Source organism: Oncorhynchus nerka, linkage group LG20, assembly GCF_034236695.1.
Source record: "Oncorhynchus nerka isolate Pitt River linkage group LG20, Oner_Uvic_2.0, whole genome shotgun sequence".
Lineage (NCBI taxonomy): Eukaryota > Metazoa > Chordata > Actinopteri > Salmoniformes > Salmonidae > Oncorhynchus > Oncorhynchus nerka.
In genome coordinates, this window is record NC_088415.1 from 55,288,619 (window position 1) to 55,418,315 (window position 129,697).

General features: G+C 42.2%; 1 protein-coding gene across 1 annotated transcript; it reads left to right on the plus strand.

Moving 5' to 3' along the window:
• Positions 1-38,093: 38,093 nt before the first annotated feature.
• LOC115101738 (excitatory amino acid transporter 5-like) lies at positions 38,094-116,424 on the plus strand. The gene is made up of 11 exons (XM_029621203.2): positions 38,094-38,580; positions 47,847-47,926; positions 72,898-73,113; positions 78,785-78,827; positions 79,813-80,047; positions 80,424-80,523; positions 81,640-81,873; positions 87,614-87,808; positions 95,262-95,396; positions 95,769-95,868; positions 113,193-116,424. The coding sequence occupies exons 1-11, from the start codon at positions 38,440-38,442 to the stop codon at positions 113,436-113,438; spliced, it is 1,725 nt and encodes a 574-aa protein (XP_029477063.1). The 5' UTR covers positions 38,094-38,439; the 3' UTR covers positions 113,439-116,424.
• The last annotated feature ends 13,273 nt before the right edge of the window (positions 116,425-129,697 follow it).

The window sequence follows — 129,697 nt, forward strand, 5'->3', positions numbered from 1 at the left end:
CAATTCGCAAGAGGCTGAATCTTTCTCCCAGGAGAAACCATCCGAGCAAGTGAAACAGTGCCCCTGTAGGCTATCTATCTGATGCTGTCTGGTCCAAACTAGTATGACATTGTTGCAGCCCGTAGCGTTGAAGGCATGGGAAGCCAGCGAGCATCTGGCCTCCCTTGACAAAAAAAGTATAAAACATTTGCCAATCAGCTTGAGCTAAACTGAGGGCGCAGTTTTACGAAGGGTGACATTTTCCGAGGTAAACTGACCAAGACACACCTCCAACTAGGACCGGTCCTGGACGTTCTGCCGACCCCCCACCTCGATAGGTCTGGCCTTGGGCCAATTTGTTTCTCGGCTAAAAGTCTGAGGAACAGAACATAATAACAGCCCAATTAATAGGCCTGTGCTACAATTAAACACAATTTTAACACATCTGGTAAGTAGGCTGTATAATCAGTTCAATGTCAATAACAGCCTAATATTTTCAATCTGATTACATTGATAAAATCAACAATGCCCTGCATGTTCTGCCGTCCTAGGCAATAGAAAAATAATTACATCTTAGACATCCTTATGAATCTAAGCATGGCACTTTCAAAAGTTACCCCACTCAGACAGTGGCTCTACTGACGCAGAAAACTGTAAGCTTCAACTGCTAGCTACTCTTCTGTTTATATCCCAACAACATAAGTGCTTCCCTAAAAGCTGCCTGGGTTTAAACAAACATTTCTCTTATCAGAAAGAGAAAAGCTCAAGGGACAAAATAGCAAAGTCATTTTTTAAATCTCCTCGAATACTATAGGCTGCAGTTTAGCTTCAGATTGTCATAGAGAGGAATCAATATATCCCCATATGCATTGGAGAGAGTCCTTTCTCGGCCATTTTAGAGCTTGTTTCTACCATAAGGCATCACCGAGTTAAGCGTTGTTATATAACGCTTGATATAATCTGGATACATTTCATGCATTTATTTCAAAATATAAAGCAAACAATAGATATCCTTTTTGCTCTTTTCTTTAACAAAGGGTATATGATACCCTCACCCTTATTGGCAGACTCGACAGCCTTGGTTTCTCAAATGATTGCCTCGCCTGGTTTACCAACTACTTCTCTGATGGAGTTCAGTGTGGCAAATCGGAGGGCCTGTTGTCTGGACCTCTGACAGTCTCTATGGGGGTGCCACAGGGTTCAATTCTCGGGCCGACTCTCTTTTCTGTATACATCAATGATGTTGCTCTTGCTGCTGGTGATTCTCTGATCCACCTCTACGCAGACGACACCATTCTGTATACTTCTGGCCCCTCCTTGGACACTGTGTTAACTAACCTCCAGACGAGCTTCAATGCCATACAACTCTCCTTCCGTGGCCTCCAACTGCTCTTAAACGCAAGTAAAACTAAATGCATGCTTGTCAATCGATCGCTGCCCGCACCTGCTCGCCCGTCCAACATCACTACTCTGGACGGCTCTGAATACGTGGACAACTACAAATACCTGGGTGTCTGGTTAAACTGTAAACTCTCCTTCCAGACTCACATTAAGCATCTCCAATCCAAAATTAAATCTAGAATCGGCTTCCTATATCACAACAAAGCATCCTTCACTCATGCTGCCAAACATACCCTCGTAAAACTGACCATCCTATCGATCCTCGACTTCGGTGATGTCATCTATAAAATAGCCTCCAACACGCTACTCAACAAACTGGATGCAGTCTATCACAGTGCCATCCATTTGTCACCAAAGCCCCATATACTACCCACCATTGTGACCTGTACGCTCTCGTTGGCTGGCCCTCGCTTCATACTCGTCGCCAAACCCACTGGCTACAGGTTATCTACAAGTCTCTGCTAGGTAAAGCCCCGCCTTATCTCAGCTCACTGGTCACCATAGCAGCACCCACTCGTAGCACGTGCTCCAGCAGGTATATCTCACTGGTCACCCCGAAAGCCAATTCCTCCTTTGGTCGTCTTTCCTTCCAGTTCTCTGCTGCCCATGACTGGAACGAATTGCAAAAATCCCTGAAGCTGGAGACTCACATCTCCCTCACTAGCTTTAAGCACCAGCTGCCAGAACAGTTTACAGATCACTGCACCTGTACTTAGCCTATCTCTATGTAAACAGCCCATCTACCTACCTCATCCCCATACTGGTATTTATTTATTTATTTTGCTCCTTTGCACCCCAGTATCTCTACCTGCACATTCATCTTCTGCCGATCTACCATTCCAGTGTTTAATTGCTATATTGTAATTACTTCGCCACCATGGCCTATTTATTTCCTTAACTTACCTCATTTGCACCCACTGTATATAGACTTTTTGTTTTCTTTTGTTCTACTGTATTGACTGTATGTTTTGTTTATTCCATGTGTAACTCTGTGTTGTTGTATGTCTCGAATTGCTACGCTTTATCTTGGCCAGGTCGCAGTTGCAAATGAGAACTTGTTCTCAACTAGAACTTGTTCTCAACTATAAATAAATAAATAAACTCAATTCGAGCCCTGATTTTAGCCAAACACACCAAGCACTTTCCAGACAACGGTGGTATTTTATTAGTGCAGGCGACAGTAATGGAGTATATGCCTATACTGACATCTATGAATAGGATGATTGAGTCTGTCAAACACGTAGGCTAACCACTTACTTTTTGGACGATTTAAGAAATAGGCTATTATATTTAACCCCTGTATCGGAGAGTTGCAATGTTGCTATCACTATGCGACCTACTACTTATTGTAGGAAAATATATATCACACATGGCACGACCCCATAATTGTTACAATTACAATAAAAATAACACTTTTATATAACATATTTAACATACTTTAATGAAACAGCAGGGAGCAGGTATCGAACCTCTCGACCTTCTACCCGGCGCGCTATCGACTATGCCGCAAAAGCATGCTCGTGCAGCAGGGCCGATTTCCGCGCTTATAAACTCACGGGTGTCGCAGGCGGTGTAGTAGCCGATCAAGGGCGCTGGAGGGCGGCAGCCAATTGTCAAAATACCGCCCCAAATTAAAGTAATCTTGCCTAATGGGAGGACCGGCCCTGCATCCAAACTTCTCTCACCCAGTGGCACGAGGGCTATTTAGGTGAGCGCTGATGCCGCCCCATGATAAGCAGTGCCCACTTTGCCAAAGGCAGGGACGCAAAATATTTAGCTTGTCCATGCCCAAGCGCGCCTCTCCAGGGTGCTGTAGGAGAGATGCAGCTCTGCGGTGCTCCACCAACAATCCATCAAATTAATTTAACATAAATAATGTAGCCTACGGTAGAAAGAGTAGTAGCCTCTGTGGTTTTCTGTAGCCAATAGACTGGAGACCAAATGTATTATTTTGTCATGAGACAGACACTTTTTCAGTAATTCAGCAAGCAGGCAGACATCAGCTTTGGAGCGACATAATCAGACAAGCGGACAGCAAATGGTGCTGAAAGTAATTCCTTTCAACAATTATTTTCATTTTCGTTTGACTTCACTAACAACAAGAGGGCTTTGTTGGAGCCTACTTCGTACATGTTTGACAGACACAATTATACTATCCATAGATTTTGTCGGTATAGCCAAATCCTCCAATACTGCCACCATGCACTCCTTAAATGCCTCTGTGTCTGGGAAGGGTTTGGTGTGTTTGGGTAAAACCAAGGTTCAAATCGAGTGAGAGGGTATGCCGTACCCTTTGTTAAAGAAAAGGGAAAAAAGGATATCTATTGTTAGCTTTATATTTTTTAATAAGTATCCAGATCATTTAAAGCATTGTATAACAATGCTTAACTCTGTGATTGCCTTATTCTAGAAACAAGTTTTAAAATGCCCACAAAAGACCTGACTGATGCATATGGGGATATGTTGATTCCTCACTATGACATTCTGAAGCAGAGCTGCGGCCTTCAATATTGGTGGAGACAAAACATTTACTTTGCTATCCCTATTAATTGAGCTTTTCACTTTCTGTAAAGAGAATATGTTTAAACCCAGGCAGCTTTTAGGGAAGCGCTTCTGTTGTTGGGTTAAGTAACCAATGAGTAGCCAGCTGTTGAAGCTTCAATTGTTCTGCGTTGGCAGAGCTTCATTATCCACCTTTCTTGTGAGACTTTTTCAGAGGACATTCTCTTGAATGCAAGCAGTTATTCCCCAAAACAATGCACAAAGAAATATTCTACAAATTGAATAGAGACATTGGTGATTTTGTCTGTGTAATCAGATCGAAAATATTAGGATATGTTATTGACATTGTGTTGTTGACATTGAATGCTATTGACATTGAACTGATTAAATAGCCTACGCTGTGTGATTTTGTTTGTTAAATTTCCCTATGAAGTGGGCCCTATTATGTTCTGTCCTGGTGACTATTAGCTACTCACAGTTCAGTTGCAGTTGCCTAATCGTGCCTAATGGGCGGGCCAACCGTGGGGCCTATAAATCATAACACTACAAGACCATGGTGATTGTCAGAATCCTGTAGGCTACTAATTCGAGGAAACTGGATGATGTGGCGTTGGGATGGGATCCCTGTCTCAGATCTATGCAGGCTACTTTACGTCGCTGTGTCGATGGTGGCATCGCTTGTTCTCCACCAACAGCTTACCATCAAGTGTCCACATGCTGTTCATACTCTTTTGACAATGAATGGAGCTGCACAGGTCACAGCTGCTCCGTGGAACAAATGGTCGACAGTGTTGGGGGCTCCTCACACCATCATACAGCGCGGCACACCAAGTAATCCACCTACTCCGATGCTTCCTCCAGAAGCAACATGACTGTTGTGAGTTGGTTTTGGATCAGCTCACTGATGGGTTTATTAAGAGTTATCCGTTGGAAATGCTGACTTTATCTTATACACAGATGGTTCAAGCATTGTGGAAGGTGTGTGAGGAAGGCAGGCTGGGCAGTTACTACAATGGACAATGTGACAGTGACAGGCACGTTTACCTGCAGGAACATGAGCACAGGTGGCAGAATTGGTGGCTTTGATAGAAGCATGCAAAGAGGCTGAAGGAAAAACAGCTAATATCTACATAGACTCAAGGTATGCTTTTGGTGTTACACATGATTTTGGAAGAATATGGAAAAACAGAGGATTCATGACATCACTGGGAGCTCCTGTGAAGAATGGACCAGAGGCGGTGGCTCTACTGATTGCGCTCCAGTTACCTGGACAAGTTGCAATTTTGAAAATGAAAACACATGGAGAAATCATAGACAGAGAAGTAAAGGAGGCGTGGGGAATAACTCCCGAGGGGGGACATGACGTAGTGCCAGGACAGTGGGTGATGGTAAAGAAAACATGTAACAGACACATTAGGACCAAAGTCCAGGGAAAATCACGATGGATACATGTCACTCATTGCAAAGCGGAGCCTGGAGAATAGAGAACTGATTGATTAGCAATCGGGGACCAATCTGAGGTGAAGAAGCATAGTAAGATGATCAGAATCTGATAAGCTTCTATGTTGTTCACCGCAGTCATCATATTAGGGATGTCTAGGTGAAATGTCCAACTTTTTCATGAAAATCAGGACATGCTTACTTAGGGAAATCTATGTGAAATATCAATTTCTCTTGAAACCAGGACATGTTCCTTTCACTTTTTTGTTTCCTTCGTTACAGGTTATGAGAATCTATCGTTTGAGGCTGCATCATTATCCCTTGACGCGAGGACTGTACCTGAAATGATACAAGATCCCCGGTGAAGTGTTCATTAGAGAAGTCCTTATCAACCAGTGGAACGGAATAATTCCTCACTACCGGCAGACTGTCAGAATATAATTTCTAATAGTTATCTATGTGGGACTGATACCAGTCTGGAAGAGCTGGTCATGTTTAAAGGACTTGGTGAATGATTACCTTGCCAATAGGATGATTGAATATTATTGTCTTGCAGCCAATTTGTCTTTTGGGCGTTTCCTCCTAATACAGGATGTGGTAGGAATCGTAAGGGACATCATCATTACACCTGTTAATACTTATTTTCTATGACTATGTTTGAAATCTGTTTCTTATTGCAACAGCAAGTATATTATGCCATTTGTGTTTTATAGAAATGCAAGGTGTTTAATGTGAATGATTTTATGCTTACTGCTGTTTTTATGTCACTATATTTTTTCATGTTTTCTATTGTTTCTTTTTAAAATGGTCTAGGGGGGAGTGTAGGAATATTTTAAGAAATTACACAACGCAGAGGACTAAAAGTACTAACGGTCAAGAGGGAATTAACAATCAATGGAAATAAACCCAATGGGTTAGAGTCATGGAAGGAATTTGTCTAGGCATTAAATCTGAAACAGGATACTTGTAATTTGTCCATGAGCCCAGTTTTATTGCAAGGAATTATAATTGGTCAACCATAGGCTAGGGTTGGGTTATAAAACTACATCCTGTCTCTTTGTTCTGTGGAGAGAATCATTGAGGACAGGGGAGAATGAACATCTACCTCTCAACATAACATCTATGATTTGTCCTCTTTGAATAAACCTATTTTTTCTCCCCCTGATTTGAGGTCTGTATTATTGAAAAGTAACATCAACTGCTAACACTGGCTATCCAACAATAATAAAAAAGAATAACAATTGTGCTGTCTGGTTTGCTTAATATAAGGATTTTAAAAAATAGCAATACCATTTACATTTGATACTTAAGTATATTTAAAACAAATACTTTTAGACTTTTACTCAAGAAGTATTCTACTGGGTGACTTTCACTTTTACTTTTTCGATTAAAGTATTTTTACTTTTACTCAAGACTGAAAATTTAGTAATTTTTCCAACACTGCAGAGCCGCACCAGAATTAAAAACACATCTTAACTTTTTGTAGTTAATAAATCCAATTTGAAACGTGTTAACTATAGTATCCCTAGCTATCATTGAAAAAGTGAATCCATTCTTCTCTAATTTAACATTTCTCTCCCTATCTTCTGAATGTCAGAAATCCTACTGTAGCCTTTGCCTTGGAGAGGGAGGGGCAGGTAGTCTACACATGCACAGTTCACACACACTGGCAAAGATTTTCAGCTGATAGGCAGACACTGGAAGAGGTTTTTGAGTGACAAAGGGCATTGAATAGGTGTTGTTGTTGTTGTTGTTGTGGGACTGGCATGTAAAATAACCAGAACAGTATAGATCACGTTCGATCCCGGTTATTTTTCTGTTCCTCAAAACATTATTTTCCCGTTTAGGTTTTAGTCCCTGAACTGGTTCCAACCCCGGATGAACACACCCTCACATAAACGGGGACATTCTGTACTGTCGCCTCATATGAAACATTTGATTTCTGATCCAAAATGCCAGAGTACAGAGCCAAATTGAACATTTAGCTTCACTGTCCAAATAAATATGCAGGGGAGTGTATTTGTACATTTACCCTTGACCAAACACCCACCCTTAGAGGAAAACTAGTGTGTGAAATGAGCTAAAGACAAGCTGCAGAATGATCAGGAGAGAGAGAGAGAGCGGCACAGTGGAATCTGAATGCCTTAGACAACCTCCCACACAACATCTCATTTCAAGTTTCAGGTTTTATTAGTCATATGTATGGGATACGCATGGTAACACATCATCTAACTAAACTCTGACTTGCAGGTTCCTTCTCAACAATACAACAACAATCAAAACAATACAAGAAAAGAATATGAACATAAAGTGAATGGCAGTGGAATAGAATGAACATTTTTGCATAAGTATAATACAGTCCAATATTTACATGTGTATTGGGGAAGGGGGGTATGGAATACGTCTGAATCAGATTTTCCATGCCCTTCTACATCTGAATCGAAACCTCCAAGCCTTTCTAAGCTCCCTAAAAAGTGCACTATGAAGGGCCCTCCATATTGACGGTGGCCATGAAGCCCCTCTGGAACAGCCTCTCGGGGTTGGGCGGCTGGTTGTCACAGTCCAACTTCCTGCTGAGGAAGTGCATCCTGAAGCCCCGGGCGCCGGTGGGATGGGCTGGAGGGACTGGGGTACTCACTGGGGTCCAACCCTGGAATAGAGACTTACAGGCGCATGCACACACACACACACACACACACACACACACACACACACACACACACACACACACACACACACACACACACACACACACACACACACACACACGCACACACGCACACACACACACGAAGGGCACAACGGTAGTAGATGCCACCAGTTTCTCCTCATCAGACCAGAAGATTCAAACCCGCCAGCCCTTCAGTTACTGGCCCATTTTGCTAAGCTCAAGGTTCATTATTATAATGACATGTCGCTAGCTAGCCCATCCTCATGGTATGTCACTGGCTAGTCTATGATAATGACATGTCGCTAGCTAGTCAATGATAACAAAATGTCGCCACCTCTGGCCAGATATGTTACCTGGTGCTCGTAGCGGCAGGCCACTGTCAAGGCGACTGGGCTTTGTGGCGATGAAGAGGTAGCAGAGAACAAATACGGTGATGAGGAAGGCCAGTAGGACCACCGCTGCTATGGACAGACCTATCAGAGCCCCAACACTGGGGAGGAAGGGAAGGGAGAGAGAGGGAGGGAGGGGAGGGGAGTGGGGATAGAGAGAGAGAGTGATTGTGAGACGGGAAATCAAAGAGAGAGGGAAAATAGGAAAATAAGAGTGAAAAGGAGTGAGAGCCAGGGAGAGAAAAAATAACTTTCTCGATACCTGACAATGGTACTGTTGGATTTCTATGAGATATTTGCCACACAGCCACCTTACTCCACATTCATGACCCATATAATGAACAGACACCCTATGGGCCCTATGGGCTCTGGTTGCAATAGGGTGCCATTTCGGATGCAGGCTTATTCATATGTGAGCAGCAGCCTTCCTGTAAGGACCTGTCCCATTATAAGAAGATATCCCATTATCCCAATGGAATGACTCATCTCAGGAATAACAAACAGCCAGGGGCCACAATCATAGCAACACAGGCTGTGTCCTAAATGGCACCCTCTCTTTTATAGTGCAGTACTTTTGACCAGGGATACTTCAATAGAAGACACTTGAAAAACTTGAGTTTCTATGGAGGTATGAATCAGACCAAAATGAAATGAAATATAATGTTTAGATTGCTTATCAGAAATTGATAAGGTCATTCTCTCATTAAATTATTCATATTATGATGAAATCTCAAAGCTCAAATCAGTTTCTGATGATTTCAACTTTTTCTATTGATATTTTCACATTTCGTTTTAATTGTGGTATTTATCGCAAAGGGTTTCATTCCAATGCCGTCCACGGATCAGAGCGGGATACAATAAGTAGCCTATGTATAGAGACCACCAAAAACTTCTGCAAACCCAAAAGTCCATTGAAATTTGAATATACTATACATCGGTTATCAGTCGCCTAAAAATGACCTTTGTTCTAGTGTAGTAGCCTTTTCCTGCAGTCAATGACCATGGGTGGATCATTATTCATATTTTCACCATTTCACAATAAATCTTATTTAAAAATAATTAAACAAAATCTATGTCAACAGTTTTGCTATATTTCATGTAAATAACGTGTAATATTGGGATGCAAACTCAAACTGGTTAAGACTAAGAATTAATCTGTGTCCCTGGTTTAGCCCACCGCAGTAAAATTATATTATTATGTGTGCGCATTGGAGTGGAGTATAAACATGCTTTCTCATCTTGTAGTTTCTTGATATTGCCCCAAAAATATGTGCAAAAGACAACGGAATTCTTAATATCATAGTTTACACTCATGTTGTAGTTTCTTGAGAATCCCAAAAGATAGGGGCGAAGCCCACCATCAGAGGCTTGGAAAGATCCCTTACATACCTGAGCCACCACATGTATCCATACTCGTAAGGGAAAAAGCTGTTGGGATCATCACAGCAATACTTGATATCGTTAAATCCGCAGCAGAACAACGCGCGCGCATCGCCCTCCGCTTTAGGACAAGAAGAACCATTCACAAACACATTATCTGAGCTGTAGTAGCTCGTGCACTCTGCACTCATGCTGGTAGAAAATACACTCTCCGGGAGAAAAGACCGTGAGATAATTTCCTTAGATGTTAACGCAAGGGTTTCCTTCCAATGCCGTCCACATACGTGTCCCTTGCTCTGCTGAAAAGTGTAATGCATTTAGTTCGAGCATGCCAGTGAAATGGGATAAAACTTCGCATTTCGTCCTGCCATATAGAATTCTAGAGTCCCCCCACCCCACACCACACCTCCTCCATCTTTCTCTCTCCATCACTTAAGAAAAAACGTAACAGAATACACAAACAATATTTCTGAGTGACCTCTATCTAATCCAGATCTTCCTTTGTTGTTACACACGTGTAGGCAACACTTTTGATTATTTAAGTTTCTTAATTGACTGATTTCATTCATTCGAAACGGAATAGAACGTAAGTGACTTATGAAACGTGATTGATGTTCGATCAACCGGAATAAAGTAATTGAAAAAAATCTACCTTGGAAAAAACGCCGCTCTCCATTTCATTTGTAGATAAATTATTGCGTTGAACATTTCTAAGAAGCACTAAATACTCACTACCACAAATACGCAATTTGTATTGTCTTGTGCAACGTGCCTGTAGCAAAGTAACATAGCCTATATGACCTTTCACAAAGAAAAAGTCAAAACCAACTTTCATAATTTGAACATTTTGTTAGTTTGCTATTCAAACAACTAAACTATTACAATAGCCTGTTGTTGAAGTCGAAAAATAATTTTATCTCCCAGTATAGTCAAATAATTCTATTGAGCAGGGTTCAGTCATTGTATGCTTGTGGAAGACAACATTTTCAAATAAACCAACACTTTCTTTCGAAGATGAGATTGGATAGCTTGCTATGTGTGCGAGTTTCGATTTCCTGACCACATTTGATTTCACGGACTGCATATTTTTTTCTAACACACTGAACAACGATTTTGCATTGGTTTGCTAGTTCCTCATTTAAAAATAAACACTTGAACACAACACTGAATTAATAGTTCTAATGTGTTCAAAACTCTAAAAGTCTCCAGTCTCCTTTGTGGAGCTGTCTGTCAGGCTGGACGACCACTACTGATGTGAAGATACTAGAAGGCCTACAGGTTTGATGTAAAGATCCAATGAGTTAAACCGGCATATTTGTTCCTGGCTGCTGCTCTGTGGCTGATTGTCATTTAGTCATTCATCACACCTCACTGACCAGCTGAGATTAGCACTCTGCTTGATAGATTGATTTGATTTGTCAGTCAAAAAAACTAAAACACAGTAAATAACACAAAGTCAGAGACTTATTTCCATTGGTGTCCCTTTCTTCATGGACTCTGGTGATGATAAGGCCAACTGAATGGTACTGTAGACCTCAGAGCTACTGTATGGTAAATATACACTGAGTAGACCAAACTTTAGGAACACCATCCTAATATGGAGTTCACCTGGTCAGTTTATGTAATGGAAAGAGCAGGTGTCCTTAATGTTTTGTTTACTGAGTGTATGCCTCTGGTAGCTAGACCTCAGAACGCAATCAGATGAAAATCTCACAGGTCAAAATATTGGCCTCAATCTCTTGAGTAAAGTCTGACGACTAATCTAAAAGTAATATGTTCTGTCAGGGGAGGACTGGGACCATAAACCGGATCATTGTTGTCCTCAAGGGCCCCATTATTAGCCAGATGATTTTCATTTTGCACAAAACCCAGAAGTTAGACAGGCCCACTAGGTTAAAATGGGCCTTTTCCAGATGGCCAGTCCGCCCCTGCAGACTGCTGTGGGATACAGCCTCTTTCTCATCAGAATTTCCTTTCTATTCATGTATAGATTTATGGTTTTGTATAGCATTTGTTGACCTGCAGACTGAAGAGTCAAGGCCATTTTCAAGCAATCATTATCCATGGCCCTTTATTTGTGTATTAGTGATAGTTATTTACTCTGAGTAGTCTGTAACACATCATGTATTGGTGATAGTTATTTACTCTGAGTAGTCTGTAACACATCATGTATTGGTGATAGTTATTTAGTCTATAACACATCATGTATTGGTGATAGTCTAGTCTGTAACACATCATGTATTGGTGATAGTTATTTACTCTGAGTAGTCTGTAACACATCATGTATTTCATGTACGCTGTAGTTGTTTGAGACTTTCTTTCATGACTAATCCACTCTTCGTTTAATTGAGTAAATTAACTCCTTGTTTTACAATGTAATTCTTTGATTGAATATACACTTATAATTGAGTAGGTCTATTGGTAGTTGTTACATACACTACACACACAGCATATGCTTTGGTCCCACCTTGACATCCCTGATCTGCTTGCCTCGATAAATGAATGCTAGAACAGTAGTCGCCAGGATTACCTATTTGTATCTAGTCTCTTAATAATTGCAAAACAGTGCAAATTAGACACAAGCTCATTGTAGTCATACCTAGTGCTGACGCAAGGCTCGCTACCTTGACTAGATCCTCTAGAGACACACAGGGACTGTTGCATTTATTCACATACTATTGGAGATATTGATCAATGTTGTTTATTATATTCAACATCATTTCTACATAATGGTTGGACCATTTCCATCCAACTACAAGAACAGCCCTTAGCCGTGGAATACAAACAGTGTAGCTATTCCCTCCGCAAGGCAATCAAACAAGCAAAGCGTCAGTATAGAGACAAAGTAGAGTCGCAATTCAACGACTCAGACACGAGACGTATGTGGCAGGGTCTACAGACAATCATGGACAACAAAAGGAAAACCATCCAGGTAGCGGACACCGATGTCTTGCTTCCGGACAAGCTAAACACCTTCTTTACACGTTTTGAGGATAACACATTGCCACCGGCGCGGCCCGCAACCAACGACTGTGGGCTCTCCTTCTCAGTGGTCGATGTGAGCAAAACATTTAAGCATGATAACCCTCGCAGGGCTTCTGGTCCAGATCGCATCCCTAGCCGCGTCCTCAGAGCATTGCGCAGACCAGCTGGCTGGTGTGTTTACGGACATATTTAATCTCTCCCTTTCCCAGTCTGCATGCTTCAAGATGGCCACCATCGTTCCTGTACCTAAGAAAGCCAAGGTAACTTAACTAAATCATCATGAAGTGCTTTGAGAGACTTTTCAAGTATAATATCACTTCTACCTTACCTGTCATCCTAGACTCACCATCACACTGCACACTGCCCTATCCCATCTGGACAAGAAGAATACCTATGTAAGAATGCTGTTCATTGACTATAGCTCAGCATTCAACACCATAGTACACTCCAAGCTCATCATTAAGCTCAAGGCCCTGGGTCTGAACTCTGCCCTGTGCAACTGGGTCCTGGACTTCCTGACAGGCCGCCCCCAGGTGGTGAATGTAGGAAACAACACCTCCACTTTGCTGACCCTCAACACTGGGGCACCACAAGGGTGGGTGCTCAGCCTTCTCCTGTACTCCCTATTCACCCATGACTGCGTGGCCAAGCACGCCTGCAAATCAATCATCAAGTTTGCAGACGACACAACTGTAGTAGGCTTGATTACCAACAATGACGAGACAGCTTACAGGGAGCAGGTGAGGGTTCTGTGAGTGTGGTGCCAGGAAAATAACCTTTCACTCAACGTCAACAAAACAAAGGAGAATCTCGTGGACTTCAGGAAACAACGGAGGGAGCACCCCACTAGCCACAACGACGGGACCGCAGTGGAGAAGGTGGAAAGCTTCAAGTTCCTCAGCGTACACATCACTGACAAACTGAAATTGTCTACCCACACAGAAAGTGTGGTGAAGAAGGTGCAACAGCGCCTCTTCAACCTCAGGAGGCTGAAGAAATTTGGCTTGGCACCTAAAACCATCACAAACTATTACAGATGCACAATTGAGAGCATTGTTAGACATTACTTGTTAGATATTACTGCACTGCCATGAGCTAGAAACACAAGCATTTCACCACTGCAATTACATCTGCTAGACACGTGTATGTGACCAATAGAATTTGATTTAATTTGATAAGGTGCTGTGAATCAGAGCAGGTGGTCAGTCCAGTTCAAGTGTTCAGCAATCTGATGGCTTGTAGATAGACAGTCTCTGAGCCTGTTGATATCAGACCTCATGCTCCGATACCGTCTGCCCAATGATAAGTGAGAGGACAGCTCGTGGCTGGGGTGTGTGGGGTCCTTGATGATGCTGTGTGCCTTCACCACCCACTGGAGGGCCTTGCGGTCATGGACGGATAAATTCCCTTACCAAGCCGTGATGCCTCCGGTCAGGACGCTCTCGATGGTGCAGTGGTAGTATTTGGAGAGGACCCGGAGTAAAGTAGAGATGATGTTGCTCAATTTTTTTTAACCCTTTTTCGCCACATTTTCATGGTATCCAATTGGTAGTTACAGTCTTGTCTCATCGCTGCAACTCACGTACGGACGTGGGAGAGGCGAAGGTCGAGAGCCGTGCATCCTCCGAAACACAACCCAACCAAGCCGCACTGCTTCTTGACAGAATGCCAACTTAACCCGGAAGTCAACGTGTCAGAGGAAACACTGTACACTTGGCGACTGTGTCAGTGTGCACTGTGCCCAGTCCGCCACAGAAGTTTCTAGTGCAACATCCCTGCCGGCCACACCCTCCCCTAACCAGGATGACGCTGGGCCAATTGTGCGCTGCCCCATGGGTCTCCTGGTCGCTGCCGGTTCAACAGAGCCTGGACTCGACCCAGAATCCCTAGTGGCACAGCAAGTATCGCAATGCAGTGCCTTAGACCACTGCGCCACTCGACAGGCAGCATTGTTGCACCCTTTGACAAGAGTGGTGGTGTTGTTGGTCCATGACAAGTCCTCAGTGATGTGGATGCAGAAGAACTTAAAACTTGTGACTATCTCTACTACAGTCTCATTGATGTGGATCGGGGCATGTCCCTCCTCTGCTTCCTGAAGTCACAATCAACTCCTTTGTTTTGCTGATGTTGAGGGAGAGGTTGCTGTCATGACACAACAATACCATTTCACTTACCTTCTCCCTATAGGCTGACTCATCAATGTTGTTTATCAGGCCTTCAACCGTGGTGTTGTCAGCAAACTTGATGATAGAGTTGGTGTCGTGCAAAGCCACGCAGTCGTGGATAAACAGGAAGTAAAGCAGATGACACACCCCTGGGGGGCCCTTGTGTTGCTACTTGTAGGTGGGGAGTAGGAACAGAGAGATGTGATCTGATTAGCCAAAGTGGGGGTGGGGGATGACTTTGTATGCATCACAGATATTTGTGTATGCACGGTCAAGCATGGGGGATCCTCTTGTAAGGAAGAATACATGTTGGTGATATTTTGGGAAAATGTTTTAGAAAGTCTTAGTTAAAGTCACCTGTGACAATAAAGACTGATTCTGGCGAAAATATTTTTGCTGGCTAATGATCTTTTACAGTTCGCTGAGTGTTCTGTGTTTGCTTGTAGTGGTATGCACACAGTTGTGATAATAACACATGTGAATTCCCTTGGTACATAGTGGGATCGGCATTTTAGCACCCAAAACTCCAGGTCGGGTGAACCGGAGCTTGCAATGTTTTCAACTTCAGTACCCCAGGAATTGTTTATAAGGAAACATTACCCCTCCCCCCGACTCTTACCAGAAGCCACCTTTCGATCCATTCGGAATATGGTTGAATAGCTGAGTTGAGTGTGGTGGTAAACACATGCTAAGGAGATCTTTTACATTTGGTTCTATGAGATAATCTTCATCAGCTAACGTCCCCATTTGTGAATTTTGAAACATTTACAGTCCCTTCTGAAAATATTCACACCCTTTGTCTTTTTCCACATTGTGTTGTGTTACAGCCTGAATTTCAAATTGATTACATTGAGATTGTGTGTCACTGGCCTACACACAATACCCCATAATGTCAAAGTGGAATTATGTTTTTATAAATGTTTACAAATGAATGAAAAATGAAAAGCTGAAATATCTTGAGTTATTAAGTATGCAGGATAGGGCCGTTCTTGAGTTATTAAGTATGCAGGATAGGGCCGTTCTTGAGTTATTAAGTATGCAGGATAGGGCCGATTGAACACCCTTTCTTCAGCCAGTTAGAGAGGGTCTTGAGGTCCACACCGTTTGGTCAAATTGTCCCATCCATGCATCTGGATACCATCTGTAGTCACCTTAGCCACAATCTCGAAAGAGGACAGATCAGAACAACAATTTAGTTCAGTGCATTTCTGATTCAAGAAATCCGGACAAGCATTGACTGTATGACAAATTATTACTTTTACCAATATTCTTAATACCAATTTCTAAGACAAATGTCAAAAAGAATAACAACACATTCTGTTGAAACAGTTTTTCAAATTGGCTTATACTCCCCTTATCACACTGTCGACCTCATCGCAGAGTCACAGGATCAGGAAATTAGACCGCTAAACCTTTGGGAGTAATCTCAATCATCCAGCAGAACCAATCTGGTGAGATTTGTATTAAAACAAAACAAACAAACAATAATACAATCCTTCATACATCACTCGATACACTTCTATATATCACTCAATGTGTGTAAACTTCAATCCCAAAAAACTCAAAGGACTGGTAATTCCCCCATTTTGACATGACTGACAACATGATTAATGTGTAAAAAAACAACAACACTGCAAATCAAATTAGAATTACTACCGTTAATAACTCCATAAAGAAAAAAGTGTACCCATAACTTGATTCAAGGAATATAAAAATAGACTAGAGACAGGTATATCCTTCTCGTGGTCCCGAATCAGACACAACTATTAATTATAAACTTCTCCGTAATTACAAATGACCTTTAAATCATCATCCAATGACTCTCAGGTTTCCAGTGAGGGTGATCAAACCACACTAGAAAGTCAGGTCAGATTTTAAAGGTGATTCAAACCCTTAAAATAAGTGTTTATTTTTCTATTAGATTAATAATGTATAAACTGTCAAACATTTCATACATTTCATATCCCAGGTTACAGTAAGTTTCTTCAGTACATTTCTTATCAAAATAATTAACGTGTTCAATTAAAACTCAGAAAATAAAAACTTCAGAATATTCCATGTGTGTGCCCCTTTAAGATAAATCTCCTCTAACCCGTGAAAAATTCAATAAAACCACATGAGTAACCCAATAAAATTCACAATAAATCAGACATGGTATAAACTCCACTAGGGTAGGGGAAAATATTTTCACCTCCGGATGAAAAGCGGGCCCAAAGTAAACTACCTGCTACTCAGGCCCAGAAGCTAGGATATGCACATAATTAGTAGATTTGGATAGAAAACACTCCAAAGTTTCTAAAACTGTTACAATGATGTGTATGAGTATACAGAACTGAAATCGCAGGCAAAAACCTGAAGAAAATCCATCCAGGAAGTGCCATTACCTTGAAAAGGCTGTTTTTCCAATGAAAGCCTATCCACCATTTAAAGGGATAGGATCCATATTCCGTTCCCTATGGCTTCCACTAGTTGTGAGTAGTCTTTAGACATTGGTTACTGCGCACGACCGAGAGCATGCCTTTCTTGTTTTCTTTTTATATTGACAAAGCTTTTGTCCGGTTGAAATATTATCGATTATTTAGGCTAAAAACAACCTGAGGATTGATTAGAAGCATCGTTTGACATGTTTCTACGAACTTTACGGATACTATTTTGAATTTTCATCTGCCTCTTGTGATCACATTTGAGCCATTGGATTACTGAACAAAACACGCCAACAAAATGGAGGTTTTTGGATATAAAGAGGGACTTTATCGAACAAAACAAACATTTATTGTGTAACATGGATTCTTGTGAGTGCAGCCATATGAAGATCATCAAAGTTAAGTGATTACTTTTATTGCTATTTCTGACTTTCGTGACTAATCTACTTGGCTGGTAACTGTACGTAATATTTTGTGTGCTGAGCGCTGTCCTCAGATAATCGCATGGTTTGTTTTCGCCGTAAAGCCTTTTTGAAGTCTGACATGGCGGCTGGATTAACAAGAAGTTAAGCTTTATTTTGATATATAACACATATATTCAAGAATGTTAAATACTTGAATTGAGTATTTTTGAATTTCGCGCTCTGCAATTTCACTGGATGTTGGCCAGGTGGGACGGTATCGTCCCACACCCCCTAGAGAGGTTAAACACTAACAAATATTCATAATGTAGGGTAAAAACAAACTCAATTTGTCAAAATCAGGTACCTTTATACTTTATAAAACTGCAGAATTTCACTAATTGCTCTTCCAAGACAACAGTCTCGGAAACATCTCAAATGGAGAGAAATAAACATTTAGTTTAGTTTATAGTTTGCTAAATCTTAATCAGTCCATACAATTTAAATTCAAAATTCTTAATTTCCAACTAATTTACTTTCCTTTGTTACCTTCACTAGTCTACATCTCTATTTCTTTCAACTTGGAAAGCCCTCTACAATCTCTACCATACTCTACCTCTGCCTTTTTACTCACGTTACTTTATCAGGTGAACAATGTTTTTTTGTTATTATAGTCAAAACAAACACAATAACTTCTGTTCACACTTATGCTATCGGATTATTCAACCCCAAAATCGTCCAATAAGCAGGGTTGATCCAAGCTCTCTGACCTCACAAAGGCACTAAAGCACCCAAGCTAACTGGCTAAAGTTAGCCAGCTTGCTAGCTACTTTCAGACATAAATAAGAGAACACATCCTCACTCTGACCATTCTACTCACCCTAGCAGAGCTGGTTAGACTTTTGTCATGTTATTCAAAGTGTTTCTGACTAACTGTGCTGCTGGCAATAATTGAATTACGTTCTTTTCCCTGACATTTACTGGCACCGGCCATATTCAATGGGTGTTGAGTGTTCGTAAATTCATCAGTTATTCTGCGCTCTGGTACATTCAGACGAGTGCCCGGAAATCCAAACAAATAACCAGAGCAAATTTACAAAGCATCCATTTAACAATGTCCATTGAGAATGTACAATGACTAAATAATTTAGCTAAGCTAAGAGTGATGTTAATAATCAAGTCAACAAATGTTGGGTAGTTGGATAGCATATAGTTAATATACTAGCAAGTTTGATGCAATGATGTGCTATTCATAAGGATAGCATAACCAACAAATGTGTCAGCCAACATAACATACAACACAACTTTATTTGAAAAGTCATTACTTTATAACATTGCTCAAAATGTTCTTAACATTTGTCATAATTAGTTAAAGCAATGAATTTGATTCTTAAACAATTACAGGTGCACCTTACTATCTTATACTGTATCATTGTAATGCATTCTCTAATATTTACAGTGCCTTGCGAAAGTATTCGGCCCCCTTGAACTTTGCGACCTTTTGCCACATTTCAGGCTTCAAACATAAAGATATAAAACTGTATTTTTTTGTGAAGAATCAACAACAAGTGGGACACAATCATGAAGTGGAACGACATTTATTGGATATTTCAAACTTTTTTAACAAATCAAAAACTGAAAAATTGGGCGTGCAAAATTATTCAGCCCCTTTACTTTCAGTGCAGCAAACTCTCTCCAGAAGTTCAGTGAGGATCTCTGAATGATCCAATGTTGACCTAAATGACTAATGATGATAAATACAATCCACCCAGAGAGCATCATGAAGAACAAGGAACACACCAGGCAGGTCCGAGATACTGTTGTGAAGAAGTTTAAAGCCGGATTTGGATACAAAAGATTTGCTTTAAACATCCCAAGGAGCACTGTGCAAGCGATAATATTGAAATGGAAGGAGTATCAGACCACTGCAAATCTACCAAGACCTGGCCGTCCCTTAAACTTTCAGCTCATACAAGGAGAAGACTGATCAGAGATGCAGCTGATGAACTGCAGAGATCTACAGCTGAGGTGGGAGACTCTGTCCATAGGACAACAATCAGTCGTATATTGCACAAATCTGGCCTTTATGGAAGAGTGGCAAGAAGAAAGCCATTTCTTAAAGATATCCATAAAAAGTGTCGTTTAAAGTTTGCCACAAGCCACCTGGGAGACACACCAAACATGTGGAAGAAGGTGCTCTGGTCAGATGAAACCAAAATTGAACTTTTGGCAACAATGCAAAACGTTATCAGCTTTGAACACACCATCCCCACTGTCATGGTTTGGGCCTGCTTTTCTTCAGCAGGGACAGGGAAGGTGGATGGAGTCTGCAAAAGACCTGAGACTGGGACGGAGATTTGAAATAAATCTACAATGGAATTTCCCGAGAATTGGAAAGAACTCCTTGCAAAACAGCTCGAGCTGTTTTGAGGTTGGAATGGGAAAAATTTCATTCGATGTGCAAAACAGAGTTTTCAGTTCTTTCCACAGAAGCGCTACAAAGTATTAACTTAAGGGGGCTGAATAATTTTGCACGCCCAATTTTTCAGTTTTTGATTTGTTAAAAAAGTTTGAAATATCCAATAAATGTCGTTCCACTTCATGACTGTGTCCCACTTGTTGTTGATTCTTCACAAAAAAATACAGTTTTATATCTTTATGTTTGAAGCCTGAAATGTGGCAAAAGGTCGCAAAGTTCAAGGGGGCCGAATACTTTCGCAAGGCACTGTATATAGTGCTTTTCTCAGTCCACACAGGGCTGTAGCCCACACAGGACTTTTTGCTTTAAAGTCTTATCTACACAGATTCTAGTTTCCAAAGCTTCGAAGTCTTAACTAGTTCACACAGATTCTAGTTTCATCCAGTTCACACAGATTCTAGTTTTCATCCAGTTCACACAGATTCTAGTTTCATCCAGTTCACACAGATTCTAGTTTTCATCCAGTTCACACAGATTCTAGTTTCATCCAGTTCACACAGATTCTGGATGTTAACGTCAGATGGCAGCTCCCTCGGAACTCAATTTTCTCAACAAAAATGTATAATGGATTTCAAGAAATGCCAGTGTCACTCTATTTATCTGTCTCTGTTCGGAACACCGTAACCACCCATCTGACACCCTCCTTCAGATCTTAGACAGGGCCCTGGCTTCTCCTTCAGTGGTTTCCTTGAGACAATTGGTGTGGCTCTGTGCACGGTTAAACCCAGGTCCTCAGGAGCAGTCAGCAGATGTATTAATAGTTAAATATCAAACAAATCAGGTAAATACGTAATTTTTCTCTCAAAGTCCCAACTCGGGATCCACGAGAGCAGAGGGACAGTCATGTGATCTTCCGCCACCTGGGACAGGTGTGAGTATCTCATCTTCATCAGTTTCTGCTAGACCCTTTTTAGTGTCGATCACACTAGCTGGCTGTCCCTCGTGCTGTTTCTACAGCGCTAGTGGATTTCAGTGCCGCAAGGAACTTCATTGACCAGATCCTTACATCCTCTCTGAACAATCCCTCATACCCGCTCTCCTCTCCGTTTGCGGTGCAAGCCCTTGACAATCGGCCAATAGGATCCGGAACATCATGGTTTTACCACCATTTTGGTGGTTGTGGATAGATTTTCTAAATCAGGTTGTTTTAGTCCTCTCTCTGGTCTCCCGACTGCTCTCCAGGTCGCATTATGGACGGAAGACCTGCTGGAATAGCGTCTCCGACCGTGGGCCCCAATTCACATCACAGGTATGGAGAGCCTTATGGAGAAGCACGGGGTCACGGTCAGCCTCACATCTGGGTATAGGCCTCTGTCCAACAGGCAGGTGGAGAGGATGAACAAGGAGCTGGGGAGGTTCCCGAGGAGTCACTGCCAGGACCGGCAGGGAGTGTGGGCCCAATTCCTACCATAGGCGGAGTACGCACCGAATTCGTTACATCACTCCTCCACTGGACTGACTCCCTTCCAGTACGTTCTGGGTTGTCCAGTGTGTTCCCAGGGTCCTGCGGTTGATGAGTGGTTCAGCCATCCACCATCAGAAGGAGCAGGCATGCCACCACCACAGTGAGACTCCAGTGTTCCATCCTGGGGATCGTGTCTGTCTCTCTACCAGGAAACTCCCACTCTGCCTGCCCTCCAAAACATGCATCTTGTTTGCAATAAAGCACAAAAGTAAAACTTCATATTTTCAAGCATGGTGCTGGTTGCATTATGTTATGGGTATGCTTGTAATTGGCAATGACTAGGGAGTTTTTTTGGATAAAAATAAATGGAATAGAGCTAAGCACAGGCAAAATCCTAGAGGAAAACCTGGCTGTCTGCATTCCAACAGACACTGAGAGACAAATTCACCTTTCAGCTGGACAATACCCTAAAACAAAAGGCCAAATATACACTGAGTTGCTTACCAAGACAACATTGAATGCTCCTGAGTGGCCTAGTTACAGTGTTTACTTGAATCGGCTTGAAAAACTATGGCAAGACTTACAAATAGATGTTTAGCAATGACCAACAACCAACTTGACAGACCTTGAAGAATTTTCAAAATAATGTGCAAATATTGTACAATCCATGTGTGCAAAGCTCCTAGATTTACCCAGAGACTCACAGCTGTAATCGCTGCCAAAGGTGATTCTAACATGTATTGACTCAGGTGTGTGAATACTTATGTAAATGAGATATTTTAGTATTTCAATTAAAATTTGCAAAGATTTCTGAAAACATATTTTCACTTTGTCATTATGAGGTATTGTGCGTAGATCGGTGAGAAATTATTTTAATACATTTTGAATGCAGGCTGTAACACAAGAAACGTGGAATAAGTCAAGGGCATAAATGTCACGACTTCTGCGGAAGTCCTCTCCTTGTTCGTTCGGCGGTCGACGTTACCGGCTTTCTAGCCATCGCCGCTCCATTTTCCATTTATCCATTTGTATTGTCTTGTTTTGAACACCTGGTTTTCATTCCCCAATTACGCTGCATGTATTTATTCCTCTGATCCCCCTCATGTCTTTGTGTGATATTGTGTGTGTGTTACGTGTTTTTTGAAACGCTGGAGTTCGTTATTTCCGTGTTATTTCACGAAGCTTGTTTGAATTGTTTAACATCATGTTTTGTGACTGTTTTTGCTTTACACGTTGCCTTGTTTGGCTGGAGGTTTTTGACACAGCTGCATCTGTCTAATCTTTCTCCTGACAAAATAAAGTGTGCGCCTGTTCACAATTCTCTGCTCTCCTGCACCTGAATTCACCACAAGTAAGCACACACCTGACAATAAATACTTTTTAAGGGCACTATGTAAAAAACGGCTTCATAATTCATAAAGGTCATGTTAACTGACATATTCTCACAGAACAAAACGGATACAATCTCCTAAGACTGTGTTAACCTCTGACCTTATTGTTGTTGTTTATCCCAAAACTATTTTCTTTCCACATTCATTTTCCCATTGGAAAGGCTGAACGAACCGGTTTTTAGAACTACAAGCTGGCAGCTCTATGGCTAGAACTTTCTTATTGGGGATAAAAACAGATTACCTTAATTTTTTCAATTCAATATTCCATGTAACAAATCAAATATTAAACCACATATTCATCTCATATTTCAGTTCATGAAATACGGGACCAACTTTACATGTTGCGTTTATATTTTTGTTCAGTATATTTAGGAATAGCTTATTATTAGCCACCCATTCTAAAACTGACTGCAGCTTTTTGTTAAGGGTTGCAGTGATTTAACTTGCTGTGGTAGTATAATGTTGAGTCATCAGCGTACATAGACAAACACACTTTATTCAAGGCTAGTGGTAGGACATTAGTAAAAATAGAGAAGAGTAGAGTGCCAAGACTGCTGCCTTGAAGTATACCACACTTTACCTGGTTTATGTTAGCATCTTCTACTAAGGATTACCGTTTTGGTCCTATACCTACTGAGATTTCAGATATCCACAAAGGACGGCGTCAATATGTACACTACTTGTCAAAAGTTTTAGAACACCAACTCATTCAAGGGTTTTTTGATATTTGTACTATTTTCTACATTGTATAATAATAGTGAAGACATCAAAACTATGAAATAACACATATGGAATCATGTAGTAACCAAAAAAAGTGTTCAACAAATCTAAATATATTTTATATTTGAGATTTTTCAAATAGCCACCCTTTGCCTTGATGACAGCTTTGCACACTTGGCATTCTCTCAACGAGCTTCACCTGGAATGCTTTTCCAACAGTCTTGAAGGAGTTCCCACATATGCTGAGCACTTGTTGGTTGCTTTTCCTTCACTCTGCAGTCCAACTCATCCCAAGTCATCTCAATTTGGTTGAGGTCAGGGGATTGTGGAGGCCAGGTCATCTGATGCAGCACTCCATCACTCTCCTTCTTGGTCAAATAGCCCTTACACAGCCTGGAGGTGTGTTATGTCATTGTCCTGTTGAAAAACAAATGATAATTTCACTAATCCCAAACCAGATGGGATGTCAATGCAGAGGTAGCCATTCTAGTTAAGTGTTTACTTTTATTTGACCTTTATTTAACTCGGCAAGTCAGTTAAGAACAAATTATTATTTCAATGACGGCCTAGGAACAGTGGGTTAACTGCCTGTTCAGGGGGAGAACGACAGATTTGTACCTTGTCAGCTTGGGGATTTGATCTTGCAACCTTTCAGTTACTAGTCCAACGCTCTAACCACTAGGCTACGCACACACCATAAACACCTCCTCCTTCATGCTTTACGGTGGGAAATACACTACCGGTCAAAAGTTTTAGAACACCTACTCATTCAAGGGTTTTCTTTATTTTGACTATATTCTACATTGTAGCATAATAATGAAGATATCAACACTTTTAAATAACACATATGGAATCATGTAGTAAACAAAAAAGCATTGAACAAATCAATATTTTATATTTGAGATTCTTCAAATAGCCACCCTTTGCCTTGATGACAGTACACTCTAGGCATTCTCCTAACCAGCTTCATGAGGTACTCACCTGGAATGCATTTCAATTAACAGCTGTGCCTTCTTAAAAGTTAATTTGTGGAATTTCTTTCCTTCTTAATGCGTTTGAGCCAATCAGTTGTGTTGTGACAAGGTAGGGGGGTATACAGAAGATAGCCCTATTTGGTAAAAGACCATCAAGCGCTATGATGAAACTGGCTCACATGAGGACCGCCACAGGAATGGAAGACCCAGAGTTACCTCTGTAGCAGAGGATAAGTTCATTAGAGTTACCAGCCTCAGAAATTGCAGCCCAAATAAATGCTTCATGGAGTTCAAGTAACAAACACATCTCAACATCAACTTTTCAGAAGAGACTTTTATAGGCCATCTTACATGCAGTTCTCATACAATCATGACCTGAAAAGCATGACACACACACACACACACACATGGAGGAGCCTTCCTCCTCCTCCATGTGCGTGTGTGTGTCAGGAGAGAGGAGGAGGAGGATGGGGAGCTGTTCATAAGTGGTGAGTGAGATCCCCAAGGCCAGTATTCATTCATCATCTCATCACAAATTTTCTCCCCTCTAGTCGTACCCCTCCCATTCTCCCTCCCCCCTCTCTTCCTTGCTCTGACATAACATTTACATAAGTAGTCAGACACAATACTTTGTTGAAGCACCTTTGGCAGCGATTACAGCCTCTGATCTTCTTGGGTATGACGTTACAAGCTTGGCACACCTGTATTTGGGGAGTTACTCCAATTCTTTTTTACAGATAATCTCAAGCCCTGTCAGGTTGGATGGGGAGTGTCGCTGCACAGCTATTTTCAGGTCTCTCCAGAGATGTTCGATTGGGTTCAGGTCCGGGATCTGTCTGGGTCACTCAAGGACATTCAGAGACGGATGCCAAAGCAACTCCTGCGTTGTCTTAGCTGTCTGCTTAGGGTCGTTGTCCTGTTGGAAGGTTTTGCCCCAGTTTGCCCCAGTCTGAGGTCCCTCCATTCATCTCTCCCTCTATCCTGACCAGTCTCCCAGTCCCTGCTGCTGAAAAACATCCCCACAGCATGACGCTGCCACCACCAGGTTTCACCGTAGTGATGGTGCCAGGTTTCCTCCACATGTGACGCTTGGCATTCAGGTCAAAGAGTTGAATCTTAGTTTCATCAGACCAGAGAATCTTGTTTCTCATGGTCTGAGAGTCCTTTAGGTACCTTTTGGCAAACACCAAGTGGGCTGTCATGTGCCTTTTACTGAGGAGTGGCTTCTGTCTGGCCACTCTACCATAAAGACCTGATTGGTGGAGTGCTGCAGAGATGGTTGTCCTTCTGGAAGGTTCTCCCATCTCCACAGAGGAACTCTACAGCTCTGTCAGAGTGACCATTGGGTCCTTGACCAAGGCCCTTCTCCCTGATTGGTCAGTTTGGCCGGGTGGCCAGCTCTAGGGAGAGTCTTGGTGGTCCAAACTTCTTCAATTTAAGAATGATGGAGGCCAATGTGTTCTTGGGGACCTTCAATGCTGCAGAAATGTTTTGGTACCATTCCCCAGATCTGTGGATCGACACAATCCTGTCTCGGAGCTCCAAGGAATAATTCTGTTGACCTCATGGCTTGGTTTTTACTCTTACATGCACTGTCAACTGTGGGACCTTACAGGTGTGTGCCTTTCCAAATCATGTCCAATCAATTGAATTTACCACAGGTGAATTTACCACAAGTTGTAGAAACATCTCAAGGATGATCAATGGAAACAGGATGCACCTGAGCTCAATTTTGAGTCTCATAGCAATGGGTCTGAATACTTACAGTATGTAAATAAGGTATTTCTGTTTTTTATATTTAATACATTTGTAAACATTTCTCGAAACCTTTTTTTGCTTTGTCATTATGGGTTATTGTGTGTTGATTGGTGAGGGAAAAAAATACTTCATACATTTTAGAATAAGTCTGTAATGTAATAACAAAATGTGGAAAAAGAGAAGGGGTCTGAACACTTTCAAAATGCCCTGTATATATACCCTGCATACTAATGCCCTGGCCAGGTTATGGTTTAACCCAGCTTGGTCTACCAATCTAATCTAATTAAAAATAGATCATATCATGGTAATCATTTCTATGACTCATTTACACAGTGTACAAAACATTAGGAATACCTTCCTAATATCGAGCTGCACCCCCTTCATTCGTCGAGGCATGGACTCTACAAGGTGTCGAAGGGATGCTGGCCCATGTTGACTCCAGTGCTTCTCACAGTTGTGTCAAGTTGGCTGGATGTCCTTTGGGTGGTGGACCATTCTTGATACACACAGAAAACTATCAGCATTGTAGTTCTTGACACAAACCGGTACACCTGGCAGCTACTGCCATACCCCATTCAAAAGCACTTTAATATTTTGTCTTGCCCATTCATCCTCTGAATGGCACACACACACAATCCATGTCTCAATTGTCTCAAGGCTTAAACATACTTATTTAACCTGTCTCCTCCCCTTCATCTACACTGATTGAAGTGGATTTAACAGGTGACATCAATAAGGGATTATAGCTTTCACCTGGTAAATCTGTCATGGAAAGAGCTGTTCCTAATGTTTTGTACACTCAGTGTATGACAGACTGGGAATAGACTATCATCTAATTCCTCAACTCTGAGAAACAGCAGTCATTCATAACGCATTGTTTAGAATGCTAGCTCTGGTAAATAGTGAATTAGTTTGATAAATTCCAAGTATGTGAGGATTTGTACTGGTATGTGTTTGGACTCAAAGGACATGACCAGTGGATGTTGAACATGTTGGTCAGATATTCTAAATGAATGAGGGTCAGATAGACCAGCCCTCAATGGTCGTTTTAATCCCAGATTATCTCCTGAGTCCAATCCTGAAACAGGACAAAATTGGCAAAAGAAAGGGATTATTTGTCCATTGGTGTAGGGAATGTTGGTTGGGGGAGAAGGCATGTTCATCATGCTCTCACGCACACTCAAGTGTGGGCACAGCTTTGTTTTCAGAACTTTTTGGAGCATAAAAATATTTGCCCATGTGCCTCACGAGTGGCGCAGTAGTCTAAGGCAGTGCTTGAGGTGTCACTACAGACCTGGGTTAGATTCCAGGCTGTGTCACAACCAGCCGCGACTGGAAGATGCATAGGGTGGTGCACAATTGGCCGAGCACTGTCTGGGTTAGGGGAGGCTTTGGCTTGGGGGGCTTCACTTGTCTCATTGTGCTCTAGCAACTCCTTGTGGCTGGCCGGGCGCCTGCAGGCTGACTGCGCTTGTCAGCTGAATGGTGTTTCCGCCAATAAATTTGACCATTAAAAATCCTATTTTCCCTAATCATAACCCCAATACTCCTATCCCTCTAGTGAGATAACATAGAACTGTTTTAATATTGGCATACCACGGATCATTTGGCTATTTGATTTTGAATTTTAGGATCCCTTTAAGCATAAAAAATTATATTTAAAAATTATTTGATAACATATTGAATTTGGCCTTAGCTAATATAGCCCATACTATAGCATTGAATAACACATTAATAGATGGCAAAAAAGACAGTCAAAAATAGATCATAAGAAATCCTCCAACCAGGATTTCTGTAAAACCAGGGAAATATGAGTCCAAAAAAACAAAAACATTTTGTGAGCTTTCTTATATCTCCTAGATATACAGTGCATTCGGATAGTACTCAGACCCCTTGACTTTTTCCACATTTTGTTAGTTTACTGCCTTATTATAAAATTGGTTAAATTCGTTTTTTTCCCTCATCAATCTACATACAACACCCCATAATCACAAAGTGTATACTATATTTGTTTACATCTCCGTTAGTGAGAATTCCTCCTTTGCCAAGGTAATCCATCCTTCTGACAGGTGTGGCATATCAAGATGAATAAACAGAATGATCATTACACAGGTCCACCTTGTGCTGGGGAAAATAAAAGGCCACTCTAAAATATGCAGTTTTGTCACACAACACAATGCCACAGAGATCTCTAGTTTTGAGGGAGTGCGCAATTGACATGCTGTCTGCAGGAATGTCCACCAGTGCTGATGTCAGAGAATTTAATGATAATTTATCTACCGTTAGCTGTCTCCAACGTTGTTTTAGAGAATTTGGTAGTACGTCCAACCGGACTAAAAACCGCAGACCAAGTGTAACCACACAAAGCCCTTTTGTGGGGAAAAACTCATTCTCTTTGGCTGGGCCTGGCTCCCCAGTGGGTGGGTCTATACCCTCCTAGGCCCACCCATGGCTCCGCCCCTGCCCAGTCATGTGAAATTCAGAGATTAGGGCATAATGAATTTATTTCAATTGACTGATTTCCTTATATGAACTGTAACTCAGTACATTCTTGAAATTGTTGCGTGTTGCATTTACATCTTCATTATAGATGGTCTTTCTGCCTCTCTGTCTGACTACCTCTCTCACATATTCCAGGGGCCAATATTCTGCAGTCCTAAACTCACTGGCCAGTACTGCACAACTTCTCCGTATTTAACTTCTCGGTTTTTACCGGAAATGTTCTGTTTCCTGGCAGTACAAGTGTGGCACCATGTTATGGTATTCTGCTGATGGTATTCCACTAAAAAGCCACCTACATCACCATAAATATATGGTTGCAGAACAATGTACCTTCACAATCACGGCTTCAACAAAACAAACACCACAAAAACAACATTTACTTCTCTCTTTTACCATTTTTATAAACAAACAAACATTATGGGGCCACACTGTTGACCAATTGAAGATAAGGACTGAGTGCCTGTAATTTACCCCCCTCCTCTCTTCCTCCCCTCACTGCGTAGCATTTCAACTAGATGGCCTCTGTGTGTCACATACAGAGATCCCCAACAGAGTAGATACAATAGCAGAGAGTACCACAGATGAGAGATGATTAAACAGAGCTTTGGGAGCTGTGGGACTCAATCAGGATTATGATTTTGGTATGTTATAATATTATCTCTGTTTAGTTTAGTTAGCGTGAGTAGGCCTTGCTGTGAGCAGAGTGCATTACACTCTTAGAAAAAAAGTTTCCATGTAGAACAAAAAGTGTTCTGTCACTTGCTTCATATTTGGAACCCTTAAAAGTTTGATATGGAACCCTTTTATAGGGTTCTTTGATCAGAACACTAAGGGTTCTTCATCACAGAACCAAAATTGGTTCCATATAAAACCCTGTATGGTGCCGTTTATGAAATATGGCTACTACTAATGAATAATTATTTTTTAGCAAAGAATATAATATAATAAACAAGTAATGGACAAAAGAATAGCAGCATAGTTTTGAAATAGTATTGTCATTATATGCAAACATAGTTTAGAAATATGCACTGGGGGCCAGGGAGGCATCTCTGTTTAAATAATGGACCACGCCAATCTTGGTACCAACTCTAACTTCTTTATGGAACAGTCAGCTACAGTACGGGTTGTTGCCTGGCTGGTTCCTGAGGAGATTAAAAAATGAGCACTAACATGAGTTAATCTTCAGAAATAAGCATTTGTAAATCTGCCAAAATGAATACGAAATGCTATGCAAACATATAATTATTATGATGTAGAAGAACAACTTACATGTAGCTGTTGTCAGAAGCAGCCAAAAGAGAGATCCTTTGCCTCTGATAGTTGGTTAGTTCCAGACTGAGCAAAACATAGATAGTGTTAAAAGTCATAGAATGATTAACTAGGCTACTGAATCTCCCAGACGTATTATACATAATTTATTATAACTAATTTAGATACATACCTGCTCAGCCAGCTAACTGCCCATTACATACATTCAACAGGGGTCAGCAACAGTCTAATGGCTTCATGAAACCTAATAGTTCCCTCATCTGACTCCACACTGAAACACTGAAATTAAAGTAACAATTAGCTAATTGCCAATGTCAAGCTTGGTCTGTAGCTCTATATGGCATATGCCATAATACAAATAAAGTTTATTTGTAAGAGTTAGCTGGCTAGCTTGTAAAAAGGCAAATTAAAGTTGCCTAGCTTTTTCCTGAGCTAGCTATCTTACAAACGGTACTCAAATTCTAATACAACTTTATTTAGCCTATAGTTTATCATTTGACTTTGGCTTAATTTATTTGAATAAAAAAATCAACTATGCTTACCTTAATACATTGAAAAATAACGACCTTATTGTTAGGCTATTTGCAAGTTCAACCACTGTCCTTGTACAACCATCATCCTCTTGCCTCATCATGCTGGAATGGCAGTTGGTTTTTGAATCGGAATGGCAGTAAAAATTTGAATTGACCAAAAGGTTCTATAGAACCCCTTTTATTTCTTTATTTTTTTATTAAACACATTCTTTTCTCTTGCTTCTAGCTAGCTTTTAGTTCGCAACAGCACGGGTTGTATGAACCTTTCTGTTTGCCACTCTGACCTCGGTAACAATGTTGCAAAATAAGAATGAGATCTCCCACTGCCATAAAGAGTTAACGGTGTCAGACGTCAGCTAAACGTCAGGCGAAATCATGCAGCAGCATCATTAATATGGACATATATGTTTATTTATTTATTTTATTTCACCTTTATTTAACCAGGTAGGCAAGTTGAGAACAGTGAGGGAGATAAGTGTTTCCAGTTTCAGAGATCTTTGTAGTTCGTTCCAGTCATTGGCAGCAGAGAACTGGAACTGGAATGTCAATGCAAAACAGCTAATACTGATGAATTGCTGCATCAGATGACCTGGCCTCCACAATCACCCAACCTCAACCCAATTGAGATGGCTTGGGATGAGTTGTAGGAAAAGCTAAGGAAAAGCAGCCAACAAGTGCTCACCATATGTGGGAACTCCTGTTGAAAAAGCATTCCAGGTGAAGCTGGTTGAGAGAAGGCCAAGAGTGTACAAGGCTGTCATCAAGGCAAAGGGTGGCTGCTATGAGTTATTTCATAGTTTTGATATCTTCACTGTTAATCTATCATGTAGAAAATAGTAACATTAAAGAAAAACCCTTGAAAGAGGAGGTGTGTCCAAACTTTTGACTGGTACTGTATATAGAACCTTTATTAGTTAAGTGTTCTTAAATCTCATCCAAATAACCAAAAGGTTCTATTTAGAATTCCAAATAACTGTTTTTTCTAAGTGGACAGTATGGCCTGTGTGTGTGTGTGCCTGTGCTAGTGTGTGTGTGTCTGCTTGCTTGTTCCGTGCTTTTGTATGCGTTCTGTAGGTGCACACAGGCATTTATGTGCGTGTGTGTCATCACACGCCCCAATCTGGGAATCCTGAGCACACAGCTGTATGTAGGATTACCATTACTGTAATATAATCCCAAAGCTTGTTAAAATGTTAAGATAATACGAAATGCCATTTTCCCCTCATGGGGCTAAATGCTCCTAGGTTATTTTATTTCCTGGGCTGTATTAAAGGGGCAATCTGCTGTTAAAATAACAACAAAGGCACCACCCTGACTCTGTTTTGGTAAACAACGGAGTGATGGTGCTGGAAAAATGCAACCACTCTCAAATTCATAGACAGCTATGGATGCAAGTACTGACCATCAATAGTTTGAGGATATACAGTGTTACAGTGATACAGTTGTAAAGCAAGCTTATATTTTGGGTTCTGATGGGATACGACAGTGGAACTAAGCTCATCATTATAAGTTATATTCCTCAATAATTAATACAGTGCATTCGGAAAGTATTCAGACCACTTGACTTTTCCACGTTTTGTTACGTTACAGCCTTATTCTAAAATGTATTAAATGTTTTTTTTCTTCTTTCTCATCAATCTACACACAGTACCCCATAATGACAAAGGAAAAACTGTTTACATTTTTACTAATGACAATTTAAAAAAAACTGAAATCACAGTACAGTCATTGCCAAAAGTTTGGAGAATGACACAAATATACATTTTCACAAAGTCTGCTGCCTCAGTGTCTTTAGATGTTTTTGTCAGATGTTACTATGGAATACTGAAGTATAATTACAAGCATTTCACAACTGTCAAAGGCTTTTATTGACAATTACATGAAGTTGATGCAAAGCGTCAATATTTGCAGTGTTGACCCTTCATTTTCAAGACCTCTGCAATCCGCCCTGGCATGCTGTCAATTAACTTCTGGGCCACATCCTGACTGATGGCAGACCATTCTTGCATAATCAATGCTTGGAGTTTGTCAGAATTTGTGGGTTTTGGTTGTCCACCCGCCTCTTGAGGATTGACCACAAGTTCTCAATGGGATTAAGTTTCCTGGCCATGGACCCAAAATATCTATGTTTTGTTCCCCAAGCCACTTAGTTATCACTTTTGCCTTATGGCAAGGTGCTCCATCATGCTGGAAAAGGCATTGTTCATCACCAAACTGTTCCTGAATGGTTGGGAGAAGTTGCTCTCGGAGGATTTGTTGGTACCATTCTTTATTCATGGCTGTGTTCTTAGGCAAAATTGTGAGTGAGCCCACTCCCTTGGCTGAGAAGCAACCCCACACATGAATGGTCTCAGAATGCTTTACTGTTGGCATGACACAGGACTGATGGTAGCGCTCACCTTGTCTTCTCCGGACAAGCTTTTTTCCAGATGCCCTAAACAATCGGAAAGGCGATTCACCATAGAAAATGACTTTACCCCAGTCCTCTGCAGTCCAATCCCTGTACCTTTTGCAGAATATCAGTTTGTCCCTGAGGTTTTTCCTGAAGAGTGGCTTCTTTGCTGCCCTTCTTGACACCAGGCCATCCTCCAAAAGTCTTCGCCTCACTGTGCGTGCAGATGCACTCACACCTGCCTGCTGCCATTCCTGAGCAAGCTCTGTACTGGTAGTGCCCCGATCCTGCAGCTGAATCAACTTTAAGAGATGGTCCTGGCGCTTGCTGGACTTTCTGGGGTGCCATGAAGCCTTCTTCACAACATTTGAACCGCTCTCCTTGAAGTTCTTGATGATCCGATAAATGAATGATTTAGGTGCAATCTTACTGGCAGTAAAATCCTTGCCTGTGAAGCCCTTTTTGTGCAAAGCAATGATGATGGCCCGAGGAAGAACAATGATTCCAAGCATCATCCTCCTTTTGAAGCGTCTAGTCTGTTATTCGAACTCAATCAGCATGACAGAGTGATCTCCAGCCTTGTCCTCGTCAACTCTCACACCTGTGTTAACGAGAGAATCACTGACATGATGTCAGCTGGTCCTTTTTTGGCCGGGCTGAAATGCAGTGGAAATGTTTTTTGGGGATTCAGTTCATTTTCATGGCAAAGAGGGACTTTGCAAATAATTGCAATTCATCTGATCACTCTTCATAACATTCTGGAGTATATGCAAATTGCCATCATTATAACCTGAGGCAGCAGACTTTGTGAAAATGAATATTTGTGTCATTCTCAAAACTTTTGGCCACGACTGTACATAAATACTCAGACCCTTACTCAGTACTTTGTTGAAGCACCTTTGGCAGTGATTACAGTCTTCTTGGGTATTACGCTGCAAGCTTGCAACACCTGTATTTGGGGAGTTTCTTCAGATAATTTTATTTCTCATGGTCTGAGTGCTTTTTGGCAAACTCCAAACGGGCTGTTATGTGCCTTTTTACTGAGGAGTGGCTCCCATCTGGCCACTCCACCGTAAAGGCCTGATTGGTGGAGTGCTGCAGAGACGCTTGTCCATCTGGAAGGTTCTCCCATCTCTACAGAAGAACTCTGGAGCTCTGGAACACCTCCTTGACCAAGATCCTTCTCCACGATTGCTCCGTTTGCCGGGTGGCCAGCTCTAGGAAGAATCTTGGTGGTTCCAGACTTCTTCCATTTAAAAATGGAGGCCACTGTGTTCTTGGGGACCTTCAATGCTGCAGATCCCCAGATCTGTGCCTCGACACAACCCTGTCTCGGAGCTCCACGGTCAAATCCTTCGACCTCATGGCTTGGTTTTTGCTCTTACATGCACTGTCAACTTTGGGACATTATAGAGACAGGTGTGTGCCTTTCCAAATCAGATCCAATCACTTGAATTTACCACAGGTGGACTTCACTCATCATCTCAAGGATGCACATTAGATCCATTTTGAGTCTAATAGCAAAGGGTCAGAATACATATAAAAATAATATATTTATGTTTTTTTATTTTTAATACATTTGAAAAAATTTCAAAAACATGGTTTTCGCTTTGTCATTATGGGGTATTGTGTGTAGATTGATGATTGACATATTTTAGAATAAGGCTGTAACGTAACAAAATGTGAAACAATTAAAGGGGTCTGAATACTTTCTGAATGCACTGTATATACAGTACCAGTCAAAAGTTTGGATACACCTACTCATTCAAGGGTTTTTCTTTATTTTTACTATTTTTTTCATTGTAGAATAATAGTGAAGACATAAAAACTATGAAACAACACATATGGAATCAAAAAAAAGTGTAAAACAAATCACACTTAGCATCCTCTCAACCAGCTTCACCTGGAATGATCATCCTTGAGATGATGAGTGAAGTCCACCCCATCACACCTCCTCCTCCATACTTCACGGTGGGAACCACACACGCAAAGATAATCCGCTCACCTACTCTGCGTATTACAAAGACACCGCAGTTGGAACCAGAAATCTCAAATTTGGTGTCATCGGACCAAAGGACAGATTTCCACCGGTCTAATGTTAATTTCTTGGCCCAATCATGCATTTATTTGGTCTGTAATCTGAGGTGCAGTTAACTCTAATGAATTTATCCTCTGCAGCAGAGGTATCTCTGGGTCTTACATTCCTGTGGCGGTCCTCTTGAGAGACAGTTTCATCATAGTGCTTGATGGTTTTTGTGACTGCACTTGAAATTTTCCAGACTGATCTTCATGTCTGAAAGTAATGATGGACTGTCGTTGTCTTTGTTTATTTGAACTGTTCTTGCCATAATATAGACTTAGTCTTTTACCAAATAGAGCTATATTCTGTTAACCACCTCTACCTTGCCACAACACAACTGATTGGCTCAAATGCATTAAGTAGTAAAGAAATTCCACAAATTAACTTTTAAGAAGGCACTCCTGTTAATTGAAATGCATTCCGGATGTCTACCTTATGAAGCTGGTTGAGAGAATGCCAAGCATGTGCAAAGCTGTCATCAAGGAAAAGGGTGACTACTTTAAAGAATGTCTATATAAAATATATTTTGATTTGTTTAACACTTTTTTTGGTTACAACGTGATTCCATATGTGTTATTTCATAGTTTTGTTGTCTTCACTATTATTCCACAATGTAGAAAATTGTAAAAATAAAGAAAACCCCTTTGTTTAAATTATTTAAATGTCCAGAAATGGATGTACCAATTTCAGATTGGCTACTACAGTAGCTTATTTATCAGGTTTATACCGATATCTATTGTCTATTGTTTAATCTCCCCACAGGTACTCTAATTATCAAGTGCTATCTTGCAATAGGTGTAAATGAATCTAAATATGAGCAGGCAGGTAGACCTGTAATGAAAAAGCCCTCAAGTTTGGTGCAAGCTTTCATAATTAAGAGCAAGAGAGAACCTTTTTCAGTCCCCTCATCCGCCACCTCATGATCATACATTTGACATCTCAACTATGGGCCCTGGTCAAAAGTAGTGCACTACATAGGGGATAGGGTGTCATTTAGGAAGCAGGCCCAGTCTGCTCTGCTGTAGGCTTGGTAACAGCAGCAGGTGTGTGCACCTGTTAAGTTTACCTAGGATTAGGATTAGAAAGGATCTCAGTATGTCACAGGAATCTGACTTTCTCTGTATTCACACACATTCTGCCTGCAGAGAACTGGAACTGGAGGGACATGTGTGTGTGTGCTTGTGTGTGTGTATGTCTGGGGCTGTCAGCGTTGAGTGGAAAACACGTAATTAGAGTTTCCATCTAATAGATCTAAAGTTGCCAAATTTTAAGACATATCTATCCCTCTCCGTCACAGTCCTTCACAGGTGTGTGTCAGGCAGGCCAACAGCCCAGACAGTCTGGCAGGGTCGCAGGTTGGCAGCTGTGGGTCGTTGGGCATATAATTGAATACCTGTATTAGAACTTTAGAATAGACATTGAGATCCTCGCAACATGACAAAAAATCATGCATCTTGGTAAAGGAAAACTTTAATAAAATAACTCAGAAAATATAATACAAACGTCGTATGAGTGAGACCACTTAACCAAACCGTGAAGCTATACAACTTAGTGCAGACAGGCAACTAAACATAGTCAAGATCCCACAACTAACAATGGAGAAAATGGCTACCTAAATATGATCCGCAATCAGAGACAATGATAAACAGCCGTCTCTGATTGGGAATCATATCAGGCCAACATAGACATACAAAAACCCTAGATGACAAAAACCCTATCCATACAAAAACTAGAGTACCCACCCTAGTCACACCCTGCCCTAACCAAAATATACAGAAAAACAGAGATATCTAAGGTCAGGGCGTGACAACAATATTGCATAAAACAATGCATTTGTAGATATATCTGCATAATATGTTAGTTAGCTAGCTAGCCAGACAGTTTTTGATTCCATTATTTTATTTTTTATTAACTGTCAATATAACAACATTCCATATTAATAATGGCTGTCGGTGGCTGTTGGGTTTGGGTGAATGGCTATGAGTGGCTCTGTGGTCACATGCAGGGAGGATCCAGGAGGCCTCATTTTACCTGATTACACACATTGTCATGGTAACGAAGCTCAGCACACGAGTGTGTCCGGTTCCCTTGACCCTGGTGTGAAGCAGTAAGTCTCACCCTCTCCATCACACACATGCAAGTGTTTATTTCTTTATTATTTGCCTTCTGTCCCCTTACAGCCATCCTGTTGTGAGTGTGTGTCAGTGTGTGTGTGTGTGGTGTATGTGTGTGTGATTGCATACATACCTGTGTGCGTAAGCATGTGTTTGCTTGTGTGTCTGTGTGTCTGTGTACAGTATGTGTAACACCACAGATCAATAACCAAAATATCCTTAATCAATCAAATCAATCAATCAAATGTATTCATAAAGCCCTTTTTACATTAGCCGATGTCACAAAGTGCTATACAGAAACCCAGCCTAAAACCCCAAGCAGCAGGCAATGCAGATGTAGAAGCACGGTGGCTAGGAAAAGCTCCCTAGACTCCCTTAATGTGTCTCCACATCCCCCTCCTTTCCCTCCCCACTTCCAAGGCCAGTGGTTTTTCCCTCCTCTTGTTGTCTCCTCCATCTTTTTTGCGGTTGCCTGTCTAATTGTTGGTAGGTCTTTAATCCTGCCAGATCCCAGTAATGCAGCACAGTGCAGTGTAGCGTGGCCCGGTCCGCTCCTAATAGGATCTAGTGTATTAACCCTCAGGACAATACTGCCAGCTGTCGCAGACTAGAGCCCCCTACTGGCCGTAGAGAGAGGGAGGTAAAGAGGGAGAAAGGGAGGGGGTGGAGAGAGAGAGAGAGAGAGACAGAGAGAACGTGTGTATGCCTGGAGAGTGTGATGTTCTTAGTCCTGTGTGGAATGACAGAGAGAGCAGCTCATGGAGTGCTAAAGTGCTTTATCCAAAGAGAGGACAACTGCCTTTCTCCCTACTACTTTTTCTGCAAACCTATATCTATTCCACTCACTCCTCCTTCTATCTATATCTTCCTCTTCTTAGTTATTTTTCTCTCTTTAATCACTTTTCAGTCCCTCCTTTCTCTCCCCGGCTCTTTGTTTCTGTCTTTCACCCAACCCTCTCCTGCCGTCCAGTCTGTTACCTCTCTACTGGCTCTATATGGTTGACTGAGTGACCGACCAGGGACTCAGGGACCAGTGGAGTGAGTGTCTGTGTCCGGGACTGTGGAGGACTTTCCGGGAGAGTCAGGATGGCGGTGAACTTTGCGGAGGTGCGGGGTCGGGTGAAGAATGTGTGTGCGCAGAACGGGCTCCTCATCCTGTCTGTGTTGGCTGTGGTCATTGGCTGTATGATGGGGTTCCACCTGCGGGGCAAGCAGCTCTCTGACCAGGTCAGTGTCAAAACTAACACCTGCAGGGTGTCCTGTTCCTTCAACCAACCAACACCCTCCCTTGTTGACCTGAAACACCCTGGGTCTCCTGTTCCCTTAGCCCCCAACCCCCCACCCACGGCAGGTAGCTTAGTGGTTAGAGCATTGGGCCAGTAACCGCAAGGTTGCTAGATCAATTCCCCGAGCTGACTAGGTAGAAATCTGTCATTCTCCTCCTGAACAAGGCAGTTAACCCACTGTTCCTAGACTGTTGTTGTAAATAAGAATGAGTTCTTGACTTGCCCAGTTAAATAAAAAAATAAAAATCCCTGCTCCTTACAAATGTGGTGCCTCTAAAGTCCTTGACCCACTACTCTGCTGCACCCTGTTCTCCCTGTACATTGGTCCCCCTGTCCTCCTAACCTTGAAAAACACCTTACATAAGAACGGTGTCCTCCCAAACATTCCCCTCTTTCTTAACACCAACCTCTCGTCAAACACAGCTGTTGTCCTACCATGTGGAAAAAACAACAACCCCATCTTGTCCTACCAAGTGACAATACCAACCTTAATAACACTGTGATTGAATTGTGAATTACCACACACACTTATGTTGCAGTTGTGTGGGTGCAGAGAGCTGAGGGGATTGAGAAAGAGGGAGATCGCTCTATAAGCTGTTGCTGAATACAGACGATCCAACAAAGCCTCTCTGCTCTTTAATGTCGTAGTGGCTAGACCTGAGGCTAGATCACCTGTTCTGACTCTAGGATGACACTGATCAGACTGACTTATGGAAGGAGGCACATTTTCTGTTTACAAAATAGCTGGTATACTCAGTTAAAAAATGATTTTGAAGTTCAAACACTTCCAAACACAACTCATCCAGTGATTCATGCTGTTGGGTAATGCTATCCGATCCTGTCCTTATTGAATTGTTTGGCTTCACTTGTCCTGTCTGTGTTTGTTTTCAAAACAAACATCTTCTCATCAGTCGCGCTCCATATTAATGAGATGAAGGATTGTTAGTGGCTGTTGCTGTGGCTGTGGAGGCTTAGCTGTGAATCACATCGATGGGCGATAGAGCAGCACACTGCTGTCATTCCCTGTTTGTTTTTCTTTCAATATTTGTTGAAAAGGCATATTCACTTTATTTGGACAGAGATATACACTGCTCAAAAAAATTAAGGGAACACTTAAACAACTCCAAGTCAATCACACTTCTGTGAAATCAAACTGTCCACTTAGGAAGCAACACTGATTGACAATACATTTCACATGCTGTTGTGCGAATGGAATAGACAACAGGTGGAAATTATAGGCAATTAGCAAGACACCCCCAATAAAGGAGTGGTTTCTGCAGGTGGTGACCACAGACCACTTCTCAGTTCCTATGCTTCCTGGCTGATGTTTTGGTCACTTTTGAATGCTGCTTTCACTCTAGTGGTAGCATGAGACGGACTCTACAACCCACACAAGTGGCTCAGGTAGTGCAGCTCATCCAGGATGGAACATCAATGCGAGCTGTGGCAAGAAGGTTTGCTGTGTCTGTCAGCGTAGTGTCCAGAGCATGGATGCGCTACCAGGAGACAGGCCAGTACATCAGGAGACGTGGAGGAGGCCGTAGGAGGGCAACAACCCAGCAGCAGGACCGCTACCTCCGCCTTTGTGCAAGGAGGAGCAAGAGGAGCACTGCCAGAGCCCTGCAAAATGACCTCCAGCAGGCCACAAATGTGCATGTGTCTGCTCAAACAGTCAGAAAAAGACTCCATGAGGGTGGTAGGAGGGCCCGACGTCCACAGGTGGGGGTTGTGCTTACAGACCAACACCGTGCAGGACGTTTGGCATTTGCCAGAAAACACCAAGATTGGTAAATTCGCCACTGGCGCCCTGTGCTCTTCACAGATGAAAGCAGGTTCACACTGAGCACATGTGACAGACGTGACAGAGTCTGGAGACGCCGTGGAGAACATTCTGCTGCCTGCAACATCCTCCAGCATGACCGGTTTGATGGTGGGTCAGTCATGGTGTGGGGTGGCATTTCTTTGGGGGGGCCGCACAGCCCTCCATGTGCTCGCCAGAGGTAGCCTGACTGCCATTAGGTACCGAGATGAGTTTCTTAGACCCCTTGTGAGACCCTATGCTGGTGCGGTTGGCCCTGGGTTCCTCCTAATGCAAGACAATGCATGTCCTCATGTGGCTGGAGTGTGTCAGCAGTTCCTGCAAGAGGAAGGCATTGATGCTATGGACTGACCCGCCCGTTCCCCAGACCTGAATCCAACTGAGCACAACTGGGACATCATGTCTCGCTCCATCCACTGTGTGTTGCACCACAGACTGTCCAGGAGTTGGCGGATGCTTTAGCCCAGGTCTGGGAGGAGATCCCTCAGGAGACCATCCGCCACCTCATCAGGAGCATGCTCAGGCGTTGTAGGGAGGTCATACAGGCACGTGGAGGCCACACACACTACTGAGCCTCATTTTGACTTGTTTTAAGGACATTACATCAAAGTTGGATCAGCCTGTAGTGTGGTTTTCCACTTTAATTTTGAGTGTGACTCCAAATCTAGACCTCATTTTTGTGTGATTTTGTTGTCTGCATATTCAACTATGTAAAGAAAAAACTATTTAATAAGAATATTTCATTCATTCAGATCTAGGATGTGTTATTTTAGTGTCCCCTTTATTTTTTTGAGCAGTGTATTTAAACAAGACAGGGGATACAGAGAGGGGAGAGATGTAGAGTTACCCGCTAGACCAGCTTCAAGAATGGCCTTTGCTGTTTATTAGATAAATAACAGAATACATTGAAATTGGACTCAGTTCATTTCAGAGCATTCTGTTCAAATTAAATATACAAAGGTAATTACGCCACACAATGTACACAATCGGCTGTGCTAATTTTACACATGGGGGGAGTGACAATCCACCAGCCCTCTGGGTTATGAAAATGAACATTGACTGTTTGTTCTTAGTGACTGTCTTATTACATTGTGTACCGGTGTACTGGTATCATGTAATTTCAATGATTGACGTAATAAAACAGGACTGTATGAATAATTGGTTATGTGACATTATACATGATTTAGAATGTACACTGAGTGCACAAAATATGACAGACTGACAAGGTGAATCCAGGTGAAAGCTATGATCCCTTATTGATGTCACTTGTTAAATCTACTTCAGTCAGTGTAGATGAAGGAGAGGAGACAGGTTAAAGAAGGATTTTTAAGCCTTGAGGCAATTGAGACATGGATTGGGTATGTGACAAAAGATTTAAGTGCCTTTGAACAGGAGCCAGGTGCACCGGTTTGTTTCAAGAACTGCAATGCTGCTGGGTTTTTAACACTCAACAGCTTCCTGTGTGCATCAAGAATGGTCCACTACCCAAAGGACATCCAGCCAACTTGACACAACTGTGAGAAGCATTGGAGTCAACATGGGACCAGCATCCCTGTGGAACGCTTTCGACACCTTGTAGACTCCATGCACCGGCGAATTTAGGCTGTTCTGAGGGCAAAAGTTGGGGTGCAACTCAATATTAGGAAGGTGTTCCTAATGTTTGATATACTCAGTGTATAATTCAGGAAGAAAAAACAAATGTATACATCTATAGAGATGACAAACTTTGCAGAAAATAATATCTCAAATTGGAAAAGAAGGGGTTCCTGGGGACAAAATAACATGAAGTTACAAAACATTATGGATATCTCTTCCAGCAGTTACCGTCTGTAGGTAGCCCACGAGACCGAGTGGATTTTTGTCTGAGAGAGTCTGAAGCTCTGATAATACCACAATATTGCAACCGTTTAAAGGTCCATTAGACTGGTGGATAAGAGAACAAGGAGAAGGAAATGGCTCCGGTTTACAGTAGTGGTGATGGTGATAAGAGCTACTCATTATTGACATAAAACATCCTAGTTGGTTTTCTTTGAACATTCCATATGTTCTAAACATTTTTCCCAAAAAGATCCCCCCCCCCCCAAAAAAAAGTCATCTCTGGTGCTGTCATATAAGTGGGAGAGGAGACTTAGGAGAATATAATGGAAAAATCAACAAAGGGGAATTCAAGAGGCATCTAATGGTGCCTTGAGAGGGTTTTGGTTTTCTGTTGAAGTAGTTCCTCAATAGCTACTCTTCTGTCTCAATATTTACCAAAAACGTGCCTGTTCAAAGGTGCTGTATTTCTACTCGTGGTGGAGCTCTATCTGCATTACCACGTTTCTTCGAGATGGCCTTCCAAAATATCCAGCACTTCCTTAATTTACATGACTGACCAAGTGGGATGTTGTTGGTTGTTTTTACTGCGCTTTGTGCTCCCTTCCTACCTTCTGGCTAGTTGCTACTCACAGAGTTTACACACGCAGCAAAATTCTGATTGTTTGCCAAATTATTGGTAAAAGATCTGATCTGATCTAAAAGATCTGATCTGGTCAAAAAGATCATTTAGTGCCAAAGATCCGAATTAGGCTGCCCGTAGAAACGCAGCCTAGGAGAACACAGTGGGAAGCAACTTCCCACTTGGTCAGTCATATAAACTAAAGAAATGCTGGATACTTTGAAGACACTTGTAGTAATGCAGATAGAGCTCCACCAGGTCGAGCAGAAATACAGCACCCTTGAACAGGCACGTCTTGGCCAAAATTCTTAGACAGAAGAGTAGCTATTCAGGAACTACTTCAACAGAAAAACCAAAACCCTCCCAAGGCCTCTTCAAACACAGACACAAGGCTGTGTTTAGACAGGCAGCCCAATTCTGATCTTTCTTTCACCAATTGGTGTTTTGACTAATCACATCCTATATTTTTCAGAGCTTATCTGATTGGTCCAAAAAACAATTTGTGTTTTTTTTATTTTTAGAATTGGGCTACTTGTCTAAACGCAGCTATAGAGTCACAGTGAATCCAGTAGCTATTTTACATGGATTAGACTCATGTTGTACTATGGAGGGGAAGCAAAGGAAATGTTTGAGGTGTAACCAAAATTATATTATTATTTGTTATGAGTTAGTTTCTATCCCCTCTTTCTGCTGTGAGGTAGAGTGGGTAGGAGAAAGTAGAGTACTGGAGGTGGAGGAGGTCCTGGGGGTGTATCCATGTCGTCATAGGGAATGGGACCCTATTCTCCCTCTCCACTGTCTTGAAGGTTATTTCTCAAACCGACAATGGTTTGTTCTGCACTAACGCAAAAAAACAAACCATACAAAGTATACACATAGTTGAGGTAGAGGGAGGAACAATTTAATGTTTGTTTGCGTTGTATTTCTCCTGTTTGCTTCTCACACTGAGAGATGGGAATGGTTTATATACATTTTTTACCCACCACCTAAAACTAGCCTATAGCAAAAAGGATTGTCTAATATAATTAACCAGATTAATAATTTGCTTCATTTGAGAGATTGTGGTGTCACTGCTTTAAAGCCTTGTTCACTCTGGTAGTTTGAAGTCACTAAAATCACATTTTTATGCCTATTTGAGTCGGTTATTTTTCCTGTAGTCTGAACAGCCCAAAATCACATTGAATCGGATATTTCAAACCATCTTCATATGTTGTTTGAAAGCAGATACTTCAAAGTAAACTGCCTGTTACTCAGGCCCAGAAGATAGAATATGCATACATTAGTAGATTTGGATGGAAAACACACAGAAGTTTCTAAAACCGTAAAAATCATGTATGTGAGTATAACAGAACTGATATGGCAGGCGAAACCCAGAGGACAAACCACCCCCCCAAAATTAAAATCGGCCTACCCCTATTTTCAATGGCTATCACTTTTATTATAAGGCCAAGTCCTCCCAGATTGCAGTTCCTAGGGCTTCCACTAGATGTCAACAGTCTTTAGAAAGAGTTTCAGGCTGGTTTTTGGAAAAATTGGCCAGAAATGATAGTTTTTCTAGATGGCTCCCATTTTGGCTGTAGTGTTTCCAAGCGCGTGGAAGAGAGCACATTCTTTGGTATTTTTCTCCGGTAAAGACAATAGCGATTCTCTGTCTTAAATTGTATCGTTTATTTACGTATTAGGGTACCTAAAGTTTGATTATAAATTTTGTTTGACTTGTTTGGAAAAGTTTATTAGTAACATTTGGGATTCATTTTGTATGCATTTTGATGGATTGAAACTGGGTGGATTATTGACTGAAGCTCGCCAGCTAAACTGAGTTTTTATGGATATAAAGAAGGACATTATCGAACAAAAGGACCAGTTGTAATGTAACTGGGACCTTGGAGTGCCAACTGAAGAAGATCATGAAAGGTAAGGCACTTTTTATATCGCTATTTCTGACTTTCGTGTTGCACCTGCCTGGTTGAAATATGTTTTTCATGTGTTTGTATGCGGGGCTCTGTCCGCAGATAATCGCATGGTTTGCTTTTGCCGTAAAGCCTTTTTGAAATCTGACACGGTGGCTGGATTAACAAGAAGTTAAGCTTTATGTTGATGTATTACACTTGTGATTTTATGAAAGTGAAATATTTATATACTGTCGTTTGAATTCCACGCTCTGCAATTTCACCGGATGTTGGCCAGGTGGGATGCTACCGTCCCACCTGCCCATAAGAAGTTTTAAGTGACTTTCTCAAGGGCACATTGACAGATTTTCACTTAGTCGGCTCGGGGATTCAAACTAGCAACCTTTCAGTTACTGGCCCTACACTCTTAACGGCTAGGATACCTGCCACCCTCGTGCCTGAATGGTCAAATCTGATGTATTTGCCCTCAAATGGGAGACTGTTATTTGGCATATCTTGTTGCTTGCTAGCTACTCTGTTGACAGTTTGACAAGAACATGTGGTAGCTAACTAGCTTGCTAATTGTTTACAAACAAATTTGTGAATGTGCTTGAATGCTAAACAGATAGCTAGTTGACTGCTGTGGCTAGCCAAAAAAGGACGTTTTGAACACACCCGTCATTACTATGACAACTAGCGTAGCCGTGACAGCAAATGACTGCTGTCTGAGCACACATAAATCTGGATTGGTCACTTGTAACTTGTTGTTTGGACAGTCAGTTTCCAAAACGCATTTGAAAAACAAAACTGATTTGAGCATTAACGCCTGCAGTGTAAACAAGGCTTCAGAGCAACTGACTCAAACTAATCTTCCCAAATCTAGATCTCCACACAATTATTTTAAAACCCTCTGAACCCTAACCCTGGTCCCTTTTCCCTCCCATTTTGCTGTCCTGCTATCATGCAACAGATGTATTGCATGATATTAAATACAAGATGAACCACCAGGTGTTGTATATCTATACTTTATTGGTTATGATATGATCAACCTCCCAAAATGTCATTGGGTGTTTCATTTATTGGGATTAGGTGGTTATAATTGGGGCAGTGTGTGCATGTGCCACATGTCAGCCTTGTGTTCGGCAGATGCCAGGGCCTGATACCAGCTGTGTGTGTGTCTCTCTCACCCATGACACACATACACTCACTGCTAACCAGCCCGCCATTTGACTGCAGTGATCCTGATCTAATCTCCCTCTCCTCCTGTCTTTCCGCCCCCTCTTCCTTCCTAATATTAAACAACAGCTAAAGCTCTTTAGCTGTTATCATCTCTCAGATGTATTGTGTTTGAATTCATCCCTCTTTCTTTCTCTCTCTCTCTCTCTCTCTCTCTCTCTCCCTTCCTCTCTCTCTCTCTCTCTCTCTCTCCCTTCTCTCTCTCTCTCTCTCTCTCTCTCTCTCTCTCCCTTCCTCTCTCTCTCTTTCTCTCTCTCTCTCCCTTCCTCTCTCTCTCTCTCTCTCTCTCTCTCTCTCCCTTCCTCTCTCTCTCCCTTCCTCTCTCTCTCTCTCTCCCTCCCTTCCCCTCTCTCTCTCTCTCTCTCTCTCTCTCTCTCTCTCTGAAAACCTTCTCTATCTCTCCACACCTCTCTGTTCCCAATATCTTTGTTTCTCCCACTACTCTCCATCCCCCCAACCATCCCTCTTTCTATCCTCCTCACATCCACATCCTAAGGAATTGTAAACACCTCCCATCTTGGTAAATACAGTAGAACAGATGATAGAACATCAACCTCTCAGGTATTTACAAACAGATGTCTATTTCATTATTTATCTGGATTGAATATTCCCATTCATATCACATGCTGTTTGTAACTTGCCACTGAAGTTTAAAGGGGATAATTTTATGTTGGTGAGTAAATTTAGAACCACAATGTGCTCATTTGAAACACCACTCTAAAATGCTTCAATACGCACTCCAGCAATTAAAAAAAAAAAAAAAACTTTTCCTGTTGAAAAACAATATCTGACATATAAATACAGTAATGTACACACACATAAGGGTAAAAACATATGTTTTGAGCAACGTAGTGTTTTTATTTTTTACACAAATGCAAACTTCACGGAGTAGGCCATTCAAGGAGTTGGTCTGATGGTGGTCCCATTAAGTGTGTTTTTACCTTTCGTGGACATCACTGCATTTATTCTTGGCATTAAGCTTTTAAGTTGGTCTGAAACTCTTTGTTTACAGGCCACATCAAGCCTGCAAGTCACGTTATGCTGGCTTGCAAAGTGATGTGTAATTTATAATGGAATCCAACAATTGAAACTTTTAATTACCCCATACCTGCATTCAGAATGACTGCCAGGGTTGGGAAAATGTATTATTGAGACTACCTAAATCATATAAACTGGAACAGCCATCTCAGTAACAGGTGCAATAAGTCCAACTATAAACTGATTTGATTAGTTAAAAAAAATATATGTTATTTATGTTTGTGTAGCATAATATTAACCAACCAAACAAAGTACATGCAAAAACACAGGTATTGAAATAAACAATTCTGAAAAATCTACATGTAAGAGAGCATGCTGGGAAATATGATAATGATGAGCGTGGTTTTGAGATGTTTTGATCCAACAAGCTTGTTCAAATTCAGTTGAATTTGAGCAGAGTTTGTTGAGTAAACATACTAACACATTAGCTGAAATTCTTGTCCTTTTGAAGTCTGCTCAACTCGTGTAATAACGCTGATTAAACGATTGGTTGAGTTGGCTTTTTGACAGTGTTGCCTTCCAAAGGCAACATGAATTTGTAATTTTACTCAACAAGCCTTTTTAAATTCAGCTTACTTCGAGAAGAGTTTGTTGAGTAAACAAACTTGAACACATTACTTCAAATTATAACGTTGATTAGGAATTGGTTAAGTTGGATTTTTACAGTGTGGTAAATTCAAAATGCCTATCTACAGTAAGCCTACCCAATATTTACAGTAAGTCTATCTACCTATCAACCCTAACTAACAACCTGCTCTGCTCTGTTTGTCCTCTCTGTGTTTATGTAGGAGGTGAAGTACTTCCAGTTTCCTGGAGAGCTCCTGATGAGGATGTTGAAGATGCTCATTCTGCCCCTCGTCGTCTCCAGGTAGGAACACAACAGAGGGCATGCTGGGTAGTTCACACAACCCCCACCCTCCTCCCAACACACACATACACCGTACTTGGAAAATATTTGTGCTTGTATTGATATTCGCTGACAAAAAACAACAACATCTACTTCCATGCCCTGTCCTTCTGACTTGGAAACTAGCTGTAGTATGTCCTACAATTTGCTGTTGTTTATTTACAAGATTACATTTTCAGGTTATGCACATCTGCTGTTGTTTGCAGAACTGTGAGTGTTATTTTCATCTCCGGATGAAAAGTGTGCCCAAAGTAAACTACCTGTTACTCAGGCCCAGAAGCTAGGATTTGCATATAATTGGTAGATTTGGATAGAAAACACTGAAGAAAACTGTTAAAATAATGTCTGTGAGTATAACAGAACTGATATGGCAGGCGAAAACCTGAGAAAAATCCATCCAGGAAGTGGGATTTTCTTTATGTTTGTAGTTTTCCATTGACTGCCAATACAGATTCCATTGACTTATGAAGTGCAATTTGAGTCATATGGCTTGCTCTAGATGTCAACAGTCTTTAGAAATTGTTTCAGGCTTGTATTCTGAAAAATGATGGAGTAAGACCACTCTAAATGAGTGGACACTGCAGTGTCCCAGAGGTTTTTCATGCGCACGACCGAGAGTGCGCCCTCCTTGTTTTCCTTTTGTCCTGTTGAAATATTATTGATTATTATGACTAAAAACAACCCGAGGATTGATTAGAAACATCGTTTGTGTCACGTTCTGACCATAGTTCTTTTGTGTTTTCCTTGTTTTAGTGTTGGTCAGGAAGTGAGCTGGGTGGGCATTCTATGTTTTGTGTGTCTAGTTTGTTTTTCTGTGTTCGGCCAAGTATGGTTCTCAATCAGAGGCATGTGTCGTTAGTTGTCTCTGATTGAGAATCATACTTAGGTAGCCTGGGTTTCACTGTGTTTTTGTGGGTGACTGTTTCCGTGTCTGTGTTTTACACCACACGGTACTGTTTTCGGTTTTGGTTATTCACGTTACGTTTATTGTTTTTGTATGGAGTGTTCAGTTTATGTGTTTAAATAAATACCATGGACACTTACCACGCCGCATATTGGTCCTCTGATCCTTCTCGCCTCTCCTCTTCAGACGAAGAGGAGGAAAACCATTACAGTTTGACATGTTTCTACGAACTTTACTGATACTTTTCAGATTTTTTGTCTGCCTGTTTTGACTGCCTTTGAGCCTGTGGATTACTGAACAAAACGCGTAAACAAAACGGAGGTTTTTAGATATAAAGAGGGACTTTATCGAACAAAACAAAATGTATTGAGTAAATGGGAGTCTTGTGAGTGCAACCATATGAAGATCATCAAAGGTAAGTGATACATTTTATCGCTATTTTTTACTTGTGTTACTCCTCTACTTGGCTGGTAACTGTTTGTAATGATTTGTCTACTGGGCGCTGTTCTCAGATAATCGCATGGTATGCTTTCGCCGGAAAGCCTTTTTGAAATCTGACACCGTGGTTGGATTAACAAGAAGTTAATCTTTAAACCGATGTTTCACACTTGTATGCTTTATTAATTTTTATAATGAGTATTTCTGTTTTTGAATTTGGCGCTTTGGATGTTGGCTAGGTGGGACGCTACTGTCCCACACCCCCTAGAGAGGTTAATTAAGAGTCTGGTGATGCACTCGTGCGTCAAACTAAGTAACATAACAAAAACATTCCCATACAAATGATTCAGCTTATGCTAGAGATATTCGTTTTTTTGCATGGGCTACATCCCACATCCGCCTATGTCTTCCGCATCCGCGGTGGAAGGGGGCCGAGTTACAGTGGTCTTTATCAGACCATGAGACATCCCGAAAATCGGTCTTCTTTAGCGTCCACCCGGTTTGGCATACAAACTAATATGACCCCACTGTGGAAAGGGGAGACTCTGATGAATACAATAGTGTCACGGGACTCGTCTCAAGGTAACCCACACAAAAGTAAAGAGGCAGTTTTACCTCAATGAAAATAAGGGGTTAAATATGTGTAAACATATAATGAATTTGGAAAGAATTCAGACCCCTCTACATTTTGTTATGTTACAGCCTTCTTCGAAAATGGATTAAATAAAAAAAATCCTCATGAAAAAAATACCTTATTTACAGAAGTATTCAGACCCTTTGCTATGAGACTTGAAATTGAACTCCGGTGCATCCTGTTTTTCTTTTGATCATCCTGGGATGCAGTGCCTTAGATCGCTGCGCCCCTCGGGACTCTTTTAAAAAGGTCAACATCCACAAGGCCAGGCGGATTACCAGGATGTGTACCCTGACCAACTTGCAAGTGTCGTCACTGACATTTTCAACCTGTCACTGGCCGAGTCTGTAATAACTACATGTTTCAAGCAGACCACCATAGTCCCTGTGCCCAAGAACATCATTAATTTTTTACTATAGTTTATTTAGTAAATATTTTTCTCCACTCTTATTTTTATTCAAACTGCATTGTTGTTTAATGGTTTGTGAGGAAACATTTCACGGGAAGGTTGTATTCATCGCATGCGACAAATAACATTAGATTTTCTGATTTTAAGACATTCAGCAGTAATCTGCAGGAGCACGTTTACCTTCTACCTGTGCGTTGCAATCGACGTTTCACAATGTTGTTGTAGCCCTCAACTATCTCTCCTGATTCACCCATTCAAGGGATTAATGATTAGTTGACAAGTTGAATGAGGTATGCTAGTTTAGGAATAGTTCAAATACATGGAACCACTAGGGGTCCCAGAGGAGAGGTTTGAAAACCCCTGGCCTAACTAAGTCCTGTGAGTTGTCTTTCCTCCTTGTTGCAATGTTGGTGATTATGCAAGGCTTTCATGCAACAGAATGTCAGTGCAGTTCTAAGATTATTATATCATTTCTACATCAAAAGTGTTTTCATCCTGATTTTTCCTCACAGAGAAAAAGCAGGGAATAATATTTATGTTTTTTAAAATGTTTTTAAAACGATGCTGTTTTATGGGGTTTGATAAGTTCTTGCTAATGGTGAGCCGGACAGATTCTCTCCGACTCTACGACTCTATTTTGGAACCAAATCTTCTGTTCCCTGGCTACATGAGGCTGCAGCGATGTTGACTGGAAAAAAATGAAATAACAAATCATGAAAACGGACTGTTTACATGCAGGACGCTTTGCGGAATAAGCTACTTACAATCCTTACCATGGCAAAGACTGGATGAGAAGTTGATCCCCCTCTCTCTCTCTCACCCTCTTTTTATGTCTATCTCTCTCGCACTCTCGCACCCTATTTCTCTCTCTCTCTCTCTCTCTCTCTCTCTCTCTCTCTCTCGCTCTCTCACCCCATTTATCTCCCTCTCTCTATCTGGAACGACTGGAACGAATTGCAAAAATCGCTGAAGTTGGAGACTTTTATCTCCCTCACCAACTTCAAACATCTGCTATCTGAGCAGCTAACCGATCGCTGCAGCTGTACATAGTCTATCGGTAAATAGCCCACCCATTTTTACCTACCTCATCCCCATACTGTTTTTATTTATTTACTTTTCTGCTCTTTTGCACACCAATATCTCTACCTGTACATGACCATCTGATCATTTATCACTCCAGTGTTAATCTGCAAAATTGTAATTATTTGCCTACCTCCTCATGCCTTTTGCACACAATGTATATAGACTCCCCTTTTTTTTCTACTGTGTTATTGACTTGTTAATGGTTTACTCCATGTGTAACTCTGTGTTGTCTGTTTACACTGCTATGCTTTATCTTGGCCAGGTCGCAGTTGCAAATGAGAACTTGTTCTCAACTAGCCTACCTGGTTAAATAAAGGTGAAATAAAATTTAAAAAATATAAAAAAATCTCACCCCATTTATTTCTCTCTCTCTCTCTCTCACCCCATTTATCTCTCTCTCCCTCACCCCATTTATCTCTCTCTCTCTCACTGTAGTATTACTATATTTACATACTATACTCTTCATTGTAGTGTTTTTGCAGACTTTACAGTAGTATTCACTGTAGTGTTTTTGCGGATATGACTGTAGAAAAGTTGTAATTAACGTAATGTGCCTGGATATGGGCTCTGTTCCTTGGTGTCCACATCACTAAGGACTTAACATGGTCCTCTTACACCAGCACAGTTGTGAAGAAGGCGTCACAGCTCCTCTTCTCTCTCAAGAGGCTGAAAATATTTGTCATGGCCCCTCAAGATCCTCATGAACCTTTACAGATGCACCATCGACAGCATCTTGACTGGTTGCATCACCAGCTGGTATTGCACCTGCAACGCCCTCAACTACAGGGCAAGCTCCCAGATATCCAAGACACTCATACCAGGCGGTGTCTGAGGAAAGACCCAAAAAATCTCAAACAACACCAGTCACCCCAGCCATGGACTGTTCTCTCTGCTTCTGTCCAGTAGGCGGTACCGGAGAATCGGGTCTCGAAACAACAGGCTCCGAGACAGCTTCTTTCCCCAAGCAATAACCCAGCAAACAAAATTGGTTCTGTGAAAGTTCCCAGAACATTTGTTAGGTTGCGGCAAATGTTCTCATAACAAAAAAACTGTCCGGTTGTCCTGGTGATTGTATACAGTGGGGCAAAAAAGTATTTAGCCAGTCACTAATTGTGCATGTTCTCCCACTTAAAAAGATGAGAGGCCTGTAATTTTCATCATAGGTACACTTCAACTATGACAGACAAAATGAGAGAAAAAAAATCCAGAAATCACATTGTAGGATTTTTTATGAATTTATTTACATATTATGGTGGACAATAAGTATTTGGTCAATAACAAAAGTTTATCTCAATACGTTGTTATATACCCTTTGTTGGCAATGACAGAGGTCAAACGTTTTCTGTAAGTCTTCACAAGGTTTTCACACACTGTTGCTGGTATTTTGGCCCATTCCTCCATGCAGATCTCCTCTAGAGCAGTGATGTTTTGGGGCTGTTGCTGGGCAACATGGACTTTCAACTCCCTCCAAAGATTTTCTATGGGGTTGAGATCTGGAGACTGGCTAGGCCACTCCAGGACCTTGAAATGCTTCTTACGAAGCCACTCCTTCGTTGTCGTGGTGTGTTTGGGATCATTGTCATAATGAAAGACCCAGCCACGTTTCATCTTCAATGCCCTTGCTGATGGAAGGATGTTTTCACTCAAAATCTCACGATACATGGCCCCATTCATTCTTTCCTTTACACGGATCAGTCGTCCTGGTCCCTTTGCAGAAAAACAGCCCCAAAGCATGATGTTTCCAGTCCCATGCTTCACAGTAGGTATGGTGTTCTTTGGATGCAACTCAGCATTCCTTGTCCTCCAAACACGACGAGTTGAGTTTTTACCAAAAAGTTCTATTTTGGTTTCATCAGACCATATGACATTCTCCCAATCTTCTTCTGGATCATCCAAATACTCTCTAGCAACCTTCAGACGGGCCGGGACATGTACTGGCTTAAGCAGGGGGACACGTCTGGCACTGCAGGATTTGAGTCCCTGGCGGCGTAGTGTGTTACTGATGGTAGGCTTTGTTACTTTGGTCCCAGCTCTCTGCAGGTCATTCACTAGGTCCCCACGTGTGGTGATTTTTGCTCACCGTTCTTGTGATCATTTTGACCCCATGGGGTGAGATCTTGCGTGGAGCCCCAGATCGAGGGAGATTATCAGTGGTCTTGTATGTCTTCCATTTCTTCAAACCAAGCTGCTTACCTATTGCAGATTCAGTCTTCCCAGCCTGGTGCAGGTCTACAATTTTGGTGTTTGGAGTGTGACTGTTTGACTGTTTGTGACTGTTTGAGGTTGTGGACAGGTGTCTTTTATACTGATAACAAGTTCAAACAGGTGCCATTAATACAGGTAACGAGTGGAGGACAGAGGATCCTCTTAAAGAAGATGTTACAGGTCTGTGAGAGAAATCTTGCTTGTTTGTTGGTGACCAAATACTTATTTTCCAACATAATTTGAAAATAAATTCATTAAAAATCCTACAATGTGATTTTCTGGATTTTTTTGTCTGTCATAGTTGAAGTGTACCTATGATGAAAATTACAGTCCTCTCATCTTTTTAAGTGGGAGAACTTGCACAATTGGTGGCTGACTAAATACTTTTTTCCCCCACTGTAGAACATTCGCCTGATGTCCTTGCAAGAACGTTCCCAGAACACATTTAGTCTGTTTGTGTTATTACTGGAACCTAATGAGAACGTTTGGGGAATGTTTTGGGGTGGTTGTTACAGATGCTGAGCACAACATTTTAGTGAATGTTGTAAGCACCATGCTCTACTAACTGAGCCACTCAGGACCAATTTTTCCTGGTTTTCTGGGAAGAGTGGTGAACAGTTCAACAACGGCTGCCTACCCTCTCTCATGGACTATCTGAAGTGACTGTCTGTGCAGACTCTATGCTCACTCACTGGTCTCTACCCACACATTCACACACCTAGACTGACACCCTGCACACACACGCATACACATATATACACATGCACACACACACTCACTTACTGACGTCACACACTTACACCCACACACACATTTACCACCATGCACCCACCCACTCACCTCGCTGCTGCTATATTGATTATTATTGACTATTATCATTATTTATTATTCATTATTTATTATTTATGTCCTGTACATATCTAACTCAACTACTCCAGTACCCTTGCACACTGTAATTATGGCACTGAGCCTGTATATAGCTTGCATTCTTGTGACTTTTTTCCTATCTGTATTTCTTGTGTTCTTGTGTGTATTTCATACTTTTTTATTATTACTTTACATAATTTCCCTTATATTATTTCCTTGAATAGTGAATTTTTAGGAAAGAGCTCACAAATAAGCATTTCATTGTACTTTTCAAACCTGTTGTATCCTGTGCAAGTGATAAATAAAAGTTGAAAGTTGAAACTATACTTTAGTATTTACTCTAGTGTTTTTGCATACGTGACTAGTACAGACCTTTTTAGATAGGCCCATGTTTCTGCTTATAAATTCAGACATTTTGGTAGGCTATTTGTTAGTCAACTTGTCTATAATTTTCTTTTGTCGTTACTTGTTGCCCTAGAATACTGGATAAACCTTTGCTCGCCAGAATAATGTGATAAATCAATAAACGGAATGCTTCAGCAGCAGTTATTTTATTAGCAGTGAGGAATAAACAGGTGGCTAATAGTTACAATATTTACAAAAATAACAAACCGGTCAAAGAACAACAAAGAACATACACTGAATCAAATATGAGCTCATTCTAAAGAAAACCCATTCTTCAATCATGCCTGAAAAACCTGGCAGCATTCCAACCTGTTCCCTGTCTGTCTCCCTATAAAAAAACAAAGAATTACAGGTTTAAATAGGACTCCCCATCATGCAACAGCCAATGAGAATCAGGATATTCAATTAACATTACAATGCACAAATTACAATCCTGACATATTAAGATCACAGTCATACATAGAGATGTATACCAGCACACATCTCAATAAATGTGCTAACCCCACATAATATAAAATCAATTCATGTGCGTTTTGTAAACAGTGTCTGGTTATTATAATCCTGAAATACTTTAGATTGTCTGATTGAGGACATACAGTATAGTACAATCGTCACAGTTCAACACATGATTGAGGGATACTACAGTGTGGAGTGTAGTATACTATATCATTCTATAGTAAGTACTATAGTTATAGTAAACTCTAGTATTTTTTTCTTGTGGGTAGGGTTGAAGTTAGATGTCTGGGGAACTATGTACAATTCCCACCCACCAACCTACTCATCCGCCCATCCTCCCACCCACCTGAAGCCCATCATCCGCCCAAATACATCCACCCACCATCCTCCACCAGGGACGCCCATAAACATATGGAACAGGCTTCAAACAACAAAATACGTTCTGAATTGATCAGTGGTTCCCTTTATAGTTATTTTGTTACAGGTATCCGCATGGGTAAACAAGCCAACTCCAGGCTACAATATAGTTGTTGTTATTTCCGTACTAATCAGTATGGATTGCATATTCTCTACATCTCTATGGTTCTGATTATGTTGATTGGCCAATTTAATAATCCTGACACATCAGTTTAACACCTAATGTTCATAACTTTCAACATAGTTGGAAATGGCATTGTCTGGGGCTGTCTGGTATCTTCATATCTTAATGTAAAAATGCAATGCAAATGTCTGTGGTAACGTCATGTCTGTCAGTTTTGGGAGCTGAATGCCCAGTGATTCGACAGTGATTAATTCCCAGAGCATTTATTTTCCAACTGATTCAATCCCTGTCGTCCTCTGTCTGCCCGTCCACCCGCCCCCCCCGTCCGCCCGTCTGTCTGACTCTACTAGTAATAAAAGGCCTCAGCCCTCTGATAAACCCCTTATGGAAGAAAATCCCAACTGATTATTAGTTCAGCAGAGCAGGTTAAACATTGTATTCAAGTCAGATGAAATACGAGTTTTAGAGTGAATTGTTTTTCCGGCTTCTTAATCGTGATGGACAGGACTGAGCTTTGGAAGCTACGTGTATGGTGTTCTTGTAGGAAGATACACACTAGCTGTGCAGCAAAGGGCAAGGAGGATTTGGGAATACTGTAGAATAGTGTCTGTTTTGTTTTTAGTTTGTCCATAATAGTAGTATTACCTCATGACAATTATTGTCTCATTTGTTATGTCACTGTAAGCTTTAATAGCACTAATGGGGTATTGGTAATAGTCTGGCTGGCCAGCTGTCATCTTCTGTATGTACAGTAATATAGTGGTCTTGTACTGCCACATGTCTGAAAATAGTATTCATGTATAATGATTTATTATGCTATAATTTAATCCTACTGTTTTGATGTTTGTTTGCTGACCATATTGGATGAAGGATGTGATTGTTTTACATAAAAGAGATACATCCTTATTATTGATGATGCCTCTGTGTGTTAATGATCTGATCCTTTGATTGTGCCTCCACATTTTCATGCAAGATAAATTAAAGCGAAAATACAGAGACCTAAGGTTAATGAGTGCAGGCAGGCACGTCATTTCTTTGAGGCTGTACCCTGCTGCACACATAAGATCAGGAACTGTTGGCCAAGCTATGTTACTTCCTGAGACTATTTCAGCCTTGCGCGTTCGTGTGCATGTGTGTTTAGATATGGATAGGGTAAAGGAAAGGAGCACTCAGTCTGCTCCACTGTTTCTACTCGAGGAGGAGGAGGGGTGGATTAGTATAAGTCTCTTGTCCAAAGAAGGGAAGGTACAGTGCAGTAAGCCTCACATGGCAGATAGTCATATGCGAAATTATTGGCACCATTGGTAAAGATGAGCAGAAAATACTGTATAAAATCAATACTGAGCTATAGTGTTTTCATTGATGATCTTCTTTGGTACTAATACAATTGTTCAGAGGAAAAATATTTAGTTTAACAAGTAATACAAAAACATCTCTGAAATATAGGTGTCATTATTGGCACCACCGTTTGCAATACTTTCGGCACCCTTCCCTTGGGAGGTTAAACAGCACTTATTAGCCTTTTTCTGTAATGTTTTATGAGACTGAAGATTCAAAGTGGGACGGTCTGTGCGGAGTCCATAGTCATTGCAAAATGTTGATTGTGTGGTCAATTAACCATTTCTTTGTGAATTTTGATGTGTGCTTGGGGTTATTGTCTTGCTGGAAGATCAACTCGCGGCCAAGTTTCAGCTTCCTGGCAGAGGCAATCAGGTTATTGGCTAAAATGTCCTGGTACTTGGTAGAGCTCATAATGTGGTTGACCTTAACAAGGGCCACAGGACCAGCGGAAGCAAAACAGCCTCATAACATCAAAAATCCAGCACCATATTTTACAAAATGTGGGGAAAAGTGAAGGGGTCTGAGTACTTTCCGAATGCACTCTATACATACCGGTTTCTCCATACCGGTATGTATATTTTAGAATGTTTGTCAGAATGGTTGATGCAACACAGCTGGAATAATGATTTATTCTAAATGTGTAAGAATGTCCCCTCTGGAGAACATCATTAACATACATATGTATAATCTAGTCTACAAGGTAGGGGTCAAGGACTTAACAAGGGCATGTAGGTCCACTAATGGGTGCCCTATTCCCTATAGCCCAATTCGGCTCTGGTCAAAAGTTGTGTACTATACAGTATATGGAATAGGGTGCCATTTGGGACACATACATAGTGTACGGAGTTGATGCCATACCACAATGAGCCCAGAGTTTGACGGTTCCACTCAGGGATGTACGCAGAGGTCAGAGATTACAGTCTTAATTGGTGATGCAGTAATAACCCACACACAAACAAACCAACACACACACACATATGCAGACACACACACACACACAGATGCAGACACTCAAACACATACAAAATGCAGACACAGGCACACACACACACACACACACACACACACACACACACACACACACACACACACACACACACACACACACACACACACACACACACACACACACACACACACACACACACAGCTGCAGACAAACACACAGATGCAGACAGACACACAGAGAGAGAGAGATGTCCAGTGACACAAAAACCAGACCAGATCATGGGTCTGCAGTACAGTAGACAGAGTCCCAGAGTGTGTACGTGTGTGCGCATGCTTACGTGCGTATTTGTGTGTGCGTTTGTCACTATGCATGTGTGCATGCGTGTTTGTGTGTGTGCATGTGTGCATGTTTGCTCACACGTGTACATGCATCTGATATAATCACCCTCCACACTCATAGTCTGACTGACTAATCTTTTACCCTAAAAAAAAATGAAGGAAAAACGGAACGGACCAGTGAAAAGCGTTAAAGTGGCGTTATGTAGCAGATTAGATCATGATATGATGTTGGAATTGTTGTAAATGCTGGAGAATTGTTTCGGAGATTATATACTGTAGTCTTTCATGTATTATCTTTCCTGTATGTTGTGTCTCTATGAGTGGATGGGTGAGACAGACAGAACTGGCTGGATATATACACTCTTTGACTTCTACTTACATGAGGCTAAAGCTACATAGGGGGTTATAAGGGTTTTATTAAGCTTTTATGAAGGGTTTTTACTTCAAAGAGAGCTGTACTATTAAGTGTACTACTATCTTAATAGCATTGTTTTTCAGTTGTGAGAATTGATCATTCATTATTAATACCGACAAACTCTGAACAACCATCCTGACACGCACGCCAGTGTCTTCGTATCTTTCACAGTGTGTGTGTGTGTGTGTGTGTCATCCATCACCATGGGGAAAGGTAAAGAACTCATAAAAGAGACTAAGGTTGTTGACTTTCATAATTAGGCCATGGGTACAAAAAAAGTACTGATTAGCACCAAGTACATAACTAGCACCACTACATACAACAAACAATCACCGACAAGGACATGAGGGGAAACAGAGGGTAAATACACAACATGTAATTGATGGGATTGGAACCAGGTGTGATGGAAGACAAGACAAAACCAATGGAAATGAAAAATGGATCAGTGATGGCTAGAAGGTCGGTGACGTCGACTGCCGAAAACCGCCCGAAGGAGAGGGACCAACTTCGGCGGAAGTCGTGACATCCTCTGTGGAGATGGGAGGACCTTCCAGAAGGACAACCATCTCTGGTGCACTCCACCAATCAGACATTTATGTTAGAGTGGTCAGACGGAAGCCATTCCTCAGTAAAATATATGACAGCCCGCTTGGAGTTTGCCAAAAAGCACCTAAAGGATTCTCAGACAATGAGAAACACGATTTTCTGGTCTGATGAAACCAAGATTTAACTATTTGGCCTGAATGCAAAGCCTCACATCTGGAGGAAACCTGTCACCATCCCTAAGGTGAAACATGGTGGTGGCATCATGCTGTGAGGATGTTTTTCAGCGGCAGGGACTGGGAGACTAGTCAGGATGGAGGAAAAGATGAACGGAGCAAAGTATTGAGAGATCCTTGTTAAACACCTGCTCCAGAGTGCTCAGAACCTCCAACTGGGGTTGAAGGTTCACCTTCCAACAGGACAATGACTCTAAGCACACAGCCAAGACAATGCAGGAGTGGCTTCGGGACAAGTCTCTGAATGTCCTTGAGTGGCCCAGCCAGAGCTCGGACTTGAACCTGAACCAAACATCTCTGGAGAGACCTGAAAATTGCTGTGAAGCGACGCTCCCCATCCAACCTAACAGAGCTTGAGAGGATCTGCAGAGAAGAATGGGAGAAACTCCCAAAATATAAGTGTGTAAAGCTTTTAGCGTCATACCCAAGAAGACTCAAGGCTGAAATCACTGCCAAAGGTGCATCAACAAGGTACTGAGTAAAGGGTCTGAATACTTATGTAAACGTGATATTTAATTAAATATTTTTTTATACATTTGCAATCCATTGTAGAATAAGGCTGTAACGTAACAAAATGTAGAAACAGTCAAGGTTCTGAATACTTTCAGGATGCACTATATTTCTCATTTCTAAGAAAAATATATGCTCTCATTTCTAACTGACATTCTGACAGATCTAAAGCAAATTGATTAAATGGAGCAGAGGAAAAACCATCTCCGCTCTGCTTTGTTCTCATTTCTAAGGAAATTGTTGTCAGTCAGTCGTCATGGCGATGGGATCAATCCCTTTAGGCTTTCCAGGCTCAACCTTTTGAGACCCCTCACAACAGCAGTGGAGGCGGATGGGAGGAGCTATAGGAGGACGAGCTCATTGTAATGGCTGGTATGGAATAAATGGAACGGTATCAAACATCACACATATGGAAACCGCATGTTTGACTCTGTTCCATTTTGACTGAGGGACTGCGGAACATCAAATCAAATCAAATTTTATTTGTCACATTACCATGTTAATGCGACGTAGGCGAAATGCTTGTGCTTCTAGTTCCGACAATGCAACGAGTAATCTAATCTAACCTAACAATCCCAAAACTACTACCTTATACACACAAGTGTAAAGGGATAAAGAATATGTACATAAAGATATATGAATGAGTGATGGTACAGAACAAGATGCAGATGGTATCGAGTACAGTATATCCGTATGAGATGAGTAATGTAGGGTATGAGAGGGAACAGGGAGTACAGGAGAGGGCTCAGAACGCACCCTTGTGGGGCCCCAGTGTTGAGGATCATCGGGGTGGAGATGTTGTTACCTACCCTCACCACCTGGGGGCGGCCCGTCAGGAAGTCCAGTACCCAGTTGCACGGGGCAGGGTCTCGAGCTTGATGACGAGTTTGGAGGGTACTATGGTGTTAAATGCTGAGCTGTAGTCGATGAACAGCATTCTCACATAGGTATTTCTCTTGTCCAGATGGGTTAGGGCAGTGTGCAGTGTGGTTGCGATTGTGTCGTCTGTGGACCTATTTTGGCGGTAAGCAAATTGGAGTGGGTCTAGGGTGTCAGGTAGGGTGGAGGTGATATGGTCCTTGACAGCCATGGTGTCTTTAGACAGATAGTAGAGCAAGATTGTTTTCATAGTCTCTGTTTACATACAACATGAAAATCAACACACAATCCGATACATCACAGAAACACAACACAATATACAACAGTGTTGTTGTACTTTGTGTCAGCAAAGGGAGGAAGTGAGTGAGGTAGCAATTGTAAACTACCTATCTACTACATCGGCCATGGAAATATACTCAGTCAGTCACAATTATCACAAGATTCCAGTGATATGCAAGTAAACAACCGCAAAGTGTGATTAAAAACAATGACAGCGAATTCTAAATCTCTTTTAAAAGTCATGAAGAATTTGGTTCCAGGAAAAAAACTATTGATTTATCAGTCACATGCATACCTCCAAGCCCTTCTGGCACCAACTGATGCATGTCTGATGCCTCGAGTTCTGATAATCATTTTGGATTTTCAAATTTTGCAGCATCCAAACATATTTAATAAACCATAGTTGAATGAAGAATTAACATCTAATGAATTGATTTGTTTCCATTGAATTTGTGACCACAGAATGATGTTTGAGTTCTGAAGCAGACTTTACTGTTAATTGGGAAATGTCTGATACTTCATGATTCTTCTCTTTTCATCTGGCTGTGTATTTTTCTATTCTTGCTGCATCCCAACACCTCTGATAAACCATATTTGAAGAAATCATTGATTTCTATTTAATGTATTTGCTTTTATTTGTGATGACAAGGACGGATTGTCCCTGTGTGAAAATGAGCAAGAGTGTTCATCAGTTTCTTGATGACTACACAGTCTCTTGTGTAGAATGGATGAATCTGTGTGTGTCCCAAATGGCACCCTATTCCCTTTATAGTGCACTACTTTTGACTAGGGCGCACACACACACACACACACACACACACACACACACACACTAATCTCGGCACCCAGACCCAAATGAGTGTCACGGCCGTGTCATGAGAGACTTAGTCTCGTACATTAGAAGCCTTCTGAGGCTATGAGCGGCTATATCTTAGTGATATATGAAACAGTTATATACATACTGTACATACTGTACACAAATACCCTCCCCCTTCACTCACTGCCTCCTGTGCCCATCTCCTGCTGGTAAGAGACTGTGTGACGATCAAGGACATCCAGAAAGCTATCTCAGCCTCAGCACGGTCTCAAGATCGGGATGGTTCACTGCATCTACGTCCCAAATGGCAGCCTATTTCCCATTCCCCAATTGGCCCTGTTCAAACGTAGTGCAAGGAATGGGGTGCCATTTGGGATGTAGATCGTATCTCAGAGGGGTATCTGCGGAGGACAGACTCACAGCACAAAATGGCAGAGGAAACATTCATTGACCACTCTAACCCGCCGGCCAAACAATACAGGATTAGATTTTAGGCAGCTCGGTCAACATCTTGTCTGCATCCCAAATGGTACCCTTTTCCCTATATAGTGCACGACTTTTGAACAGGGCCCATAAGGCTTTGGTCAAAAGAAATGAACTATGTAAGGAATATGGTGCCATTCGGGAAGCATCCCTTGTCTGTCCAGCTCTGGGTATCAGAGAGTCCCAGAGATCGATGTCCCCTCCATTTCCTGTTCAATATAAATGCTCTCTGGTACTAAATGGTAGTGAATCTGCAACAAGTGGTCCCACTGATACAGTGTGATTTCTTTGCCTTTTCATTACTGAGAGTGATGTCACATAGCCTTCGTTTTGTACTACCAGTACAACAATTAGTTGTACATTACATTCATGGCAAGGGCTACATGAATCAAATTTGAATATGAATATGAATGAGCATCTAACTGAGAGAAAATATTTATATTAAAGGGCTAATTATAATCCCTTTCACAGAAGTTAAGCGCTATAGCATGATTGAAATGTAAAGGTAATGTTCCCATGTTCGCTGAGACTGATTCAAGGTAAATGCTGCATATGTCGGCTCAATCGGAATTTACCTTTAAATCTTGGCGCACCCATCCCGTTTGCGGGATCATTTTCGTCAACATCCGCTAAATTGCAGAGCGCCAAATTCAAATCAAATTACTAAACATATTTCATTTTCATGAAATCACAAGTGCAATATAGAAAAACACAGCTTAGCTTGTTGTTAATCCGCCTGGCGTGTCAGATTTCAAAAAAGCTTTACAGCTAAAGCAAACCAAGCGTTTATGTAAGGACACCTCTCTCAGCAGACAAAACATTACAAACAGCTATCAGCAAAGTAGATTGGTCACGAAAGTCAGAAAAGCAATCAAATGAATCGCTTACCTTTGATGATCTTCAGATGTTTGCACTCACGAGACTCCCAGTTACACAATAAATGTTCCTTTTGTTCCATAAAGATTATTTTTATCCGTAAAGTTCGTAGAAACATGTCAAACGTTTTTTTATAATCAATCCTCAGGTTGTTTTTATAATAAATAATTGATAATATTTCAATCGGACCGTAGCTTTTTCAATAGGAGAGAGAGAGAAAATGTCTGCTCTAAGCTGACATCCAAAACTCTGCTGGCACCCAGCCATCCACTGACGCGATGTGATAGTTCTCGCTCATTTTTCAGAATAAAAGGCTAAAAATATGTCTAAAGACTGTTCACACCATGTGGAAGCCATAGGAAAAGGAATCTTGTTGATATCCCTTTAAATGGAGGGAAGGCATGCAATGGAACAGGGAGCTTTCAAAATAAGAGGCACTTCCTAGTTGGATTTTCCTCAGGTTTTCGCCTGCAATATCAGTTCTGTTATACTCACAAACAATATTTTGACAGTTTTGGAAACGTTAGAGTGTTTTCTATCCTAATCTGACAATTATATGCACATTCTAGCTTCTGGGCCTGAGAAATAGGCAGTTTCATTTGGGTACGTTTTCCATCCAAACATCAAAATACTACCCCCTACACTCAACAGGTTAACCTCTATGGGACCGGTGACCCCCCCACGGGATGGTTGAGCTAACGTGCGCTAATGTGATTACCATGAGGTTGTAAGTAACAAACAATTTCCCAGTGTCACGCCCTGGTCTTAGTATTTGGTGTTTTCTTTATTATTTTGGTTAGGCCAGGGTGTGACATGGGTTTATTATGTGGTGTGTTTTTGTCTTGGGGTTTTTCGTAGGTTTTGGGTTTGTGGCTTAGTGGGGTTTTCTAGCATAGTCTATGGCTGTCTGGAGTGGTTCTCAATCAGAGGCAGGTGTTTAGGCAGCCATATTCTTTGAGTGTTTTGTGGGTGATTGTTCCTGTCTCTGTGTTACTGTGTTAGTTTGCACCGGTTTTCGTGTTACGTTTCTTGTTTTTGTATTGTTCGTGTTTATTCGTTATTAAACATGTGTGAAAATTACCACGCTGCATTTTGGTCCGATCCGTGCTACACCTCTTCGTCAGAGGAGGAGATAGAAGAAAACTGTGACAGAATCACCCACCACAACAGGACCAAGCGGCGTGGTGACAGGCAGCGGCAGCAGGAGCAACAAAGTTTGGAGTATACGACTTGGGAGGAAATAGACAGGTGGGCGGTCGACCCAGGGAGAGTGCTGGAGCCCGCCTGGGATTCGCTGGAGCAGTGCGAAGAGGGTTATAGGAGAATGGAGTTAGAGAGACAAGCACGGCGGCGCGGAAGGAAGCCCGAGAGTCAGCCCCAAAAATGTATTGGGGGGGGGGAGCCAAGGAGGAGCCAAGGAGGAGACCAGAACCAGAGCCGGTGTTGGAGGTGAGCGAAGCAGAGACTGTGAAGGAGTTAATGGGGAAATTGGAGGAGAGAGTTATGAGGGAGTTGCTGTGTTGGTGCTTTAGGTACGGAATTCGCCCGACGGAGCGTGTTGGGGATTTGATGGCACCTGGGTCAGCGCTCCATACTCGTCCTGAGGTGCGTGTTAGTCGGCTGGTGAAGATTGTGCCAGCCTCACGCACCAGGCCTCCTGTGCACCTCCCTAGCCTTGCACGTCCTGTGCCAGCCCTGCTCTCAAGCTCGCCAGTACGCCTTCACGGTCCGGTCCATCCTGTGCTACCTCCACACACCAGTGCTCCGGTGGCAGCTCCCCGCACCAGGCTTCCTGTGCGTGTTCTCGGCCCAGTACCCCCAGTGCCAGCACCACGCACCAGGCCTTCAGTGCGCCTCGCCTGTTCAGCGCTGCCAGAGCCTTTCTCCTCTCCAGTGCTGCCGGAGTTTCCCGCCTGTCCAGCGCTGTCAGAGCCTTTCTCCTCTCCAGCGCTGCCGGAGTCTCCCGCCTGTTTAGCGCTGCCAGAGCCTTCCTCCTCTCCAGCGCTGCTGGAGTCTCCTGCCTGTTCAGCGCAGCCAGAGCCTTCCTCCTCTCCAGCGCTGCCGGAGTCTCCTGCCTGTTCAGCGCAGCCAGAGCTGCTAGTCTGCATGGAGCAGCCAGAGCTGCCAGTCTGCATGGAGCAGCCAGAGCTGCCAGTCTGCATGGAGCAGCCAGAGCTGCCAGTCTGCATGGAGCAGCCAGAGCAGCTAGAGCCGCCAGGATCCGCCAGTCAGCCAGGATCCGCCGGTCAGCCATGATCTTCCAGATCCGCCAGTCAGCCAGGATCTTCCAGATCCGCCATTCAGCCAGGATCCGTCATTCAGCCAGGATCCGCCAGTCAGCCAGGATCTGCCGGAACCGTCAGTCAGCCAGGATCTGCCAGAACCACCAGCTAGCCAGGATCTGCCAGAGCCAACTACCTGCCTGAGCTTCCTCTCAGTACTGGGCTTCCTCTCAGTACTGGGCTTCCTCTCAGTACTGGGCTTCCTCTCAGTCCCGAGCTACCCCTCAGTCCCGATCTACCTCAGTCCCGAGCTGCCCCTCAGTCCAGTGGGGTCCTTGGTGAGGGCTACTAGGCCAAGGTCGGCGGCGAGGGTCACCTATCTAAGGACGCGAGGAAAATGGACTAAGACTTTGTTGGAGTGGGGTCCACGTCATGGCTGACCGGCGGATCCTGGCTGACTGGTGAATCTGGAAGATCATGGCTGACCGGCGGTTCTGTCACGCCCTGGTTTTAGTATTTGGTGTTTTCTTTATTATTTTGGTTAGGCCAGGGTGTGACATGGGTTTATTATGTGGTGTGTTTTTGTCTTGGGGTTTTTCGTAGGTTTTGGGTTTGTGGCTTAGTGGGGTTTTCTAGCATAGTCTATGGCTGTCTGGAGTGGTTCTCAATCAGAGGCAGGTGTTTAGGCAGCCATATTCTTTGAGTGTTTTGTGGGTGATTGTTCCTGTCTCTGTGTTACTGTGTTAGTTTGCACCGGTTTTCGTGTTACGTTTCTTGTTTTTGTATTGTTCGTGTTTATTCGTTATTAAACGTATGAAAATTACCACGCTGCATTTTGGTCCGATCCGTGCTACACCTCTTCGTCAGAGGAGGAGATAGAAGAAAACCGTGACACCCAGGGCATAGACATGTCTGATATGGGCAGAAAGCTTAAATTCTTGTTAATTTAACTTCACTGTTTACATTAGGTATTACAGTGAAATAATACCATGCTATTGTTTGAGGAGAGTGCACAGTTATGAACTTGAACATGTATCAATAAACCAATTAGGCACATTTGGGCAGACTTGATGCAACAGTTTAAACAGAAAGGCAATGGTTCATTGGATCAGCCTAACACTTTGCACATACACTGCTGCCATACACTGCTGCAATCTAGTGGCCAAAATTTAAATTGCTCCTAAATTGGAATAATACATTGTGGCCTTTGTCTTGTATTTCAAAGATGTTGGAAAAAAAAACGCACGTTTTTTCTTTGTATTATCTTTTACCAGATCTAATGTGTCATATTCTCCTACATGAATTTCACATTCAAAGGGTTTCCTTTCAAATGGTATCAAGAATATGCATATCCTTGCTTCAGGTCTAAGCTACAGGCAGTTAGATTTGGGTTTGTCATTTTGGTCGGAAAATGAAAAAAAAAGGGTCTGATCCTTACTGGAGCGAAAGATCGAGAGAAAAGCATTGAAACTACCCGAAGACATAGTACAGCCACGCCCATTTTCTGAAGAATTGCATTATGGGCCCTAAAAGCACGAAAATAGTGCCACTGCTTGTATACTTCGTATTTTGGCAAATTTAGTACGACATCCGGTACCTTTTGGCATACTAACTACATCCATGCTACGATCAATGAGCATACTACATACTCAATTTGCATCACAAATAATACAGTTAATGCGGTTAGTATTGGAACACAGATCTAGTGTGCATGTGCATTTGGGCCGTGTAAAGCAGATGCAACCCGGGTACGGTCCATGAATTGGACTATGCGAATGTAAAATACTAGATTATGTTGAAAACAATGGTCCGCCATCTTGGTCACAGTCTTTAGTTATTTTATACTGCAGTGCTTATTACTCAACTGAGATCATTAGTGGGATGGTTGGAGTTCTCTGGAAGTTGGAAAGTTGCAGTAATGTTGGAAGTTATGTCCTAAAGGGTTTTACCCTTTGCTTTGAGTGTTGGATTTCTTATGTTCATGTCATAGATCTGTTTCTATTGATTTCTGTGTATATTTGATGTGCCTGATGACTAAATATTTAGGGAACGCTAGTAAGAAGAAATGTACCATGGCTTGCGAAATTATTCACCCCCTTGGCATTTTTCCTATTTTGTTGTCTTGTATCATTTGATTTACACAGCATGCTTACCACTTTGAAGATGAAAAAAAAACTGAAAACTTGAGCGTGCATAACTATTCACCCCCCCACCAAAGTCAATCATTTGTAGAGACCCCTTTTTCAGCAATTACAGCTGCAAGTCTCTTGGGGTATGTCTCTATTAGCTTGGCATATCTAGCCACTGGGATTTTTGCCCATTCTTCAAGGCAAAACTTCTTCAAGTTGGATGGGTTCCGATGGTGTACAGAAATCTTTAAGTCATACTACAGATTCTCAATTGGATTAAGGTCTGGGCTTTGACTAGGCCATGTTTCCCCTTAAACCACTCGAGTATTGCTTTAGTAGTATGCTTAGGATCATTGTCCTGCTGGAAGGTGAACCTCCGTCCCAGTCTCAAATCTGTGGAAGACTGAAACAGGTTTCCCTCAAGAATTTCCCTGTATTTAGCACCATCCATCATTCCTTCAATTCTGACCAGTTTCAAAGTCCCTGCCGATGAAAAACATCCCCACAGCATGATGCTGCCACCACCATGCTTCACTGTGGGGATGGTATTCTCTCTCTCTCTCTTTTAAATTTTTTTTTTTACCCCTTTTTCGTGGTATTCAATTGTTTAGTAGCTACTATCTTGTCTCATCGCTACAACTACCGTACGGGCTCGGGAGAGACGAAGGTTGAAAGTCATGCGTCCTCCGATACACAACCCAACCAAACCGCACTGCTTCTTAACACAGAGCGCATCCAAACCGGAAGCACCAATGTGTTGGAGGAAACACCATGCACCTGGCAACCTTGGTTAGCGCGCACTGCACCTGGCCCGCCACAGGAGTCACTGGTGCGTGATGAGACAAGGATTTCCCTACCAGCCAATCCCTCCCTAACCCGGACGATGCTAGGCCAATTGTGCGTCGCCCCACGGACCTCCCGGTTGCGACAGAGCCTGGCGCGAACCCAGAGTCTCTGGTGGTACAGCTGGCACTGCAGTACATCACCCTTAACCACTGCGCCACCCGGGAGGCCTGGGGATGGTATTCTCAGGGTGATGGGAGGTGTTGGGTTTGCTCCAGACATTTTCTTTGATGGCCAAAAAGCTAAATCTGACCATATGTTTGGGGAATCTCCCACATGCCTTTTGGCGAACACCAAACGTGTTTACTTATTTTTTTCTTTAAGCAATGACCTTTTCTTCTGGCCACTCTTCCGTAAAGCCCAGCTCTGTGGAGCGTACGGCTTAAAGTGGTCCTATGGACAGATATTCCAATCTCCGCAGTAGAGCTTTGCAGCCCCTTCAGGGTTATCTTTAGTCTCTTTGTTGCCTCTCTGAATAATGCCCTCCTTGCTTGGTCTGTGAGTTTTGGTGGGCGGCCCTCTATTGGCAGGTTTGTTGTGGTGCCATAATCTTCCCATTTTTTAATAATGGATTTAAAATGGTGCTCCGTGGGATGTTCAAAGTTTCGGATATTTTCTTAAAACCCAACCCTGATCTGTACTTCTCCACAAATTTGTACCTGAGCTGTTTGGAGAGCTCCTTGGTCTTCACGGTGCTGCTTGCTTGGTCTAGTCACTTGCTTGGTGGTGTCCCTTGCTTAGTGGTGTTGCAGACTCTGGGGCCTTTCAGAAAAGGTGTATATATACTGAGATCATGTAACACTTACATTGTACACAGGTGGACTTTATTTAACTAATTGTGTGACTTCTGAAGGTAATTGGTTGCACCAGATCTTATTTAGAGGCTTTATAGCAAACATCTGCATGAACCACTTTTCCGTTTTTAATTTTGGGGAATTTTTGGAAACAAGTCATTTTTCTTCATTTCACTTCACCAATTTGGACTATTTTGTTGTATTACATGAAATTCAAATAAAAAATCAATTTAAACTACAGGTTGTGTTGCAACTTAATAGGAAAAAATGCCAAGGGGGATGGATACTTTTGCAAGGCAATGTAAGCACTGTATGCTATTAGCTGAAATCTTTCTTTAAAGCCTTGTTTTCCTGTTTTTTTACGTACACTGAGTATACCAAACATTAGGAACACCTTTTCCCTCAGAACAGCCACAATTTCTCGAGGCATGGACTCTACAAGGTGTCGAAAGCATTCTACAGTGATGCTGGCCCATGTTGACTCCAATGCTTCCCACAGTTGTGTCAAGTTGGCTGAATGTCATTTGGGTGGTGGACCATTCTTGATATATATGGGAAACTGTTGAGCGTGAAAAACCCAGCAGTATTGCAGTTTTGACACAAACCTACACCCCGTTCAAAGGCACTTACATTTTTTCTCTTGCCCAATCACCCTCTGAATGACACACGTACACAATCCATTGTCTCACAGCTTAAAAATCATTTTTTAACCTGTCTCCTCCCCTTCATCTATACTGATTGAAGTGAATTTAACATGTGACATCAATAAGGGATCATAGCTTTCACCTGGATTCACCTGGTCAGTCTATGTCATGGAAAGTGTTCTTAATGTTTTCTTAATGTTTTGCAGTACACTGTATATTGGAATTATTCCATGAAATTGTGAAAATGACAAAAATGCCCCTTTAGTGTAGGAGCTGTTTTAAAAGGTTTTGGTGGGATGGAGTTTCGTCCCATCACCAGGCGGCAAATTAGTTAAATGAGTTAATTAGTTCATATTTGATGTTGAGATAAAAACGACTGCGTTCGACCTTTAAAAAGTGTATTTCACATGTATGTCCCAATACACTATACAGACGAGAACAAGAGGTAGCATAAAGAACATGTGCAAGTTGGTCTGTCAGACACGGTCCCTCATATTATTGCAGACAGCAATGTAGTGCCCTGCCAACCTACAGCTCTCTGTGTCTTCCCCCAACAGGACGGTAGCCTATTATCATCAGAGAGGTCTCTGAAACCTTGAATAAGCGTTTCACATTTGGGGAAATTACACTTTTAGTTTTATATTTTTGAAACATTTTGTCAGGAAATGCAGCTGTGTCTCAGGTCCTGCTGTGGTGCAGTGGTTGCACAGCCTTTCCTTTTCCTCCATGTTTCCTGTGTCTACCGTTCTCAATGGCAAGGCTGTGCTCACTGAGCCTGTACTTTGTACAGGTTTTGATCAGTAACCATGGTCAAATAGTTTGCCATGGTTTACTGTTGATGTAGTGCCAGATAGCAATGCATTTAACTTTGTGCTTGTGTTTCCCAATAGGTAATGTAGTTGTGTTTTGACTGTGTTGTAATTTGGTTTATTCTGATTGATTGGATGTTCTGGTCCTGAGGCTTCAGTGTGTTAGTAGAACAGGTCTGTGAACTCAACCCCAGGATCAGCTGGATTAGGGGACTTTTTTCTTTGCTCAGTGTTTGGCATTGCAGAGCTTGGTATTGATATGAGAGGGAGGAGCTGTTTAGTTGACTAGTGTCAGTTGCTTGCTGTTGTGCTGTGCTTTTTTGGTTCTGATTGTACGTTTATAGAGTTTTAAAGTCTCATAGTAATGAAGGCGTAATTCACCATTATTTGGCACTTTGTGCTTTTGGTTTGATAGTGTTCAATTTTTTTCCTGATCATTTTACAATCTGTATCAAACGAGTGGTCATCGGTATTTTAACGTATTTCTTTAAAAAAAAAAACTATTTCAGTTGTGCTTCTTTTGCCGTTTGCCTGAAAATATTGTTTATATGTTTTACTGCTAGATTGATGCCTTCTTTACTATGAGTGTATGTGGTATCTAGAAAGTTATTGTTTGGATTTTTTGGTTACTGGTTGCCTTCTGTGCTGTTTTGGGCCCATCTGTATGAATTTCTGAAGTTGCACAGCTTTCTGGGCTGTGAATGTGTGGTTGTTTCCAAGTCTGTACTTTTGAGGAACAAGGTAATTTGGCTGTGATCAGACAGAGGTGTTAGTGGCTTGATGGTGAATTAGCTGAGAGAGAAAGGGTCAATGTCTGTAATCATATAGTCTACTGTGCTGTGGCCAAGAGGTCAGTAATAGGTGAATCTCCCCAAAGAGTAACCTACCATTAACCAAGTAGAGACTCAGGCTTTGACAGAGCTACAACAAATCCCTTCCGGTTTTGTTGATGGTGCTGTCACTGTTGTTTCTATGGGGCAGATTAAGACAGAAACAGTATGGCCTGTAATAAAGCTGTCCCCTCGTGTGGTCGTTAGGTCAGATAGTGTGCCTGTGAGAGCATGTGTGTCGCCACAGATCAGCACATTTCCCTGGGCCTGTGAGTGACAGTGAGTGACAATGTCTGCCGTACACCATGTCTCCTGCAGAATGATGACATCAACATCTTTTCAGTGGTAAACTCTTCAGTCCAAAGATCGACAAGTTTAGGCCCTGAATGTTTCACATGCTAACTGATAGTGATTTCACGTTGCAATTAAGAAAGAATAGCACAGTAAAAAATACAGTAATTACTAAGTTGTTAGGAGTGAGATAAACAATGGATAACAGCAAACTGGTTCTCTTTTTATTTTTTCCTTCTTTCTATTGAACAAGTAAACTCTTAGTACAGCAGTGTATGCGTGTGTGTTGAATGGAGTTTAGTGCAGATATACTGGAGGAGCTGTTTAATCTCACTCAATCCTCCAGAGTTCTCCTTTCCACTGAGGGCCTCAGCGTAGCTGCGCTGGTCCTGCTGTTGGGCCCCGTGGAGGGTGGCCAGATCTGGTCCGGGGGGGCTGCCTTTCTGGTCTGGTAGAGGTGGTGGTCTGGTGTGGGGTAGTAGGCTGGGCCTGGTCCAGTCTGGCTGTGCCGATGGAAGTGGTGATGCTCTGGTGGTGGGTAGGGCCTGTGGGGTGTGCTGGGTCTGGTGTGGAATTGAGGGGGCTTGGGGCTCCTTGGTGGTCTGGTAGGGGTCTCTGGGTGGTCCTCTGTCCAGTAAGGTTTGGTTTGTCTACCAAGTGCCCCCTAACCATTCTGTTTCTCTCTGTCTTCTCTCCCTGTGATGATCTGCCTGGCTCTTTCACTTCCTAACCATTCTTTTTCTCTTCTCTCTCTCTCTCCAGTTTGATGTCGGGGCTAGCAGCCTTGGATGCCAAGTGTTCCAGCCGCCTGGGCATCATGACCGTCTCCTACTACCTGTGGACCACGTTTGTGGCGGTGGTGGTGGGCATCCTCATGGTTACCATCATCCACCCAGGGGGCGCCGCCCAGAAGGAGGACAACGAGGACAGCGGCAAGCCAATCATGAGCTCCGCTGACGCCCTGCTTGATCTGATTCGGTAAGAGACAGGAAGAAGATCATTACATTGACCTTTGACCTATGTTGTTGCGTGTCCTACTGAATTGAATCGTTCTAAAATCAGCCTACAGTGAAGGTTCAATTATTCAAGGGTTGCAATGTTGAGGGGTTTTATTTGTCACGTTTACAATAAACATTTGTTCCCCAGTGCAAAACATATTCTAGACAGGAATATTGCTATTACTTTGTCAGTTCCTCTTCAAGCCTCTGTACTCTGTGACTATTGAGATGCTAAAGGCTTTGTTGTTCAATAAATCAAATGTATTCACATAGTGACTTTTATAAAAGCAACATTTCTTACAAGGGTTTTTACACAGTAACATGGCAACTGCAGATTCCCAAGACCCTCTAGACCTCACTCAGTAAGAGACCTCCCCTTCATCAGAATTTGTTTGAGGCAGGCTTTAGAAAAATGATTTGATATGATAAATAATAAAACCAGTAAGACATGCGTGTGTCCGTGAGTGTGTGAGTGCATGTGTGCATGCGCGTTCTGTGTGGAGATTGTAGCAGGCAGCTAAGGGGCTTCCAGCACTTAGCTTCACCTCCTCAGTTAACAACAACAATCCTCAGCAGAGCCTTGGAATATAATTACCATTGGTTGCGTCCCAAATGGTAACCTATGAATAGGGTGCCATTTGGGATGTAGGCCAGCAAATAACCATGGCCCTCAAAATGCCTTATGCACTCCAAGATCTTAAGCACAAGAAATGTGTAAGATATAGTGTTAATTGGATTCGTAACATATCGTCCAATTTTTTTCAATAAAAAAATTGAAGGACGTAACAAGTAATGCGAAATGGATGACGCCGTACACAATTTGACGACGTAGTACACAATTTGATGACGTAGTACACAATTTGATGACGTAGTGCACAATTTGATGACGTAGTACACAAAAATCGGGGACCACTTTTGGCTCGTGAACACCACTTTCAAAACTACTGGCTGAAATGATGCAAAAGTTTGAGAGTGCATCTTTGATGCTTTATTAAAAATCATTAAAAAGCAGCATTTTTATTCTCTTTGTTCTCTTTTCCATCCAATGCCACCGTGTCAACGCTCCAGCTAATGGATCATTATTGTGTCCTATATAGAGTTGAAGTCAGAAGTTTACATACACTTAGGTTAGAGTCATTAAAACTCGTTTTTCAACCACTCCGCAAATTTCTTGTTGACAAACTATAGTTTTGGCAAGTTGGTTAGGACATCTACTTCAAGATGGCATCTTGAAGAAGAAAATTATGTGGATATATTGAAGCAACATCTCAAGACATCAGTCAGGAAGTTAAAGCTTGGTCGCAAATGGGTCTTCCAAATAGACAACGACCCCAAGCATATTTCCATAGTTGTGGCAAAATGGCTTAAGGACAACAAAGTCAAAGTATTGGAGTGGCCATCTCAAAGCCCTGACCTCAAGCCTATAGAAAATGTGTGGGCAGAATTGAAAAAGCGTGTGCGAGCAAGGAGGCCTACACACCAGCTCTATCAGGAGGAATGCGCCAGAATTCACCCAATTTATTGTGGGAAGCTTGTGGAAGGCTACCCGAAACGTTTGACCCAAGTTAAAGAATTTAAAGGCAATGCTACCAAATGCTAATTGAGTGTATGTAAACTTCTGACCCACTGAGAATGTGAAAAGCTGAAATAAAAGCTGAAATAAATAATTCCCTCTACTATTATTCTGACATTTCACATTCTTAAAATAAAGTGGTGATCCTAACTGACCTAAGACAGGGAATTTTTACTGAGAATAAATGTCAGGAATTGTGAAAAACTGAGTTTAAATGTAATTGGCTAAGGTGTATGTAAACTTCAGACTTTATGACCACCTCTGTCGCCTCAGTTCAACCCAATCATGTATCTAGAAAACATACGTCTCTGGTTCAACCTCTGTTCACCATCACCCCAGAGAGGATCAATTATTTGGTACTGTAGCTCCCCAAGACAACATTTAACCCAGACCTTCCTTTTCACATTTCTCCGGTGAGAGTTTTGAACTGTTTAATTCAACTGTGCCAGAGATATTTTGGTAATATTTGAAAAAATATTTGGAAATATAAGGACAGGGCCTATATTTGGAAAATATTAAGCTATGAACTGCTTAATTGACAATATAACTGCTCTTTTAAAGCTAAAGTTTGCGATAGGCAAAACTGTAACACTGGCTGCCCCCAGGTGCGTTTGTTACTGTTTTTGTTCTGAGGAAATTAGCACCCAGCATCGTGGTATAAAAAAAGAACATTGTACATACTCTGATGTTCTACCGTGCATTAAATCTCCAGCGTCTGGTTGTCTCTCACCCAGCCACCCTGGTGGTTAACCATGTGTGCTGTGTCATGTGCTGTCTCAGTCTCACAGAGTGTGTGTGTGTGTGCGTGCATGTGTGTTTCAGTGACACGAACGCACACAGGATGTAAAGCCTAATGCCTCCTCTGTCAGTGGGTCACAGCTAAGCTAATTAAGCAGGTGAGGGATGGAGTGTGGGTTTAGGGTTAGGGTTAGACACAGGGACATGCTAGACTGACTCAGAGCATCACAGTATATATGACCATAACAGTCGGTCAGTGGGCCTCTGTCACAAGCACTTAGTCACCCAGTCACAGGCCTATGGCCCTACACAGCTCCCAGTCACAGGCCTATGGCCCTACACAGCTCCCAGTCACAGGCCTATGGCCCTACACAGCTCCCAGTCACAGGCCTATGGCCCTACACAGCTCCCAGTCACAGGCCTATGGCCCTTACCTACACACAGGGACCGCTCGTAGGGAGGCTTTACTACACAGACAAATGCAGTTTATAATTACTTTATTATCGTTTAGTATTAATGATTAACAAACATTTACCATATGTTATAGTAAACGTAATAAATAAAAAGGCAGTAAGTTGGAATACGTGTTTGTTCACAAACGTGTATATTTTTTTGTTAGAGCTGAACACCTACCTTGTCATGTGGTGTCCTGCATCAGAAAATTGTAACAGGTAATCAGATTTATGATGTGAAAAAGTGTATGTTTCAGCCAGACTCAGGGATTCTGTGGCCCTTACCTACAACACACAGTCCTCATGTGAGAGACTCTACACAGACAATGGCACTCTATTACTACATTATTACTATGAAATATAACTGATTAAGGAACACTTGAATATCTTTTATTGTCATTGTGTAAGTATAGGTGGTGCTCATTCAGGTGTATTTTGATTAGAGCTGAGCATGTGCATTAGCCTGTTGCATGCTGTTAAACATAGGGAACTGATGCAGAGGGTAACTGCGCAATTATTTATGTGATTTTTTTTTTTACTTGAGAAATTATAAAATGAAAAGCGAGTGCTTAAGCCCTGTGACATTTTGAAAATGCGTGGGACAATGACCTGTGTATCTATACCAGGGTTGAAGTCAATTCCATTTCAATTCTAGTTAATTCTGGAAGTACACTGAAATTCCAGTTCCAATTGACTTTAAAGCTTTTCAATAAGGAACATGTGGAATTGGAATTGACCCCAACCCTGGTATCTACCTAGGCAGCAGCTATGGCACATGGACATGAGGCCAGGAGGAGGGATCCTGCCTGTCCTTGTTGTTGCTGTGTGTTTTGTTTTTTTATCCCAGAGGACAGCTGTGCTCAGGATTTACCCTAAAGCTTTAGAGCCTCCCTCCCTCCCTGCCTCCATCTATCATGCCAGTGTATATATGTGCTTATGTCGGTGCGCCTCTTTTTGTGCATGTTTGTGCGAGGTGTATGTGTGCGTCTGCATGTCCAAGTATGTGTGTGCATGTCCAAGTATGTGTGTGCTGATGGCCGTGAGCTTGTGTGTGTGAGCTTGTGATGTGTGTATGAACGTGTGTAATGGTGTAGGTTTAATTAGTGGCATTCGTTCTGATCCACACTGTGTTTGATTACCAGAGTGGTTTATTGGCTTGACTCTCATAGAGGCCCGGAATGGATGACTTAGTCATGGAATCTACTATAAATCAAGTCAAATTCAAATCCAATTTATTTGTCACCTACACAGTTTACAGGTATGACCTAGTGATTAAATATACTGCACTTCAATACTCTATATCAGTATTTTTATTTTAAATATTTTTTTTTTCTTAAAACCATCAATCAACAAATTAATCACATTCTATTTATACAGTGAATTTGGCAAATGTTTAGCGAGCAGGTTGTTTATTATTGCACTATATCCATATCTTTTTTTAAATGTTTATTGAACCATTTTTTAACTAGGCAAGTCAGTTAAGAACAAATTCTTATTTACAATGACGGCCTACCACGGCCAAACCCTAACCTGGACGACGCTGGGCCAATTGTGCGATGCCCTATGGGACTCCCAATCACGGCCGGTTGTGATACAGCCTGGAATTGAACCAGGGTCTGTAGTGATGCCTCTAGCACTGGCCATATGTTTGCATTTCAAATAGCGACGCTCATCCTGAGCTCGCACCTCCAGCCCTGGGAGGGACATTCCCGCAAAGTGCAGGAGATTCCATTTGTCTCCTGGTGCCTTCCAAGGCTGAAAGTGATTCAAACTGAACCTGAGGTTGTGAATGTAATTATGTGAATTAAATTGTTGTGCTTGGATTGTTTCAAGAGCTCTATATTAGGTATGTTCAGAGAGACCGGGTCAAAATTGTATTACCGGTTATCAGGCACATTCCTGTTGTCTGGTCATAACATTCAAAAGATCAGAGTCTCCTTTGGTTTAACTTAGAACTTGTTTTGAAAGCTCCATTAAGACACGCGCATTTCTTATTAGTTGAGAGTCATTTACAACTATTAGTTGATTTGAGTAAATGCATCCCTCATTTATAGAGTAACTCTTTGACTATACATTCATAATTTAGTAGGTCTATTGGTAAATGTTATTTAGACTATACACATAGCATTATGCATCGGTTCTAACATGACATCTCTGGCTAAGATAGACCTAAATTAAAGCTTGGACTGTGGTTGCTATAAACAACTCATAAGTCCCATAAGCCACTTAATAATCACATAAAGCTATCTTAGAACACATGTAATTACAGTACCAAGTGGTGACGTGCAGACTCTCAAGCTGGCTAGACCCTTCGGTATACAGTACCAGTCCAAAGTTTGGACACACCTACTCATTCAAGGGTTTTTCTTCATTGTACTATTTTACACTTTGTAGAATAATAGTGAAGACATCAAAACTATGAAATAATACATATGGAATCATGTAGTGACCAAAAAAGTGTTAAACAAATCAAAATACATTTGAGATTTTAGACTCTTCAAAGTAGCCACCCTTTTCCTTGATGAACGCTTGAGACACCCTTGGCATTGCCACTACTATGTGTTCTACTGAAAATGCTACTACAGTACACATTGTGTACAGCGTTTCTGGTTATCCACAAGATGATGTGAAAGAGAGAAGTGGTGCCCCAGAAAAGGTTATAAATAAAATGTAAAGATTTTGGATGCGGTCAAGTTCTCTGACTCCTCATTTGGAACATTCTGTGCTTCCATGTCTGTTATTGGAAAGTCTAGGCACATAACAGATTTGAACTTCACATGAAAAAGTTTGATTGAAAAATTGTGAATCATCTTATTTCAACACTTTAATTTCTGAAACCTGTCAGCCGGCTACAGAGTTGAACCCTTTTCTATATTCTTCCCTTCCAGAAACATGTTCCCAGCCAACTTGGTCCAAGCAACTTTCCAACAGGTGAGCAGTATGACATTATCATACTGTATATAGTATAAATGTATGTATAAACCATTTTAGTTTCCTAAAGAGTTTTAGGAGGAGTGCCAAAGCATGAAATGCCGATAATAGGAGATGAATGACATTATTTGAATGGAAGTCTGTATATTTGAAATACAAATTCACCAAATTATGACCGTTGACCGGAATGCATTCAGTACAGTATATTTAACTAATTCCGACTCTTTTTCATACACGTACCATCATCATGCTTAGCTTGTATATCTATCTACACATAACATGTTAGATACTTCAGTATGACATTAATGTATATACTGTATATATACTGTATATATACTGAGTGTACAAAACATTATGAACTCTCTTTCCATGACATAGAATGCCCAGGTGAGTTTAGTTGAAAGCTATGATCCCTTATTGATGACACTTGTTAAATCCACTTCAATGAGTGTAGATGAAGGGGAGGAGACAGGTTAAAGAAGGATTTTTAAGCCTTGAGACAATTGAGGCATTGATTGTGTATGTGTACCATTCAGAGGGTGAATGGGCAAGACAAAAGTTTTAAGTAAGTGCCTTTGAAAAGGGTATGGTAGTAGGTGCCAGGTGCACTAGTTTGTGTCAAGAACTGCAACACTGCTGGGTTTTTCAGCTGTTTCCCGTGTGTTTCAAAAATGGTCCATCACCCAAGGACATCCAGCCAACTTGACACAACTGTGAGAAGCTTTGAAGTCAACATGGGCCAGCATCCCTGTGGAACGCTTTCGACACCTTGTGGAGTCCATGCCCCAATGAATTGAGGCTGTTCTGATATTTGGAAGGTGTTTTGTACACTAAGTATATATCTGGTCTTGTTACTTTATTAATGTTCCAGGAGTATTTCCATAATGAAGCCCCCCCCTGCCCAAAGTGGCCCTGACAGAGAGCTTTATACAGTATATGTTGAATACTTTAATATGATTTTCATGTATACATCTGGTCTTATTAGTACCGTACCAGGAGTATCCCCATCATGAAGGCCCCCCCACCCACGGTGGCAGCCTCCCTGATGGAGAGCACCACCCGGAGGGTCTATATCTACGGTGTCCAGGACGACAACGGCACCGACATCCAGAACTTCTCCCTGGACTTGACACCTCCGCCTGACATCCAGATGCGCACACTGCCCGGGACCAGCGATGGCATGAACGTCCTGGGGATCGTCATCTTTTCCGCCACCATGGGTGAGTGACGTCATCACTGACCTCTGACCTCTAACCCTGTGATGACATTACGGGTGAGGGACAGTTCCACTAACAAATGCACACACCGACGTGCACGCATGCATGCACACACACACAAACACACAGACACACACACAAACCCCCTAAGGCATACTGCCTTGTTGTGCCATTATGTTTGAGTGACATCAGATACTATCACTGTCATCCCTGCCCTTCATCTAGTTAAACTTTACACTTACACTAGTTCTTTCCTCAATGTTTATCAATCTCCTATAGTAAAAGCACAAACTATTAGCAAATCAATCTGGCCCACGGTATGGTGTCCATGTTGTCTCAGTCTAACACCATGTGTTGTTGTTGGTGGTGGTCTCTCCAGGTATCATGCTGGGAAGAATGGGGCCTAATGGCAGCGCCTTGGTCAACTTCTGTCAGAGTCTGAACGAGGCTGTCCTGAAGATTGTCGCCATAGTGATCTGGTAAGAGCTAGAGGCCCCTCACAAAAAACAAGGAACTCAGTTGGGGTCTCAACTTACTGTTGAGAGTTAGAATAGTAGAATGCACAAGGTGCAGGATCAACATTTGGTTGTGGATCAGCAATTGTTCCCTTGTTATTTCAGTCACTGACAGTCACTCAGTTAGCCATGTCAACTTTAAAAATATATATTGGTAAGTTAAGTCTAGCCAGCTATCTAAACTTGTAGTAATCATGGCTGACCACCGACCAGGCACAGAGGGCACGTGCCCAGGGGCCCTGACCTCCAGGAGGACCCCAGTTATTTGGTTTATCACTCAGACATCATTAACATGGCATAAGTAATGGCAAAGGTGTAAAAATATATATATTTTTATTTATTTTTTATTTAACCAGGTAGGCAAGTTGAGAAGAAGTTCTCATTTACAATTGCGATCTGGTCAAGATAAAGCAAAGCAGTTCGACACATACAACAACACAGAGTTACACATGGAATAAAACAAACATACAGTCAATAATACAGTAGAAACAAGTCTATATACAATGTGAGCAAATGAGGTGAGATAAGGGAGGTAAAGGCAAGAAAAGGCAATGGTGGCAAAGTAAATACAATATAGCAAGTAAAACACTGGAATGGTAGATTTGCAGGGGAAGAATGTGCAAAGTAGAAATAAAAATAATGGGGTGCAAAGGAGCAAAATAAATAAATAAAATATCATATATCTTCAACGCATGGAAAAATGGGTCGAATTGCAGGAAATTAGATGTAAAACTGTAAAAAAAAATATCGCTGCCCCATGGCGAAATGAATAGAATTGCCTGACAGTATTCTCACAAAATGTCTCTCTGCCTCATAGCAAAAATGTGTAGAACTGCAGAAATCTTGCTTTAAAACTGCCACATTTTTTTGTACACCCCAAATGTGTAGAATTGCAGGAAAGTAACTTAAAAACCAAAATATTTCTCTCCACCGTCAAGAGCAGGGCCAACCAAATCTCGCTTAGGGCTCCCAAAAGCCGAGAGCCAGCTCTGTTAAAAAACTAGCCTATTTGGGTAAAAAAAAGGACCTACAATGAGAATCTACAATGTAAACAACTCTTAATTTCCTGGTCCACCGCAGGTACTTCCCTTTCGGCATTGTGTTCTTGGTTGCCGGTAAGATCCTGGAGATGGACGACCCGTCGGCCATGGGGAAGAAGTTGGGGTTCTACGCTATCACCGTGGTGATGGGGCTAGTGCTGCACGGTCTCTTCATCCTACCAGCCATGTACTTCTTCATCACCAAGAAGAGTCCCATCGTATACATCAGGGGCATCCTGCAGGCCCTGCTCATCTCCCTGGCAACCTCGTCCAGGTAAACATCAACGACCATAAAACTGACCCTAACCCTAACCCTAGCTTCATATCCACACACTGTCTCAATCCTAACCCTAGCTCCAGCCGCAATCCTAGCCGTAACCCTAACCCTAGACATAATACTAACCCTAGCCATAACACTAACCCTAGTCAAAACCCTATAACCATAACCCTAGCTCCAGTCACATTCCCTACTCCAACCTAATAAATGTGGTCACATCTTTTGGCACTGATCTCACTCATCATATGGCACTGATCTCACTCAGATCTCATCACATTTGTTGGTATGGAACCCTTGAGTCCCCTGTATGTCCCCAACCCGATCTAGTCATGGAGACATCCACTAGGGATCTAGTCATGGAGACATCCACTAGGGATCTAGTCATGGAGACATCCACCAGGGATCTAGTCATGGAGACATCCACTAGGGATCTAGTCATGGAGACATCCACTAGGGATCTAGTCATGGAGACATCCACTAGGGATCTAGTCATGGAGACATCCACTAGGGATCTAGTCATGGAGACATCCACTAGGGATCTAGTCATGGAGACATCCACTAGGGATCTAGTCATGGAGACATCCACTAGGGATCTAGTCATGGAGACATCCACTAGGGTGACTGTTGAAAAAGGCATTAATAGATGGTGCAATGGGTGTATAGACTTTCACTATGCACTATTTTCAGATTTTGCTGCCTTAAAATGTAATCCAAAAAGGGATGCAATTTGATATTTTCCCTACGGATCTACACAACCTACTACACATTTTCGAAGTGAAAGAAAATGATAGAAAATGATTCTAATTATAAAGCATTGAAAAACAAAGATGTCTTGTTTGCGTATGTCTTCACACCCCAGAGAGAATACTTGGTCGAAGCACCTTTGGCAGCCTTTACAGCTGTGAATAATTTTGAACACGATTCTACCAACTTTGCACAACTCCTTGGGCAACATATATACACTGTTTTTGTCAAAATTGCTCAAGCTCAGTAACTTTGGCTGGGAATCATTGATGGACAGCAATATTCAAACCTTGTCTCTGATTTTCAAGCAAAGTCAGGACTGAGACTGGACCACTAAGGAACACGCAACACCTCTTGGAAAGCAATTCTGGTGTGTCTTTGGCATTAAAATGTGTGTCATTGTCCCCCCAAAAAAGCTAGGTTTCATATTTATTTTGATCCTGACAAGCTCCCCAGTCTCTGCTGGCGACAACCATAACCATAACATGATGCTGCCGCCACAATACTTGAAAATACAGAGGGTTTCACTCTATATGTCGTTTTTAATTTAGGACAAAAAGTTCATTCCTTTGCCGTGTTGTCTTTCAGTACTTAACGGCCTTAATACAAACAGAATGGATGATTTGGAGTGGATTTAAAAAAAATACAGGCTTCCTTCTTTTCACTGTGTTATACACACCAGTAATGTGGAGTGAAAACAATGTTGTTGATCCTCTGTATTTTCAGGCAACATCATGTTATGGGTATTCTTGTCACCGGGAGGGACTGGGGAGTTTGTCAATTAAACTTTAACAGCAGTAAAGGGTGTTAATATAATGAGCAGGAACTTTCAGTGAATCTCTCTGCTCTTGAATGAATCATAGCCATTGAAATAAGCATCTCGGTCTCGTGTTGAGTTTGGTTGAAATTAAATGACAAAATATTAGCTTGAATCAGCCGTACACCACTGTCTATGTCTTTCTTGTCATTTATACTGAGCAAAAAATATAGACACTACATGTAAAGTGATGGCGCCGGAGGGTAGGGCTGCCTTCTTAACCAACCATGCTATTTTGTTAGTTTTTTCGCGTTGTTCGTAACTTGTTTTGTACATAATGTTGCTGCTACCGTCTCTTATGACCGAAAAGAGCTTCTGGACATCAGAACTGGGATTACTCACTTCAAGTTGGACGAGGAGTTCTTCTTCAATGAGTCGGACCAAGGGATATACTACGGATGCCCGACCAGGCCCAGATCCCTGTGATTAGCTGGAAAAGGAAACATAGGTTTTGCGGAAAGAGATCAGGATGCCTTGTGAGGATTAGGCGATGAGTGACTAATCTGCCCTTGCCTTCCGTTCTGCTAGCTAACGTTCAATCGCTGGGAAATAAATAGGTCGAGCTGAAAGCACGTGTATCCTACCAACGGGACATTAAAAACTGTTATATCTTATGTTTCACCGAGTCGTGGCTGAACGACACAACATTAAGAACATACAGCTGGTGGGTTATACACTCTATTGGCAGGACAGAACAGCAGCCTCTGGTAAGACACGGGACGAGGGCCTATGAATTTATGTAAACAACAGCTGGTGCACGATATCTAAGGAAGTCTTAAGGTTTTGCTCACCTGAGGTAGAGTATCTCTTGATAAGTTGTAGACCACACTATCTAACTAGAGAGTTTTCATCTGTATTTTTCGTAGCTGTCTACATACCACCACAGACCGAGGCTGGCACTAAAACCACACTCAACCAGCTGTATTCCGCCATAAGCAAACAGGAAAACGCTCATCCAGAGGCGGCGCTCCTAGTGTCCGGGGACTTTAATGCAGGGAAACTTAAATCAGTTTTACCTAATTTCTAATCAGCATGTTAAATATGCAATCAGAGGGGAAAAAAATTCTAGACCACCTTTACTCCACACACAGAGAGGCGTACAAAGCTCTCCCTCTATTTCCATTTGGCAAATCTGTCCATAACTATCCTCCTGATTCTTGATTACAAGGAAAAATGAAAGCAGGAAGCACCAGTGACTCAGTCTATAAAAAAAATGGTCAGATGAAGCAGGTGCGAAACTACAGGACTGTTTTGCTAGCACAGACTGGAATATATTCCGGGATTCTTCCGATGGCATTGAGGAGTACACCACATCAGTCACTGGCTTTACCAATAAGTCCATCGAGGACATCGTCCCTACAGTGACTGTACGTACATAACCCAACCAGAAGCCATAGATTACAGGCAACATTCGCACTGTGCTATAGGGTAGAGCTTCCGCATTCAAGGAGCGTGACTCTAACCCGGAAGCTTAGAAGAAATCCCGCTATGCCCTCCGATGAACCATTAAACAGGCAAAGCGTCAATACAGCAAGAAGATCGAATCATCCTACACAGACTCATCGGAAGTGGCAGGCTTGCAAACTATTACAGACTACAAAGGGAAGCACAGCCGAGAGCTGCCCTGTGACACGTGCCTACTAGACGAGCTAAACAACTTCTATGCTGGCTTCGAGGCAATTAATACTGAAACATGCATGAGAGCATCAGCTGTTTCAGATGACTGTGTGATCATGCTCTCCGCAGCCAATGTGAGTAAGACCTTTAACCTTTAAGGATCCGCCCCTTTTGTTTTCATTTTCGTTAGTGCCTTATTGCAAACAGGATGCATGTTTTGGATCATTTTTATTCTACACAGGATTCCTTCTTTTCACTCTGTCATTTAGGTTAGTATTGCGGAGTAACTACAATGTTGTTGATCCATCCTCAGTTTTTTCCTATCACGGCCATTAAACTCTGTAAATGTTATAAATTCACCATTGGACTCATGATGAAATCCCTGAGCGGTTTCGTTCCTCTCCAGCTACTGAGTTAGACGGATGCTTGTATCTTTGTAGAGACTGGGTGTATTGATACACTATTCAATTTCTGCTTTTATTTTTAACCATCTACAAATAGGTGCCCTTCTTTGCGAGGCATTGAATATTGCATTAAAGACCATACAGTAATTGGTTAAAGAAAATTGTGATAAATAAGTTTAATTTAAGGACCCAAAAATTTACGCTAGTTAACCAGTCAATGTTCAGGTCACCCAGATAATATACCTCTGTTAACATCACACAAGTTGTCAAGCATTGCACACATACAGTATCATTCAAACACTGACTGTTAGCACATGGTGGCCTGTAGTAGCAAGAAGGGGACTTTAGATGAGGCATGTGAACTTGTAACCACAACACTTCAACACCATTTGACATGATATCCTCTCTAAGCTTTACATGAATATGCCTCTGAACTTCTACAGCAACACCTTCCCCATAGGCTTTTCTGTATTTTCTGTAGATGTAATATCCCTGTGTTGCTACTGCTGTATCATCAAATACATTTCACAGTTTGCCAGTATATCAAATCAATCAATCAGCGTTGGGCAGTATATGAATGCTATCCGATGTTAGCAAGTTATTGATTTCATGTAACTTAAGGCTACATGTATTACTATGGACTATTGTTAGCCCTTTCCTTGGTAGCTTATCACAGATAGACATAATAAGTGTGTGTGTGTGTGTGTGTGTGTGTGTGTGTGTGTGTGTGTGTGTGTGTGTGTGTGTGTGTGTGTGTGTGTGTGTGTGTGTGTGTGTGTGTGTGTGTGTGATGTTAGGATGAAGCTACTGACCCAGAAGCTTGGCTCTCTCACTCCTTGGGAGGGAGGGTGGACAATGAGCCTGTAGTAGTGGATGTAAGCAATGTTCCCATGCTCTCTGGCAGCTTTCATAACTGGGATAAGTTCTTTCTGCCTCTGGCGCACAGCTTCAGAAAAGTCCTTGTTGAGGAAGACGTTGGTTCCTCTCAAGTTCTTGGCTCTCTTTAGAACAGCCATCTTGTCCTTAAACCTCAGGAAATTGGCCGCTATCGGCCTGGGTCTGTCAGCTAGGCTGGTTACATATTCTAGACCTGCAGATGCACCTCAATCTTCTTATGATCCATCTGCATCTTTTCAGTGATCATTTTTCTTACTTTCTCTTCAGACTCGACCCAGTTCTCATGTGAAGACATGCCATCCACAACGATGTTATTCATCTTGGGTTGCCCTTACAGATAATCTGTTTTCCCAGTCATTGTTAATATTGATTTACAGAGAGTGCTAATGTACTCTCAAGAGTGCTTACAGTTTGTTGGCATCTTGACGCAAGTATTTGAGGACATCCACCTTTCCCTGGGAGATCTGCAAACTGTTCTTAAGGTCCTGGACCTCTCTGGTCAGATTGTCAATTATTTTGTTAGTTGAGTCCATCAGTATTTGGACAATGCTCTTTAAGCCATTTTCCTGTTGTTGCGAAAACTGCTTGTGGAACCCTTTTTGTTTGTTTAAAAGATTCTTCACCTGTGATAGAGAAACACTGTCCTCGCCATGACTCCCATCTTTTGCTTTGGATGCCATGGTAGCAACGTAGGCTAATACTGGCACTCCACACATTTCCAGAGAGGGCAGGTTGCAGGTCAGATTTAAACAACAACAAACTAAAAAGATTTAGACAGCCACAAGTCCGGGACAATAAATGGTCCTAGTGACAAGGGCTAACCGTGTCGCAGGCTATGTTCAAGCTGTCAAGGAAACGTTGCTAGTTTGATAGCTTGTTAGCAGCTAGGTTAGCTGCGATGCCAAGCAACTATATTACTCATTAAGGAAAGCACTAATATCTTCAAATACCATTCCTCAGTGAAATACTGTTACCTGAGTTTGTCAGTTAACGCAGACTACCTGCAGCTAAAATAGAGTTGAGCACAGCCAATTTCACCTTAATCTAATCATAGAAATAGAATCCCTAGAATGGACAAAACCCCTCAGACCATGCTGATTTGACTCATACACATAGCTACAATCAATATGGCTGCCTGTCCACCCATCACTAAAGTTGAACGGTAATGCCTGTTCAGTTTACAAGACAATAGAGTTGAGCGAGTTTAATTCAATATTAATACTTATCTAAAACGCAATCTGCGTCTTTGTCTCCTCAGCTCTGCCACACTGCCTATAACCTTCAAGTGCCTCCTGGAGAACAACCACATCGACCGACGCATCATCCGCTTCGTACTCCCTGTGGGCGCCACCATCAACATGGACGGGACGGCACTCTATGAGGCAGTGGCGGCCATCTTCATCGCCCAGGTTAACAACTACGAGTTGGACTTTGGCCAGATCATCACTATCAGGTATGCATCCTATAGTTTTAGGGGCAGGAGAGAGTCAACAAATTCTTGTGAGAGGGTTTGTAGTATTTTAGGCCAGGATTAAATCAGAAATCACACTATAGCACACTTACTGCAGTTGTATACCCATTTTTGGTCTCATTATTTAAATATATGTACTCATTGATTCTTGATAAATATAACTTAAAAATGCCTCATGAGCTTACCCAATCAGAACCCCAAAATATAAGCTTGTTTTACTCCAACGTTTGTAATTAAAGTAAATGCAAACAAACACTATATAGCCACAAAACATGGTTAAGGGCCCGATTCAATCAGATCCGCTTTAGCCGACATCCACACAGCTGATGTTTTGACGGTGCCGGATTGGAACTGGGTTAGAGCAGTCAAATCCACAGCGGCTTCTGGCATTATACCTCATGCGGACATTGCCATTGGCTACACGGAGTCTCATTAAGAGAAATCCCACGCAGCCTTGTTTGTAAGTTAGAACACTGGAATGTGAAAAGTCATCTCCACCTCGATTAGGCTGATATATACCTCATCATTACACCTCATTATTTCTATATAGCCTACACTTTCTCGTTGTACACTTTAAGATGAGTGGGACGTGCGTGGCTTCGTGACAATGATCACAAGAGCAGCTGTTCACCTCTGACACCACCAAATCGTCAGCTATGCAGTTGTCTCCGGTTAACACTTGATCTGATTGAATCTAGGCCTAGAACTATCATTTTGGATATATACATCCATATCATGAATGGTCAGTCCTTGCATCTATGGCTCTGTCTAGGAATTTTGAAAGTGGTCACATTACTTCAGCCCCGTCACAATAGCGGTTTACAGAAACGGGCAGGGAGTGCGCTTTGTTAGCTTTAAAAGTCATTTGTAATTGAGCCGACATCTGTAGCGTTCGCCTTGAATGCGATCTCCACGAACGCATTTCAAAGACATGTTGTCTACGAGCGAAATTGGGAACACCGGCCTTAGTATGAAAATGGATGCATGGGGTATCTGAATTACAATTGCAGACGGACTTCTTAAATACGTAGAAAGTATTTATGATTACAACACGTGATGTAAACAAATAGGTAAAAAAAACCTGGAGAAATGTTGGAATATCCGATTATTGCAATGGAATTTCCTGGAATGGAATGGGGTGGAAAATACATGGTTATCATATTGTTGCTTAATCATCCAGTTATGTGTATTGCCTGTGTGGCTACATTTTATAGGCACCAATGATAAGCATGTGTGGAATTATTTGGTCCAAAATAGCACCAAGGGTACAACAAATCTCTAGCTTTGCGTTTTGTGCCACACAGACATGTATCTGGTGTTACAGTTTTTAGGATGAATGAATGAATATTATGAGATTATACTGAATCAAACACGTAGATAAATGCAGGCAGGCAGGTAGGCAGGTAGGCAGGCAGGCAGGCAGGCAGGCTAGCCCAGACCCATCCTCCTCCACCACACCTGCAGATCTGCGGTGTAAAATGGCCTTGCTCTCCCCTAATTTAATGACATGTTAAACTGTAATATTATTTAGCAGACCTATCCTATCCTCCTCTACTCATCACAAACTGCTGCTTTCCAAAAGGAACCATATTCCCTATATAGTGCAGTACCTTTGACCAGGGCCCATAAGGCTTTGGTCAAAAGTAGTGCACTAGATTGGGAATAGGGTGCCTATTTGGACACAGACTGACTGTGGCCAGGCAGGCAGTAATCTCCTGGCAGTAAGACCCATATGACCTGTATTACTCAGCTCTCTTGTCACGGCAGAGTTATCAGGAGGGTTTTTAAAAATGATTTTGTAGCGTCCTGTCTTTTCCTGTGACGTTTGGCTGTTCTTAGCGGAGTACTGGTCAATCTGTAGGCTGTAGTGTCCAGGGCTCCAGAGATAGACTGTGTGTCAGAGTGTATGTCCTAAATGGCACCATGTTCCCATTATAGTGCACTACTTTTGACCAGGTTCCATAGAGCTCTTGTTAAAAGTAGTGCACTATTTGCAACGCAGCATGTGTGTCAGTGTGTTCTCAGAGGCTTCCCAAACAGCGAGGCCAAACGGGGCAGAAACTCAGCCATCGTGTCAAATGTCAATTACTGTATCTGTATTTTTGTGTCTGTGTGGGTGCACATAATATACAGTACATGATTTGATTGTATTTTATTAGGATCTATTTTAGTCCGCATTTGGACTAATCTTTCAAGAGTCCTTAACATTAAAATATAATTTATAATACAAACACACTTTCACATATAACACACTATTACAAACATACACTCGCATAATGACCCAATAAATACTCAATCTAAAAAAATATTGATTCTTCATCTACTATAGTCCCACAACATTTCTATATACTATATTTAACTTGTTTTTAAATCATGTTTAAACTTATATATTGAAAGGTTTCTAGTTTGCTCAGTTAATTTATTCAATTTCTTTATTGCTCTAAATCGAAATGTTCTTTTGCCCATTTCTTTTTTCTGTCTGGATAACGCATAGATGGTGGACAATCTATTCCTAGTATTTACGGAACGTCCGTCTCTTACCAACTGAATACCATTGTGAATAGAACTTGGCCATTTTAAATGATGTATATTATAAAATAAGATAAGCATGTTTTTTTCAATTATCTTGTCGATTGATGACCAACCAAGAACACTGTGCATGACTGCAACAGAAGAACTATATCTCCGCCTTAAAACAATCCTTGCTGCTTTATTCTGTGCATTCTGCAGCCTCCTAACTTCACTAGATGATGCATTTCCCCAGACCACCGAACAATAGTTCACTTGACTCTCAACCAATGCCTGTGTTATTTGCTGAAGGATTTTCCCTGGTAAATATTTAGCTATCCTTCTGATTATGCATGCTGCTTAAATCATTTTTTTTACATTAGTTATTTGAGACGACCATGATAAGCAGTTGATGTGCATGACAGGATGACAGGTCAAGGATTATTACTAGGCCTGATTACCAACAATGACAAGACCGCCTACAGGGAGGAGGTGAGGTCCCTGGTGGAGTGGTGCCAGGAATATAACCTCTCCCTCAACGTCAACAAAATGAAGGAGCTGATCGTGGACTTCAGGAAAAAGCAGAGGGAGCACCCCCGTATCCACATCAACCTTTGGCTTGGCCCCCCAAGACCCTCACAAACTTTTACAGATGCACAATTGAGAGCATCCTGTCGGGCTGTATCACCGCCTGTTACGGCAACTGCACCACCCACAACCGCAGGGCTCTCCAGAGGGTGGTATGGTCTGTCCAGCACATCATCGGGGGCAAACTGACACCCTCCAGGACACCTACATCACCTGATGTCATATGAAGGCCAAAAAGATCATCAAGGACATCAACCACCGGAGCCACGGACTGTTCACCCCGCTATCATCAAGAAGGCGAGGTCAGCACAGACAAAGCTGGGACCGAGAGACTGATAAACAGCTGGCATCTCAAGGCCATCAGACTGTTAAATAGCCATCACTAGCCGGTTACCACCCGGCTACTCAACCCTGCACCTTAGCGGCTGCTGCCCTATACACTGTACATAGATATGGAATTCCTGGCCACTTTAGAAATGGAACACTAGTCACTTTAATAATGTTTACATACTGTTTTACGCATCTCATCTGTGTATACTGTGTTCTATTCTACTGTATTTAGTCAATGCCACTCCAACATTGCTCGTCCTATTTCTTAATACCATTCTTTTACTTTTAGATTTGTGTATTGTTGTTAATTGTTAGATACTACTGCACTTTTGGGGCTAGGAACACAAGCATTTGTATGTGACCAATACATTTGATTTTGAATTGATTTATTGGTAAACTTCTATCAACACTTCACGCACCAAGAACCAATTGTTTCATTAGTCAGTCTGTCTTTCTTCCACTCTCTTTCTCTTGCTCTCCTGTTTTATTTATAACTATGTTTCAGGCCCCTCGACCATCCGCTTAAGAAAAATCGGCTCACGGCTGAATGTAATTGGGGACCCTTGCCCTATGTACTACATGGCTGCATCCCAAATGGCACCCTATTCCTTATTCAGTGCAGTACTTTTGACCAGAGCCCAGTAGTGCACTGAATAGGGAATCGGGTGCTATTTGGGATGCAACCATGCAGTACATAGGGCAAGGGTCCCCAATCACATTCAGCCGTGATCCAATTTTTGTTAAGCGGACGGTCGGGGGGCCGGAACATAGTTCTAAATAATTTGTAGACTGCAAATTGACCGCAAGAATCCCAAACAGATATAGCCCTTAACAAAATCAGAATAATTTCAAACATTGATTTCATTAGGATACAATCACATATGCGTCTCTATTAAATGCATGGAATCACTTGGGAACAGATTTACTAAATTAAAATCACTTTGAGCTGATTTCCTGGTGATTTTACAGTGCTTCATGTCCAACATGAAAATGATTTTGGGGGCCAAATAAAATCACCCACGGGCCGAATATGACTTGAGTGCCGCCTTTTGGGGAACCCTGGCATAGGGAATAGGGTGCCATTTGGAATGCATCTATGGTTATATGACATAATTCATGCTCCCGAGTTGCGCAACAGTCTAAGGCACTGCATCTCAGTGCAAGAGGCATTACTACAGTCCCTGGTAGAATGGCGCTGGAAAGGATGGCTGATGTTTTAAGTGCTCCAAAACAACTGTGCTATTTTTTTAAAAAAATTGCGTTGTTTGGAACTAGTTTATAAAAACTTATTTTGTACATAATGTTGCTGCTACTGTCTCTTATGACCAAAAATAACTTCTGGACATCAGAAGAGTGATTACTCGCTTCGAACTGGAAGAAGCTTTTTCCGACGCAAATTATATACTGCTTTCTCGGGAACAGCCCCAAATACCCATAATTTGCATGAAGAAAAGACAGAGAAAAAGGGGGCAGAGGTCGGACTGCCTTCTGCAATCATTGCAAAATAAAGATTATCCTACCAACGGAACATTAAAAACTGTTCACCAACAACTGTGTTTCTAGACACGACTCCAACACCATCATTAAGTTTGCTGACGACACAACACCGACAACGATGAGACAGCCTATAGGGAAGTCAGTGTGGTGGAAAGACAACAAGCTCTGCCTCAATGTGAGCATGACAAAGGAGCTGATCGTGGAATACAGGAAAAGGAGTGTCGAACAGGCCCCCATTAACATCGACTGGGCTGTAGTGGAGCGGGTCGAGAGTTGAAAAGTTCCTTGGTGTACACATCACCAACAAACTATCATGGTCCAAACACACCAAGACAGTCGTGAAGAGGGCACGTCAACACCTTTTCCTCTTCGAGAGACTGAAGAGACTTGGCATGGGTCCTCAGATCCACAAAAAGTTCTACAGCTAAACCATTGAGAGCATCCAGACTGGTTGCATCACCACCTGGTATGGCAACTGCGCGGCATCTGGTCGTAAGGCTCTACAGAGGGTAGTGCGTACGGCCCGGTACATCACTGGGCCAAGCTTCCTTCCATCCAGGACCTGTATACTAGCCGGTGTCAGAGGAAGGCCCTAAAAATTGTCAGAAACTCCAGTCACCCAAGTCATAGACTGTTTTCTCTGCTACCGCACCATAAGCGGTACCGGAGTGCCAAGTATAAGACCAAAAGGCTCCTTAAAACCTGTTATGGCAAGGCGATCCCCTAGGGGAACTCTCCCCCCCATTCAGCTGAAAAGGTGGCGCAGGGAATTCAAAATATTCTTTAGAAATATTTAACTTTCACACATTAACATGTCCAATACAGCAAATGAAAGATAAACATCTTGTTCATCTACCCATCATGTCCGATTTTTAAAATGTTTTACAGCGAAAACACAACATATATTTATGTTAGACCACCACCAAATTTAAAAAAAAAACAGCCATTTTTCCCAGCCAAAGATAGAGTCACAAAAGCAGGATTAGAGATGAAATGAATCACTAACCTTTTGAAAATCTTCATCAGATGACACTCATATGACATGTTACACAAAACATTTATGTTTTGTTCGATAATATGCATATTTATATCCACAAATCTCGGTTTACATTGACGCCATGTTCAGAAATGCCTCCAAAATATCCGGAGGAATTATAGAAAGCTACGCCAGATAACAGAAATACTCATCATAAACTTTGACTAAAGATACATGTTCTACATATAATTAAAGATACACTGGTTCTTAATGCAACCGCTGTGTCAGATTTTTTTTTTTAAACGTTACGAAAAAAGCCTACCATGCAATAATCTGAGACAGCGCTCAGACATAAATATATTTCTCCGCCATGTTGGAGTCAACAGAAATACGAAATTACATCATAAATATTCCCTTACCTTTGATGATCTTTCATCAGAATGCAGTGCAAGGAGTCCTAGTACCACAATAAATCGTTGTTTTGTTCCATAATGTCCAATACTAGTGTCCAATTAGCTGCATTTGCTAGCACTTTCAGCTCACGTGCCCAAAAGCTGACGCTGGTCCAGGAGAACTCGGACGAAAACTTCAAAAAGATATATTCCAGGTCGAATAAACAAACTGGTCAAAATAAGTAGAGAATCAACTTTCAGTATGTTATTTTCATATATATCCAATAACGTTCCAACCGGATCATACGTTTTCATCTGCAGCCAAATGGGACGACGGTGACACCCACAGAGATATGCGCCACAGGGAAATTGCATTCTGCCAAGACCGTGACTATTTCCCCTCCCATTTGGTCAAAGTTCACACCAGAGGCTCAATTCCATGTTCTACTGAATGAGGACATCTAGTGGAAGGCTTAGGAAGTGCTAACATATCCATATCTTATTTGGAAGGGAAGGGGCGATGACGTCAAATTTGACCCACATTCAGAATTTCACTTCCTGTTTGGAAGATTGCCTGCCCTATGAGTTATGTTATACTCACAGACATAATTCAAACAGTTTTAGAAACTTCAGAGTGTTGTCTATCCAATAGTAATAATAATATGCATATATTAGCAATCTAGGACAGAGTAGGATGCAGTTCACTATGGGCACGCAATTCATCCAAAGTGAAAATACTGCCCCCTATCCCCAACAAGTTTTTAACAGCTTTTACTTTAGTTTATTTGGTAAACAATTTCTTAACTCTTTCTTGAACTGCACTGTTGGTTAAGGGCTTCTAAATAAGCATTTCACGGTAAGGTCTACACTGTTGTATTCAGCGCATGTTCGAATCCAGGCTGTGTCACATCTGGCCGTGATTGGGAGTCCCAGAGGGTGGCGTACAATTGGCCCAGCGTCGTCTGGGTTTGGCCGGGCTAGGCCGTTATTGTAAATAAGATTTTGGTCTTAACTGACTTGCCTAGTTAAATAAAGGTTACATTTTAAAAAACAATACAAAAATTGGGAGGTGTTGGGACACTGTACAGATTTGTGCTAACACAGTTAAGGTCACTGTTTAATTTCCTCTCTCTCCTGATCCCAGTATCACAGCCACAGCTGCCAGTATTGGTGCAGCTGGAATTCCGCAGGCAGGACTGGTCACCATGGTGATCGTGCTAACCTCAGTGGGCCTGCCCACTGATGACATCACACTCATCATTGCTGTGGATTGGGCGTTGTAAGTATACAACTCTTCTGTTTGATCTTCACCCCCAGTTTCTCTTTATGTTTAGACATAATAAAAGTTGATAAAGGGTGAGGTGTTGATACATTTAAGCCTAAGCAAAGTTTGCCATATTTTACATAGTCAATCAAAAAGTAGTCTTATAGGATCATGTTATTAAAAAATAACATTGTACTGAGATATTACGAAAAGTTGATTTTAAAATATATAACAAAGAGATCTCAATATGTCACAAAAACTGTGATACTGTAATGTGTTACTAGTGCTCCCACAACACTACTAGACTGTAGCTTCAGTGTGTTTGCAGTGCACCAACTGAGCCTCCCACCACCGCTAAGGCAGCTGAACCTCCGTTTTGTGTTCCAGAGACCGTTTCAGGACAATGGTCAACGTGATGGGAGACGCTTTGGCCACGGGGATCATGGCTCACATCTGTAGAAAAGATTTTGTCAAGGAGGGAGAGCAGGTGAGAGAAACTCTGTTTCTCAATATGCATTCCACCGTGCTCCGAGTGCGTTCTCCAAGGAAGTTCTCTTGAGTACGTTCTTGTGAGGACGAGAAACATTACATTTTAGAAGCACTTGCACTCCCCCTACTGTATTACCTCAAGCTGCACCTACACACAAAAAACCCCAAAATGACAAAGTGAAAACAGGTTTTTAGAAATTCTTGCAGATTTATGACAAATAAAAAACAGGAATACCTATTTACCTAAGAATTCAGACCCTTTGCTATGAAACCCGACATTGAGCTCATGTGGAGCCTATTTCCATTGATCATCCTTGAGATGTTTCTACAACTTGAATGGAGTCCACCTGTGGTAAATTCAATTGATTGGACCTGGCGCCATCCCTACGGTGAAACATGGTGGTGGCAGCATCGTGCTGTGGGGATGTTTTTCAGTGGCAGGGACTGGGAGACAAGTCAGGATTGAGGGAAAGATGAACAAAGCAAAGTACAGAGAGATCCTGCTCCAAGACTGGGGCAAAGGTTCACTTTCCAACAGGACAACGACCCTAAGCACACAGCCAAGACAACGCAGGAGTGGCTTGGGGACAAGTCTCTGAATGTCCTTGAGTGGCCCAGCCAGAGCCTGGACTTGAATCCGGTAAAACATCTCTGGAGAGACCTGAAAACAGCGGCACTCCCCATCAAACCTAACAGAACTTGAGAGGATCTGCATTGAAAAATGGGAGAAACTCCCCAAATACAGGTGTGCCAAGCTTGTAGCATCCTACCTAAGAAGAGTCGAGGCTGTAATCGACACAAAAGGCGCTTCAACAAAGTACAGAGTAAAGAGTCTGAATACTTGTTTAAATTTAAAACATTGTTTTAATACATTTGCAAAAAAATACACTGCTCAAAAAAATAAAGGGAACACTAAAATAACACATCCTAGATCTGAATGAATGAAATATTCTTATTAAATACTTTTTTCTTTACATAGTTGAATGTGCTGACAACAAAATCACACAAAAATTATCAATGGAAATCAAATTTATCAACCCATGGAGGTCTGGATTTGGAGTCACACTCAAAATTAAAGTGGAAAACCACACTACAGGCTGATCCAACTTTGATGTAATGTCCTTAAAACAAGTCAAAATTAGGCTCAGTAGTGTATGTGGCCTCCACGTGCCTGTATGACCTCCCTACAATGCCTGGGTATGCTCCTGATGAGGTGGCGGATGGTCTCATGAGGATCTCCTCCCAGACCTGGACTAAAGCATCCGCCAATTCCTGGACAGTCTGTGGTGCAACGTGGCGTTGGTGGATGGAGCGAGACATGATGTCCCAGATGTGCTCAATTGGATTCAGGTCTGGGGAACGGGCGGGCCAGTCCGTAGCATCAATGCCTTCTTCTTGCAGGAACTGCTGACACACTCCAACCACATGAGGTCTAGCATTGTCTTGCATTAGGAGGAACCCATGGCCAACCGCACCAGCATATGGTCTCACAAGGGGTCTGAGGATCTCATCTCGGTACCTAATGGCAGTCAGGCTACCTCTGGCGAGTACATGGAGGGCTGTGCGGCCCCCCAAAGAAATGCCACCCCACACCATGACTGACCCACCGCCAAACCGGTCATGCTGGAGGATGTTGCAGGCAGCAGAACGTTCTCCACGGCGTCTCCAGACTGTCACGTCTGTCACGTGCTCAGTGTGAACCTGCTTTCATCTGTGAAGAGCACAGGGCGCCAGTGGCGAATTTGCCAATCTTGGTGTTCTCTGGCAACTGCCAAACGTCCTGCACGGTATTGCACAACCCCCACCTGTGGACGTTGGGCCCTCATACCACCCTCATGGAGTCTGTTTCTGACCGTTTGAGCAGACACATGCACATTTGTGGCCTGCTGGAGGTCATTTTGCAGGGCTCTGGCAGTGCTCCTCCTGCTCCTCCTTGCACAAAGGCGGAGGTAGCGGTCCTGCTGCTGGGTTGTTGCCCTCCTACGGCCTCCTCCACATCTCCTGATGTACTGGCCTGTCTCCTGGTAGCGCCTCCATGCTCTGGACACTACGCTGACAGACACAGCAAACCTTCTTGCCACAGCTCACATTGATGTTCCATCCTGGATGAGCTGCACAACCTGAGCCACTTGTGTGGGTTGTAGAACTCCGTCTCATGCTACCATTAGAGTGAAAGCACCGCCAGCATTCAAAAGTGACCAAAACATCAGCCAGGAAGCATAGGAACTGAGAAGTGGTCTGTGGTCACCACCTGTAGAACCACTCATTTATTGGGGGTGTCTTGCTAATTCCCTATAATTTCCACCTGCATGTGAAATTTATGGTCATCAGTGTTGCTTCCTAAGTGGACAGTTTGATTTCACAGAAGTGTCATTGACTTGGAGTTACATTGTGTTGTTTAAGTGTTCCCTTAATTTTTTTGAGCAGTGTATTTAAACCTGTTTTTGTCATTATGGGTATTTTTGGTGGATTGATGAGGGAAAAAACTATTTATTCATTATTCAATTTATTTATTTTAGAATAAGGCTGTAAAGTAACAATTGTGGAAAAATTCAAGGGGTCTGAATACTTTCCGAGTGCACTGTATATGTGAATCGTAATAAAATTAACCAGATAGTTTAACAGCCAAAAATGTCCTAAAACTAAAGTTATGCAAGGTAGATCTCAATTCTTTGTGGGTAGCTAGCTAACAATTATTTGTGGCTATCTGGCTAGCTAACAGTAGTAGCTAGCCAGGTATCCCAATGACTTATTATTGGCTTGCGGTCTACAGGTAAACATGCCAAAATTAACACGGCATGTATTTCTTAATGTATCAAGATAAAATATTGTAGTCAGGCAACATGTGAGATGTGAATAGAAAACACTTCATTCTGAAGTCGGAGTGTATATTCTCTCATTTCAGCTCAAATAATGTCCGCCATTGATTTCAAGTGTTTTTCACATTTTTTTATGTGTAGGGCGTCAAATTTCTGTGCATACTTTCTGTTATATGTACAAACGGAGTGCGCTTTCGAGAAGTGCCCTCCATGCTCCGTTTCACATACTTTGATTTGGACTACGACCCTCCCGTGCTCCAATTTGCGTGCTCTGAGCACAGTAATATGCAAATGAGAAACACATGCTAACACAATTCCGGACACACAAGGATCAAGGTTATGAACTTTCCATTCGAGAAAGCTTCATTTCCATTTACCAATCAAAAAGGGCTCTATTCAATCAGATCCACTTTAGCCAACACATCCGATAATGACTGGGTATTGTAACTCCAGTTATGAGTAGAGCTCAGCCCCATAGGGGGGCTTCATTCCTACTGGTTTACACTGCTGCAAAGCAGTATCGCCTGAGAAATTAATTATGCACACACCTCAGCCAATGAGAGTTCAGGTGTCCCTATATATTGAGGCTCCCCCAAAATGATTTACAGTGAGACTTCTGAAGTTGGACAGGGCTAGAAAGCCTATAGGGCTCCGCTCTACTCATATACAGTAGCTGTGCATGGGTAAAATCACAGGGGAAGCCAAACCAGAAGAAAAACAAACATATTACAATCTATTTTGTGATGCTTGTGATGTTTGCTCTATAACCCATTCGTCCATACGCCACTGTGACAATAAGGCCTTGACAACAGAAAGAGAGTCACCCAGTAGCGGACTAAATTCAACCACACATACAGTATGTTTGTTTCATCACAAAACCAAAGAGCAACATCTGTCGGGTGAAGTAAATATTGCATGTAACAAACAGTTACAAGACTTACAACATGGTCAAGCAAGTTAATGCTTCCTAGCCTGCATGCTAGCCTAACTTTCTCGCATGGGCAACAAGTTAGCTAGCTAGTTAGTTAACGTGAGCCTACTAGACTACATTTAGGCTACATAATCAACTTCAATCATCTCAGGCCAGTGGCACAATACAATGTATGAATTTATGGTTAGATCAGAATCGCCGTTATAAACATTGGCCTGTACGGAGAATAAAGTCAAAACCACAAGTCCAAATCCCCATCTCCATCCATGGCTTGGAAAATGCATGATTTTCTAAGCCACGGAGACCAGAAACAGACACGTTTTTCTGACAATGAGGTTTTCCTTTTGATGTGTGGTGGGGGGTTGGTGCGCCAGGACTACCCACAGTTGAGCTCAGCTCGACGCGGATTGGCTAATTCTTTCATTAAAAAATGATTAAGGGAGGCCAAATGCTTTCTGGGATCAATCAACAAATATTAAGACGTCAACATGTCATACTCTTTTTGTCCATACAGCATCAGATACAGAGAATGGATAACACATACTGAGACAGAGGGGCTCTGTTTCCCTCGTTCGGATGATTTTGCTGGTGAGATAGATTCAGCGAATTGAAGGAAAATGATAAAACCACAGAGATGAAAAATAAATGTTTTTATAATAAAATGTGTTTTATTGGTCAAATATACAATACAGTCGGCACTTTAACCTCATTTTATTATTATTATTTCAAATCCGAAGTGCTGGAGTATAGAGCCAAAACAACAACAAATTTGTCATGGTCCCAATACTTTTGGAGCTCACTGTACATCGTAAAGCTCCGCCCCATAGGGGGCTTCGCTCCTATTGGTTTAGGGCAGAGCCCTAGTCCCTACGATGCCCGAAATGTACTCCCTACCGAACTCAACACTTCCCATATAATGAAATGAGCCTACCAGGTGAGTTAAATATACTCAGCAAAAACAGAAACATCCTCTAACTGTCAAATGCGTTTATTTTCAGCAAACTTAACATGTGTAAATATTTGTATGAACATAACAAGATTCAACAACTGAGACAAACTGAACAAATTCCACAGACATGTGACTAACAGAAATTGAATAATGTGTCCCTGAACAAAGGGGGGTCAAAATCAAAAGTAACAGTCAGTATCTGGTGTGGCCACCAGCTGCATTAAGTACTGCAGTACATCTCCTCCTCATGGACTGCACCAGATTTGCCAGTTCTTGCTGTGAGATGTTATCCCACTCTTCCACCAAGGCAACTGCAAGTTCCCAGACATTTCTGGGGGGAAATGGCCCTAGCCCTCAAACCTCCGATTTAACAGGTCCCAGACGTGCTCAATGGAATTGAGATCCGGGCTCTTCGCTGGCCATGACAGAACACTGACATTCCTGTCTTGCAGGAAATAACGCACAGAACGAGCATTATGGCTGGTGGCATTTTTATGCTGGAGGGTCATGTCAGGATGAGCCTGCAGGAAGGGTACCACATGAGGGAGGAGGATGTCTTTCCTGTAACGCACAGCGTTGAGATTGCCTGCAATGACAACAAGCTCAGTCCGATGCTGTGACACACAGCCCCAGACCATAACGGACCCTCCACCTCCAAATCACTCCTGCTCCAGAGTTACAGGCCTCGGTGTAACGCTCATTCCTTCGACGATAAACGCAAATCCGACCATCACCGATGGTGAGACAAAACCGCAACTCGTCAGTGAAGAGCACTTTTTGCCAATCCTGTCTGGTCCAGCGATGGTGGGTTTGTGCCCATAGGCGACGTTGTTGCCGGTGATGTCTAGTGCGGACCTGCCTTACAACAGGCCTAAAAGCCCTCAGTCCAGCCTCTCTCAGCCTATAGTGGACAGTTTGAGCACTGATGGACGAATTGTGCGTTCCTGGTGTAACTCAGGCAGTTGTTGTTGCCATCCTGTACCTGTCCCGCAGGTGTGAAGTTCGGATGTACCAATCCTGTGCAGGTGTTGTTACACGTGGTCTGCCACTGCGAGGACGATCAGCTGTCTATCCTGTCTCCCTGTAGTGCTGTCTTAGGCGTCTTACAGTACGGACATTGCAATTTATTGCCCTGGCCACATCTGCAGTCCTCGTGCCTCCTTGCAGCATGCCTAAGGCACATTCACACAGATGAGCAGGGACCCTAGACATCTTTCTTTTGGTGTTTTTCAGAGTCTGTAGAAAGGCATCTTTAGTGTCCTAAGTTTCATAACTGTGACCTTAATTGACTACCGTCTGTAAGCTGTTAGTGTCTTAATGACCATTCCACAGGTGCATGTTCATTAATTGTTTATGGTTCATTGAACAAGCATGGGAAACAGTGTTTTTTTACTCTGTTTATTAAGTTTTACACACACACACAAGACAACACAAAGCAATATAAATAATACTCAACTAGAAAAAAAATACAAATAAAAAAATTGCTTTAAAGATACCATACTTTAGACAAGTTAAACACACCAGGCAGAAGGCTACAAAGGTTAAAGGGCAATCTATAGTACAAGGACAGAGCAAACACCTCACCATTGTTCCTGTAAACAGTCAAGGGATAAGGGTGGAGAAATGCAACAACTCACAGACAGTCATGGCCACAGACCAACCATCCACTGGACCAAAAATAAAGTTTACAACGCTTTAAAATAAAAAAAATAGAATGATTATTCATGTAGTGAACAAAATGTAAAAATAACTGGGAAAAACAAGCTCACACTTCAGTCTCTGCCTGGGCAAGATGAACAAGGCATCCGCGGGTCACAATCAATAAGCACATGGACCTTAATGCCCCCCCCAGAAAAAACACAGAGAGAAGCTCCTCCAACCCTTAAGTCACAGGGGGGTCAAATACAGACTTATTTTAGTTTTAATTGGAATGCCATCAGAGGATGGACTGTTTAAAGTAAGACCGGAATGGAGCCCAAGCCTCATTAAACAGTTTGGGGTTCCCACGTGAATTGAATTGAATTTTTTCTAGTTTCAGAGAGCACAACACATCTCTCACCCAATATTTATAAGATGGGGGAGCTGCCATCTTCCAGTTCTGTAGTATTAGCCGTCTAGCTAAAAGAGTTGTATAAGCAACAGTGTCCGACTGGATTCTTGATAGGGGGGTACCCATGGGCAGTACTCCAAAAAGGGCTGTAAGGGGAGACGGATCTATAACAGTGTCATATATATCAGAGAAACATTTAAATATTAATTCCAAGAAACCTGACAGTTTATGACAGCCCCAAAACATATGCAACAGTGTGGCTGGTTCCACTTTACATCTGACACAGGTAGGATCAAAATCAGAGAATATTCTTCCAAGTTTGGCCCCCGACCAGTGGATACGGTGAACCACCTTGAATTGAATGAGGCTGTGTCTAGTGCTAAAAGAGGACGAGTGCACCCTGTGCAGCACAGATTCCCAGGCGTCTTCCCCAAGTTCCTCCCCCAAATCCTTTTCCCATCGAGTCTTTAAAGGCACCAAAGAAGGGTTCTGTAAGTCATGAATGATTGCATATACATCTGAAATTGTGCCCCTAGGAAGCTTGTTCAACTCCAAGATGCTCTATAGCTGTATTCACAGGCCTATTGGGAAATCCAGGTGTGTTAGCTCTGACAAAGTTTCTAGTCTGGAGATAGCGGAAAAAGTGGGATTGGGGGAGATTGAACTTTTCCTGCAGCTGAGAAAAAGAGGCAAATGTATCATCAAAGAATAATTGGGCTAGCGAGGAGAGGCCTAGTGAATGCCAAATGCCAAAAGCCCCATCATTCAAAGATGGAGGAAATAAAATGTTCTGATTGATTGGGCCTGATAGAGAAAAGCCTCGGAGGCTAAAAGCTAAACGGAACTGATTCCGAATTTTAAGAGACTGCTTTACAAATTGTTTCGACACACCTTTTGCCTCGGGACACTGGGAGAGACGAGCACAACACAGAGGAAAGTGCTGCAGGTTTACACGATTCAGACTCCATCTGGACCCAGAGTGGTCTAGGGCCAGTAGGATCAGTCTGCAGTCAGTACAGAAGGGCTCTGAAATTTGCAGCCCAGTAGTATGTCTGAAAATTTGGTTAGAGCTAAACCCCCCAATGACCTAGGCTTCTGTAAATGTTTTCTACCAATCCGTGGTACCTTGCCATCCCAAATAAAATGCATGAATGTTTGATGAATAAAAATGGGTAAACATATAAAAATTTGGGCAACACATTCATTTTAATGACATTAATCCTTCTGATAAGAGAAAGGGGTAGCGATTTCCAAAAGGTAAAAGATTGTTTCAAACTGTCTGCTAGAGCAACAAAGAAACAAATTTGAATATTTCACTTTTACTCCCAAGTAGGTGAATTGATCCCGGACAATCCTAAACTGAGAACTGTAAAAGAGCACTTTAAAGCAGCCTTGTTTACCGGAAAAAGCTCACTCTTGCCTAGATTCAGCTTGTACCCTGAGATTGATCCAAACATTTTAAGAACAGATAGGGCATGTGGCAATGAGGTATCAGGGTTGGAGATAAACAAAAGGAGGTCGTCAGCATATTAGCGAGACTTTCTGCTCCCAGCCCGCCCTGTATATACCTTGAATGGCATCATTAGAGTGTAGTGCAACGGCGAGAGGCTCGATTGCCAAAGCAAACAACAAGGGGGAGAGTGGACAACCCTGTCTGGATCCGCGGTGCAAGGGAAATTAGTCAGAGGACAACTTATTAGTCCGTACCGAAGCCATGGGGGAAAAATAAAGAATCTTTATCCACGCAATGAATTTGGGGCCAAAGCCAAATCTATAAAGGGCAGCTGTTAGGTAATTCCACTCAACGCAGTCAAACGCTTTTTCGGCATCAAGTGAGACCACCACCTCCGGGTCCTCCGACACTGGGGAGTACAGTATATTCATAAGGCGCCTAATATTGAAAAATAAATGCCTATTTCTCACAAAGCCAGTCTGGTCACAGTGTATTACTTGGTGCAGCAAGCCTTCCATACGGATGGCTAAAAGCTTAGCTAGGATTTTGTAATCACAGTTTAAAAGCGAGACTATGCGATAGGATCCACATTCCAGGGGGTCTTTGTTTTTCTTTAATAGTAATGAAATTGAAGCCTGATAAAGACTAGGCGGTAGCTTTGAAGTATTAAGGCACTCTGCAAATAGTCGAGACAAGAATGGACAAAGCAGACCAACATCCTGTAAAATTTGGTTGGAAAATCGTCCGGACCCGGTGATTTACCACTTTTCATTGCGGACACTGCTATTACAATCTCCTCAAGCGTAAATTCTTCTTCTAGACAGTCATGGGAGTCTGTATCAATTGAAGGCATATTCAAGCCATTAAAGAAGGAGTCAATCAGCAAAGGGTCTTGAGGGGATTCAGAGGTGTATAGCGCAGAGTAAAATTGTTTAAATTGATCATTGATCTCTTTATGTATAACTGTGGTGGCACCAGACGGGGTCCTTATTTGTGGGATTAAACGTGAGGCCTCAGATTTACGGATCTGATGCGCAAGGAGTTTACTGGCCTTGTCGCCTTGTTCATAGACTTTGTATTGAGCTCGCAAGAGTAGCTGTTCAGCTTGCCTGGTAGAAAGCTCATCAAATTCAGATTGGAGTAGTTGGCGCTCTTTATGCAGATCAGAGGAAGGATCCGTAGCATACTTCTCATCCAATGTGGTTATGGACTCGCTCAGGTCCCGAAGTCGCTGAGAGCTAACTCTGTTTTGGTTGGCTGTATAAGAAATAATTTGGCCACGTAGGTATGCTTTGAGAGACTCTCATATGGTAGAGCAGGACATACCTGGTGTTGAATTAGTTTCTAGGAATAAGGTGATTTCAGAAGAAATTAAATTGACAAACTCCTTATCTGAGAGTAAAATGGGGTTGAGACACCATTGATAACACATAGGAGGTCGCTGGGGAAATTCTAGTTCAAGCACTAATGGTGAATGGTCAGAGATAACAATACTCTCGTAAGTACACTGCCGAAGGTTAGGCATAAGTTTTTTGTCCAAAAATAAGTAATCAATCCGGGGTATGTTTGATGAACATGAGAATAAAAGGAATACTGTCTATCTGTAGGATGTAGGAAACGCCAGGCCTCAAACATAGCATATTTCTGAAGAAAGGATGGAGGGCACATTTAGATGGGTCTGTATTTGTTTGTGAGGACTTGTCAAGAACTGGGGACATTTTACAGTTGAAATCCCCCCCTAAAATCAACAAATGAGAATCTAAATTGGGAATAGCAGACAGAAAGGAAGACATGAAACTTGTGTCATCCCAATTGGGAGCATAAACACTAGCCAAAACAAGAGGGGTAGAAAACAGTTCACCGGTTACTATGACATATCGTCCCTTAGGATCAGCAATAACCTCAGAAGCTACAAAGGGAGTAGCTTTATCAACCAGAATAGCAGCACCTCTTGATTTACTATGAAAGTTCGAGTGTAACACTTGACCAACCCAGTCCTTACATATCCTAAAATGCTCACCAGTCCTCAAGTGAGTCTCTTGTAGAAATGCAATATTTGCATTCAAACCCTTTAAGTGTGTTGCATTCAAACCCTTTAAACCCTTTAACCCTCGCTTCACCGGGTTCAAACCCCTTTGGTGTTCCATGAAATGTACTTGATCGCATTATTTCGGCCCCTCTGGGCATTCCCGTTATTCAACCCTGTCATTAGAGCATAGAATGGAAAAGCAATGAGCGCCCAAAACCCCCAGAATAACTTGTCTCAGAGTAATAATGTACGGTGGTAGATGTTTGGAAAAAGTACAAAAAAACAACTAAAAAGACAGAATGACAACATTAGAACTGAACAATTCAACCTGCCCCCCCACCCCCTCCCCCCATCCCAGACAATACCTCCCCAAACGAGGAACAAGCCTAAATAGAACATGTTCTCTTCGCACAGTATGTCTGTGAGAGTGCGGTCTTAAACCTAAACCCACAGTCCCACTCTTTAAAGTCGAGTTTTGTTATTGGATCAAGCAGCAAAAATAAAGATTTTTATGTATTTTTTTTCAAATAAAAAAAAGGCGAATCCCTTGTGCAAACGGAATGACAAAAGCACCACTTGTAGATGTATATAATTATATTCCCAGTCTTATAACAGGCATTGAGAGAGAAAATAAATCAAATGTATAAAGGCTCTCAGCCAAAAATCGATTTTGAAGTAAGGAAATTGTAGTAAGACAATCAAAAATAATAGTAATTATAATAGTAGTCTAGATGACGCTGAGACAGCTTACAACCAATACCAAAAAACTGTGTGTGTTTGCTGGGCATAAATGACGCTCAAAACTTTTAAAATTGAAGTGAGACCCCAAAAACCGTGTAGCCTCGGGAGACATTTACTGTTTACTGGGTCAATGCAAACGGATGCAGTAAACAAATAACCAAAAATATTTTGAGTCACTGAGACACTGTGTAAACAAACTGAATAGGTGAGCGAGACAGCCTAGAAACACAGGAGTTAAGTAAAACCTTAATAGAATTAAATTAAAATGACTGAATGCTTGTAAGGCACGCACACTAGATGATCAAAACATTAGATCACATCAAATAAGCCTGAACGGTTTCGCCAACTATACAAGACTAGCCTGTTATATCTAAACATAATTGTACCACAGGTGGGTTACTTACTATCCACAGTTCACATGCAACAGTTGCTGAACTGTGAGCATGTTCAAGACTTCTTGATGTGACGTTGAATGTGAGCCATAGCCTCATCCGGAGATTCAAATGTGTAGTCTTTACCCTCATGAGATAAACGGTCTGGGAATCGCAGTCCATACTTCACACTTGGATGGTCCCGAAGTACTCGTTTGGCCTGTCCGAAAGCTGCGCGCTGCCTGGAAACAGTGGGGGAGTAGTCCTGGTAGATGGAGAAGCTCTGTCCTTGAAAGCTCAGAGTGGTATTGCGGGCTCGTCTAAGAATTATGTCACGGGGCCTCTCCCCATCCCGGGGCTTTGGGCACAGCGACCTGGTGGGCTTGATCAATCAGGGGCTTTTCATCTAATACAAGAACATCCTTCAGCAGCCCTGAAACGAAATCCGTGGCGCGATGCATTTCCGAGAATCCCTCTAAACTCACACAGCTCTCCTTCACCTTTTTCAAATCCGCAGCTAGGCGTTTAACTTCAGCCTCCAGGGATGTAGTTAAGTCGGAGACATTAGTAGCGGTCTCCAGTGCTGCAATCGTTGTAGTGTGTGACGCAGTTGTTGTTTTGAGTAATGTGATTGCTGGCACTGTCTCGTTCCGCAGGATGGTTAAATCTGCTTTTAAAGTATCAGAAACCTCCTGTATTCTGGCCTCAATCGTAGCAACCACCTCTGTTTTCATTTCAACTATCTCAGAGCATAGTAGTTTGATGGCCTCGAGAATGTTCATTTCAGCGCCGCCAGGCCAAGCTGCACCCCCGGGTAAAGTGTGTGTCCCCGGGCCCTCAGACTCAGGAGAGGGCAGTGATGAGAACGGGTCTTGTAGGCCGGGTTTTCTCAAAGTCATGCTTTTGGCCTTATGCTTGGTCGACATGCTGACATTTGGAAGCAAAGTAGTCTTGGTTTTTACGGAAAGGGATCACCAAATTAATATTGGAAAATAAATACTGTTCTGCTGCAAAATTCACATAAACTTTAAGAATACCACGGGAGAAAACGGAAAACACGTCAGTCGCACATGGCGTCCCTCCTATCCCCCTGGGAACCAGTGTTTAAACCCTTTACAATGAAGATCTGTGAAGTTATTTGGATTTTTACGAATGATCTTTGAAAGACAGGGCCCTGAAAAAGGTATGTTTCTTTTTTTGCTGAGTTTAGCTTCTATGCTCACTTCAAGGCAAGCAACACTAACATCCATAGTCTTGAAATGCTTTAAAAGGTTTTTCATGGCTCACATCAACACCCAAAAGATCCACAGATGTCTACTGCACTCCACACTGTCCTCACCCACACGGGCAAAAGGAATCAGGGTTAGTGCTTTGACCTCTCCTGTGATTTCATTGATTTATCAAAACCCTCATGACAAGCTGAAATCGCTGAGGCGTACACCTTCATAGTGGACGGGGAGCGTTGCTTATTATTTAACAGGGCCTGTAAGAACAAGAGAATAGTTTTCACCTGGCAACAAGCTGGGTCGACATTCTCCTCCTCACACCATTGTGTAAAAACATTCCATTTGCTGGCATAAGTCCTAGATATGGAACCGGCCCGCACACCCTGTAATGTGTGAAGCATCTGTATAGACTGGAATGTGAGAGGAGACTCTTCCCATCAGGACACCACGTGTCAGTATGCTCGGAGAATGGTCTCTCCAATGGTCCAGATCCGCTCTGAGGTTGCTGGGAATGACCAACAGCCGGTGATGATGACGCACAGGGATAGACGCAGCTATGCAAACCACCTAGCCTGTACATGTGTAGCCCTAATGGGACTACTGCGTGGGCTGACGACATGATTCCCAACAAGGACATCACAGAGAACACCGTTATCATGGGCATCAGATGGAACCGCATGAGAGCTGAGTGGAGAGCCTCTCTTCTGGGGTCTAAGATTCATGCCAACATGGTTGCAGTGTCTAACTGGATCCCCAAGTAGACAATCGGCTGAGTTGGGGCCAAATTCAATGCAAAACCAAGATGCATGAGCTGCATCCCCAGTCTCTTTGTGTGTGTAATTGCCAGGTCCACTGATGGGCGACAACCGACAGCTTATCCAAGTAAGCCAACACCACGCACTTCTGGAGTGGCCAGGGAGTACCTCAATGGCTCTCTCGTGTATTCATACACTATTCCCCTGAAGGCGAAGCAGAGAAACTTCCCATGGTACAGTTTCACTAGCATATGAAGGTACTCGTCCTTCAGGTCTATACTCTTGCAAAGTTCTTTAGGTGGATACATTCCATCAGATGCTTTGACGTGAGCATGAGAAAAGGCATTCTACTCCCTTGTTCAGGGTGCGCAGGCTCTGTCTTTTTTGGAACCAGGAAATAGGGTGAGTAAAGCCTCTTGTTTCTCTGTTCCGAGGGAACCACTGTAACCACCTTTGTCCAGTAGCTCCGCAATCTCTAATTTTAGAGCTGCGACTTTTTCTGTCGATGACATTACCGTATCCGCCACTCCCGTGTAGGGAGGAGACTAGTGAAATTGGATAGGGTAACCCAGTCTTCGTGTTTGTTTTAACCAGGATGGAGAGCGCTGCTTTGAAGTCACTCTCAATAATGCTGCGGGAGAGCGCGCAGCTGGGGAACATTTAGTAGAAACTATCTGTATTCCTCTATGGCCCTGCCCGCTACTGCCCACTGTTTTATTTTTAAAATTTGATTTATAATGGTGCCGGAGGTGATGGCTGCCGTTTTACGGGCTTCGAACCAATTGTGCTATTTTGTTTGTTTTTTCAAATGGTTTGTAACTCATTTTCTACAGAATGTTGCTGCTATCGTCTATTATGACCGAAAAGAGCTTCAGAACAGCAATTACTCACCTCAAACTGGATGAAGGTATTTTCTTTAATGAGTCCGACGCGAAGGATATACTGCTTTGTCAAGACAAGGCCCGAATCCCTGTCATCACCGTGGAGAAAAAGGCGGGTGCCTTGTAAGAATTCGCAGAAGAGTAGGTAAACCACCACCACACTCTGTATTATTGGCCAACGTGAAATCATTGGAAAACAAACTGGACTGTCTACGATTAAGACTATCCTACCAACTGGACATTTAAAAACTGTAATATCTTATGCTTCACCGACACGTGGCTGAACGACGACACTAATAATATAGAGCTGGCTGGCTTCTCCGTGCATCGGCAGGACAGAGCAGCTACGTCTGGTAAGACAAGGGGCAGGGGTGTCTGTCTATTTGTCAATAACTGCTGGTGTGCGATGTCTAATATCAAAGAAGTCTTGAGGATTGCTCGCCTGAGGTAGAATACCCCATGATAAGCTGTAGACCACATTATCTTCTCATCTATAATATTCGGAGCTGTCTATTTACCACCACAAACCAATGCTGGCACTAAGACTGCACTCAACGAGCTGTATAAGGACATAAGCAAACAAGAACATGCTAATCCAGAACCGTCGCTCCTAGTGGATAGGAACATTAATGCAGGCAAACTTAAATCTGTTTTATCTAATTTCTACCAGCATGTCACATGTAAAACCAGAGGGAAAAAAATCCTAGACCACCTTTACTCCACACACAGAGACGCATACAAAGCTCTCCCTTGCACTGGCAAATTTGGCAAATCTGACCATAATTATATCTAAAGCAGGAAGTACCAGTGACTTGCACAATATGGAGGTCGTCAGATGAGGCAGATTCTACGCTACGGGACTGTTTTACTAGCACAGACTGGAAAATGTTATGGGATTCATCCAATGGCATTGAGGAGTATACCTCAGTCATCGGCTTCATCAATAAGTGCATCGACGACGTCGTCCCCGCAGTGACCGTACGTACATTTCCCAACCAGAAGCCATGGATTACAGGCAACATCCGCATTGAGCTAAAGGCTAGAGCTGCCGCTCTCAAGGAGCGATGCTTGTAAGAATTCTCGCTATGCCCTCAGACGACCATCAAACAGGCAAAGTGTCAACAAAAGCCTAAGAATGAATCCTACTACACCAGCTCTGATGCTCGTCGTATGTGGCAGGGCTTGCAAACTATTACAGATTAGAGATGTAAACCCAACCACGAGCTGCCCAGTGATGCGAGCCTACCAGATGAGCTAAATACCTTTTATGCTCTCTTCAAGGCAAGCAACACTGAACCATGCATGAGAGCACCAGCTGTTAATCACAACTGTGTGATTATGTTCTCCATAGCCGATGTGAGTAAGCCCTTGAAACAGGTCAACATTCACAAGGCCGCAAGGCCAGACGGATTACCAGGACGTGTACACAGAGCATGCGCTGACCAACTGGCAAGTGTCTTCACTGACATTTTCAGCCTCTTCCTGACCGAGTCTGTAATACTGTACCCACGTGTTTCCCAGAAACCCTAGACCCACTCTAATGTGCATACCGCCCTAACAGATCCACAGATGATGCAATCTCTATTACACTCCACACTCAGCTCAGTGTTCAACACCATAGTGTCCTCAAAGCTCATCACTAAGCTAAGAACCCTGGGACTAAACATTGTTATTGACAGGGCTGTAGTGTAGTGGATCAAGAACTTCAATTTCCTTGGTGTCCATGTCACTAACAAACTATTATGGTCCAAACACACCAAGATAGTCATGAAGAGGGCACGACAATGCCTATTCCCCCTCAGGACACTGAAAAGATTTGGCATGGGTCCTTAGATCCTCAAAAAGTTATACAGCTTCACCGTTGAGAGCATCTTGACTGGTTGTATCACCACTTGATATGGCAACTGCTCGGCATCCAACCGCAAAACCCTACAGAGGGTAGTGCGTATGGCCCAGTACATCATTGGGGCCAAGATTTTTACCATCCAGGACCTCTATACCAGGTGGTGTCAGAGGAAGGCCCTAAAAACTCAACAAAGTAATAGACTGTTTTCTCTACTACCGCACAGCAAGCGGTACTGGAGAGCCAAGTCTAGGTCCAAAAGGCTCCTAAACAGCTTCTACCCCCAAGCCATAAGACTGCTAATCAGTTAATCATATTGCTACCCAGACTATTTGCATTGACCCCCTTTTTCATGCTGCTATTACTCGCTGTTTATTATCTATGCATAGTTACTTTACCTCTACCTACAGTACCAGTCAAACGTTTAGACACACCTACTCTTTCAAGGGGTTTTCTTTATTTTTACTATTTTCTACATTGTAGAATAATAGTGAAGACATCAAAACTATGAAATAACGTAGTAACCAAAAAAGTGTTAAACAAATACAAAACATATTTTATATTCTTCAAAGTAGCCACCCTTTGCCTTGATGACAGCTTTGCACACTCTTGGAATTATCTCAACCAGCTTCATGAGGTATTCACCTGGAATGCATTTCAATTAACAGGTGTGCCTCATTAAATGTTAATTTATTTCCTTCTTAATGCATTTGAGCCAATCAGTTGTGTTGAGACAAGGTAGGGGTGGTAAACAGAAGACCACTGTCATCAAGACAAAGGGTGGAAGAATCTTAAATATGAAAATATGTTTTGATTTGTTTAACAATTTCTGTTTTTGCAATCAGACTGGATTTATTGGGGAATTACCCTCTTACTCAAATATTTATAATCTTCTCAATTATATTTTCACTCCATCTCCCTCAACTAAAGCTGATTAGTTTCCTAATTCCTCTGGACACAATACAAATATTAGATCAGGTACAGTAGTCACTGCCACAGCTATTTGTATTGCATAGGGAATTATCATTTTGGCTATTCAGACATGTTGTTATGAGATAAAAGAACATTAAAACAAAGTTTCAATTGCAGCTTACAATATATCCAAGTGTGTTGGCCGCTTACATTTTTTGTTTTCTTTGTACTTCCCATTGCGTCCTGACATTTGAACCAGCAGTGGACCTGTCCATTTGTTTTGCATAGGGAGTTCTTTGCTTTAGCACAAATTCATGGTTTGGTTCCTTCTTCTACCTCCCGTTGTGTTCTACCCCCTTCAGGTACCTTTGATCTGCGAGACCAAGCCCATGGTCAGCATCCAGCAGATGACGTACCAGAAGAACGGTGGGTACCAGCCCCCTCCCTGCGGACCGGGGGGCCCGGACGTGGCTCGTCTGATGCAGCTGGAGGAGGGGGTACGACCGGAGCAAAGGAAGAGGAACCCCCACGCTCCCCAACACAAGAGGGAGCACAAGGACAAGGACCACTGCTCCATCGACATGAATGGCCTGGAGACCAACGTATAGACATAGTTATCATTGAGCTGCATCCTGATTCGTCACACTTCTCCCAAAGAGTGCATTTGCACACTCCCCGTCATGAATCTAATAATGGTGGCTCTAACAACTCCCTCCAGCCAGTTCTTAGCCTACACCAATCCTACGCTTTTAAGTCCATGATGAGAAGTGGGAAAATGCATACTTTGGAAAAAGTGTGGAGTAACTGAATGCAGCCAGTATCATAGCTACAGGGGAGAGAGGGAGAGAGGAAGGACTGACTAACTGCACCAGAGCTCGGGATGACCAACCCGACCCTTGCTGGCACATTATGGCCCACTGTGGATGCAATTCAGAGGATGTGTAAAGAAAATACGACTTTCTACATTACGTATATTACGACCCACTATGATTGTGTATATTTTTGTGTATATATTTACAAGATTTATTATACTATGCACCAGCAGCAGAGTGATATGGTGGGAGACATTCTGTACATTGAGACATTCTATATGATGAGACATTCTATATGAAGTGCAAACATTCTATTTATTGAGGAGACATTCTCTATGATGAGGAGACATTTCATTCAATGAGAAGACATTTTGCACAGTTTATTAGGTACACCACCACGTTCAATGGTTTGCTCCTACAGCCAGTAAATCATGTGGCCGTGGCTTGCTATATAAAGCAGGCAGACAGGCATCGAGGCAATCAGTTACTGTGACCTAAGCGACTGAGCGTAGTATGATTGTCGGTGCCAGGCGCACCGGCTCCAGTATCTCAGAAATGGATGAACTCCTAGGCTTTTCACGCACAACAGTGTCTAGGGTTTACCCAGAATGGTGCAACAAACAAAAAACATCCAGTCGATGGCAGGCAGTCCAATGGACGAAAACATCTTGTTGATGAGAGGTCGAAGGAGAATGGCAAGAATCGTGCAAGCTAACAGACGGGCCACCAACAGGCAACTAACGGTGTAGCGCAACAGTAGTGTGCAGAACAGCATCTCGGAACGCACAACTCGTCAGTCCTTGCCACAGATGGGCTGTTGCAGCAGACGAACACACCGGGTTCCACTCATATCAGCTAAAAACAAGAAGGGTCTCCAGTGGGCATGCCATCACCAACACTGGACAATTGAGGAGTGGAAAAACAGTGCCTGGTCCGATGAATCCCAGTTCCTGTTGAGTTGCTGATGGTAAAGTCAGGATTTGGCTTAAGCAGCATGAGTCCAAATCAAATCAAATCACATTTTATTGGTCGCATACACGTGTTGAGCAGATGTTATTGCGGTTGTAGTGAAATGCTTGTGCTTCTAGCTCCAACAGTGCAGTAACATCTAACAAGTAATATCTAACAATTACACAACACATACCCAATGCACACAAATCTAGTAAAGGAATTAAGAATATAAAAATATATGGACAAGCAATGTCCATGTCCTCATCCTGCCTGGTGTCAATTGTGCAAGCTGGTGGCAGTGGTATAATAGTGTGGAATGTTTTCCTGGCACAAGTTATGTCCCTTCATACCAATTGATTTCCATGAACTCAGGCTGTTCTGGAGTCAAAGGGGGGTCCGACCCGGTCCTAGATGGGTGTACCTAATAAACTGATGGGTGTACCTAGTATATGACAAGTATCAGGAGACAGAAGGGATCATGAAGACCTGTGGGAAACTTCAGAGAGGGCTTGGGGATCTGTGGACGATGACAGGACATCTAAGCATGAGCTTTGGCCTTCCATCTTCACCTTAGTTAATCAACTCCCCCCTCACAGTGGATGTGTGAGTCTGTCCGTCTGTCTGTCTGTCGAGCTGAGAGGTGAATGTGACGAACACTCTCCTTACATAGACAATGCTTGTGGACTATGGACAAACAGGAAGTGCGCATTTCTTTAAAAAAAATATATTATAAACTAAATGTTCCCTCTAATCCCCCACATGGGGTTACGGATATTTCAGGCTAATTGGTTAGGCTTATATACTAAGCAGGTTACTCTCACAATCATCATTGGAGGTTATTTGTAAAACTTTACAGCTAAGGTAAAATCTAGAATCCATTTTTTAAATCTCCACATGTGACACAAAGGGATACATATGCTACATTTACACTGGCTGTTAAGTTTTCTGAAGACCTATTTTATCGATATCTAGAAGGGCTTTTCAAGACATTCGTGTTCACATTCAACAGAGAAGGGATCTACAGAACTCAAATACACTCTACTCTGCTCTTCTTCCTCAGCAAATGGACCCATATTGCTTCTCTCACTGATTTCAACCTTTTGATACCTTTTCTCCTTAAAATGTCCTTCCCATGATCTTCTTTGCCTTTTTATCCCCTTAAACAAGGTAGTACACACCTGCCTCATATATGGTGTCTGGCATGATGGAAACAATTTCTGTGTACCAAACAGCATCCTATTCTCTATACAGCGCACTATATACGGTAGGGAATAGGATTTGGGGGAAACACAATGACAGAGACAGGTATGTGTAAGAGCCATACTGCTCCGGGAGGTGTTAACCGTTGTTGAAACATTTCTAGAGTGTCAAGTTCTTGCACCAACCTTAGACCCTCTTTGCCTTAAAGTACAAAGGAGAAGCATGTGGGGAGATAATAGAGTATGGGTACACCACAAAACATATGGGGGTACACCTAATACATTCAAGGCAAAAGCAGCAAGCTGCAATAAAACAACCACAGGCCATACTCTGAACTTTGCTTCGTATGTATATATATTTATTTTAAAAGTGAAAAATCATTTGCAGTTTGTATAAACATAGAGTATGACTCAACAGGCACCATTCTATCTTTGTTATGAAATTATTAATTGTTTCATCTATTCCAATTGCACTAGATGTTTTTCTGTTTTTCTGTATAAAAAAAGGCAAAAAATGAAAATATATTGTAAGGAAACACAAATACACATTTTATTGAACTGTGGTGTGTAGTATGTTTTGATTGTCTGATGAGTTGGTTTTCTTATTTGAAACCTGTATTTTTGGATAGCTAGTTGGATTTTTGGAGTTTAATTTTCTTGGCATCACAAAAAAACATATTTGGCACCTTATGGTGAACAAAAAGACAGGAAATGTAAATGGTTTAAAGTAGACCCAGAACACAAAAGCGACACAGGAAACTTGCAAAACATTTTTAAATGGTCCTCTAATGGATACATTCTCAGATCTCTCAAAGACTTAGGGCTAGAGTCTATCAGATCTGTGCTGGCCCGCCACCCGCATAGTGGTTGTTTTGGCGGTGTCTCTGCATTTGATCTAAAGGGGACATTTCCATTGGCTGCATGGTGTCGTATTAAGAGAAATCCCATGCAGCCTTGTTACCAAGTTTGAGCACTGGAATATGAGATGTAATCTACACCTCGATTAGGCTGATAGAAATATTCATAATTTTGTTTCATGATTTTCCTTTTGAGTGTCATTATTTCTATATAGCCAAAACTTTCTCATTCTGAACTTCTAACATGAGTGGGACAGGTGTGACTTTGTGACAATGCCCAAATGAGCAGCTGCTCACCGATTTGACGCAGTTACACCTGTCGGCTATCGCTTGTTAACGCTTGATCGGATTGAATCTAGGCCATAGTTACAATAATCCATAGTATCCATTTGATGTACAGCACATGGCCCACAGCCTCAAAGAGAGATAAGATAAGCTCCTGTGTGACATGGCTTTCAATAGTCAAAAGTAGTGCACTACAGTGGTGGAAAAAGTACCCAGCTCTCATACTTGAGAAAAAGTAAATTTACCTTAGTAGAAAATTACTCAAGTATAAGTCACCCAGTAAATTCCAATTGGAGGAAAATAATTTGGTTTAAAAAAAATACTTAAGTGTCAAAAGTAAATGTAATTGCTAAAATATTCCTAAGTATTAAAAGTAAAAGTATAAATCAATTCAAATTCCTTATAATTTATGAATAGCCAGGAGCACGCTCCAACACTGACATAATTTACAAACAAAACATGTGTTCAGTGAGTCCACCAGATCAAAAGCAGTAGGGATAACCAGTGCCTTCGGAAAGTATTCAGACCCCTTGACTTTTTCCAGATTGTTACGTTACAGCCGTATTCTAAAATGTATGAAGTACTTTTTCCCCTCAATCTACACACAATACCCCATAATAACAAAGCAAAAACAGGTTTTTAGACATTTTTGCTAATTTATAAAAAATATCAAACTCAAATATGACTTAAAAGTATTCAGACAATTAACTGAGTACTTTCTTTAAGCACCTTTGGCAGTGATGGCAGCATTGATTATTCTTGGCTATGACACCACAAGCTTGGCACACCTCATTTGGGGAGTTCCTCCCATTTTTCTCTGCAGATCCTCTCAAGCTCTGTCAGGTTGGATGGGAGTGTTGCTGCACAGCTATTTTCAAGTCTCTCCAGAGATGTTCGATTGGGTTCAAGTCTGGGCTCTGGCTGGGCCACTCAAGGACATTCAGAGACTTGTCCCGAAGCCACTCCTGCTATGTCTTGGCTATGTGCTTAGGGTCATTGTCCTGTTGGAAGGTGAACCTTCGCCCCAGTCTGAGGACCAGAGCACTCTAGAGCTGGTTTTCATCAAGGATCTCTCTGTATTTTGTCCCTGCCGCTGAAAAACATCCCCACAGCATGATGCTGCCACCACCATGCTCACTGTAGGGATGGTGCCCGGGTCTCCTCCAGACGTGACGCTTGGCATTCATGCCACATAGTTCAATCTTGGTTTCATCAGGCCAGAGAATCTTGTTTCTCATGGTCTGAGAGTCTTTAGGTGCCTTTTGGCAAACTCCAAGCAGGCTATCATGTGCCTTTTACTGAGGAGTGGCTTCCGTCTGGTCACTCTACCATAAAGGCCTGATAGTTAGAATGCTTCAGAGATGGTTGTCCTTCTGCAAGGTTCTCCCATTTCCACAGAGGAACTCTAGAGCTCTGTCAGATTGACCGAGGGGTTCTTGGTCACCTACTTGACAAAGGCCCTTCTCCTCTGATTGCTCAGTTCTGGTACCCTTCTCCAGATCTGTACCTCGACACAATCCTGTCTCGGAGCTCTATGGACAATTCCTTCAACCTCGTGGTTAGGTTTTTGCTCTGACATGCACTGTCAGCTGTGGGACCTTATATAGACAGGTGTGTGCCTTTCCAAATCATGTCCAATCAATTGAATTTACCACATGTGGACTCCAATCTCAAGGATTATCAATTGAAACATGATGGACCTGAGCTCAATTTCGAATCTCATAGCAAAGGGTCTGAATACTTAAGTAGATAAGGTATTTCTGTTTTTATTTTTTTTAAATAAATTTGCAAAGATATTTTAAAAAACGGTTTTTGCTTTGTCATTATGGGGTATTGTGTGTAGATTGCTGAGCTTTAAATATATATATATATCTATTTATTTAATCCATTTTAGAAGAAGTCTGTAATGTAACAAAATATGTAAAATGTCAAGGGGTCTGAATCATTTCCAAAGGCACTGTAAGCGTGTGAATTAAACCATTTTCATTTCCTGCTTAGCATTCAATGTAACGAGTACTTTTGGGTGTCAGGGAAAACATATGGAGTAAAAAGCACAATTGTGTTTAGGAATGTAGTGAATTAAAAGTTGTCAAAAATATAAAGAGGTAAGTACAGATACCCCCAAAAACGACTTAAGTAGTGACCTTCAAGTATTTTTACTGAAGTACTTTACATCACTGTGCACTATAGAGAATAGGGTGCCATATGAGATGCAACCCAAACCCACACGAGAGTCCTCAGGAGTTTTTAAGGGATTCCCTTAGTCTTAACATCAGCCTGCCCTACTCCCAGATCAGATCCCACTAGTTGCCCTTATCTGTTATACGTTAAGGTTCAGGAGCCATAAGTCTGGTGGCCCCTGGACTGGGAGGATGGACTAAACAGTGACTAAGCCCGGCCAAACGGCCACAGCAGCTGCTAAATGCCACCAGTTGGCACCATTGGATGTAGAGAGGGATGGAGGGAGAGATGGAAGGAGGAAAAGATTAAGAGCCCAGGCTGGATCTGGCATAAGGTGCAGTCCAGTGGGGCTGGGAGCCAACAGGGACAGGTCTGGATCAGCTAAAAATGTCAAATGTAAAAATCCACAAGAAAAAATAAATAAAAGTAGGGCATCATGAGATGAATGTACAAAAAGACACTTACAAAAGCATCTGAAGGCATCTAGAATTTGTTATAATTTGGATCATCTGGAAACATTGCTTTTTGTTTTGTTCTGTTTGTTTTGTTTTCCCAAAAAGCCTCAAAGGCTTAGGCTGGGATTCAATCAATTACAGATAGTGGGTTTCCAGAAACACAGGAGAAACATTTTATTTTTCAGAGAAAAAAAATCCTCCAAAATGGTGTAAGTACAAATGTAAACTGGGTGGTTCGAGCCCTGAATGCTGATTGGCTGACAGCAGTGGTATATCAGATCGTATACCACGGGTATGACAAATCATTTATTTTTACTTCTCTAATTAGGTTGGTAACCAGTTTATAATAGCAACAAGGCACCTCTGGCGTTTGTGATATATAGCCAATATACCACGGCTAGGGGCCGTGTCAAGGCACTCTGCGTTGCGTCGTGCTTAAGAACAGACCTTAGCCGTGGTATATTGGCTACATACCACACCTCCTCCGGGATCAATGTTAAAGTATACAATAGATGCACGAAGTTACCTTGGTCTGATCCTTAAGAGGATTTATATCCTTTTTTTCAATTTTCGCCTAAAATGACATACCCAAATCTAACTGCTAGTAGCTCAGGACCTGAAGCAAGGATAGCATATTATTGGTACCATTTGAAAGGAAACACTTTTTTGTTTGTGGAAATGTGAAATTAATGTAGGAGAATATAACACAACAGATCTGGTAAAAGATAATACAAACAAAAAAAACATGTATTTTCCAAAAATGTTTTTGAACATCATCTTTGAAATGCAAGAGAAAGGCCATAATAAAATATTGCAGTTTAGATGCAATAAAGATTTTGGCCACTAGATGACAGCAGTGTGTGTACAGCGTTTCAGATTGATCCAGTGAAGCATTGCAATACTGCACAGTATTTTGTATGTCTGCACAAATGTGCCGAATTGGTCAATTGATATATTTAAGTACTTAACTATAGAGAACATGCAAAAATGCTATGGTAATACAACATTTTAGTTTACACACTCCCAGGAATGTTATACATGAATCATTAGCTTATACACTGACTTTCACACATCTAGATGGCCGGGCGTGGTGGGTGCGGAGCCAGAGACAGCAGGGGTTCAAATTGTAGAACCCAGCTCCAACATTTGAATATAAAAATTGATTTTATCAAACAAAACTGTTACATTTTATCTCTGGGACCCACATGATGACAAATCAGAGCAAGTCTACTGAATGTTAGTACATTATTTACCTTCAAATGTGAATGTATCAAACCAGTTGCAGTTTATTGCTGTGCACTCTCCTCAAATAATAGCATAGTATTTTTTCACTGTAATAGCTACTGTAAATTGGACCGTGCCGTTGGATTAACAAGAATTTAAGATTTCTGCCATATAAGACATGTCTATGTCCTGTAAAGTTTGCTGTTACTTACAATGTCATTCTAATCACATTAGCATCTACCGTCCCGGTATAGGGACACCGATCCCATAGAGGATAGACCTTATAGGCTACCCTTCACACATTCAAAAGATAATATTCAGAGGCCAGTAATTTGCAACCTCCCCACCACTAATCTAATCTGTATGTTCAGGGCCTGAGCATGAAGCACACACCTTCTCTCTTTGCACACGTCAAAATTATTGCACAGTTTAGGGAATAGGGTGTCATTTGGGACTCACACAGCTCGTTGTAAAAAAACAATAATTTCCTGAAAATGAGATCAACAGTACCCTTAGATACAAAAAAGAAACTAGACGTCGAGGTCTCTTGTCAATGGAAGTGCACTGAATAGGGAATAGGTTGCCATTTGGGAGTAGCATGCAGAATCAGAATCAGACAAACCATAATTGTTTTCTTCTCATTCACGTCTCGGAAGTAACTAATCAAATGTACTCAGTCTTCTTGTCAATATAGTGTTTATATATTTAGTCAAAATCGATAGTGTTCATTCAGTCATTTATAGATAAACATTCTATACAAAATGATTATAATCCAAAATCAGGTCACATGGGACGGTCATTTTGAAATCAGAGATGCCATTTCGTAGAGAAAGACACCAGGGCTCATAGAGTGGTATTCAAACAGCGTTATTATCAAATAGTCCATGATGTAACATTATTATTAAACATCACTTACTACACAAACAGGAAATACTGTATAAATGTACAGCAATGACAGTGTGTGTGTCTCAAATGGCACTCTATTCCCTTTATAGCCCTATGGGTCCTGGTCTAAAGTAGTGCACTACAAAGGGAATAGGGTGCCACTTGGGACAAAGCCAGTGTTAATATTGATGTGGGCACACAGGCATGAAAGCAGGCAAGTCATACACTGCCATGCTCTAGCAGCAAACACCTGGTCTATGTCCCAAATGACACTCTATTCCCTATTGTCACGCCCTGACCATAGAGAGCTGTTTATCCTCTGTTGGTTGGGGCGTGATAGTGACTAGAGTGGGTCATCTAGGTGATTCATGGTTTATGTTCGCCGCAATCAGAGACAGCTGTTTATCGTTGTCTCTGATTGGGGATCATATTTAGGCAGCCATTTCCTCATTGTGCTTTGTGGGATCTTGTCTATGGATAGTTGCATGTTAGAACTATTATTAGCTTCACGTTTCATTTGTGATTTATTGTTTTGTTTGTTTGAGTTTCGATTGATTAAAATATGTGGTGTCCAAGATGGCATAGCAGTGAAGACGTGTTTTGTTCGTGTACTTTTGTATTTTTCATATTTTTTGTATATATATTTTAATTTTATCAATCTCTTTTCAATTCGATTATACCTTCCGGTAACCTGCCTCACCCAATGTGATACGGTATCGCTATTATTTTTAATTTTAGAACACATTCAAGAACCTCCAGAAGCTAACCAGCTAATTAGCTATTCAGTCATTGTTCGCCACTGCTAGCGGCTTTTACCTTCTGCACAGATACCAGCCCTGTTCTTAGCCTGGATAATACTCGCCAGTCTACTAGTATCGGACTGTCTCTCCACAACAACGCCGGATTCCTGCCGTAATCCCTGGACCACTACTTCTGATCTTCACAGCTAGCTTGCAGCTAGCTTGCAGCTAGCTAGCTCACAGCTAGCAGTTAGCTAGCTAGCTCACCGTGGCACCCAGTACTGAAGCTATCCCCGAGGCCCACCTCCCGGCCTACTCAGCTGTTCACCCGAACCCCACTCATACACAGCTAGAGCCCGATACTCCACCGGATCCTTGCTGTAAACTCTGAACCTTGGCACCGGATCACTGCTGCTACCGATTGGCTATAGTGGCCAACGCCACTGCCACGAAGCTAGCACCAGTTAGCCGTGAGCCAGGCGCATCTCCCGGCCAGCAAACTAAATTCTACAATACCTCTTTCGCCATCTGGCTTGGATTCTCTGTCGACACGGCGCCCCGCCACACCACCACGACTGCTCTGCCAACTTTAAACGCCTTGTCGCCTGCTAACGTAGTGGCGGGTTCCCTGTTCCATCTACTGCTGCCCCCTGGACACTATGATCACTTAGCTACATAGCTGATGCCTGTTGGACTGTCCATTAATCACGGTACTCCATTCTGTTTATTTTATTTTTTTTATCTGTCGGCCCCAGCCGCGAACTCAGGCTCTGTGTGTAGTTAATCCGACCCTCTCTGCCTAGTCATCGCCATTTTACCTGCTGTTGTTGTGTCAGCTGATTAGCTGTTGTTGTCTCACCTGTTGTTTTAGCTAGCTCTCCCAATCAACACCTGCGATATTTTATGCCTCGCTGTATGTCTCTCTCAAATGTCAATATGCCTTGTATACTGATGTTCAGGTTAGTTATCATTGTTTTAGTTTACAATGGAGCCCCTAGTTCCACTCTTCATACCTCTGATACCTCCTTTGTCCCATCTCCCACACATGCGGTGACCTCACCCATTACAACCAGCATGTCCAGAGATACAACCTCTCTTATCATCACCCAGTGCCTGGGCTTACCTCCGCTGTACGCGCACCCCACCATACCCCTGTCTGCGCATTATGCCCTGAATATATTCTACCATGCCCAGAAATCTGCTCCTTTTATTCTTTGTCCCCAACACTCTAGGCGACCAGTTTTGATAGCCTTTAGCCGCACCCTCATACTACTCCTCCTCTGTTTCGCGGGTGATGTGGAGGTAAACCCAGGCCCTGCATGTCCCCAGGCACCCTCATTTGTTGACTTCTGTGATCAAAAAACCTTGGTTTCATGCATGTCAACATCAGTAGCCTCCTCCCTAAGTTTGTTTTACTCACTGCTTTAGCGCACTCTGCCAACCCTGATGTCCTTGCCGTGTCTGAATCCTGGCTTAGAAAGGCCACCAAAAATTCTGAGATTTCCATACCCAACTATAACATTTTCCGTCAAGATAGAACTGCCAAAGGGGGAGGAGTTGCAGTCAACTGCAGAGATAGCCTGCAAAGTAATGTCATACTTTCCAGGTCCATACCCAAACAGTTCGAACTACTAATTTTAAAAATGACTCTCTCCAGAAATAAGTCTCTCACTGTTGCCGCCTGCTACCGACCCCCCTCAGCTCCCAGCTGGGCCCTGGACACCATTTGTGAATTGATCGCCCCCCATCTAGCTTCAGAGTTTGTTCTGTTAGGTCACCTAGCTGGGATATGCTTAACACCCCGGCAGTCCTACAATTTAAGCTAGATGCCCTCAATCTCACACAAATCATCAAGGAACCCACCAGGTACAACCCTAAATCTGTAAACAAGGGCACCCTCATAGACGTTATCCTGACCAACTGGACCTCCAAATACACCTCCGCTGTCTTCAACCAGGATCTCAGCGATCACTGCCTCATTGCCTGTATCCGCTACGGGTCCGCAGTCAAACGACCACCCCTCATCACTGTCAAACGCTCCCACTTCTGCGAGCAGGCCTTTCTAATCAACCTGGCCCGGGTATCCTGGAAGGATATTGACCTCATCCCGTTAGTTGAGGATGCCTGGTCATTCTTTAAAAGTAACTTCCTCACCATCTTAGATAAGCATGCTCCGTTCAAAAAATGCAGAACTAAGAACAGATATAGCCCTTGGTTCACTCCAGACCTGACTGCCCTCGACCAGCACAAAAACATCCTGTGGCGGACTGCAATAGCATCGAATAGTCCCTGCGATATGCAACTGTTCAGGGAAGTCAGGAACCAATACACGCAGTCAGTCAGGAAAGCAAAGGCCAGCTTTTTCAAGCAGAAACTTTCATCCTGTAGCTCTAACTCCAAAAAGTTCTGGGACACTGTAAAGTCCATGGAGAACAAGAGCACCTCCTCCCAGCTGCCCACTGCACTGATGCTAGGTAACACGGTCACCACCGATAAATCCATGATAATCGAAAACTTCAACAAGCATTTCTCAACAGCTGGCCATGCCTTCCTCCTGCCTACTCCGACCTCGGTCAACAGCTCCGCCCCCCCGCAGCTACTCGCCCAAGCCTCCCCAGCTTCTCCTTTACCCAAATCCAGATAGCAGATGTTCTGAAAGAGCTGCAAAACCTGGACCTGTACAAATCAGCTGGGCTTGACAATCTGGACCCTCTATTTCTGAAACTATCCGCCGCCATTGTCGTAACCCCTATTACCAGCCTGTTCAACCTCTATTTCATATCGTCTGAGATCCCCAAGGATTGGACAGCTGCCGCAGCCATCCCCCTCTTCAAAGGGGGAGACATCCTGGACCCAAACTGTTACAGACCTATATCCATCCTGCCCTGCCTATCTAAGGTCTTCGAAAGCCAATTCAAAAAACAGATCACTGACCATCTCGAATCCCACCATACCTTCTCCGCTGTGCAATCTGGTTTCCGAGCCGGTTACGGGTGCATCTCAGCCACGCTCAAGGTACTAAACGATACCATAACAGCCATCGATAAAAGACAGTACTGCGCAACCGTCTTTATCGACCTGGCCAAGGCTTTCAACTCTGTCAATCACCATATTCTTATCGGCAGACTCAGTAGCCTCGGTTTTTCTAATGACTGCCTTCCCTGGTTCACCAACTACTTTGCAGACAGAGTTCAGTGTGTCAAATCGGAGGGCATGTTGTCTGGTCCTCTGGCAGTCTCTATGAGGGTGCCACAGGGTTCAATCTCGGGCCGACTCTTTTCTCTGTATATATCAATGACGTTGCTCTTGCTGCGGGCGATTCCCTGATCCACCTCTACGCAGACGACACCATTCTGTATACTTCTGGCCCTTCCTTGGACACTGTGTTAACAAACCTCCAAATGAGCTTCAATGCCATACAACACACCTTCCGTGGCCTCCAACTGCTCTTAAACGCCAGTAAAACCAAATGCATGCTTTTCAACCGTTCGCTGCCTGCACCAGCACGCCCGACTAGCATCACCACCCTGGATGGTTCCGACCTAGAATATGTGGACATCTATAAGTACCTAGGTGTCTGGCTAGACTGTAAACTCTCCTTCCAGACTCATATCAAACATCTCCAATCTAAAATCAAATCTAGAGTCTGCTTTCTATTCCGCAACAAAGACTCCTTCACTCACGCTGCCAAACTTACCCTAGTAAAACTGACTATCCTACCGATCCTCGACTTCGGCGATGTCATCTACAAAATAGCTTCCAATACTCTACTCAGCAAACTGGATGCAGTTTATCACAGTGCCATCCGTTTTGTTACTAAAGCACCTTATACCACCCACCACTGCGACCTGTATGCTCTAGTCGGCTGGCCCTCGCTACATATTCGTCGCCAGACCCACTGGCTCCAGGTCATCTACAAGTCCATGCTAGGTAAAGCTCTGCCTTATCTCAGTTCACTGGTCACGATGGCAACACCCACCCTTAGCACGCGCTCCAGCAGGTGTATCTCACTGATCATCCCTAAAGCCAACACCTCATTTGTCCGCCTTTCCTTCCAGTTCTCTGCTGCCTGTGACTGGAACGAATTGCAAAAATCGCTGAAGTTGGAGACTTTTATCTCCCTCACCAACTTTAAACATCTGCTATCTGAGCAGCTAACCGATCGCTGCAGCTGTACATAGTCCATCGGCAAATAGCCCACCCAATTTACCTACCTCATCCCCATACTGTTTTTATTTATTTACTTTTCTGCCCTTTTGCACACCAGTATCTCTACCTGCACATGACCATCTGATCATTTATCACTCCAGTGTTAATCTGCAAAATTGTAATTATTCTCCTACCTCCTCATGCCTTTTGCACACAATGTATATAGACTCTTTTTTTCTACTGTGTTATTGACTTGTTAATTGTTTACTCCATGTGTAACTCTGTGTTGTCTGTTCACACTGCTATGCTTTATCTTGGCCAGGTCGCAGTTGCAAATGAGAACTTGTTCTCAACTAGCCTACCTGGTTAAATAAAGGTGAAATAAAAAATAAAAACCTATATAGTGCACAACTATTGACCAGTGCCCACAGGTTCTGGTTAAAAATAGTGCTATATGTAGGGAATAGGGTGCCATTTGGGACGCAAACTCCTGGTCACTGTGGTATTAAATGACTCAACAGAAGTGCCGGAGATCGAACCAGATTAGTTGGTGTTTAACGATATTTTACTTTTCTTGACACACAAACAGTTTCATAAGTTGTTTATAAACTGGGCATCCAAGAGTCCAAAGAGACCTCAATTGCTTCACACAACTGTCACAATATCTCTTCTCCAGTTTATCCCAGCTGGTAGCAGAACCATAGAATTAGAATTAATATTATAAAATAGAATATCTCATTCTATTTCTATGGTCAGAACATTGTAACTTGACAGTAAAAGGAATTCTCCGTTACTTTTGTATAGTTTTTAGCCAGTAGTTCTGAAAGCAGCCCACACGAGCCTAAAGTGGTCCCCGAAAATTGCATACCACGTCACATATGTGCAGATATGTGCTTCACGTCATTGCTCTCTCTCTCTCGCTCTGCTATGTGTGATTCTTGCTAGCTGTCACTCAAATGGCGAGGGGCTGAATCTCTTTGGTTGGAACTCGACTTGCTAGGAGGCTGGCCCATATGGGGGGGGGTGTAAGGAAAACAGTGGCTTTCAAACTAGAGATTTTGTGACTAATTGATGTAAACCGTAATTCTCCTCGTAGATTATGCATGTGTGACATACACATTGACACATCCAGCCCAAAGGGAGGTTTACAAAATACAAATAATAATAACAATGAGGAAAACATTAAATAAATATAAAACATCTCACTATCCATTAAGTTACAGGACACTAAAGGCAGTTAGAATCTTGAGACAGGTTGATTTCTCAACGAGGCTCAGAGGTTTAAAGGGTTCAGGTTACCCAGTTGCAGGATTAATACGGTGCGGGGGAAATCGAGGGGACAACAGATCTCACGAAAAACAAAGTCAAGTGTTGCTGAGAGGACAAGTTAAACCAAATAACTCAATTCCACAATGCCCCCAGGCATGGGTGGGTGGGGTAGTATCGCCTAGTTCTGGCCTGAGTACAAAGGTTAGACTGAAAGTCGCCCACTTGATCTGCCCAGAAACTTCCACCATCACTAATCACATTCTTCCCCTGTTGAATTTCTACCCTCTTCATATTGTTGTTTTTGTATCAATGGTGAAAAGTTGGATTGGTAAACACCCACCTGTTATAAACTTCTGTGTTATAGATTTTATTTCCCCACTGTTTAATATCCCTTCCTCTCTCGACTCCACAATGTCAGACAATAAATCCTGGGAATTAGTTTTCTCCACCAGCCAGCCTGATGATGAGGTTAGTTCAATAGGAGCAGGAGACGGGTCATGGGCTGCATAGACATCACCTCTCTGAAGAGTGTGTCAAGAACTCAAAAATGTCCTGTTTGTATCAAGAATGGTCCACCACCCAAAGGACATCCAGCCAACTTGACACAACTGTGGGAAGCATTGGAGTCAACATGGGCCAGCATCCCCGTGGAACATTTTCGACACCTTGTAGATGCCCCGACGAATTGAGGCTGTTCTGAGGGCAAAACGGGGTGCAACTCAATATTAGGATAGTGTTCCTAATGTTTTGTACATTCAGCATATATTTGGCCTTGTGTTTTAGTTAATTGTCCAGTGTCTGTTGGAAGCAGACTGAACCAAGTTTTCCTCTAGGACTGTTTTCTGTTTTCTTTTGTCCTAAAAAAACAACTTAGTCCTTGTCGATGAAAAGCATACCCATAACATGATGCAGCCACCACCATGCTTGAAAATATATAGAATGGTAGTCAGTGATGTGTTGTGTTGGATTTGCCCCAAGCGTAATACTTTGTATTCAGGACCAAAAGGTCTTTGCCACATTTTTGCAGGTTTAATTTAGTGCCTTATTGAAAACAGAATGCATGTTTTGCTTGTTTCCTTTTCACTCTTTCATTTTTGTTAGTATTGTGGAGTAACTACAATCTTGCTGATCCATCCTCATTAATATCTCCTCTCACAGCCATTAAACTCTGCAACTGTTTCCTTCCTCTCCGGCAACTGAGTTAGGAAGGGCGCCTGTATCTTTGTAGTGACTGGGTGTATTGATAGACCATCCAAAGTGTAACTCATAACTGCACCATGCTGAAAGGGATATTGAATGTCTGCTTTTTTAAAACATTGTAGTTGTTGTATCTACCCATAGGTGCCCTTTTTGCAAAGCATTGGAAAACCTTCCTGGTCTTTGTGGTTGAACCTGTGCTTGAAATTCACTGCTTGACCGAGGGACCTTACACATAATTGTATGTGTGAGGTACAGAGATGTGGTAGTCATTTAAAAATCATGATAAAGACTATTATTGCCCACAGAGTCCATGCAACCTATGAAGCACATTTTTACTCCTGAACTCTTTTTTTTTAGGTTTGCCATAACAAAAGGGTTGAATACTTATTGACTCAAGACATTTCAACTTAATTTTTTAAAATTCATTTGTAAACATTTCTAAACACCAAGAAGCATTTGCATCCCATTACATGACAACAATAAACAAATGTACTGACTGCAAAGGAGTACAGTAGGAAAGTTGGAACTGAAGTTTTTATTTTATTTTATTTATTTGACCTTTATTTAACCAGGCAAGTCAGTTAAGAACAAATTCTTATTTTCAATGACGGCCTAGGAACAGTGGGTTAACTGCCTGTTCAGGGGCAGAAGTATTTGTAA

Excerpts from the sequence above, each read along its gene's own strand:
- LOC115101738 (XM_029621203.2), top strand. The coding sequence starts at position 38,440 with ATGGCGGTGAACTTTGCGGAGGTGCGGGGTCGGGTGAAGAATGTGTGT. Across the intron at positions 73,114-78,784 it reads GCCCTGCTTGATCTGATTCG|AAACATGTTCCCAGCCAACT; the intron begins GTAAGAGACAGG and ends CTTCCCTTCCAG. Across the intron at positions 81,874-87,613 it reads TCCCTGGCAACCTCGTCCAG|CTCTGCCACACTGCCTATAA; the intron begins GTAAACATCAAC and ends TTGTCTCCTCAG.